This window comes from Ranitomeya imitator, chromosome 2 (assembly GCF_032444005.1).
Source record: "Ranitomeya imitator isolate aRanImi1 chromosome 2, aRanImi1.pri, whole genome shotgun sequence".
Lineage (NCBI taxonomy): Eukaryota > Metazoa > Chordata > Amphibia > Anura > Dendrobatidae > Ranitomeya > Ranitomeya imitator.
Window position 1 is genome coordinate 453,287,835 of NC_091283.1, and position 144,179 is coordinate 453,432,013.

The 144,179-nt window shown below is 45.4% G+C and overlaps 3 protein-coding genes across 3 annotated transcripts in view; 2 read left to right on the top strand and 1 right to left on the bottom strand.

Annotated features, from left to right (window-relative positions):
• Positions 1-25,403: 25,403 nt before the first annotated feature.
• On the top strand, positions 25,404-89,407 carry LOC138664426 (peroxidasin homolog). Its single transcript, XM_069751111.1, has 20 exons — positions 25,404-25,677; positions 30,670-30,741; positions 30,820-30,891; positions 47,979-48,050; positions 48,507-48,578; positions 50,480-50,551; positions 50,802-50,971; positions 51,744-51,861; positions 57,555-57,724; positions 58,384-58,656; positions 62,381-62,497; positions 73,386-73,544; positions 73,636-73,738; positions 73,910-74,067; positions 79,175-80,678; positions 82,150-82,284; positions 83,859-84,067; positions 84,199-84,313; positions 85,264-85,345; positions 87,385-89,407. Exons 1-20 carry the CDS (start codon positions 25,517-25,519, stop codon positions 87,466-87,468), a joined length of 3,918 nt encoding a protein of 1,305 aa, XP_069607212.1. The 5' UTR covers positions 25,404-25,516; the 3' UTR covers positions 87,469-89,407.
• Positions 89,408-94,362: 4,955 nt separating this feature from the next.
• The window catches only part of SRMS (src-related kinase lacking C-terminal regulatory tyrosine and N-terminal myristylation sites), a 70,958-nt gene continuing 21,141 nt past the window's right edge, over positions 94,363-144,179 (top strand). The window contains exons 1-3 of the mRNA XM_069751112.1: positions 94,363-94,882; positions 114,637-114,758; positions 140,699-140,865. Of these exons, the coding sequence (XP_069607213.1) occupies positions 94,476-94,882; positions 114,637-114,758; positions 140,699-140,865 (696 nt within the window). The 5' untranslated portion in view covers positions 94,363-94,475. The remainder of the gene's footprint in view (positions 94,883-114,636; positions 114,759-140,698; positions 140,866-144,179) is intronic.
• On the bottom strand, positions 119,356-120,385 carry LOC138664428 (gap junction alpha-2 protein-like). The gene is given in 2 exon segments (XM_069751113.1): positions 119,356-120,058; positions 120,061-120,385. Coding segments are annotated over 2 exon segments (795 nt in total). The 3' UTR covers positions 119,356-119,588.

Sequence of the window (144,179 nt, forward strand, 5' to 3'; positions counted from 1 at the left end):
ATGGGGTGGTGTCCGGAGCATCAGGACGTTGGGTGAGTGCTGCGCTGCCTCCTGGAGTCCGTGGCGTGGACATTCCCTGTGCTAGGAGCTCCTTCTCAGCCGGTGCCGGGTACCTGGAAATGGTGGGTACGCGCATGCGCACAATACCCGGTGGCAGCACTCGGAACTTTTGTACAGGAGCTAAGGGGCATGGGGACCGAAAAAGACGGCGCGCACCGGAAGTGGTTACCGAATGCGCGCCTGGAGCACAGACAGCAGCGCGCACCGGAAGTAAGGACTGGGTGTGTGCACAGGACCCGACGGCAGTGTTCGGGCAGAGGCAGGATCAACCAGGTGATTGATTACATATAACATGCAGGTGCGCACATATACCTGATTGTAGCACAAAATGCTGAGCGGCCAGTAAAAGGCAGGATCAACCAGTTGATCCATTTTAAAAAAAAAAAAGAAGGAAGTGAATCTATTTAAACGAACCAGAAGTGCTGCCCTGTGTCACTAAACCAGGCCAGGCTGAAGGTGACTACTCTTGTTACGTGGTAGTGTGTAAGATGGAGAGCTTTTCACCAGAACATTTAATGCCACAGGAAGAGGTGCAGGAGAGGCGGTCTCGCTCAAGTGAGAAGAGCCAGATACGCCATGGCAGCAGCAGAAGCCGCTCGGACAGCGTACGGATGGATCGCCATACCAAGGAGGGGTCCCTAGTCTCATTGGGAGACACAGAGAAAACCAGTCAACCTCCGGATCCGGTACCCGTACTTTGAAAGTGTCCGAGTGGTGAGTGAACTTCGAGAAAGTCCAGCACGCTGATGTATGTTCTTTTCTCCTATCTCCGTCTCTCCCCTCTTTTCTTACATTTGGGGGGGTGGAGTATAGGAGGTCCCCAAAAAGTATAAGGCAAAAACTACAAATAAGGAATGTCCCTTGTGTAAGAAGCCTTTAAAAACATCCTGTAGTAAAAAACTGTCAGGAGTGTATCAACAAGACAGTGGCAGAGGAAACGCCCTCCTTTACGGAGAGCCTAAGATCTCTGATCCAGTCAGAGGTATCTAGGTCTGTAAAAGCATTAAAGACAGCTGACACAGATACCAGGTCTAGGGACAGATCAAGCCCCTCAGTAGCATCCCAACGGGATTCCTCGGAGTCAGACGAGGAATCGGATACAGCCCGCTGCTCAGATAGTAGCTCAGAGGAGGAAGATACATTTCCAGCGGAGGCTACGGATAAGCTTATAAAAGCTGTTCGCTCTACCATGGGGCTGGTAGACGAGAAGGCAAGACAGCCCAAGAACTTATGTTCAGTGGTCTGCAAAAGCAAAAACGGAGGTCATTCCCTATTAATGAACAGCTACAAGAACTTATTAAAAGAGATTGGCAGAAACCGGAAAAGAAGTCCCACATAATCAACTCCATTAAAAGGAAATATCCTTTTGAGGAAGATGCGTCCTCATCTTGGGATAGAGCGCCAAAAATTGATGTGGCAGTTTCAAAAGTGGCCAGAAAACCTCCCTACCATTCGAGGATCTCTAAAAGTACCTCTGGATGGAAAGACGGATAGTTGCCTAAAGACAGCATGGGAAGCCTCGGCAGGAGCACTAAGGCCAGCTATTGTGGCCACTTGTGTAGCCAAATCCCTAAAAATATGGATGGACAACCTGGAGGAACAGGTAGAACAAAGAGTTCCCAGAGAAACTATCCTAGAGGCAATACCAACCATGAGGGCAGTGGCAGTGTTTCTAGCTGAAGCATGAGCAGACTCTGCTAGACTGGCAGCAAAGTCAGCAGCTTTAGCCAACACAGGACGCCGTGCCGTATGGCTTAGGCTACGTTCACATTAGCGTTGCGCCGCTGTTGCGTCGGCGACGCAGCGGCGACGCAGCGGCGACGCGCCCCTATGTTTAACATAGGGGACGCGTGCGTTGTTTTGGTGGCGTTTTTCGCCACGTGCGTCGTTTACGACGCTAGCGTCGGACGCAAGAAAACGCTACATGTAGCATTTTCTGTGCGTCCGATTTTCGTCAAAAACGACGCACGCGTCGCAAAACGCGCGCGTTTTTGCGCGCGTTTGCGCGCGTTTTTCCGTGCGTCGCCGCTGCGTCGCCGACGCAACGGCGACGCGACGCTAATGTGAACGTAGACTTAAATGCTGGCCAGGAGATACACAGGCAAAGATGAAGCTTTGCTCTTTGCCTTATGAGGGGAACTTCCTGTTTGGACCGGCGTTAGATAAGGTGTTGGAGAAAGCCGGTGACAAAAAGAAAAAATTTCCAAAGCAGTCATTTCAGCCCTTTCGGCACTCCTTTTCAGAGAGGCCGAAAATTCCGAAGACAGCAGTTTAGAGACCGAGACAGGAGCAACTTGGACAAGCGATCCAGGGGAGGAAAAGGCTTCTATTTTGGCAAGTCCCCCAGGGACACCAAGAAACCCTCCCTCCCAGTGACAGTCCTTCTCAGGTGGGAGGGAGGCTCTCTCACTTCCTTCCAGCCTGGGAGAGGATCTCCTCAAGTGTATGGATCAGACAGATTATAGGATCAGGCCTAACATTAAAATTCCACCACTGGCCTCCAAGAGGATACATGCAGACCCCGGTACAGTCCTCCCAAGAGAAACAAGACAGTCTGGAAGGAGAAATAATATAACTCCTAGACAAACACGTCTTGGAAGAAGTTCCAATAGAGGAAAAGATGAAAGGGTTTTACTCCCCCCTTTTTTTCATAAAAAAACGGACAATTCTTGGAGGACAATAATAAATTTAAAAGGCCTCAACCAATATCTAATAATTCCATCTTTCAAAATGGAAACAATAAAATCAGCGGTGAAACTTCTACATCCTCAGTGTTACAAGTCAGTCCTAGACCTAAAGGACGCTTACTATCACATCCCAATCAGACAACAAGATCATCATTTTCTCAGAGTGGCAGTACAGATGGGGTCCCAGTTGCATCACTTTCAGTACAGGGCTCTGCCCTTTGGGATAGCAACAGCCCCACGGGTATTTACAAAACTGATTGCAGAGGTTACAGCACATCTCAGAGAAAAAGACACTCTGATAATACCCTACTTAGACGACTTCCTGATAGTGGGGAAAAACTTTTCTCACTGTCAGGAGCAGGTCAGAATAGTGATGGACACTCTACAGACACTAGGATGGCAACTGAACCTCAAAAAATCCAAACTAGAGCCAGCAATGGTCCAGAATTTCCTAGGGATAACAGTAGACTCCATGGCGCAGGAGTGTCGCCTCCCAGAGGAAAAAATCAAACAAATGATTATGACGACATTAAAAAAAACAGCGATGACTTTAAGAAGAGCCATGTCGGTGTTGGGGTCCCTAACCTCCTGCATACCGGCAGTGAAATTGGCCCAGTTCCATGCAAGAGAACTGCAATGGTGTGTGCTGCAGAACGACCTGGAACTTGAGGTGCAGCTAGAGCAGAAGCTCATTCTCTCGCTCTCTGTACTCCAATCACTCAGATGGTGGTTACAGATAGTCATCTCCGAGAGGAGTTCCCTGGACATACACAGCCTCCAAAGTAATCACAACAGATGCCAGTCCATGGGGGTGGGGAGCTCACTCAGACACACTATGGGTACAAGACCCCTGGGCTCAAGAGGAGAAAAATCTATCCTCAAACGAGTGGGAACTCCTAGCAATCGAAAAAGCGCTAAAGAGGTTACTTCCACACTTGACAGGGCATCATGAGAGAGTCCTATCAGACAACCGAACAGCGGTCGCATACGTGAACCACCAGGGAGCACCCGTTCTCGGTCACTGATGCACATAACCAAAAGACTTATGACTCTAGCCAAAAGGCATTTCCTTTCATTTATCGGCCCTGCATATTCGAGGTGTGGACAATATAAAGGCAGACTTTTTAAGCAGGAACCACTTAAGACAAGGGGAATGGTCCCTAAAAAAGTCCATTTTTCAACGGATAGTGCACCTGTGGGGAAGACCCAGTGTAGACCTCTTTTCCTCAAAAGCCAACAAAAAAGTTCAAAAGTTCTGCTCCCTGAACCCAGCAGACAGGTCATTGGCAGTAGACGCCTTCAGCATGGAATGGACGTCAGGACTCTTGTATGCCTTTCCACCGATATGTCTAAATCCAGCAGTTCTGAAGAAGATCAGGGAGGACAAATGTTATGACCTGGTGGTCAGGACAATAATGGACCTGGTGGTTAAGAGCACACGGAATGACCTGATAGTTACTGATAATATAGGACGAGCTCTGGGACGTGGGAACTCTGCTGACCGCAATCCCTAATCCTATCACACACACTAGAAATAGCCGTGGATTGCTCCTAACGCTCCCTATGCAACTCGGCACAGCCTAAGGAACTAGCTAGCCCTGAAGAAAGAAAAATAAAGCCTACCTTGCCTCAGAGAAATTTCCCAAAGGAAAAGGCAGCCCCCCACATATAATGACTGTGAGTAAAGATGAAAACACAAACACAGAAATGAAATAGATTTAGCAAAGTGAGGCCCGACTTACCGAACAGACTGAGGACAGGAAAGGTAGCTTTGCGGTCAGCACAAAAACCTACAAAAAGACCACGCAGAGGGCGCAAAAAGACCCTCCGCACCGACTCACGGTGCGGAGGCGCTCCCTCTGCGTCCCAGAGCTTCCAGCAAGCAAGACAACAATCAAAATAGCAAGCTGGACAGAAAAATAGCAAACCAGAGAAAAACAAGCAGGCACTTAGCTTCTGCTGGGAAGACAGGTCACAAGAACGATCCAGTAGTGAACTAGACCAATACTGGAACATTGACAGGTGGCATGGAGCAAAGATCTAAGTGGAGTTAAATAGAGCAGCCAGCTAACGAATTAACCTCGTCACCTGTGGAAGGAAACTCAGAAACACCCACAGCCACCAGAGGAAGTCCATGGATAGAACCAGCCGAAGTACCATTCATGACCACAGGAGGGAGCCCGACAACAGAATTCACAACAGACAAGACCAGGGTGAATGTAATAGCTCCCTTCTGGCCGAAAAGACCATGGTTTTACTAGCTGAGAGTGATGTCAGTGATGGACCCGTGGATACTCCAGGAAGACCAGGACCTTCTAACACAGGGTCCCTTCAACCACCCGCAGAATTCCGGGCTACATTTGACAGCCTGGCATTTGAACGGTGGTTGTTAGAGAGAGAAGGGTTCTCAGCTGGTTTAATATCCACGTTGCTCAGTAGCAGAAAACCAGTAACGACCAGGATCTATGGGAGAATATGGAAGAAATTCCTGTCCAGCTCAGGGCCAATATGGGAACGGGAGGTCCCGATAGTGGCAATACTGGAGTTCCTGCAAAAGGGCTTAGATCTGGGATTAGCTGATAGTACCCTCAAAGTACACATTTCAGCTTCAGCAGCCTTATTCAACTGTGACCTGGCAAGCAATAGATGGGTGGTGAGGTTTATCCAAGCCTGTAGTAGAGCTGACTCTGTTCCATCCCCTACTCCTCCACCATGGGATCTAAATTTAGTATTGACAGCGTTGACAGAAAGCCCCTTTGAGCCGTTAAATACAACTTCAGATAAAGTACTAACATTAAAAACAGCTTTGTTAGTGGCACTTACATCGGCCCGTAGGGTTGGGGATTTACACGCGTTGTCAGCTGACCCCCCTTACATACAAATTATGGACGATAGGGTTGTATTAAAATTAGATCCGGCATATCTCCCCAAAGTGGTATCGAGATTCCATAGGGCTCAGGATATAACCCCCCTACCCTCTTTCTGTCCCAATCCTAGTAACAAGAAAGAGGAGAGACTCCATTGCCTAGATGTCAGGAGATGTATCCTACAGTATTTAGAGATGACAAAATCCTGGGGGGAAACGGAGGGCTTTATTTGTTTCATTCTAGGGGTCAAGGAAAGGCCTTAAAGCCTCAAAACAAACTATCGCTAGATGGGTGAGAGAGGCCATTATTCTAGCGTATAGAGGTGCAGGCAGGGTTGTTCCACAGGGTCTGAAAGCCCACTCCACGAGGGCCATGACAACATCATGGACGGAGATAGCAGATGCTACCATCGACCAAATCTGTAAGGCGGCCACTTGGTCCTCTCCGTCTACATTTTTTAAACATTATAGGCTAGACCTATCTGCTACCTCTGATCTCACATTTGGGAGAAGAGTGTTACAAGCAGTGATCCCTCCCTAAAAGAGGATACAAATCTCTGTAACTCTCTCGTGGTGCCGTCATGTATGATGGAAAAACACGGGTATTACATACCTGGTAATGTGTTTTTTCATGAGACATGACGGCACCCTTATATTCCCACCCTTTTGATCACGTCATTAGTTGGGCGAATTATTAGCATTATTTGTATTATACACTCCCTCGGGTGTCGGTGAATAGAACCGTATAGGATGTATTATGTGTGTACACTAACCGGCGGAGTTCCTCTCGTACTCTATAAAACAACTGATGTGGAGAGAGGAGCCGCCCCTTTTGTCTTAAAGGTTTCCTGTCCTTGAAGGGCGGATCCCCTCTCTCGTGGTATCGTCATGTCTCATGAAAAAACACATTACCAGGTATGTAATACCGATGTTTTCAGCTACTTAAGTACTGCACAGGCTCTTTGGGTAATGATGACTTTGTGTCCATTGTGGCAATTATCTTGTGACCTGTCTTTTACCCTTGATAGATTTGGTTTTCCTGCTATTCTATGGTGTTTGTCTTTTATATGTAATTTTATGGTTTATATTTAATAAAGCGTAATTTATAACTTGCCAGTAATACGCTCTTATTCTTGAGTGCGTCATGTAATTCTTTGGAGTGGCAATTTACATCCACAACCATATATAGGATATGACTATAAATGTGTTGATGTTTGTAACTATGTCCCTAATTGAATATATTGCTATTTACCTATATGGGCATGTAGGTTATAAAATTTAATAAAGCGATTCCTTGATATCTGTAATCCGATGGCTTATTCCTGAGAAATACATAATTTTTGCCAGAGCTTTATATAAAAGAAAAATAAGAGACCACTGCAAAATGTCAAGTTTGTCTGATTTTTCTCTTTATAGGTATATTTTTGAGTAAAATGTAAATTGTTCTATATTATTATTATTCTATAAACTTCTGACAACATGTCTCCGAATTTCCAAGCAATAAATTTTGTATTTTTTTTTCTGAAAAGGAGAAATGGTCAAAATTAAAACAAAACAAAACCGTGCTTTCAGACCTCAAATAATGCAAAGAAAACAAGTTCATAATCATTTAGAAAAAACAATACTAATGTTGTAACTCAGGAAGAGTTCAGAAATCAATATTTTGTGTAATAACCATGATTTTTAATCACAGCTTTCATGCGTCTTGGCATGCTTTCCACCAGTCTTTCAGACTGCTTCTGGCGTAAAAATATAAGCAGTTCTTCTTTGTTTGATGGGTTGTGACTATCCATCACCCTCCTGATTACATTCCAGAGGTTTTCAATGGGGTTCAGGTCTGGAGATTGGGCTGCCCATGACAGGGTTTTGATGTGGTGGTCTCTTAATTTTTGCCAGAGCTGTATATCAGCTTTTAAGGACTATGAGGTGGACATAGATGTCCCAAAGAATCTGCCTCCAGAGCTTATTTTTAATGAAAGGCTTTGCCAGTATGAGATATGCAATGACTGACAGTCTGCTCTCATAATCACACACTGCTCTGCAGTGAGATAAGAGCTAACAGTACAGCAGAAGTGAATTTTTGTCTCATTGCAAATACATTTGCAGCTGTTTTCTCATAGTGCCTTTTATGTCACAGGCATCAAGTTTAAGGGGAGAAGAGTGGTACAGCAGAGCTGCCATCAAATTGAGGACAACTGCAAATGAGCTTGTTGTATTTGTAAAGAGACAAGTTCAGCTCTTTTGTACTGTTAGGCCCCTTCACAAATCAGTGTCTCCAGAATGTGTGGTGACAGTTTTCACATGTTCTGGAGACATTTACACATTCAAATTTATGGGTCTGCAGACTTATGAGGATTACTTCGATTTTTGAGGTTGTCTGATAGACTCCTATCCATTACTAACCCCTCGGCTTGATGTCAGCAGACATAAAATAGCTGACATCAACCGCAAAACTATTACCCCACTTGCCAATGCACCCGGGCAAGTGGGAAGAGCCAAGGCTAAGCGCCGGAGTTGGTGCATCTAATGAATGCACCATTTCTGGGGCATCTGAAGAATGATCTTCTTAGTCTGGGATGGGGCCAATATCTATGGCCCCTTCCCAGCCTAGTAATAGCTTGCGTCTGTTTAGCCTTTGCTGGTTAGGGAAAAAAAAGGGTCAACATCACTTAATTTTTTTGTGGCCCCCTTCCTTTACTAACCAGTAAAGGCTAAGCAAACATCGGTTAGGCATTAAGATTCCCAGCCTATTAATAACAGCTATTAGTCCCTTCCCAGAACATTAACATCAGCCCTCAGCTGTCTGCTTTCCCTCAGTTGGTTAGGAAAATTAAGGGAGACTCCACCCCTTGTTTTTATTTATTACGCGCGATACACAGACGGCAGGTGCTGACTCCAACCCTCTGCAACGTAGCCTGGCCGCGTTGATGGCAGGGAGACCAGGCAACAATGATGAGAGCTGTATTCAGCACCAGGCTCCTTGGAACAGCGCTAACTGTACTTCTTTTTCCAAGACGCCTGTATGTGTCACACTGATGGTGCATACAGAAATTGCATAGGGACACAGCACTGGTACTGTTTTTTCCAGTATTGGTAATATCTGGACATTTGAAAGAGACCTTAGTTGTAATCATACACAGCTCTGTATTGAGATCAGGAGAACAGACTGTCAATCACTACATGTCTCAGATGAGTAGCCGCCCCATAGTTCTGAACAGCTCATTTACATATTAAGAAAAACATGGATTTATGGATTTCTCAGGAATCACAAATTCAAGGTATTATGTTTATTCTGCTTTCTATGATCTACATGCCCATATAGATGTCTTAGGGTATGTTTCCACGTTCAGGAAATGCTGCGTGTTTGACGCTGCGTAGAGCCGCAGTGTCAAACACGCAGCGTCCAGATGTTACAGCATAGTGGAGAGGATTTCATGAAATCCTGTCTCCACTATGCGGTAAAACACGCAGGCGGCAGACCCTTGTAAATGGACATGCGGCGCGTCTTTTCAGAACGCAGCATGTCTGTTTACAAAGCGGCGACGCTCCGTTGCCGCCCCGTAAATTTTCCATAGACTATCGTTAGATGCGATAAAATCACATCTAATGATTAGTCAGATGCGTAGAAACTGCGTACATGCAGCTTACTATGTATGTCTGCCGACTCACCTGTCACGCCGCCGGAAGTCCCTCATCCACTGCAGTTCTCGCGATAACTTATGTTATCGCGAGAACTGCCGGGCACATGACCGGGAGTTATCTCCGGTCACTAGTCTGGTTCTCACAAACAGCTGATCAGCTGATTGTGAGAACGCTGTAGTGTAGGTGATCGCTAGAGAGTTATCTCCTGCGATCATCTACAGGCTCAGCTACATCTAGATGTCAGGCATCTAGATGTAGCAGAGCTGGACTCGTCTAGACTGTGCACATACAACATACAACACACAACGTACACCATGCAACATACACCATGCAACATACTGTACATACATACAGAACATGCAACATTCATAATATACATACATAACATACATATAGACATACAGTACATTAAACATAGAGTACATACTCACCATCACCTTGTCACCTTGATCCCTGAAGCCATTGTAACCTGTAACAAATTATAAAATAGTAAACAAACAATATTCTCCCTGATCCACAGATATCCAATTAAAACGAGTGTCCCACAATTATCTCCCATGGAGAGCAGCAGCATCAGCTCATGCGACCACTCTCCAGGGGCTCCAGGAATACAGTGATGGAAGGTATCCTTCCGTACTGTATTCCTCCGCCACTGTAAAAAATAGTCTCTAGTCTCACTTGTGGCTCTGCTGTGTGAGAAGGTTCCTACACAGCAATGCCATAAAGTGAGACTCTGAACTAAGGTAACTTCAGTGATGCACTGCAGGAGCAATTGTCTCCTGTCAGTGTGTCACTGGAGGTCTATAGAGCGGTGACATCACCCAATGTCACTGTTCTATAGGGGAGATCGTCGTGGGACACTCGTTATTAATTGGACTACGGCAGAAAGTAAGTATACGGTTGGTTATTTATTTTAATTTTTTATGCAGGCGATCGAGTATGGTAAGTATGGTAAAATTAAGAATATCAAAATACTGTTTTCTTGCTGTCTTTATTTTTTTTAACCCTTTCACTACTCTAGGATTAATAATGGATAGGCGTCTTATTGACGCCTCTCCATTATTAACCAGGCTTAATGTCACCTTACAACAGCAAGGTGACATTAACCCCTTATTACCCCATATCCCGGAGCCGGCACTCGGGAGTGGAGCGTGCAGCTGCATAGAAATACATGCAGCTGCACGCTCCGCACCCGAATGCTGGCGGCAGTGCCGGGTATTAAGATGCGAGACTCGTCCGAGTTTCTCGCTTGTGTGATCCATGTATCGTATCTATCATCTGTTTATTATCTATCTATCGTATCTATCTATTATCTATTTATCTATTATCTATCTATTATCTATCAATATATCTATATAGAGATATATTTATAGATAGATATATTGGTAGATAATAGATATATCAATAGATAGATACCTTAGATAAGTACGATAGATCCATAGATAGATGTGATGGGTAGATACGATAGATAGACAGATACGATAGATATGTATCATATCTATCTATTGTATCCATCTAACGTATCTATCTATCTATCTAGCTGTGTGTGTATATTCTTCAATGGAGTATGTAAATGAAGAGGTTGGACAAGAAATGACATCACAATTCTTTTTTTTTTTTTGTATATCTTTATAGAGCTTACAAAAACACACACAAATCCGCATGAAAAATGCAGGTGACCTGCCAGTGACCTCAGGTGCAGTTTGGGTGCAGATTTTACCTTCGTCAAATCCTGAGCAAATCCTGATGCAATCCTGAACGTGGACACATACCCGTAGGAGGGTTGATCCTATTGACAGATTCCCTTTAAAACAAGGTACATGCAACCTCTGATGAACAACAACACATGAGAGGTTACACCTTGTCATATTTTAACAAAAACTAGGCCAAAATACAGAAGCGGAGTGTGAATAATTAAGTACACACCATGAATCAATAACCTATAGATCCACCTTTAGCAGCAGTAACGATTTAATTATTTTCCTGCATCATCATATTAGTAGTGGTAGTGGGTATTGGGTGTAATAACTCCACCATTCAGCTATTATAAGCTCTGGCAGGAGCAGGATATAAACACATGGAAACCATTCAATGTGTAGCCGCTGAGTATTGGGGAACAGCTGTCTGCTGCAGCCCCTATCGGAGCGTGAAACAGTTGATTGGTGGAGGTCTGACACCCTCAACGATCAGGTATTTGTGACGTATCCTAAGGATAGTTCATCAATATCTTGACGGTACAACCCTTTGAAACAGACTGTAAAGCTTCAGTTTTGAGATTGATAGGCCTGGGATGCTCCTTGGAAACAGGTATGCAAATTGCCTCTTCACATAGAGAAGGAACATTGTCTTTAGTGCCACCTATTAGACATAGTATTGCCAGAAGTCAATATTGTCCCTTTGAAGAGCCGTGCCATGTAACTTACGGTAAATAGGGATATAAAGCCAAACCAGTTTCTCCAAAAGAAAAAGACCTCCATTTGCAGACAGCTGTTTTGGGGTTCTTTCCCCTATAGACAACATCACTATAGACCCTGTTCTTTATCTGTGAAGAGGCTATTACTATATATTTTTCCTAGGGAGCACTGCATGGTCTTTATAGTTCCCTATACCAATTTGGTACTCTAAGGGCACATTCAGACATCCGTACAAATCGGTCCAAGACCATGACAGAAATATATGAAGCTGTCATGCTTGGGTCATCTGACGGCACCTTAAGAGAAACTTTACCTCTTAAGACCCCCCATCAAAAGTGTCTCATCCAGCCAGTTTCCTACTTTGCACTTGAAAGAGACAAGAACTCTCAAATGGCTACCTGCAAATGGTGGTCTTTTCAATCTTAAGTCATGTGGCAAGGAGGAGTTTATATCTGCAGTCATGTGGCTAGGCTCTTTAATGGTTAATATTGACTTCAAGGATTGCTACCTTTAAGGGAAGAGTCAGATGGCTGTATAACTAATGAGGATCGCAACGCAATGCTTGGACTGTCCGTTTGCTCTCCCGACCAGAGCTGCATAGAAATACAAGCTGTCATACTTGGGTCGGAAAGGCCGACGGCCAGTCCGATCATTGCGTTGCGATCTTTGTCTGAGTTATAGGGCCGACTGAACTTTCCTAGGTGGTGCTAGACAGACTGCTCTCTTCTTTTTTGATGAGGCTAAATGTAGAACGCGATAGAATAGAAAAAGTAGCGGGCACCACTAATAATGAACCATTAATAATACCGGGGTGCTACCCATACGCCCTGAAATGATCATGAAACCAGAAAGAAGAGGACGCAGCTAATGGTGCACATCACAAAATAAAGTTTAAGAAACAGCTTTATTCGACAACATACGTGCAAACATTAAAAGCATTTAAAAACATATAGTAACACAGACTCATGACACAATAAGGCAAAAATAGAAATATATGATGATAATATTATGGTATATAAATAATGGCCTGTATGGACAGCAATATAAGGGCTGCATACTATAAAGACACTCATTGTAATCACATAGGATTGAGAGTTTTGAGCTCCTGAAATATGGAAAATATCAAAAGTATCTAGAGTATCAAAAAATGCTGCTGTTATCTATCTAACATTTATACCATTGTGAACCAATAGTTGATAAAAGTAATGCCATGAAAATATCCTGCATGTGAATATACTATAGACATATGTATGTAGTCCGAACATGCATTTGAATATAAGGCAGATAACTCTCTCTACAAACTCCTCTCTACAAATTAAATACAAAGCAGTGATGCCAAGAGGAGCAAATGAACCAGGGCTCTTGCTGCCAAGTGTCTAAAGCAGAACAATCCTATATGAATAAACAAGGAGTGCCCTATTGGCCCTATAATAAGCTATAATGAGCTATAATAACATGCTAAGATAGGTCTGCTATACATACCAAGGCCACTAAAGGTTACCCATGCCGCGTCTGCCTTATATTCAAAGGCAAAATAATATTTCTATTTTTGCCTTAGTGTTAGTCATGAGTCTGTGTTACTATATGTTTTTAAATGTTTTTAATGTTTGCACGTATGTTGTCGAATAATGCTGTTTCTTACACTTTATTTTGTGGTGTGCACCATTATCTACGTCCTCTTCTTTCTGGTTTCATAAATGTAGAACGCCTAGCACATACACGTTCACAGTATTCAGCTGGGGTCACACTTGCGAGTGTGATGCGAGTAACTTGCATCAATTCCCGGCATTGCCGCTGGAGCGTGCGGCTGCAGAGTAAAACATGCAGCCACATTCTCCGGTCCTGAGTGCCAGCGGCAGTGCTGGGTATTGATGCGAGAGACCTGCTTGAGTTTCTCGCATCACACTCGCAAGTGTGACCCCGGCCTTACATACAGGAATTGTTGCATCAGGTCCTGATGCCAAAAGGTAAAGCTGCAAGGTTCCAATAGGTCAGTGTGAATAGCTTTGTGTGTCTATATTTGTTTAAGGGGTCTGGTCTGAGCTCTATATCTATTTTTGGATTTTTTTAAATGTCTTTCGGGATCTGTACTTGTTTAGGGTGTTAGGGCAGGGTTCTATATGAAAGGGTTTTCCTCATAAAATGTATTACCTAATTTTCGCATGGGTGGTAAGTGTCTAATTGATAAGATTTCCCACTGCTAGCATCTCCAGCGAATAAGGTCCCTGATTTTTCTGTGTGAAAGGAGAAGCAGTCCATGTATAAAATAGTGGTGATGTATGTGCCCTAGTGCTCCATTTACCCAAATCACATACATACACGCAACTCGTGGAATCCGGTTCTTGTTGGGGCTTCAAGATGACCCGAACCCCCACTGATACAACTTATCAAATGCACTGGTTAACACCGAATGTCATAAATTTGCGGTGCTTTAACCAGTTCTTAAATCCCGCACCATTGACAACTAACAAACAGTGTGACAGCAACTACAGCAAGACCGCCGTTGGTCGTTTTCCTGAAGAAGCGGTTTTGCTGTCGTTCTTGCGACTGTACTGTCCCAGCATCTTTTACTCGAAATTGTGAAGTATAGAGAGCTCAGGAGATGCCCGATAAATGAGCAGGTCACCTCTGGAGTGGTTAAAATAAGTGACATGAGATAGACCTGCAGCGCCCCAGAGTCCTGGTCGTTGCAGTAATGTCATTCTTCCACCAGGGAGGAGTGATGTTACGTCTGATGGCACCAAAGGAGTTCACCTTACCAAGTATCACAAAACACAACACACTTCACACTCCAGTCCACCAGGGGGAGCTAAGGGTTCTATCTATTAGGCCACTCCTCACATTAGGGTAAAACTGGTGGGTTGGGGAGGAAGTTAGAGAGTTCCTGGCTGGAGACCGATGAGGAAAGGTCTCCAGGTCGAGCTGGCTGAAGTGATCTCCAGTCAGATCCAGACTGCGGTCTGAGGAGGACACGAAGCTGCGCCTGCAACCCATGCGGCAGCATCCTAAGAAAGGCCACGAAGGGAATTGTGTTGTAGGGATTGAGCCACGAAGTCACAGCAAAAGAGAACAAAAACCCAGAAGGAGTCCTGTCCTAAGAGAGGCTGCCTCCTTCTGGAGCGCGGGCCGGTGGCCGGAACACCGAGGGAGTAATAGACTCTACGCTTTACTTCAGAGACCGGCAGGGGAGTCAATTCCAAGTTGGCTGTCCTACCTAAACACCTAAGCAGACACTGTGGCAATTGTGAAGGGGGGCGTCTGTAGGGTCCCTATAAAATAGCCTCAGGCCATCACCGTCATACGGGTTTGTCCTATCCATCTGGGGGACAGAGAGAAAGAAAAACATAACATCCACAAAAGTTGTGAGGACCTTACCGAGTTGCTCAGCAGGGGGGTACTACAACGCACGAGCGCTAGAAGGAAGGCTACTGATTTCCACCTGGATAAGGGGACTCTGGAATTGCCATCAGACCGACCGGACCCTGTCTACCCTGTCATCCAGCACTCTGGACTGTGGATGCTGAAGCCTTCAGTAAAGGTAAGAGACTGCACCCAATGTGTCCTCGTTATTCGCCGCACCTTACATCCTCCACCATCACCATCTACACTTCTGGGAAGCCCTGGGGAAATACTTCACCTGTGGGAAGGTATACCATCTAGCTGCTATAACATCACTCCAGCGGACCCCTGAGCAGCGTCGGTCACTCTGACCGAATACCACATGTGGCGTCACGAACACTACCGTTATCTACGAACTCTGCCTTTTATTGGGCGCCCCTCATAGGCTCACGGTCCGGGTCGGGCCGCCGTGACATCCTCGCTGAGGGAACTGAAGGACCCGGTGCCAAGTACCCCATTGCCCTTACATGGGGGCGATCCAGACCATGTGCACAGCAATGTCACTTAGAAGGTGCTGTGCACTAAGTTCATTTTATGGGAAGCTTTACAGTCGGATTCTGAGCGGAATCCACTTGAAAAAGATGTCATATGCATTTACCCTCAGGCCAGGGTCACACTTGCGAGTGTGATGCGAGAAACTCTTGCGAATCTCTCTCATCAATACCCAGCACTGCCGCCGGCACATGGACAGGAGCGTTCAGCTGCATGTATTTCTATGCAGTCGCATACTCTGGTCCCGAGTGCTGGCGGCAGTGCCGGGTATTGATGTGAGGGACTCGCGCGAGTTTCTCGCATCACACTCACAAGTGTGACCCCGGCCTAACAGGCAGGATACCCCCTTCTTTTACACACGTGGTCAAAATTGTTGGTACCCCTCGTTTAATGACAGAAAAACCCACAATGGTCACAGAAGTAAGTTGAATCTAACAAAAGTAATAATAAATTTAAAAAAATCTATGAAAATTAACAAACAAAAGTAAGACATTGCTTTTCAAACATGCTTCCACAGAATAAAAAAAAAATCTCATGAAATAGGCCTGGACAGAAATGATGGTACCACTGAAAATAATGTGACAAAAGGGACATGTTAAATCAAGGTTTGTCCACTTACTAGCATCACAGGTGTCTACCATCTTGGAATCAGTGAGTGGACTTGTATATAGGGCTACAGATACTCACTGTGCTGTCTGGTGACATGGTGTGCTGTTCCATGTATATTCCTCAGTTTCCATGTATGTTGTTATATTTTACTCTGCTGCCACCCAATGGCCTTTTTCTGTATGGCAGCTTGTTTTTCATGTATTCTTGTGGGCATGTCTTACATCCGGTTCAGGGGTCAAATCTTCTCTTCCTCTGGCAGCCATTTCCAGTTTACTTTCTGTTGTGAGAGGACGTGCTTTTGAACTGGGCTTAGGAAGGCATCAGTCTTTCGACCACTCTCTCATGCTGCTCACACTTGCAGACACACTTGGTGCTACATCTTACTGTACCCTGTCTACCCTGCATTTCTGGAGAAGTTCTGTATTACCAGTTATACGCTGTATGTCCAGATCAACAAAATAAACAAGTCTGGATTACACAATCCCTGGAGTGCATCATCTCTCTGGACGCTGAGCAGCATTGGTCCTGTCTGCCTCATATCGAGGAAATGCGAAGGTACGATTATCTCTCTCACAACTCTTATTAGTCTGCGACACCTTCATTCGCCTCATGTGGGGACAGAACAGTCGAAAGACTGCCTTGAAGCCCGGCCAGAATCACCCTTATATCACTATTCACGTGCCCGCTCTCTGCCCGCTCACATACTGCAGCCCTGCTCTGCTAAGAAATCTCCTGCAGCATCACCTCAGACTGCATTGTACATAAAGACTCTCTGTGTATTATACCACACTGCTGCAGATCGTCGGACCGCAGAACCCCACAATTCTCCAACAACACCTTGGGAATCTTATCAGGGGGTCGCAACTAAGCTGCACCGCAATTTCCAGCCCCCAATTCAAAGGTTCAGTTTCTTAAAGGGACAGCGCACCTTAAATCAAAATGGCCGAAAAGGACCTTCCACAGTTCCCCAATGCTGAAACAGAGCAAATACAACCTGATACTGTCCATTATGAAGACCAGGAAGCAGAGCCCGCTTCCACAGCAGACCCAGATGCACGACCAGTACGTTCCATCAAGCCAACATTAAAGGTCCTCGAGAATTACTGTTCCACAAGGGATGAGTTCAATGACAACTTGGACGACCTATGGGAACGAGTCGCCTCCCTTATGTCAAGCGTCCAACGCCATAAAAATGATGCAGCGGGTTTACAGGACACTATAAGACAGCTAGACGTGGCCCACGGCAGATACAAGAGACTGTCCACAAAGTATGCTGCCTTCCTAAAAGAATGTAAAATCGACGAAGCCCTATCAGAGTTAAGCAAGGCAGATTCCACAGACAGAGAAAGGGACGCCGCCGTGCAAGACGCCAAAGATAAAGCGGAGCTTCGTATCACCCATCTGCAAGAAACTAGATCGCGCAGGTCAGCCTCGTCTAAACACTCTGCTCGGTCATACAAATCATCCTGCTCAAGAACTTCAGCCCTCAGCGACAGAATCCTAGAGGCCCGTTTAAATGCAGAGCGGTCCAAACTAAGACATTCATACACCGAAAAGAAAGCAGAAGCAGAGGCTCGAGCAAAGATTCTTCAAACAGAAGCAGAAGCGAAGAGAGCAGAAGCAGAGGCTCAAGCAAGGATTCTTCAAACAGAAATGGAGGAAGAAATTGCATTAGCCGAAGTAAAAATACTCGAGCAAGCATTGAAGCAAAACCTCGACCCAATTTGCCTGCCACCACAGGAAGAAGACGACCCAGCTGTTCGTACCAGAGACTACGTGCAGAAACAGATACCTGCAGCGCACACCTTCTCCAGTGACGTTCAACCCAACATTGCGGAAACATCCAAGTCAGCCCAACCTATGGTGCCAGTATCGCCCACAGCCCCTACAGAGACCCAAGACCAACGCCGTGATGTACCCCCTCAGGAGCAATCATCGCAAAACGACCACAAGGCACACTCCAGCCCGCCTCCACAGTTCAAGCAGCAGTCATCGGAATCTCTAGAGGTTAAACCACAGCTCAACCCTGCAGCGACATCATTCTACCCGGGAACAATTCACCCTTCCACGCCACACAGCTTATACGCCCGAGGGGCACCACAAGCTAATATGGTAACAAGGAGTGAAGGATCAGACATGTCCGAGTTTGCCAGGTTCATGGTGAGCAGGGAGCTAATCAGCACTAGCCTCTCAAAATTCGACGACCGTGCAGAGAACTACAGAGCCTGGAAAGCAACCTTCAAGGCCGCCATTGCTGATCTCAACCTATCCGCGGAGCAGGAGCTCGACCTCATGGTAAAATGGTTGGGTCCTGAATCCACAAACCGTATCAAGAGTCTTAGGACCGTCTATGTGGGGCAAGCTGAAGCAGGTCTCGCTGCGGCCTGGCAGAGACTCGAAAGAACCTACGGCAGCGCTGAAGCCATAGAAAAGTCCCTATTCAAGAGACTGCAGAACGTTCCAAGGATCAACCTTAAGGAAGCCCACAAGCTTCTGGACTTAAGTGATCTGCTTATGGAGCTGGAACTTGCTAAAAGAGACCCTTGTCTGTCTGGACTGTGCTACCTGGACACTGCCCACGGGGTGAACCCGATCATCTCAAAGCTGCCACACAGTCTGCAAGAGAAGTGGGCAGTGTGCGTCTCCAGGTATAAAAGGTCACATGACGTCACCTTTCCTCCGTTCATTCAGTTCTGCAAGTTCATTGACGAACAAGCCCAAATGAGGAACGACCCTAGCCTCAACTTCCTGGAGTCTAACACTGCAGCTCCAGCAACACCTTCATCAAGGTATGAAAGCGTCGCACATAGACGCAAGGACTCAAGGAACAGTGTAAGCGTCAGAAAGACTAACCTGCCATCACCTGCAGTACCTGCCGACAAGCAGTACACTATTCCGTCGAGGGATAAGTCTTTCAATCGTGAGTGTCCCATTCACAAAAAACCACACTCACTGAACAAATGTAGAGGCTTCAGGTTCAAAACCATGCAGAAGCGCAAGAAAATCCTCAACGAACTTGGGGTATGTTTCAAGTGCTGCGCTTCATCAGAACACATGGCCAAGGACTGTAAATCTGCCATTAAGTGTGAAGAGTGTCATAGCGACAGACACCCATCAGCCTTGCACCCAGGCTCAGCCACCAGCGATCCAGCAGTCGCAGTTACCTCTGGTCCCGCTACAAACCATGGCGGGGAGCCACAGAATCACGCCAAGTCCACCACAGCTGTGTCCTGCTCATGCTCAGAGGTATGTGGGGAGAATCAAAGTGCTAAATGCTGTGCCAGGATATGCCTAATCAGAGTCTATCCAGAAGGGCAACCAGAGAAGGCTGTAAAAATGTATGCCATCATTGACGATCAGAGCAATCGATCCCTAGCTGGACCTAAGTTCTTTGAAGCCTTTAGAATCAAGGGACCAGCAACGCCCTACACTCTGAATACTTGCTCGGGGCGCATAGAGACTAGCGGCAGAAGAGCACAAGGTTTCATCGCTTCTCCTGTCAATGAAGACGTAGAAATACCCCTACCTACGCTAATTGAATGCGATCAAATACCAGACCAAAGGGATGAGATCCCTACCCCGGAAGCTGCTTTCCACCAACCACACAATCCCTGGAGTGCATCATCTCTCTGGACGCTGAGCAGCATTGGTCCTGTCTGCCTCATATCGAGGAAATGCGAAGGTACGATTATCTCTCTCACAACTCTTATTAGTCTGCGACACCTTCATTCGCCTCATGTGGGGACAGAACACATGGTGTGTATCACACTCAACATGGACCACAGGAAGCAAAGAGAGAGAGATTAGAAAGAAAATTATAGACAAACCTGTTAAAGGGAAAAGTTATAAGACCATCTCCAAGAAGCTTGGTGTTCCTGTGTCTACAGTTGCACATATTATTCAGAAATGTAAGATCTATGGGACTGTAGCCAACCTCCCTGAACATGGCCGCAGGAGGAAAATTGATGACAAATCAAAGAGACGGATAATATGAATGGTAACAAAAGAGTCCAGAAAAACTTCTAAACAGATTAAACTTCAAGATCAAGGAACATCAGTGTCATATCACACCATCCGTCGTTGTATGAGCCAAAGTGGACTTCATGGGAGACAACCAAGGAGGACATCATTGTTGAAAAAAAATCATAAAAAAGACAGACTGGAATTTGCCAAACTACATGTTGACAAGCCACAAAGCTTCTGGCAGAATGTCCTATGAACAGATGAGACAAAAATGGAACTTTTTGGCAAGGCACATCAGCTCTATGTTCACAGATGGAAAAATGAAGCATATCAAGAAAAGAACACTGTCCCTACTGTAAAACATGGAGGAGGCTCTGTTATGTTCTGGGGCTGTTTTGCTGCATCTGGCACAGGGTGTCTAGAATCTGTGCAGGGTACAATGAAATCTCAAGACTATCAAGGGATTTTAGAGAGAAATGTGCTGCCCTGTGTCAGAAAGCTTGGTCTCAGTTGCAGGTCATGGGCCTTCCAACAGGATAATGACCCAAAACACACAGCTAAAAACACTCAAGAATGGCTGAGAGGAAAACATTGGACTATTCTGAAGTGGTGTTCTATGAGCCCTGACCTAAATCCTATGAGCAGAAACATGCCATCTGGAAAAGGCAACCTTCAAACACGAGACAACTGGAGCAGTTTGCTCTTGAGGAGTGGCCAAAATACCTGACGAGAGGTACAGAAGTCTCATTGACAGTTACAGGAATCGTTTGATTGCAGTGATTGCCTCAAAACGTTGTGCAACAAAATATTATGTTAAGGGTTCCATCATTTCTGTCCTGGCCTATTTCATGAGTTTTATTCTTTTAAAATTCTGTGGAAGCATGGTTGATAAGCAATGTCAGACTTTCATTTGTTCATTTTCATAGTTTTTTTATTATTACTTTTGTCAGATTCAACTTATTTCTGTGACCATTGTGGGTCATTAACCCCTTAGCGACCGCCGATACGCCTTTTAACGGCGGCCGCTAAGGGTACTTAAACCACAGAGCCGTTAATTAACGGCGCTGTGGAAAAAGTCCATAGCGCCCCCCAGAGGCCGATTTTCTCCGGGGTCTCGGCTGCCGAGGGTAGCCGAGACCCCAGAGAACATGATTCGGGGGGTTTTTAACCCACCCCGCATTTGCGATCGCCAGTAATTAACCGTTTACCGGCGATCGCAAAAAAAAAAAAAAAAAAGCGATCTCTTTTTAATTTCTCTGTCCTCCGATGTGATCGCACATTGGAGGACAGAGAAAAGGGGTCCCAGGTGGCCCCCCAATACTCACCTAGCTCCCCCGATGCTCCTCGTGTCTCCCGGTGGGCGCCGCCATCTTCAAAATGGCGGGCGCATGCGCAGTGCGCCCGCCGGCCGGCACCGGGAGAATCTTTGGGGTCTCGGCTGCCGGGGGTAGCCGAGACCCCAAAGAGCACGATCGGGGTCGGTATTACCGACCCCTGTTTTGCGATCGCCGGTAATTAACTGTTTACCGGCGACCGCAAAAAAAAAAGTAAAGTGTAATTCTCTGTCCTCTGATGTGATCGCACATCAGAGGACAGAGAAATAGGGGGATTCGGGGACCCTAGCATACTCACCTAGGTCCCTGGATCCTCTTGCTGCTCCTCCTGGCCGCCGGCAGCAGAACATGGCGGACGCATGCCCAGTGCGCCCGCCATCTGTCTCCATCTGCCGGCCGGCAGGAGAACAGCAGTTGGGGCTAAAATTAGGGGTAGGGTTAGGGGTAGGGTTAGGGGAAGGGTTAGGAGTAGGGTTAGGGCTAGGGTTGGGGCTAAATTTAGGGTTAGGGTTGGGGCTAAATTTAGGGTTAGGGTTGGGGCTAAACTTAGGGTTAGGCTTCTTTCACACTTACGTCGGTACGGGGCCGTCGCAATGCGTCGGCCCGACATACCGACGCACGTTGTGAAAATTGTGCACAACGTGGGCAGCAGCTGTAGTTTTTCAACACATCCGCTGCCCAATCTATGTCCTGGGGAGGAGGGGGCGGAGTTACGACCACGCATGCGCGGTCAGAAATGGCAGATGCGATGTACAAAAAAACGTTTCATTGAACGTTTTTTTGTGCCGACGCTCCGCCAAAACACAACTGATCCAGTGCACGACGGACGCGACGTGTGGCCATCCGTCACGATCCGTCGGCAATACAAGTCTATGGGCAAAAAACGCATCCTGCGGGCACATTTGCAGGATCCGTTTCTTGTCCAAAATGACGGATTGCGACGGAATGCCAAATGACGCAAGTGTGAAAGTAGCCTTAGGGCTAGGGTTGGGGCTAAAGTTAGGGCTAGGGTTGGGGCTAAAGTTAGGGTTAGACCTGGGATTAGGGTTAGGGTTTGGATTAGGGTTGGTATTAGGGATAGGGTTGGCATTAGGGTTACGCTTGGGATTAGGGTTAGGTTTGGGATTAGGGTTAAGGTTAGGGTTGTGATTAGGGGTGTATTGGGATTAGGGTTAGGTTTGAGGTTAGGGTTGAGATTAGGATTAGGGGTGTGTTGGATTTAGGGTTTTGATTAGGGTTATGGTTAGGGTTAACATTAGGGTTGTTTTGGGGTAAGGGTTGTGATTATGGTTAAGGTTAGTGATTAGGATTATGGATCAGGTTGGGATTAGGGTTAGGGGTGTGTTGGGGTTAGGGTTGGAGCTAGAATTGGGGGGTTTCCACTGTTTAGGTACATCAGGAGGTCTCCAAACACGACAGCCAATTTTGCGCTCAAAAAGTCAAATGGTGCTCCCTCCCTTCTGAGCTCTGCCGTGCGCCCAAACAGTGGGTTACCCCCACATATGGGGCATCAGCGTACTCGGGATAAATTGGACAACAACTTCTGGGGTCCAATTTCTCTTGTTACCCTTGTGAAAATAAAAACTTGGGGGCTACAAAATCTTTTTTGTGAAAAAAAAAATATTTTTTATTTTCACGACTCTGCATTCTAAACTTCTGTGAAGCACTTTGGCATTCAAAGTTCTCACCACACATCTAGATAAGTTCCTTGGGGGATCTAGTTTCCAAAATGGGGTCACTTGTGGGGGGTTACTACAGTTTAGGTACATCAGGGGCTCTGCAATCGCAACATAATGCCCACAGACCATTCTATCAAAGTCTGCATTCCAAAAAGGCGCTCCTTCCCTTCCGAGCTCTGCCGTGCGCCCAAACAGTGGTTTACCCCCACATATGGCGCATCAGCGTACTCGGGATAAATTGGACAACAACTATTGTAGTCCAATTTCTCCTGTTACCCTTGTGAAAATAAAAACTTGGGGGCTACAATATCTTTTTTGCGGAAAAAAAAATATTTTTTATTTTCACGACTCTGCATTCTAAACTTCTGTGAAGCACTTGGGCATTCAAAGTTCTCACCACACATCTAGGTAAGTTCCTTGGGGGGTCTAGTTTCCAAAATGGGGTCACTTGTGGAGGGTTTCTACTGGTTAGGTACATCAGGGGCTCTGCAAACGCAACATAATACCCGCAGACCATTCTATCAAAGTCTGCATTCCAAAACGGCACTCCTTCCTTCCGAGCTCTGCCGTGCGCCCAAACAGTGGTTTACCCCCACATATGGGGTACCAGCATACTCAGGACAAATTGGACAACAACTTTTGGGGTCCAATTTCTCTTGTTACCCTTGTGAAAATAAAAATTTGGTGGCTAAAAAATCTTTTTTGTGGAAAAAAAAAATATTTTTTATTTTCACGGCTCTGCATTATAAACTTCTGTGAAGCACTTGGGCATTCAAAGTTCTCACCACACATCTAGATAAGTTCCATGGGGGGTCTAGTTTCCAAAATGGGGTCACTTGTGGGGGATTTCTACTGTTTAGGCACATCAGGGGCTCTCCAAACGCGACATGGCGTCCGATCTCAATTCCAGCCAATTCTATATTGAAAAAGTAAAACGGCACTCTTTCTCTTCCAAGCTCTGCGGTGCGCCCAAACAGTGGTTTGCCCCCACATATTGGGTATCGACGTACTCAGGAGAAACTGCACAACAACTTTAGTGGTCTAATTTCTCCTGTTACCCTTGTGAAAATAAAAATTTGTGGGCAAAAAGATCATTTTTGTAGAAAAAATGCAATTTTTTTTTTCACGGCTCTACGTTATAAACTTCTGTGAAGCACATGGGAGTTCAAAGTGCTCGCCACACATCTAGATAAGTTCTTTAAGGGGTCTAGTTTCCAAAATGGTGTCACTTGTCGGGGGTTTCCACTGTTTAGGCACATCAGGGGCTCTCCAAACGCGACATGGCGTCCAATCTCAATTCCAGCCAATTCTACATTGAAAAAGTAAAACGGCGCTCCTTCTCTTCTAAGTTCTGCGGTGCGCCCTAACAGTAGTTTACCCCCACATATGGGGTATTGGCGTATTCAGGAGAAATTGCATAACAAAATTTATAGTTACATTTCTGTTTTTACGCTTGTGAAAATAAAAAAAATGGTTCTGAATTAAGATGTTTGCAAAAAAAAGTTAAATGTTCATTTTTTCCTTCCACATTGTTTCAGTTCCTGTGAAGCACGTAAAGGGTTAATAAACTTCTTGAATGTGGTTTTGAGAACCTTGAGGGGTGTAGTTTTTAGAATGGTGTCACACTTCATTATTTTCTATCATATAGACCCCTCAAAATGACTTCAAATGTGATGTGGTCCCTAAAAAAAAATGGTGTTGTAAAAATGAGAAATTGCTGGTCAACTTTTAACCCTTATAACTCCCTAACAAAAAAAAATTTTGTTTCCAAAATTGTGCTGATGTAAAGTAGACATGTGGGAAATGTTATTTATTAACTATTTTTCATGACATATCTCTCTGATTTAAGGGCATAAAAATACAAAGTTTGAAAATTGCAAAATTTTAAAAATTTTCGCCATATTTCCGTTTTTTTCATAAATAATCGCAAGTAATATCGAAGAAATGTTACCACTAACATGAAGTACAATATGTCACGAAAAAACAATCTCAGAATCAGCGGGATCCGTTGAAACGTTCCAGAGTTATAACCTCATAAAGTGACAGTGGTCAGAATTGCAAAAATTGGCTCGGTCATTAAGTACCAAATTGACTCTGTCACTAAGGGGTTAAACGAGGAGTACTAACAATTTTGACCATGTGTGTATATCCAGGAGGTCTGGTTGACAATCTTAGTAAATTACTTGACATCAGTCCAAGGGCAAATTAAAATATGAAGAGCTCAATAGAACACAGAAGGAGGGAACATGTGTTTGGGCAGAGGGGTGTGAGTGATGTTAACAAGAAACACATGTTCTTTGCTCCCTCCTACTGCAGCTAAGAGGTTTTGGACTTTACATCTGCTCATCAGACGTTGGGACAGCATACAGTTATGAGCATGCAGTGGGGATTATATGGATTGCTTCTCCTGCTTTTACCACCCCAGCAGGGGGCAGCATGTCCCAGCCGGTGTTTGTGCTTTCGGACCACTGTCAGGTGCATGCATCTGATGCTGGATTTCATCCCAGATGTCCCCGTCCAAACCACTGTACTGTGAGTCATGACTGTTCATAGTATTTCTGTTACGTGTGTATAGGGATCTGTGTACATCGGCGTTATGGTTTATGCTTACAACATCCCGCGACGAACAACAAAAGTACCCAATGGACCTCATCAACTTATAAAGCTGTCTGTCAGGTAGCCAGAAAAAATCATGAAAGGTGATGAAGTCTGCCACAGATCTCCCATCACAGATGTGAACATAGCCTGTATATATAGGAAATATGTATAATGTCGTGTAGTAGGTTATATGTGCCATATATATATATATATATATATATATATATATATATATATATGTGTGTGAATTATTACAATTATATTTATGTACAAAGGGGCAGTATTATAGTAGTTATACGCTCACACATAGGGGACGTTATTATCATAGTTATATTCTTGTACATAAAGGACAGTATTCCCTTAGGCTACTTTCACACTTCCGTTTTCTGGGGTCTGTCGTGGTGCAGTAAAATGACGTATCGACGAATGTCATCAAATAGGTAAAAACGTGTGCGACGGATCCGGTGTAACGACGGATCCGTCGTACAGAAATTCCATGGTGGGGGGGGGGGGAAGAGAGAGAGACAGGGAGAGAGAATGAGAGAGAGAGATTTTTTCCCCAGACTTGAAAATCCTTCCGGGCATGCTCAGAAGGGAAAAACTGGATCCGTCGCTGGATTCCTGTGTGTCACGGTCAGCGACGGATCCTGCGTCCATAAGCTTCCATTGTAGCCGACGACGGGCAGCGCAGGGTGCATCGCTGACCGATTTTCCGACATGCACAAAAAACGTTACAATGAACGTTTTCTCTGCACGACGGACCGCTATTTTACGATGGATCCAGTGCACGACAGATGAAACGGATGGCCATCCGTCACAATCCGTCGCTAATACAAGTCTATGGGAAAATGCAGGATCCTGCATTCTCAAAAATCGACGGATTGTGACGGATCTGAAAAGACGGAAGTGTGAAAGTAGCCTTATTTATTTATTTTTTGTACAAAAGTTAACAGTTGTGATTAATGATCATATCTCTAATAGTTAAGGACCATTAAAGGGAATCTGTGAGTAGGAACAATTCTCTTAAGCCGTCTATATGGGCCCATAGGACATAGGAAGCTGAATATAATGATACCTTCCTTCCCGGGGAAAGGCCTGGCTATTCACTGCCTGCATTGAGAAACACGTGATGGTGTCTCCACAGCTCCTCTACATGCATTTGCATATTTGGGGGCAGTGTTCTGGATCACTGCGTTGAGAAACACATGATGGTGTCTCCGCGGTGTTGGGTGTTTTGGTCTCCACGAGGTCAATCATCCGTGCCGTTATAGACTTTCTACTAGGCACTGCTCCTGATAGCCAGTTTCCTACTCCACACTGATGAGGGGCAAAAACCCCGAAACAGCTGTCTGTGGATGGATACTGTTGTGAATTCTGTGGCTGAATTCACTCCTGTGGTCACAAGTGGTACTGCAGCTTCTGAGCTTCCTCCCTCAGGTGTTCTGGTGAGCTCGTTAACTGCTTCATTACTTAACTCCGCCTGATGCTGCTATCCTTGCTCCTTGTCAATGTTTCAGTGTTGGATCTGAGCTTCTCCTGATTGTTCCTGTGACCTGCTGCTCTGTATAGCTAAGTGCTTTTTGCTTTTTTGTTGCTTTTTTTCTGTCCAGCTTGTCTTTTGTTTTGCTGGAAGCTCTGAGACGCAAAGGGTGTACCGCCGTGCCGTTAGTTCGGCACGGTGGTTTTTTTTTGCCCCCTTTGCGTGGTTTTGCTTTAGGGTTTTTTGTAGACTGCAAAGTTCGCTTTACTGTCCTCGCTCTGTCCTAGAATATCGGGCCCCACTTTGCTGAATCTATTTCATCCCTACGTTTTGTCTTTTCATCTTACTCACAGTCATTATATGTGGGGGGCTGCCTTTTCCTTTGGGGAATTTCTCTGGGGCAAGTCAGGCCTATTTTTCTATCTTCAGGCTAGCTAGTTTCTTAGGCTGTGCCGAGTTGCCTAGGTAGTTGTTAGGCGCAATCCACAGCCGCTTTTAGTTGTGTTTAGGATAGGATCAGGTGTGCAGTCTACAGAGTTTCCACGTCTCAGAGCTCGTTCTTGTATTTTTGGGTATTTGTCAGATCACTGTGTGCGCTCTGATCGCTAAGCACACTGTGTTTCTGGATTGCCTTCACAACACCTGTCATTAGCAAACATAACAGGATACCATGCTTGGCATAGGTGGTTTTCCTTTATTGGATGTTTTCCTTTATTGGATGCTGCCCTTCCCTTGGTTGTTCCTTCCCGGGGAAAGGCCTGGCTGTTCACTGCCTGCGTTGAGAAACACGTGATGGTGTCTCCACAGCTCCTCTACATGCATTTGCATGTTTGGGGGCAGTGTTCTGGATCACTGCGTTGAGAAACACGTGATGGTGTCTCCGCAGTGTTGGATGTTTTGGTCTCCACGAGGTCAATCATCCGTGCCGTTATAGACTTTCTACTAGGCACTGCTCCTGATAGCCAGTTTCCTACTCCACACTGATGAGGGGCAAAAACCCCGGAACAGCTGTCTGTGGATGGATACCATGCTTGGCATAGGTGGTTTTCCTTTATTGGATGTTTTCCTTTATTGGATGCTGCCCTTCCCTTGGTTGTTCCTTCCCGGGGAAAGGCCTGGCTATTCACTACCTGCGTTGAGAAACACGTGATGGTGTCTCCGCAGCTCCTCTACATGCATTTGCATATTTGGCGGCAGTGTTCTGGATCACTGTGTTGAGAAACACGTGATGGTGTCTCCGCAGTGTTGGATGTTTTGGTCTCCACGAGGTCAATCATCCGTGCCGTTATATAATGATACTTTGACATTTGTAATCTTATCTCTTTTTCTAGAGAAATCTATGCTTTTCTTAATATGTAAATTAGCTGTTAAGATCTCTGTGGGCCGGACATAGATCTCTCCGAGAATCTGCCTCCTGAGAATATTTTAAATGAAAGGCGTGTGACTGACAGTCTGCTCTCCTGATCTACATGTCTCACACTGGTAACGCCCCCTTTCATTTAAAATAATCTCTGGAGGCAGATTCTCGGGAAGATCTATGTCCGGCCCATAGATCTTAACAGCTCATTTAGATATTAAGAAAAATGTGCATTTCTCTGGAATATGACATCCGAATGTAAATATCAAGATATAATTTTATTCAGCTTCCTATGACCTACATGCCCATATAGATGGCTTAGGAGGGCTGATCCTATTGACAGATTCCCTTTAACCAGTACCGATTGACTATATACACGTTGATTCTCGCTCGTTTATTGACCTGTTTACAGGATCGTTCTGTCTCAATACTATTTACAGCACATACGCCATTTTTATGGGATGATGTGCTGTTGATGACAAGTGATGTTTTTCGGCATGAACAATCCGATCACCCGAAAAACAAGTGTTGGATGAGCGCTGGCATGTTTACACGGACCAAAAATCCTAAAAATGCATTCTTATGGACGATTATTCGTCCGATATTGGCTCACCTAAATGGGCCTATAGTTCTTGACACCAGTTTATATGTCTTGTATCCAGATTCCCAGTGCTGTTCTCAGACACCTGCATCCTGACTCCTCGCTCCAGATCTATAAAGTGTAGAAACGTGCGAAACAGACTCTGAATTCCCAGGTTGACTTTTCTCTATCCTATCCAGCGATCCTGATTGCATACAGACACCCACTAGGTTATTTTGTGTCCTGAGGCCAAGTATGTAAAAGAATGCATGATGTAAGCCGGCTGGAAATGTGCGTTTCGTCACTTGACATTTTTGTTGTGAGCGAGCCAGCGTGATTTACGTATGTTCTCCAACAGTTTGACATATGTAACTAGCTCTGCAATAGCAGCTGTACAACTGGAGGCTCCTTACATGCTGCAGCACTAAAAGCCCCAGCATGCTCTTTCAGTGGAATTGTTGTAAACTGCTCAGTTGTAGTCAAAATTGGGCAACGCAGACCACATGTGACAAAATCTGATCTGCTACATCTGGTCTTCACCTTGACCTAGAGGATTGAGGTCATTCTTGAATATAATGGAGGTAGTTTGGTCCTGGTGTTATCCTGGGCTATACTTTTGCTCAGTGTCCTACTGCGCAATGTCGCCTTGTGGCCATACGTGGTACTGCACTTGTTCCACTGGGAGTCTGGATATGTTTATTTTGGCAGAGAATGTCCCCCACCAGCCATTATTCTGTTCCAAATAATATCTTATGTCCTGAGCAATGTGTTACTGTCCACCCCTCAGGACTGGTTGGCCAGAGCTGACAAATGTCTATATTAAACAGTGTCCATGTTTCTGTGTAGACCTCCCTGGTCCTTCTCTCTGGAATACAGGGCACGGAATGGCGTTCTTTACGAGTGATGTCATGACTGGTTCCTAATTATGTCTGTACACAATGAGGCGCCCCTTGATGATTACAAATTACTTCTCTTGGACCTGGTCCAGGATTAGCTGAATCATTTGACAGATCAGGCAGAAACCTTGTTCGGATGCTGAAGTTCCATGCAAAAGCCTCTAGATGTTCTTATTTTAAGGTTCAGTCTTGTGATCACAATGGGTAATTTTGCAGAGTGCCTCGACACGCCCCAGTGCACTTTCAGGCTAATTTGCATATGTCTTCAGTGGTGACACATCAGAATTCAACAGGACAGGTCTCACATTTATTGTTGTTTTATGAACTATACAGAAAGGAAAATGGCCCTGACAGGTTCTCTTTCTTCTGAGTCATTTTATGTCTACAGCATTAAGAAATCATCAGTGGCATTAATGAGCTCCATCTTCCTGGAGTCTTCTCAGGGCTTGTTCTGCTGGGGGGCTTCATGGGTGATGGAATATGTCCACCACATACTGTAATGTAGAACGCTACCTCTCATTATTGGTATGTCCAACATCTCAGTGATGACAGATTTCAGGTGGCAGCGGCCATTGCATATCTCTGTTACATGCTGTGCTTTCTGTCTCTACAGTGATCTGCGGTTCAACCGTATTAGAGAAATTAATTCTGACATTCTCCAGAAGTTGACAAACCTCCAAACATTGTAAGACCCTCCTCTGATCGCTGACTGACAGTCATCCACACGGCGACCATCATAAGAGCTGATCTTCTGTCTTTGCAGATTACTGAACAACAACGAAATCAGGCGGATTTCACAGAGATCATTTAAAGCGCTGGGAGAACTCAAACATCTGTGAGTTTCACCTCCTGTATATACTGCACCCTGACGGCACTGGTCTGTATACTATATACTGCACCCTGACGGCACTGGTCTGTATACTATATACTGCACCCTGACGACACTGGTCTGTATACTATATACTGCACCCTGACGACACTGGTCTGGATACTATATACTGCACCCTGACGGCACTGGTCTGTATACTATATACTGCACCCTGACGGCACTGGTCTGTATACTATATACTGCACCCTGACGACACTGGTCTGTATACTATATACTGCACCCTGACGGCACTGGTCTGGATACTATATACTGCACCCTGACGACACTGGTCTGTATACTATATACTGCACCCTGACGGCACGGGTCTGTATACTATATACTGCACCCTGACGGCACTGGTCTGTATACTATATACTGCACCCTGACGGCACTGGTCTGGATACTATATACTGCACCCTGACGGCACGGGTCTGTATACTATATACTGCACCCTGACGGTACTGGTCTGTATACTATATACTGCACCCTGACGGCACTGGTCTGTATACTATATACTGCACCCTGACGGCACTGGTCTGTATACTATATACTGCACCCTGACGGTACTGGTCTGTATACTATATACTGCACCCTGACGGCACTGGTCTGTATACTATATACTGCACCCTGACGGCACTGGTCTGTATACTATATACTGCACCCTGACGGTACTGGTCTGTATACTATATACTGCACCCTGACGGCACGGGTCTGTATACTATATACTGCACCCTGACGGCACTGGTCTGTATACTATATACTGCACCCTGACGGCACGGGTCTGTATACTATATACTGCACCCTGACGGTACTGGTCTGTATACTATATACTGCACCCTGACGGCACGGGTCTGTATACTATATACTGCACCCTGACGGCACTGGTCTGTATACTATATACTGCACCCTGACGGCACGGGTCTGTATACTATATACTGCACCCTGACGGCACTGGTCTGTATACTATATACTGCACCCTGACGGCACGGGTCTGTATACTATATACTGCACCCTGACGGTACTGGTCTGTATACTATATACTGCACCCTGACGGCACGGGTCTGTATACTATATACTGCACCCTGACGGCACTGGTCTGTATACTATATACTGCACCCTGACGGCACTGGTCTGTATACTATATACTGCACCCTGACGGCACTGGTCTGTATACTATATACTGCACCCTGACGGCACGGGTCTGTATACTATATACTGCACCCTGACGGCACTGGTCTGTATACTATATACTGCACCCTGACGGTACTGGTCTGTATACTATATACTGCACCCTGACGGCACGGGTCTGTATACTATATACTGCACCCTGACGGCACTGGTCTGTATACTATATACTGCACCCTGACGGCACGGGTCTGTATACTATATACTGCACCCTGACGGTACTGGTCTGTATACTATATACTGCACCCTGACGGCACGGGTCTGTATACTATATACTGCACCCTGACGGCACTGGTCTGTATACTATATACTGCACCCTGACGGCACGGGTCTGTATACTATATACTGCACCCTGACGGTACTGGTCTGTATACTATATACTGCACCCTGACGGCACGGGTCTGTATACTATATACTGCACCCTGACGGCACTGGTCTGTATACTATATACTGCACCCTGACGGCACTGGTCTGTATACTATATACTGCACCCTGACGGCACTGGTCTGTATACTATATACTGCACCCTGACGGCACTGGTCTGTATACTATATACTGCACCCTGACGGTACTGGTCTGTATACTATATACTGCACCCTGACGGCACGGGTCTGTATACTATATACTGCACCCTGACGGTACTGGTCTGTATACTATATACTGCACCCTGACGGCACGGGTCTGTATACTATATACTGCACCCTGACGGTACTGGTCTGTATACTATATACTGCACCCTGACGGCACGGGTCTGTATACTATATACTGCACCCTGACGGCACTGGTCTGTATACTATATACTGCACCCTGACGGCACGGGTCTGTATACTATATACTGCACCCTGACGGCACTGGTCTGTATACTATATACTGCACCCTGACGGCACTGGTCTGTATACTATATACTGCACCCTGACGGCACTGGTCTGTATACTATATACTGCACCCTGACGGCACGGGTCTGTATACTATATACTGCACCCTGACGGCACGGGTCTGTATACTATATACTGCACCCTGACGGCACTGGTCTGTATACTATATACTGCACCCTGACGGTACTGGTCTGGATACTATATACTGCACCCTGACGGCACGGGTCTGTATACTATATACTGCACCCTGACGGCACTGGTCTGTATACTATATACTGCACCCTGACGGCACTGGTCTGTATACTATATACTGCACCCTGACGGCACGGGTCTGTATACTATATACTGCACCCTGACGGCACGGGTCTGTATACTATATACTGCACCCTGACGGCACTGGTCTGTATACTATATACTGCACCCTGACGGCACTGGTCTGTATACTATATACTGCACCCTGACGGCACTGGTCTGTATACTTTATACTGCACCCTGACGGCACTGGTCTGTATACTATATACTGCACCCTGACGGCACTGGTCTGTATACTATATACTGCACCCTGACGGTACTGGTCTGTATACTATATACTGCACCCTGACGGCACTGGTCTGTATACTATATACTGCACCCTGACGACACTGGTCTGTATACTATATACTGCACCCTGACGGCACTGGTCTGTATACTATATACTGCACCCTGACGGCACTGGTCTGTATACTATATACTGCACCCTGACGGTACTGGTCTGTATACTATGTACTGCACCCTGACGGCACGGGTCTGTATACTATATACTGCACCCTGACGGTACTGGTCTGTATACTATATACTGCACCCTGACGGTACTGGTCTGTATAATATATACTGCACCCTGACGGCACTGGTCTGTATACTATATACTGCACCCTGACGGTACTGGTCTGTATACTATATACTGCACCCTGACGGTACTGGTCTGTATACTATATACGGCACCCTGACGGCACTGGTCTGGATACTATATACTGCACCCTGACGGCACTGGTCTGGATACTATATACTGCACCCTGACGGCACTGGTCTGTATACTATATACTGCACCCTGACGGCACTGGTCTGTATACTATATACTGCACTGGTCTGTATACTATATACTGCACCCTGACGGCACTGGTCTGTATACTATATACTGCACCCTGACGGCACTGGTCTGTATACTATATACTGCACCCTGACGGCACTGGTCTGTATACTATATACTGCACCCTGACGGTACTGGTCTGTATACTATATACTGCACCCTGACGGTACTGGTCTGTATACTATATACTGCACCCTGACGGTACTGGTCTGTATACTATATACTGCACCCTGACGGCACTGGTCTGTATACTATATACTGCACCCTGACGGCACTGGTCTGTATACTATATACTGCACCCTGACGGTACTGGTCTGTATACTATATACTGCACCCTGACGGCACTGGTCTGTATACTATATACTGCACCCTGACGACATGGGTCTGGATACTATATACTGCACCCTGACGGCACTGGTCTGTATACTATATACTGCACCCTGACGACATGGGTCTGTATACTATATACTGCACCCTGACGGCACTGGTCTGTATACTATATACTGCACCCTGACGGCACTGGTCTGTATACTATATACTGCACCCTGACGGTACTGGTCTGTATACTATATACTGCACCCTGACGGCACTGGTCTGTATACTATATACTGCACCCTGACGGCACTGGTCTGTATACTATATACTGCACCCTGACGGCACGGGTCTGTATACTATATACTGCACCCTGACGGCACTGGTCTGTATACTATATACTGCACCCTGACGGCACTGGTCTGTATACTATATACTGCACCCTGACGGCACTGGTCTGTACACTATATACTTCACCCTGACGGCACTGGTCTGTATACTATATACTGCACCCTGACGGCACTGGTCTGTATACTATATACTGCACCCTGACGGCACTGGTCTGTATACTATATACTGCACCCTGACGACATGGGTCTGGATACTATATACTGCACCCTGACGGCACTGGTCTGTATACTATATACTGCACCCTGACGGCACTGGTCTGTATACTATATACTGCACCCTGACGGCACTGGTCTGTATACTATATACTGCACCCTGACGGCACTGGTCTGTATACTATATACTGCACCCTGGCGGCACTGGTCTGTATACTATATACTGCACCCTGACGGTACTGGTCTGTATACTATATACTGCACCCTGACGGCACTGGTCTGTATACTATATACTGCACCCTGACGGCACTGGTCTGTATACTATATACTGCACCCTGACGACATGGGTCTGGATACTATATACTGCACCCTGACGGTACTGGTCTGTATACTATATACTGCACCCTGACGGCACTGGTCTGTATACTATATACTGCACCCTGACGGCACTGGTCTGTATACTATATACTGCACCCTGACGACATGGGTCTGGATACTATATACTGCACCCTGACGGTACTGGTCTGTATACTATATACTGCACCCTGACGACATGGGTCTGTATACTATATACTGCACCCTGACGGTACTGGTCTGTATACTATATACTGCACCCTGACGACATGGGTCTGGATACTATATACTGCACCCTGACGGTACTGGTCTGTATACTATATACTGCACCCTGACGACATGGGTCTGTATACTATATACTGCACCCTGACGGTACTGGTCTGTATACTATATACTGCACCCTGACGACATGGGTCTGTATACTATATACTGCACCCTGACGGCACTGGTCTGTATACTATATACTGCACCCTGACGGCACTGGTCTGTATACTATATACTGCACCCTGACGGCACGGGTCTGTATACTATATACTGCACCCTGACGGTACTGGTCTGTATACTATATACTGCACCCTGACGGCACTGGTCTGTATACTATATACTGCACCCTGACGGCACTGGTCTGTATACTATATACTGCACCCTGACGGCACTGGTCTGTATACTATATACTGCACCCTGACGACATGGGTCTGGATACTATATACTGCACCCTGACGGTACTGATCTGTATACTATATACTGCACCCTGACGACATGGGTCTGTATACTATATACTGCACCCTGACGGCACTGGTCTGTATACTATATACTGCACCCTGACGACATGGGTCTGTATACTATATACTGCACCCTGACGGCACTGGTCTGTATACTATATACTGCACCCTGACGGTACTGGTCTGTATACTATATACTGCACCCTGACGGCACTGGTCTGGATACTATATACTGCACCCTGACGGCACTGGTCTGTATACTATATACTGCACCCTGACGGCACTGGTCTGTATACTATATACTGCACCCTGACGACATGGGTCTGGATACTATATACTGCACCCTGACGGTACTGGTCTGTATACTATATACTGCACCCTGACGGCACTGGTCTGTATACTATATACTGCACCCTGACGACATGGGTCTGGATACTATATACTGCACCCTGACGGTACTGGTCTGTATACTATATACTGCACCCTGACGACATGGGTCTGGATACTATATACTGCACCCTGACGGCACTGGTCTGTATACTATATACTGCACCCTGACGGTACTGGTCTGTATACTATATACTGCACCCTGACGGCACGGGTCTGTATACTATATACTGCACCCTGACGGCACGGGTCTGTATACTATATACTGCACCCTGACGGTACTGGTCTGTATACTATATACTGCACCCTGACGGCACGGGTCTGTATACTATATACTGCACCCTGACGGTACTGGTCTGTATACTATATACTGCACCCTGACGGCACTGGTCTGTATACTATATACTGCACCCTGACGGCACTGGTCTGTATACTATATACTGCACCCTGACGGTACTGGTCTGTATACTATATACTGCACCCTGACGGTACTGGTCTGTATACTTTATACTGCACCCTGACGGCACTGGTCTGGATACTATATACTGCACCCTGACGGCACTGGAATGTATACTATATACTGCACCCTGACGACATGGGTCTGTATACTATATACTGCACCCTGACGGTACTGGTCTGTATACTATATACTGCACCCTGACGGTACTGGTCTGTATACTATATACTGCACCCTGACGACATGGGTCTGTATACTATATACTGCACCCTGACGGCACTGGTCTGTATACTATATACTGCACCCTGACGACATGGGTCTGTATACTATATACTGCACCCTGACGGTACTGGTCTGTATACTATATACTGCACCCTGACGGTACTGGTCTGTATACTATATACTGCACCCTGACGGTACTGGTCTGTATACTATATACTGCACCCTGACGACATGGGTCTGTATACTATATACTGCACCCTGACGGCACTGGTCTGTATACTATATACTGCACCCTGGCGGCACTGGTCTGTATACTATATACTGCACCCTGACGGTACTGGTCTGTATACTATATACTGCACCCTGACGGCACGGGTCTGTATACTATATACTGCACCCTGACGGCACGGGTCTGTATACTATATACTGCACCCTGACGGTACTGGTCTGTATACTATATACTGCACCCTGACGGCACGGGTCTGTATACTATATACTGCACCCTGACGGTACTGGTCTGTATACTATATACTGCACCCTGACGGCACTGGTCTGTATACTATATACTGCACCCTGACGGCACTGGTCTGTATACTATATACTGCACCCTGACGGCACTGGTCTGGATACTATATACTGCACCCTGACGGCACTGGTCTGTATACTATATACTGCACCCTGACGACATGGGTCTGTATACTATATACTGCACCCTGACGGCACTGGTCTGGATACTATATACTGCACCCTGACGGCACTGGTCTGTATACTATATACTGCACCCTGACGGTACTGGTCTGTATACTATATACTGCACCCTGACGGTACTGGTCTGTATACTATATACTGCACCCTGACGGTACTGGTCTGTATACTATATACTGCACCCTGACGGCACTGGTCTGTATACTATATACTGCACCCTGACGGCACTGGTCTGTATACTATATACTGCACCCTGACGGCACTGGTCTGGATACTATATACTGCACCCTGACGGCACTGGTCTGTATACTATATACTGCACCCTGACGGCACGGGTCTGTATACTATATACTGCACCCTGACGGCACTGGTCTGTATACTATATACTGCACCCTGACGACATGGGTCTGTATACTATATACTGCACCCTGACGGCACTGGTCTGTATACTATATACTGCACCCTGACGGTACTGGTCTGTATACTATATACTGCACCCTGACGGCACTGGTCTGTATACTATATACTGCACCCTGACGGCACGGGTCTGTATACTATATACTGCACCCTGACGGCACTGGTCTGTATACTATATACTGCACCCTGACGACATGGGTCTGGATACTATATACTGCACCCTGACGGTACTGGTCTGTATACTATATACTGCACCCTGACGGCACTGGTCTGTATACTATATACTGCACCCTGACGACATGGGTCTGGATACTATATACTGCACCCTGACGGCACTGGTCTGTATACTATATACTGCACCCTGACGGCACTGGTCTGTATACTATATACTGCACCCTGACGACATGGGTCTGTATACTATATACTGCACCCTGACGGTACTGGTCTGTATACTATATACTGCACCCTGACAGCACTGGTCTGGATACTATATACTGCACCCTGACGGCACTGGTCTGGATACTATATACTGCACCCTGACGGCACTGGTCTGTATACTATATACTGCACCCTGACGACATGGGTCTGTATACTATATACTGCACCCTGACGGCACTGGTCTGGATACTATATACTGCACCCTGACGGCACTGGTCTGTATACTATATACTGCACCCTGACGGTACTGGTCTGTATACTATATACTGCACCCTGACGGTACTGGTCTGTATACTATATACTGCACCCTGACGGTACTGGTCTGTATACTATATACTGCACCCTGACGGCACTGGTCTGTATACTATATACTGCACCCTGACGGCACTGGTCTGTATACTATATACTGCACCCTGACGGCACTGGTCTGGATACTATATACTGCACCCTGACGGCACTGGTCTGTATACTATATACTGCACCCTGACGGCACGGGTCTGTATACTATATACTGCACCCTGACGGCACTGGTCTGTATACTATATACTGCACCCTGACGACATGGGTCTGTATACTATATACTGCACCCTGACGGCACTGGTCTGTATACTATATACTGCACCCTGACGGCACTGGTCTGTATACTATATACTGCACCCTGACGGCACTGGTCTGTATACTATATACTGCACCCTGACGACATGGGTCTGGATACTATATACTGCACCCTGACGGTACTGGTCTGTATACTATATACTGCACCCTGACGACATGGGTCTGTATACTATATACTGCACCCTGACGGTACTGGTCTGTATACTATATACTGCACCCTGACGGCACTGGTCTGTATACTATATACTGCACCCTGACGGCACTGGTCTGTATACTATATACTGCACCCTGACGGCACTGGTCTGTATACTATATACTGCACCCTGACGGCACTGGTCTGTATACTATATACTGCACCCTGACGGTACTGTTCTGTATACTATATACTGCACCCTGACGGCACGGGTCTGTATACTATATACTGCACCCTGACGGCACTGGTCTGTATACTATATACTGCACCCTGACGGCACTGGTCTGTATACTATATACTGCACCCTGATGGCACTGGTCTGTATACTATATACTGCACCCTGACGGCACTGGTCTGTATACTATATACTGCACCCTGACGGCACGGGTCTGTATGCTATATACTGCACCCTGACGGTACTGGTCTGTATACTATATACTGCACCCTGACGACATGGGTCTGTATACTATATACTGCACCCTGACGGCACTGGTCTGTATACTATATACTGCACCCTGACGACATGGGTCTGTATACTATATACTGCACCCTGACGGCACTGGTCTGTATACTATATACTGCACCCTGACGGTACTGGTCTGTATACTATATACTGCACCCTGACGGCACTGGTCTGTATACTATATACTGCACCCTGACTACATGGGTCTGGATACTATATACTGCACCCTGACGGTACTGGTCTGTATACTATATACTGCACCCTGACGACATGGGTCTGTATACTATATACTGCACCCTGACGGCACTGGTCTGTATACTATATACTGCACCCTGACGACATGGGTCTGTATACTATATACTGCACCCTGACGGCACTGGTCTGTATACTATATACTGCACCCTGACGGCACTGGTCTGTATACTATATACTGCACCCTGACGGTACTGGTATGTATACTATATACTGCACCCTGACGGCACGGGTCTGTATACTATATACTGCACCCTGACGGCACTGGTCTGTATACTATATACTGCACCCTGACGGCACGGGTCTGTATACTATATACTGCACACTGACGGCACTGGTCTGTATACTATATACTGCACCCTGACGGCACGGGTCTGTATACTATATACTGCACCCTGACGGCACTGGTCTGTATACTGTATACTGCACCCTGACGACACGGGTCTGTATGCTATATACTGCACCCTGACGGTACTGGTCTGTATACTATATACTGCACCCTGACGGCACTGGTCTGTATACTATATACTGCACCCTGACGGCACTGGTCTGTATACTATATACTGCACCCTGATGGCACTGGTCTGTATACTATATACTGCACCCTGACGACATGGGTCTGTATACTATATACTGCACCCTGACGGTACTGGTCTGTATACTATATACTGCACCCTGACAGCACTGGTCTGGATACTATATACTGCACCCTGACGACATGGGTCTGGATACTATATACTGCACCCTGACGGCACGGGTCTGTATACTATATACTACACCCTGACGGCACTGGTCTGTATACTATATACTGCACCCTGACGGCACGGGTCTGTATACTATATACTGCACCCTGACGGCACTGGTCTGTATACTATATACTGCACCCTGACGGCACTGGTCTGTATACTATATACTGCACCCTGACGACATGGGTCTGGATACTATATACTGCACCCTGACGGTACTGGTCTGTATACTATATACTGCACCCTGACGACATGGGTCTGTATACTATATACTGCACCCTGACGGCACTGGTCTGTATACTATATACTGCACCCTGACGGCACTGGTCTGTATACTATATACTGCACCCTGACGGCACTGGTCTGTATACTATATACTGCACCCTGACGGCACTGGTCTGTATACTATATACTGCACCCTGACGGCACTGGTCTGTATACTATATACTGCACCCTGACGGCACTGGTCTGTATACTATATACTGCACCCTGACGGCACTGGTCTGTATACTATATACTGCACCCTGACGGTACTGGTCTGTATACTATATACTGCACCCTGACGGCACGGGTCTGTATACTATATACTGCACCCTGACGGCACTGGTCTGTATACTATATACTGCACCCTGACGGCACTGGTCTGTATACTATATACTGCACCCTGACGGCACTGGTCTGTATACTATATACTGCACCCTGACGGCACTGGTCTGTATACTATATACTGCACCCTGACGGCACTGGTCTGTATACTATATACTGCACCCTGACGGCACTGGTCTGTATGCTATATACTGCACCCTGACGGCACGGGTCTGTATGCTATATACTGCACCCTGACGGCACGGGTCTGTATGCTATATACTGCACCCTGACGGTACTGGTCTGTATACTATATACTGCACCCTGACGGTACTGGTCTGTATGCTATATACTGCACCCTGACGGTACTGGTCTGTATACTATATACTGCACCCTGACGGCACTGGTCTGTATACTATATACTGCACCCTGACGACATGGGTCTGTATACTATATACTGCACCCTGACGGCACTGGTCTGTATACTATATACTGCACCCTGACGGTACTGGTCTGTATACTATATACTGCACCCTGACGGCACTGGTCTGTATACTATATACTGCACCCTGACGACATGGGTCTGGATACTATATACTGCACCCTGACGGTACTGGTCTGTATACTATATACTGCACCCTGACGACATGGGTCTGTATACTATATACTGCACCCTGACGGCACTGGTCTGTATACTATATACTGCACCCTGACGACATGGGTCTGTATACTATATACTGCACCCTGACGGCACTGGTCTGTATACTATATACTGCACCCTGACGGCACTGGTCTGTATACTATATACTGCACCCTGACGGTACTGGTCTGTATACTATATACTGCACCCTGACGGCACGGGTCTGTATACTATATACTGCACCCTGACGGCACTGGTCTGTATACTATATACTGCACCCTGACGGCACGGGTCTGTATACTATATACTGCACCCTGACGGCACTGGTCTGTATACTATATACTGCACCCTGACGGCACGGGTCTGTATACTATATACTGCACCCTGACGGCACTGGTCTGTATACTGTATACTGCACCCTGACGACACGGGTCTGTATGCTATATACTGCACCCTGACGGTACTGGTCTGTATACTATATACTGCACCCTGACGACATGGGTCTGTATACTATATACTGCACCCTGACGGTACTGGTCTGTATACTATATACTGCACCCTGATGACATGGGTCTGGATACTATATACTGAACCCTGACGGTACTGGTCTGTATACTATATACTGCACCCTGACGACATGGGTCTGGATACTATATACTGCACCCTGACGGTACTGGTCTGTATACTATATACTGCACCCTGACGACATGGGTCTGTATACTATATACTGCACCCTGACGGCACTGGTCTGTATACTATATACTGCACCCTGACGACATGGGTCTGGATACTATATACTGCACCCTGACGGTACTGGTCTGTATACTATATACTGCACCCTGATGGCACTGGTCTGTATACTATATACTGCACCCTGACGGTACTGGTCTGTATACTATATACTGCACCCTGACGACATGGGTCTGGATACTGTATACTGCACCCTGACGGTACTGGTCTGTATACTATATACTGCACCCTGACGACATGGGTCTGTATACTATATACTGCACCCTGACGGCACTGGTCTGTATACTATATACTGCACCCTGACGACACGGGTCTGTATACTATATACTGCACCCTGACGACACGGGTCTGTATACTATATACTGCACCCTGACGGCACGGGTCTGTATACTATATACTGCACCCTGACGGCACTGGTCTGTATACTGTATACTGCACCCTGACGACACGGGTCTGTATGCTATATACTGCACCCTGACGGCACGGGTCTGTATACTATATACTGCACCCTGACGACACGGGTCTGTATGCTATATACTGCACCATGACGGCACGGGTCTGTATACCATATACTGCACCCTGACGGCACTGGTCTGTATACTATATACTGCACCCTGACGACACGGGTCTGTATACTATATACTGCACCCTGACGGCACGGGTCTGTATACTATATACTGCACCCTGACGGCACTGGTCTGTATACTATATACTGCACCCTGACGGCACGGGTCTGTATACTATATACTGCACCCTGACGGCACTGGTCTGTATACTATATACTGCACCCTGACGGTACTGGTCTGTATACTATATACTGCACCCTGACGGCACTGGTCTGTATACTATATACTGCACCCTGACGACATGGGTCTGGATACTATATACTGCACCCTGACGGTACTGGTCTGTATACTATATACTGCACCCTGACGACATGGGTGTGTATACTATATACTGCACCCTGACGGCACTGGTCTGTATACTATATACTGCACCCTGACGACATGGGTCTGTATACTATATACTGCACCCTGACGGTACTGGTCTGTATACTATATACTGCACCCTGACGGCACTGGTCTGTATACTATATACTGCACCCTGACGACATGGGTCTGGATACTATATACTGCACCCTGACGGTACTGGTCTGTATACTATATACTGCACCCTGACGACATGGGTGTGTATACTATATACTGCACCCTGACGGCACTGGTCTGTATACTATATACTGCACCCTGACGACACGGGTCTGTATACTATATACTGCACCCTGACGGCACTGGTCTGTATACTATATACTGCACCCTGACGGTACTGGTCTGTATACTATATACTGCACCCTGACGGCACTGGTCTGTATACTATATACTGCACCCTGACGGCACGGGTCTGTATACTATATACTGCACCCTGACGACACGGGTCAGTATACTATATACTGCACCCTTTTTGCACGGGTCTGTATACTATATACTGCACCCTGACGGCACGGGTCTGTATACTATATACTGCACCCTGACGACACGGGTCTGTATACTATATACTGCACCCTGACGGCACGGGTCTGTATACTATATACTGCACCCTGACAACACAAGTCTGTATACTATTTACTGCACCCTGACGACACGGGTCTGTATACTATATATTGCACCCTGATGGCACGAGTCTGTATACTATATACTGCACCCTGATGGCACGGGTCTGAATACTATATACTGCACCCTGATGGCACTGGTCTGTATACTATATACTGCACACTGATGGTACTGGTCTGTATACTATATGCTGCACCCTGACTGTTCTGCTCTGTATACTATATACTGCACACTGACGTCAATGGTCTTTATATTATATACTTGTTCCTGTTTCTAACTGTACTGGAGTGTACACTTTATACTGGTTCCTGACTGCACTGGTGTCTATACTATATACTGGTTCCTGACTGCACTGGTGTCTAAATTATATACTTGTTCCTGACTGCTTTATTCTGTATGCTACAGTTAGGTCCAGAAATATTTGGACAATATACAACTAACATGGACAGTATACACCTAATTTGAGGGCGTTCACATCTTAATTGGAATAATAGTTTAGGAATTACAGCTGCTTCTTTTTAAAGGGACCAAAGGTAATTGGACCATTATCTCAAAAGCACTTTAATGGGCTGCATGGGCTTTTTCACATTAATCTGCAACTAAGCAGGTAAAAGATCTCGAGCTGATTCGAGGTGTGGCATTTGCATTTGGAAGCTGTTGCTGTGAACCCACAACATGTGGCCAAAGGAGATCTCAATGGAAGTGAAGTTCATCAGACAGATAGCATAAACATTACGAGTGGTGATATTAATAGTTTGGAACATTCTGTAAATAAAAAAGCGCACTGGTGAGATTGGAAACTGAAGTAGGATTGGACGGCTTCAGAAGACAACAGTGGTGGATGATTGCAGAATCCTTTCCATGGCAAAGAAAAACCCCTTCACAACATCCACCCAAGTGAAGAACACTCTCCAGAAAGTGCAGTATTTTTTTTAACTATAAGACGCACTTTTTTCCACCAAATTTTGGGAGGGAAAATGGGGGTGCATCTTATAGGAGTCGGACGATTCTGCGGTGGTCTGAATGCTGCAGGGCGATGATCTCATTCCCATCCCTGGCTGGTGCAGCAGTATTCAGCGGTGCACGGCGGTGCAGGGGATCCGCCGACATTGTGAAAGCCTGGAGCCTGGGATTTCCATTGCTGTAATGCTGTTTACTCTGGGAAAATGGCCACCAGAGGTGGTGCTTGCTCAGATTGAGATCTCGGGAGACCAGATTTCGGTACCGAGATCTCAATCCGTGCATGCACCGCCTCTGGCGGCCATTTTCCTGGAGGCCACCACATCACAGCAAAGGATGTGCAGGGCTCCATGCTTTCACAAAATATCAGCGAAGCCCCCGCACCACTGAGCACCGCCGAACCTAAATCACCAACCGGTAAGCTGAATTTGGACTATTAGACTGACCCCCATTTGACACATTAATTTTTTCCCCTATTTTCCTTCTGAAAATTTGGGGTGAAAAATACGATGGGTGTTTCAGTATCTAAGTCTACCATAAAAAGAAGATTTAATGAGAACAAATACAGAGGGTTCACCACAAGATGCAAACCATTAATCAGCCTTAAAAATAGAAAGGCCAGATTAGACTTTGCCAAAAAATATCCAAAGAAGTCAGCCCAGTTCTGGAAAAGCATTCTTTGGACAGATGAAACTAAGATTAACCTGTACCAGAATGATGGGAAGAAGAAAGCAGACCATATCCTCTGTTAAACATGGTGGAGGCAGTGTAATGGCATGGACATGTATGGCTTCCAATGGCGCTGGGTCACTAGTGTTTATTGATGACTAGATGGTGGCCCGATTCTAACGCATCGGGTATTCTAGAATATGCATGTCCACGTAGCATATTGCACAGCCCACGTAGTATATTGCCCAGTCACGTAGTATATTGCCCAGCCATGTAGTATATTGCCCAGCCATGTAGTAAATGTCCCAGCCACGTAGTATATTGCCCAGCCACGTAGTATATTGCCCAGCCCAGCCACGTAGTATATTGCCCAACCACGTAGTATATTGCCCAGTGACGTAGTATATTGCCCAGTTACGTAGTATATTGCCCAGTGACGTAGTATATTGCCCAGTGACGTAGTATATTGCCCAGTCACATAGTATATTGCCCAGTCACGTAGTATATTGCCCAGTGACGTAGTATACAGCACAGAGCCATAGTATATTGGCCAGTCACGTAGTACATTGCCCAGCTACGTAGTATATTGCCCAGCCACGTATGTCACATGTTAAAAAGTAAAAAATAAACATATACTCACCTTCCGAGGGCCCCTTGTAGTTCGGTCACATGACCGTGACGTCATGGCAGGTCCTTCTCGCGCAGGCGCTCAGGATCTGTGATGACGTCGCGGTCAACTGACCATGATGTCATGGCAGGTCCTTCTCGCGCAGGACCTGTGATGACGTCATCATCACCGGCCCTGCGCAAGAAGGACCTGCCATGACGGCACGGTCATGTGACCGTGACGTCATCACAGGCCCTGTGCGCCTGCACGAGAAGGACCTGTGATGATGTCGCGGTCACATGACCATGACGTCATGGCAGGTCCTTCTCGCGCAGGGCCTGTGATGATGTCGCGGTCACATGACCGTGACGTCATGGCAGGTCCTTCTCCCATACACGGCACCGGAACCTGCCGCTTGCATGGAGCGGTCACCGGAGCGTCGCGAAAGGTGAGTATATAATAATTTTTTTTAAAATTATTTTTAACATTAGATGTTTTTACTATTGACGCTGCATAGGCAGCATCAATAGTAAAAACTTGGTCACACAGGGTTAATAGCGGCGGTAAAGGAGTGAGTTACCCGCGGCATAACGCGGTCCGTTACCGCTGGCATTAACCCTGTGTTAGCGGTGACTGCAGGGAGTATGGAGCGGGCGCCGACTGCAGGAGAGGGACTAATCGGACTGTGGCCGTCGCTGATTGGTCGCGGCAGAAATGACAGGCAGGTGGGGAGACCAATCAGCGACTTGGATTCCATGACAGGCAGAGGCCGTGACCAATGAATAGCTGTGACAGACAGACAGAAGGACAGACAGAAAGACGGAAGTGACCCTTAGACAATTATATAGTAGATGTGATTGACAGAAGCAGTAGGATGAATTGTGAAGGGTACAGGGAAATACTTTCTACAGAGATTCAACCAAGTGCAACAAGATTGATTGGATGGCGCTTCACAGCATAAATGGACAATGGCCTAAAACATAAGTGGAATATTCTGCAATGACCGAGTCAAGCAACAACTGAAGTCCACACAGTAAAAGCCGGAAAATCATCACATAGGAGGAAACCCAGCGTTTGGTGATGTCCATGGCTTCCAGACATCAGGCTGTTATTGCCCGCAAATGATTTTATACAAAGTGTAACAAAAGAACATTTCATTTACAGTAAAATACCAACATATGTTCTGCCCTTTCTCTCCTTGCAGATATCTGTATAAGAATGAGATCCGCAGTATTCAGAGGAACGCTTTTGACGGACTTGGATCGTTGGAGCAGCTGTGAGTTAACCTGTCCAAGCCAGTCCAAAATCCACCTCCGTTGAGTTTAGGCCGATCACCAGAACAATGGGGGTTATTTATTAAGAATAGAATGGCTTATGCCGCTCTTCCAGCTGAAGCAAGATGTGTGCCCTCCTAATTAATTAGGCTCACCCCTTGCTCTGTGTGTGCCAGATAATAAATCTGCCGAAGTGGATTTGCACAATGATTTACACCAGTTTCTGGCATACGTTTTTGTAAGTTTATTGGGCTATTTGTGTTACTGCCTACTTTTGATACATGTGCCATGAGCACAGTAAAAAGTAAAAAAAAAGGGTGCAAACATGGCTTTCCCCATAATTTATGACTTAGACATGTGGCATAAGGGGAATTATAGATTTCCGCCATTGAGTCGCTCTCGCTTACTGTTCTGAATGCACGTTTTACATTTCCTGTGTATTTTTTTCCCCGCATCAGGTATCTTCACTTCAATAATTTGGAAACGCTTGATGCTGAAACTTTTGGAGATCTTCCCAAACTGGAGAGACTGTAAGTGAGATGGATGCTGTGCAATAACAACTCATCATTGAGTCCCCAGGTGTCATGATCCCAATGGCAGGGGATCACAAAAGGACAAGCACAAAAAACAAAACAAGCTCTAGGGTGATGGAAACTGAGCTGACCGCGATCCTGAACCTCAACACACAACTAGCTGTAGCCGGGGAAAGTGCCTACGATGATTCTAGACGTCTCGCGCCAGCCGAAGAACTAACTTTCCCTATTAGAAGAAACACAGACCTCTCTTGCCTCCAGAGAAACACCCCACAGAAATAGCAGCCCCCCACATGTAATGACGGTGAAATGAGAGGAAAGCACATACGTAGTTATGAAAACAGATTCAGCAAAATGAGGCCCGCTAAAGCTAGATAGCAGAGGATACAAAAGTGAACTGCGCGGTCAGCGAAAAACCCTACAAAAAACCATCCTGAAATTACTTGAACTCATGTTCCAACTCATGGAACATGAGGAGTAATATCAGCCCACTAGAGCAACCAGCAAAAAGGAATCACATATCTGCAAGCTGGACTAAGACAAAAATTAAGCAAAACGTGGAACAGGAAAATCAAAAACTTAGCTTGTCCTGAAGAATACAGAAGCGGGAAGCAGAGGAAACAAGACACACTGATTACATTGATAGCCGGCGAGGAAATGACAAGAAAGCCAGATTAAATAGGAAACTCCCATATCCTGATAGAACAGGTGGACACCAGAGACCGCAGAGAACACAAGTCACCCAGTACCATCTGTAACCACCAGAGGGAGCCCAAAAACAGAATCCACAACACCCAGGTTGTAGCTAAGTGACGTCCGGCAGAAGACAACCCTGTTTTTGCAGGATGTCCCTTGGGGATAGGAGTTTTCCTTTTTCTGACCTGTCTGTGCAATCATAGAACTAGATAGGACTGCAAAACCAAAGAAATGAGCCAGAGCATAAGTTGGCATACATGCAGTGAGTAAGAGCATATTCACACTGTGACCATTTCACAGACAAAATCCAAGAAAAAAACAAACAAAACGGGCCTATACCCCATAGTAGGTAAATAGTAATAGTACATGTAAATGACACAGGGTATTTAGTTACCACTATTTTGAGCAAAAACGTGTAAAAGTCATCCCACCGCGACAAGGTGTACCCAATCGGGATGGTCCTATCCTCTAATATTAAATCTCAGCCTGTGTCAGCCAACCTTAATGTACATAAGGCCAGAGCAGGACACTGGGCTGACTTTTCAGACACCTGCCCAGGTGAAGCTATATAGATGAAACCTCTAACTCAGAAAGAGGGGCCACACCTGTGTGTACAAAGTACAAGAAACTACAGGAAAACCAAAGAAGTGAGCCGTAGCATATGTTGGTATAACTGCAATATGTAAGAACACGTTCACACCGTAGTAATTTCACTGAAAAAACCCAAGAAGAAAAACTAAATGAACATATACCTTATAGTAGGTAAATAATAATAGTACATGTAAATAACACAGAGTACTTGGTTAACACTATTTTGATCAAAAAGCAGTAAAGACCATCACACCACTACAAGGTGTACCCCAACCGGGATGGTCCTATCCTGTCTCTAGTATTGAAACCTCACCCTGAGTCAGCAGTCTTTATACTATATACTGTTTGCTGACTGGTCTCTATACTAAATACATGGTGAACCCTCAAGATGATTTCCTGACACTGGTAAGACCATCACAAAGTAAAGGGACAGCCCAAATCCTCTACATTTGCTCTTCTTTAGTTAAATACAATTTTTTTTTACTATCCACAATTACAGGCCGACTTTAGTTTAGTGTGTAAATAAAAATTCTAATGTGTTTCTATTTCTCACCATTTTCAAGATCTCTGCTTGCTGACAGTAGACTGCTTTAATGTCTAACTGCTTCCAGGTTTTTGCACAATAATCGGATCGCCAGGATTCAGCCAGGAACCTTCTCTAAGCTTCTGTCTCTCACCCGGTTGTAAGTGGTAGTTTTATACCATCGTATTAATGGTGTTACCCAGCGCCTGTCACTTGCCCGCCGCAGCTTGGTAGCTATTGTTCACGTCCTAGTCTAATCAGTAGGACAGGTGCACAATATTTGCCAACTCCTGGCAGCTGCCACATCAGTAGCACCTCTACCCTCCCGATGCGGATGTGAGAGGGGCTGGGTGACCCCTTTAATTATGCGGTCAGCAGCTTTTTAGATCTTGACTCTTATGTACGGACAGGCGCCTCGATTCCAATCCCCTGTTCTGTGACTGTGAACTCATATGGCTGGTGGATCTTCTCCGAACGTTCACAGAGAGGAGCAGCACGCACACGGCCGCTACGTGCGAGCACCCCCTACACCTGCGAGGGACGTCGGTGAGCTCCCTGTCTGAAGATCAATTCAACTGCGGTTAGCCATCAGATTTTATTATATTGCATAACATATACTTATCTTACTCATCATCCAGAGCCTGTGGGCTGCACTTTTCCGAGCTCTGGTCTACATTATAGGGCAAAATTTACTGATCGCTGGGGGTCCTAGTGCTTGGTTATCTTGCTGATATAGATGCTGGGTTATACTGGTATGTATGCTGGGTTATACTGGTATGGATTCTGGATTATACTGGTATGGGTGCAGGGGTATACTGGTATGGATGCTGGGTTATACTGGTATGGGTGCAGGGGTATACTGGTATGGATGCCGGGTTATACTGGTATGGATGCCGGGTTATACTGGTATGGATGCCGGGTTATACTGGTATGGATGCTGCATTATACTGGTATGGATGCAGGGGTATACTGGTATGGATACCGGGTTATACTGGTATGGATACCGGGTTATACTGGCATGGATGCCGGGTTATACTGGTATGTGTGCAGGGGTATACTGGTATGGATGCCGGGTTATACTGGTATGGATGCTGGATTATATTGGTATGGATGCTGGGTTATACTGGTATGGATACCGGGTTATACTGGTATGGATGCTGGGTTATACTGGTATGGATACCGGGTTATACTGATATGTGTGCAGGGGTATACTGGTATGGATGCCGAGTTATACTGGTATGGATGCTGGGTTATACTGGTATGGATACCGGGTTATACTGGTATGGATACCGGGTTATACTAGTATGGTTGATGGGTTATACTGGTGATAATGGGGATAATTGTCTTTTCAGTGGTGCCTCGTATTATATCAGAACCCAAAGATGCAGACATCATTCTTGGGAACACCGTTTATTTCATCTGTCGGGCAGAAGGGAACCCCAAGCCTGATATTGTATGGCTGCACAACAAGTGAGTCCATCCTGGGATCAGTACACAAAGAACACAATGTTATTAAGACGTAGTGGTAGTTACACAGTATACCACTTGTAGGCACTGTATGGCAGTGTTTGCTTACTGTGGCGTTATTAGGCACAACAAAGTGACATCAGTTCTACTGCACTGTATAGTATAATATTCAGTCCCTGATCATGGCCATATTATTTGTCCACTTTATGGTGGTATTATTGGGCCTACCGGATATTGCATCAGTGGGTCACTTATTAATGCACTGTATGGTGGTATTATTGGGCCTACAGCATATTGCATCAGTGGGTCACTTATGTATGCACTGTATGGTGGTATTATTGGGCCTGCAGCATATTGTATAAGTGGTCACTTATTTATTATTATTATTATTATTATTATTATTATTATTTCTTTATATAGCACCATTAATTCCATGGTGCTGTACATGAGAAAGGGGTTACATACAGGGTTATAGATATTGTTTACAGTAAACAGGTTTGCAGTGACAGACTGGTACAGAGGAGAGAGGACCCTGTCCTTGCGGACTTACATTCTACGGGATAGTGAGGAAGAGACAGAAGGTAGGGGTGAGGCGGCGGCTCTGGCGGCAGTGAGGCGGCGGCTCTAGTGGCGGTGAGGCGGTGGCTCTGGCAGCGGTGAGGCGGCGGCTCTGGCGGCGGTGAGGCGGCGGCTCTGGCAGTGGTGGCTTGGTTATTGTATAGGAGGTTTTTGGCGTGCACTCAGCCTGAATAGAGCGAGGTGCTGGTGCAATGGACCAGAGGCCCCTATATAGTAAAATTTAAATTCACCGCACTCTCTTAGGATAATGATGAAAAAGGTTGTGCCAATTTATTAGAGTATATTTAGGAGCGTAACAGAATATTACAGTATATGCGATTAACATATGTTAATCGCATATACTGTAATATTCTGTTACGCTCCTAAATATACTCTAATAAATTGGCACAACCTTTTTCATCATTATCCTAAGAGAGTGCGGTGAATTTAAATTTTGCTTGGTTATTGTAGGCTGTAGGCTTTCCTGAAGAGATGGGTTTTCAGGTTCCGTCTGAAGGATCCGAGGGTGGTGGATAATTGGACGTGTTGAGGCATGGAATTCCAGAGGATGGGGGATATTCGGGAGAAATCTTGTAGGCGGTTGTGTGAGGAACGAATAAGTGTTGAGGAGAGTAGGAGGTCTTGGAAGGATCGAAGATTACGTGAGGGAAGATATTGGGAGATTAGTTCAGAGATATAGGGAGGGGACAGGTTGTGGATGGCTTTGTAGGTCAGTGTTAGTAGTTTGAACTGGATTCGTTGGGGAATTGGGAGCCAGTGGAGGAATTTGCAGAGGGGAGAAGCAGGGGAGTAGCGAGGAGAGAGGTGGATTAGCTGGGCAGCAGAGTTGAGGACAGACTGGAGTGGTTAGAGAGTTAGCTGTGAGGCCACAGAGGAGGGTGTTGCAGTAATCGAGGCGGGAGATGATGAGAGCATGCCCAAGAGTTTTGGTAGATTTTTGCCTGAGGAAGGAACGGATTCTGGCAATATTTTTGAGTTGGTGGCGACAGGAGGTGGCAAGAGCTTGGACGTGAGGTTTGAAGGACAGGGCAGAGTCGAGAGTTACCTCGAGGCAGCGGATTTCAGGTGCGGGAGAGAGCGTGATGCTGTTTACCATAATAGATAGATCAGGTAGGGAAGATACGTGAGGTGGGGGAAAGATGATGAATTCAGTTTTTTCTACATTGAGTTTAAGGAAGCGAGAGGTGAAGAAGGAGGATATGGCTGACAGACACTTCGGGATTCTGGACAGCAGGGAGGTGACATCTGGGCCAGAGAGGTAGATCTGAGTGTCGTCTGCATACAGGTGGTACTGGAAGCCATGGGACTTTATGAGCTGTCCTAGGCCAAGGGTATAGATGGAAAAAAGTAGGGGCCCTGGGACAGAGCCTTGAGGGACTCCAACAGAGAGAGGGCAGGATGAGGAGGTAGTGTGGGAATGGGAAACGCTAAATGTGCGGTTGGATAGGTATGAGGCAATCCAGGATAGGGCAAGGTCTTTGATGCCAAGGGAAGAGAGAATCTGTAGCAGTAGGCAGTGATCGACTGTGTCGAAAGCAGAGGACAGGTCAAGAAGGAGGAGGATGGAGAACTGTCTGTTAGCTTTGGCTGTGTCTAAGTCATTAGTAATTTTTGTCAGGGCAGTTTCGGTGGAGTGGTGGGGGCGGAAGCCAGATTGGAGGTTGTCAAGGAGAGAGTTAGATGAGAGGTGGGATGAAAGTTGAGCATGGACATGCTGCTCAAGGAGTTTTGAAGCAAACAGGAGCAGTGATATGGGGTGATAGCTGGGCATAGCAGTTGGGTCAAGGTTAGTTTTTTTGAGGATGGGTGTGATGGTGTCATGTTTGAAAGCAGAGGGGTAGGTGCCGGAAGAGAGTGATAGGTTTAAGAGATGGGTTAGAGCTGGAATTAGCATGTTACTGAGGCTGGGGAGCAGGTGGGAAGAGATGGGGTCAAATGCACAGGTGGTGAGGTGTGATTTGGAAAAGAGGCGAGTAAGCTCTCCTTCAGTGATGTTGGAGAGGGAGGTTATTAAGGAAGGGCAGAGGTCTGGTATATGGAGTGGTTGGGGTGGTGGACAAGTAAAGGTTTGCCTTGTTTGGTCGATCTTGTTTTTGAAGTAGGTGGCAAAGTCCTCGGAAGAGATGAAGGGAGTTGGAGGTGGCAGTGGTGGGCGGAAGAGAGAGTTAAATGTGCTGAACAGTTGTTTTGGGTTGTAGGATAGTGAAGATACAAGGTTAGTGAAATAGGTCTGTTTAGCAGAGGTGAGGGCTGATTTGAAGTCAAGTGTAGCTTGTTTAAAAGCAGTGAAGTCGTCTGGCAGGCGTGTTTTCTTCCAACGCTGCTCCGTGACCCTGGATGCTTGTCGAAGTTTTTTTGTGAGATTGTTATGTCAAGGTTGCCTATTGGTTCGTCGCACTCTGCCATACATGAGAGGGGCGACTGAGTCTATGGCTGATGTGAGGGTGGAGTTATGGAAAGCGGTGGCGCTGTCCATGTCGTGGAGTGAAGATATGGAGGACAGGGGTAGGAGAGAGCCTGAGAGTCTGTGAATGTCTAGGTTTGCGAGGTTTCTGCGAGGATGTGGTAATGGCTGGACCTGGGAGGCAGGTGAGGAGAACAAGGATGAGAAGGTGAGTAGATGGTGGTCAGATAGGGGGAAGGGAGAGGTTGTGAAATTCGATAAGGAACAGAGGCGGGTGAAGATGAGGTCTAGTGTATGTCCATCTGTGTGGGTAGCTGTGGAGGACCAGTGGGTGAGTCCAAAGGATGAAGTAAGGGCCAGTAGTTTTGAGGCTGCTGGCTGGTGGGTGTCAGTAGGGATATTAAAGTCGCCCATGATGATGGTGGGGATGTCGGCAGAGAGAAAGTGAAGGAGCCAGGTGGAAAATTGGTCGAAAAAGGCAGTGGCTGAGCCAGGTGGTCGGTATATGACAGCCATTTGGAGATTGGATGGAGCGTAAATATGGACAGAGTGAACCTCGAAAGAAGGGAGGATAAGGGAGGGTGGGCTTTGGATAGGGTCGAAGGAGCAGTTTTTAGAAAGAAGGATACCCACTCCTCCACCATGTCTGTTGCGAGAGCGAGGAGTGTGGGTAAATTGGAGGCCACCGTAACTCAGTGCTGCAGGCGAGGCCGTGTCAGGGGGCGTCAGCCAGGTCTCAGTGAGGGCCAGGAAGGAAAGGTTGCGGGAAGTGAAGAGATCATGAACCAGGTGGAGCTTGTTGCAGACAGAGCGGGCATTCCAAAGTGCCCCAGAGAGAGGAAGCAGAGGGGTGGGTGTCAGTGGCACAGGTTTTACGTGTGAGGGGTTGCAAAAGTTTCTCATGGAGTGAGAAGGATAGGGTGAGGGTTAGTAATGTATGAGGCGGGGGGGGGCAGGATTGGGGGATGTGTCGCCAGCAGTGAGAATGAGCAGAGAAAGGGAAACAGGTGGTTTAAGGAAAGTGATGATTAGTGGAGCAAAAACGGTGGGGGAAATGTGAGCATGGTTAAAGAGCAGGGGAGGAAAAGAAAGACAAGTAAATGTAGAAGATAGTGATTCGTCTTACCGTCTCGCCGATTTCTGCTATATTTCTGATGACACTTAAAAGATGTCACTTCAAATGATGTCACATCTGACCAAGGCCATATCTGTCTCACACCATGCAACTTATACCATTTGAAGAGTCCATGAAATGAAGCCAGGTGAGAGAGGAAGAGGGAGGAGTTCACAGCAGGGAGTAATTCACAGGTTGCAGTCTAAAGGTACCGTCACACATAACGATATCGTTAACGATATCGTTGCTTTTTGTGACGTAGCAACGATATCGTTAAGGAAATCGTTATGTGAGACAGCGACCAACGATCAGGCCCCTGCTGGGAGATCGTTGGTCGCTGAGGAAAGTCCAGAACTTTATTTCGTCGCTGGACTTCCCGCTGACATCGCTGGATCGGCGTGTGTGACGCCGATCCAGCGATGTCTTCACTGGTAACCAGGGTAAACATCGGGTTACTAAGCGCAGGGCCGCGCTTAGTAACCCGATGTTTACCCTGGTTACCAGCGTAAACGTTAAAAAAACAAACATTACATACTTACCTTCAGCTGTCTGTCCCCGGCGCTGTGCTTCTGTGCACTCCTCCTGCATCCTGTGTCAGCGCCAGCCAGCCGGAAAGCAGAGCAGTGACGTCACCGCTCTGCTTTCCGGCCGCTGTGCTTACACAGTGCAGAGGAAAGCAGAGCTCCGGAGGACAGACAGCAGAAGGTAAGTATGTAGTGTTTGTTTTTTTAACGTTTACGCTGGTAACCATGGTAAACATCGGGTTACTAAGCACGGCCCTGCGCTTAGTAACCCGATGTTTACCCTGGTTACCGACATCGTTGGTCGCTGCAGAGCTGTCTGTGTGACAGCTCTCCAGCGACCAAACAGCGACGCTGCAGCGATCGACATCGTTGTCGGTATCGCTGCAGCGTCGCTTAGTGTGACGGTACCTTAATAGTACATTTGATTAGCATCAACGTTGGTGAAGGATACGATAAGAGGATAGGGGTAGGTGTGAGGAAAATGTGCATATCAATGTGCATTCAGCAAGCTTGAAGTATGATATATGGAATTAAAGTTAGGGAAAAAGCAGCAACATACCAGTAGTTAGAAGAGGGATAGAAGTACAGAGGGTGCAGTGGCCAGTTCAGATTAGGAGACAGTTTGCACTGTATGGTGGTATTACTGTGCCTGCAGCATATCAGTGGTCACTTATTTATGCACTGTATGGGGAGTATCCTTTCAATATCATATGGTGTTATAACTCAGGCACTATGTGATACTTTTTTATGCTCTCAGTGTTTGCATTATTGGTTCGGGGTTATGCGTGCTCTGTATGGTGCTATTACTTAGACACTGATGATGATGATGATGATGATGAAGATGAGTCCTGTATGGCACTCTCATTAGGTACTGTTATGTAATATTATTTTTATCCCTGGGGGGACACTTTGTACTCTGGCGGTATTATTTGGGCGCTGTAATGGAGAAAATGCCGGGTCACTGAGTAGCTGCACTATGTGGACACTGTTTGGTAGTGTGGTCAGGGCGCTTTGCCGTGGTCAGTGGTATGACTACAGGTCACTATATATTCTTTGCTTTATGGTTTCGGCACAGGAATGAGCTTGATACAAGCTATGACGGGCGGCTGAGTCTTCTACACGACGGGACCCTGATGATCCAGAATACACAGGAATCTGATAAAGGCATTTACCAATGTGCGGCCAAAAACATCGCCGGAGAGGTGCGCACACAGGAAGCCATTCTGCGCTACTCTGGCAGCCGATGTGAGTTGTCAACCAGTTTTCCCACTGCCCTTAACATGATATAGACATATTTGTCCTTCTAAAGACTATAGACGCGGTAATAATCCCACTGGAAAGTGTTTTGGTTGCTATATTCGTTTTTATCCAACTTTCCCCCCAAATTTTAACTTTTTCAATGAACTGAATATAACATAAATCTGTCAACAAGTTGTTGCTATGGAATCTGAGAGCAGCATAATGTAATGGCAGAAAGCCTGATTCCAATGATATGTCACTTGCTGGGCTGCTTGGTGCAGGTTGGATAGAATTCCTGTTTTCTACAGATCTAGCAGTGCTCAGAATTCTGTGCTGTGTATAACCCCACCCACACCACTGATTGGCAGTTTTCTGTATACACTGTATATTGCCAACAAGCTGCCAATCAGTGGTGGGGGCGTGGATAAGCAGCTTAGCTGGACTGTCATGCACGAGACACCTAGTCCTGCAGTGATAATCTCCTGCGGCTAAAACACTGGTTGTATTGAAGCTACAGCACCGAAAGTAATAAGTGAGACATCACTGGAATCAGGGTCTCTTGCTTTATATTATGCTGCTCTCAGATTAAATAGCAAGAACCTGCTTACTCCCTTTAAGTGCCTGTATCTTCATAATTTTATTTAAGATCTGCCTGTTTCCAACAGCAAAGCCAGTCTTTATAATACAGCCCCAGAACACCGAGGTCCTAGTAGGCAGCAGTGTTACGTTGGAATGTGGCGTCTCCGGAGATCCGCAGCCAAGTATTACATGGAGCACAGACACAGGAGATCCTGTTTCCACTACTGATCGTTTCACCATCACCAGCTCTGGAGACCTGTACATCCAAAACGTCACCTTCTCCGAGCAGGGGCTGTATTGGTGTCACGCCAGCAACAGCGAAGGCTCCATACAGGCGCCCGCTTCTATTATTGTGCATGGTAAATCTCAGCATACAGTTATTAGCGATCACTGCTGCTGATACAGGGGAAGTTGCTGGATGATGGAGGTTGCAAACAAGTTTAGTGATCTGGAGAAGTATAGAGAGGTGGTTGACATCCATTTTTTTGGGCAGACAGCACACAAACCCTTAGGGTATGTTCACACGTTCAGGATTTCCATCCTTTTTTTTTCAGGACAGTTTTTTTAAAAAACTGCAGCTCTTGGCAGAAAACGCAGGTCCTTTTTTTGGTCCTTTTTTTGTCCTTTTTTGATGCGTTTTTTGATGCGTTTTTTTATCCTTTTTTATGCAGTTTTCTATGCAAAGACTGTTTCCTAGGAAGCTTTTTAGGGCTAAAATGGCTGAAAATACCCTACCCCTACCCCTACCCCTAACCCTAACCCTACCCCTAACCCTACCCCTAACCCTAACCCTACCCCTAACCCTACCCCTAACCCTAACCCTACCCCTAACCCTACCCCTACCCATATTCTAACCTTAGTGAAAAAAAAAAAAAAAAATTCTTAATTTTTTTATTGTCCCTACCAATGGGGGTGACAAAGTGTGGGGGGGTGTCATTTACTATTTTTTTATTTTGATCACTGAGATAGGTTATATCTCAGTGATCAAAATGCACTTTGGAGCGAATCTGCCGGCCGGCAGATTCGGCGGGCGCACTGCGCATGCGCCCGCCATTTTGCAAGATGGCGGCGCCCAGGGAGAAGACGGCCGGACGGACACCGGGACGCCGGGTAAGTATAAGGGGGGGAGATTAGGGCACGGGGGGGGCATCGGAGCACTGGGGGGGGGCATCGGAGCACGGGGGGGGGGGCATCGGAGCACGGGGGGGCGGGATCGGAGCACGGGGGGGCAGCCACACTCCGCCCACGCACTTCCGCCCGCTCCCCCGCACTTCCTGCTGCAGCGGTTCTGCACATCAAATCGCAGTAAAACCCGCAGATATATTTTTGATCTGCGTGTTTTACTGCGATTTTGACCTCACAATGGAGGTCTATGGGTGCAGAACCGCTGCGGTTCAGGAAGAAGAATTGACATGCTCCTTCTTTTTTCCGGGAGCTATTCAGCGCGGCTTTTTTTTTACAATTTCCGGACCATGTGCACAGTGTGTCCTGTTTTCCATAGGGTACAGTGTACTGTACCCTGCATGGAAAACAGCTGCGGAACCGCAGCGGCAAAACCGCCGCGGTTCCGCGGTAAAAAACGCACTGTGTGAACATGGCCTTAGAGTTTAATTGATCCATACACCCATCCTTTTAAACACTGACCCATCCATGAGACTCAGAGCTTGTCCTATTCACATCCATAGACTCGGCCATTAAAGTCTTTGGACATCCATATAAAACAGATGGAACTCGGAAGACAGACTGTGTACTTTAGAGTTCTATCCAAATTTCATCCATGTCAGAGATAGCAGCCGAGGGGGGGTCACACAAATCACACCGCTGGCACCAATATGTCACAGATAACACCGATGGGGTCACACAGAACACACCGCTGTCACCAAACTGTCAGGGGACACGAGGGTCACACAGAACACACCGCTGTCACCAAACTGTCAGGGGACACGACTCTGCTGCCTCCAATTATCAGGGCAATTAAGCAATTGACTGATGATTGATCGACAAGACCGCGGCTACTTCCATTACTAGGCCAGTTATTGGGGAACTCACAGTGAGCATACGCTATATATGCCTATAATTCCAGCTCATGGAATATATATATCAATATATATCCCAGTACAATTACTGTCAACTCCGCAATAATAAAAAAAGGAACCACTACTAGCTGCTACCACCAATCAGTTGTACGGACTGATTGGACACCCGTTACAATTCGCGTATGAATTCAGGGGTGTGGTTTAAAGAGCAAGAGGAACAAATCTAATAAATTTTATATATTTAATCCAGAAAGGTAGGCAGTGTTTATAAAAAATCTACAAAGATGATACAAAATGGGAACAAAACAATACAGTATAAACAGTTACATAAGTTAAAAAGGAATAACAAAAGAAAATTACTAAACCTGATGTTGCAGGAATGGCTCTTATGTTTATGGTGGGAAGCACTATGATTAGGAAAGTGGAACACTCCCACAGTGGACAAGGATAGATACCCAAATTCTGCTTTTTAGTAGATCAAGGTAATGCCCACATACCTCCCCTTGGTGAGCTCATATGAGGGCTGGTTGTGGGATGTGCTAGGTCTGTTAAAAAGTTATGAGATCCCTAGCTTTCAGGATATCTTCGCCCCTGGAGGTTGCAGGTGGCAGGCATTGTTGTCATGTTTCTTATCACGATTTTATCTGTCTATAGAGATGAAACATGGACTGGATAGTTCGATATTACGTTGGAGAAGTTAGAATGGTCTTTCGGTGATGTGAGTGAAGGCGTTATGTTAGCCCCTTCGCTATGACGCAGAAAATATATCTCCTATAAATTTCGGATCAGTGCAAACCCCAATATTCATCACTGACCACTGGCTCCAGCTGGTCTGCAATCAGTGCTTTGATCAGAGGAATCCTTTTGGTTTGAAAATATATTTTTCACTTCTGCGTAAATGAATCCCAGCCTTGGTATCTTCTTCCCAGTAAATCTCCATGCACTAATTCCCTGTCCACTGCAGGAGCCCCCTAATTTAGTGGAGATGGAAGTGTCAGCTCTCTCACTCACACTTTTTTAAATAGTTTGTCTCTACCTCGGTTATAATTGGCTTCCTTCTAACCCAACCTCAATTAATCCCATATGTTCAATATGAGGGTGAGATGTCTCCTCTCCGGAGATGTCTTATGGATTTTAATTTTCTCTATGACAAATCCCTTTTATCTAACCCATTGCTTAGAGTAAATTCTAGTGCAGCGGTATCCACACTGTGCAGTGATGAGGCGGTGACCCAGCAAAGTTCAAAGCAAAATGTGTTTTCATGTCCAACTCACAGAAAATACACAGCACATGCTATCCTACGGATCGTAGCCGGGAAACAAGACAGTCCGCATCAGAGACCTTGTTATCATGGGCAACTGTACTGCTGTGTACACTGTGGGTGCCAGGCCTTTTGGCCTCGCTTGGCCTTTTGGCTCCACTTGCCTGAGTTACCTCACACAGGTGGAGCTCTGCAGAGCCTTCTGCTCTGCACACTTGCATACCCAAACTGACACACCCAACCCTGTGCTTCAGGTGTTTTTACAAGGAACCTGTGGCCGTAGGCCACATGGAAAACCTGGCCAGGAAGGAAACGGACTGGCCCACTACCATACTGCAGTCCGTTTCGAAAATAAAAGCCCAGAGCAGGTTTTCTTAAATCTGCCTTGGACAAATAGCTTGCCCAAGACCAACACTCACTTTTATTTTGCATTACAATCACAGCTATGCCTGTGACTGCAATGCACTCCCATGGCCTAAATACACCTCCATGCGCATCCTGGGGGGGACACCTAGCGACCCTCGCATATGAACCGGTCACTGTCTCACACAATGCATAAAAAAGGGTCTAAGAGTCTACCTGCTTCAGTGGAAAAAAATGGATGCAACTAGGATGAGACCTGAGAAACGAAAATCTGTTTCTCTTGGTTGTGTGAATACAGCCTTATTTTAACTCTTTATGTTCACTTCCAACATATTGTGCAGCAGTCTGGGTATAATAGACAATATTTTGCTTTACTTCTAGGAACAAAATTGCTAAATTTGTGAATTCATCCCCTTTTTTTAGAAGGGCAAAAGTTTACTGTGGTTCCCAATGACCAGGCCTTGAGCGAGGGGCAAGATGCCCAATTTCCATGTATTGCAAGTGGACAACCAGCTCCAGTCATCACGTGGACCAAGCAAGGTAAGGCCCTAAACCGTTATCCATCATGACGGGGTAAATCTCCCATATATTGAACCATTAGGCTAAGTTCACACTAGGTGTTATTTTCTGCATTTTTTTCTGCTGCATTTCACAGTACCAGCAAAGCTTATGAGATTTTCCGAAATCTCATGCACACATATTGTTGTTTTTGTCATTAGTATGTTGTGCTTTGCATGGTTTTTTGGATATAGAGCATGTCACTTCTCTCAGCGTTTTTTCAGCATTTTTCATCGACCTGCATGGGTGGTGACAAAACGCTGAAAAAAAACGCACCAAAAATGCAGATATCTTGTTTTGCAGCGTTTTTTGTGCCAAAATCTGATTCTATGGAATAGGATTGTTTTCAACACTAAACTCTATCAAACATGTGCAAGAGACAAATTTAGCATGCCAAAACCGCTGCAAGAAAACGCAGCAAAAAACGCAAGAAAAACCAAGGAAACATGCTTTTTTTCTGCATCTTCTTTCCTGCCAAGAGATCATGTTTTGCTGCAGAAAAAAAAATGGTAAAAAAAGGCCTTGTGTGAACTTACCCTTAGTGTATTGTTTCCTTACTTCAGCATCAATCTATACAAGTGTCATTTCCAGAATCTCTAAGAAACTGGCTTTTATCATAATTTATCATTCAAAATATTATTATTAAACAATTTGAGTATTTTTGGTAACATCTGAAACATTGCATATTAAACAAATGAAATAAACAAATACAGAGTCAATCAAACCTCTTTCCCCTTTCAAATGCTATTTCATTACTAATATGGTGAACCAACTGTGTTCATGTTATAGCATGTAACTTGTTTATAATTCTTAAATGCGGCGAAAGAGAGATTATTATCATTAAGAAGCATGGTTGAAAGAATGTAAAAGCAAAGTAAGAAAGAAAAGACAGAAGTAAAAGACAGAAAGAAAGAAGAAAGAAAGAAAGTGGATATCGGAGATCTCATATCCCAACAGCCCCATTTGTCAAGAGATTCAAAAACACACACCTTATGTTAACCACGTCTGAAAATATTGTGATTCTTTAAATTGGATCCATGGGTACCATATCGCAAACTACTTAGCAGGGCCGGACTGGCCATCGGGCAGTTCTGGCAAATGCCAGGAGGGCCGGTGCCAGTGGTGTGCAGCTGCGCGACGACTCACCCTTCCCTCCCCAGCGCCGCCGCATTCAACTATACCGGCGTCTATGATGCCGGTACAGTTGAATGCAATGATGGAGGAGAGAGCGTCCGCTGACGTTCCCTCTCCCATCACTGCGGGTGCGCGTGTACTCACTGTGTCCCAGGCATTGCAGCAGTAGCCGCTGAGACAGGAGCAGGGAGCAACGCGTGCAAGAGGAAAGGTGAGGAGCTTGTGTTTTTTCTTTTGTTTTTACTGGACTGTGGGGCCATTCTAGGGGGGAGGAGAGATGTGGGCTCTGCTGTATACTACTATGTGGGCTGTGCGGTATACTACTATGTGGGCTCTGTTGTATACTACTATGTGGGCAGTGCTGTATACTACTATGTGGGCTCTGCTGTATACTACTATGTGGACAGTGATGTATACTACTATGTGGGCTCTGCTATATACCACTATGTGGGTAGTGCTGCATACTACTATGTGGGCAGTGCTGTATTCTACTGTGCGGGCTGTGCTGTATACTACTGTGTGGGCTCTGCTGTATACTACTGTGTGGGCTGTGCTATATACTAGTGTGTGGGCTTTGCTGTATACTACTGTGTGGGCTGTGCTATATACTACTATGTGGGCAGTGCTGTATACTACTATGTGGGCAGTGCTGTATACTACTATGTGGGCTGTGCTATATACAAGTGTGTGGGCTCTGCTGTATACTACTATGAGGGCTGTGCTATATTCTACTGTGTGGGCTGTGCTGTATACTACTATGTGGGCAGTGCTGTATACTACTATGTGGGCTGTGCTATATACTAGTGTGTGGGCTCTGCAGTATACTACTATGTGGGCTGTGCTATATACTACTGTGTGGTCTGTACTATATACTACTGTGTGGGCAGTGTTGTATACTACTATGTGGGCAGTGCTGTATACTACTATGTGGGCAGTGCTGTATACTACTATGTGGGCTCTGCTGTATACTACTATGTGGACAGTGATGTATACTACTATGTGGGCTCTGCTATATACCACTATGTGGGTAGTGCTGCATACTACTATGTGGGCAGTGCTGTATTCTACTGTGCGGGCTGTGCTGTATACTACTGTGTGGGCTCTGCTGTATACTACTGTGTGGGCAGTGCTATATACTAGTGTGTGGGCTTTGCTGTATACTACTGTGTGGGCTGTGCTATATACTACTATGTGGGCAGTGCTGTATACTACTATGTGGGCAGTGCTGTATACTACTATGTGGGCTGTGCTATATACAAGTGTGTGGGCTCTGCTGTATACTACTATGAGGGCTGTGCTATATTCTACTGTGTGGGCTGTGCTGTATACTATGTGGGCAGTGCTGTATACTACTATGTGGGCTGTGCTATATACTAGTGTGTGGGCTCTGCAGTATACTACTATGTGGGCTGTGCTATATACTACTGTGTGGTCTGTACTATATACTACTGTGTGGGCAGTGCTGTATACTACTATGTGGGCAGTGCTGTATACTACTATGTGGGCTCTGCTGTATACTACTATGTGGACAGTGATGTATACTACTATGTGGGCTCTGCTATATACCACTATGTGGGTAGTGCTGCATACTACTATGTGGGCAGTGCTGTATTCTACTGTGCGGGCTGTGCTGTATACTACTGTGTGGGCTCTGCTGTATACTACTGTGTGGGCTGTGCTATATACTAGTGTGTGGGCTTTGCTGTATACTACTGTGTGGGCTGTGCTATATACTACTATGTGGGCAGTGCTGTATACTACTATGTGGGCAGTGCTGTATACTACTATGTGGGCTGTGCTATATACAAGTGTGTGGGCTCTGCTGTATACTACTATGAGGGCTGTGCTATATTCTACTGTGTGGGCTGTGCTGTATACTACTATGTGGGCAGTGCTGTATACTACAATGTGGGCTGTGCTATATACTAGTGTGTGGGCTCTGCAGTATACTACTATGTGGGCTGTGCTATATACTACTGTGTGGTCTGTACTATATACTACTGTGTGGGCAGTGCTGTATACTACTATGTGGGCAGTGCTGTATACTACTATGTGGGCTCTGCTGTATACTACTATGTGGACAGTGATGTATACTACTATGTGGGCTCTGCTATATACCACTATGTGGGTAGTGCTGCATACTACTATGTGGGCAGTGCTGTATTCTACTGTGCGGGCTGTGCTGTATACTACTGTGTGGGCTCTGCTGTATACTACTGTGTGGGCTATGCTATATACTAGTGTGTGGGCTTTGCTGTATACTACTGTGTGGGCTGTGCTATATACTACTATGTGGGCAGTGCTGTATACTACTATGTGGGCAGTGCTGTATACTACTATGTGGGCTGTGCTATATACAAGTGTGTGGGCTCTGCTGTATACTACTATGAGGGCTGTGCTATATTCTACTGTGTGGGCTGTGCTGTATACTACTATGTGGGCAGTGCTGTATACTACTATGTGGGCTGTGCTATATACTAGTGTGTGGGTTCTGCAGTATACTACTATGTGGGCTGTGCTATATACTACTGTGTGGTCTGTACTATATACTACTGTGTGGGCAGTGCTGTATACTACTGTGTGGGCAGTGCTGTATACTACTATGTGGGCTGTGCTATATACTACTGTGTGGGCTCTGCTGTATACTACTATGTGGGCTGTGCTGTATACTGCTATGTGGGCTGTGCGGTATACTACTATGTGGGCTCTGCTGTATACTACTATGTGGACAGTGATGTATACTACTATGTGGGCTCTGCTATATACCACTATGTGGGTAGTGCTGCATACTACTATGTGGGCAGTGCTGTATTCTACTGTGTGGGCTGTGCTGTATACTACTGTGTGGGCACTGCTGTATACTACTGTGTGGGCAGTGCTGTATACTACTATGTGGGCTGTGCTATATACTACTGTGTGGGCTCTGCTGTATACTACTATGTGGGCTGTGCTGTATACTACTATGTGGGCAGTGCTGTATACTACTATGTGGGCTCTGCTGTATACTACTATGTGGACAGTGATGTATACTACTATGTGGGCTCTGCTATATACCACTATGTGGGTAGTGCTGCATACTACTATGTGGGCAGTGCTGTATTCTACTGTGTGGGCTGTGCTGTATACTACTGTGTGGGCTCTGCTGTATACTACTGTGTGGGCTGTGCTATATACTAGTGTGTGGGCTTTGCTGTATACTACTGTGTGGGCTGTGCTATATACTACTATGTGGGCAGTGCTGTATACTACTATGTGGGCAGTGCTGTATACTACTATGTGGGCTGTGCTATATACAAGTGTGTGGTCTGTACTATATACTACTGTGTGGGCTGTGCTATATACTACTATGTGGGCAGTGCTGTATACTACTATGTGGGCAGTGCTGTATACTACTATGTGGGCTGTGCTATATACTACTGTGTGGTCTGTACTATATACTACTGTGTGGGCAGTGCTGTATACTACTGTGTGGGCAGTGCTGTATACTACTATGTGGGCTGTGCTATATACTACTGTGTGGGCTCTGCTGTATACTACTATGTGGGCTGTGCTGTATACTACTATGTGGGCTGTGCGGTATACTACTATGTGGGCTCTGTTGTATACTACTATGTGGGCTCTGCTATATACCACTATGTGGGTAGTGCTGCATACTACTATGTGGGCAGTGCTGTATTCTACTGTGTGGGCAGTGCTGTATACTACTGTGTGGGCTCTGCTGTATACTACTATGTGGGCTGTGCTATATTCTACTGTGTGGGCTGTGCTGTATACTACTATGTGGGCTCTGCTATATACCACTATGTGGGTAGTGCTGCATACTACTATGTGGGCAGTGCTGTATTCTACTGTGTGGGCTGTGCTGTATACTACTGTGTGGGCTCTGCTGTATACTACTGTGTGGGCTGTGCTATATGCTAGTGTGTGGGCTTTGCTGTATACTACTGTGTGGGCTGTGCTATATACTACTATGTGGGCAGTGCTGTATACTACTATGTGGGCAGTGCTGTATACTACTATGTGGGCTGTGCTATATACAAGTGTGTGGTCTGTACTATATACTACTGTGTGGGCTGTGCTATATACTACTATGTGGGCAGTGCTGTATACTACTATGTGGGCAGTGCTGTATACTACTATGTGGGCTGTGCTATATACTACTGTGTGGTCTGTACTATATACTACTGTGTGGGCAGTGCTGTATACTACTGTGTGGGCAGTGCTGTATACTACTATGTGGGCTGTGCTATATACTACTGTGTGGGCTCTGCTGTATACTACTATGTGGGCTGTGCTGTATACTACTATGTGGGCTGTGCGGTATACTACTATGTGGGCTCTGTTGTATACTACTATGTGGGCTCTGCTATATACCACTATGTGGGTAGTGCTGCATACTACTATGTGGGCAGTGCTGTATTCTACTGTGTGGGCAGTGCTGTATACTACTGTGTGGGCTCTGCTGTATACTACTATGTGGGCTGTGCTATATTCTACTGTGTGGGCTGTGCTGTATACTACTATGTGGGCAGTGCTGTATACTACTATGTGGGCTGTGCTATATACAAGTGTGTGGGCTCTGCTGTATACTACTATGAGGGCTGTGCTATATTCTACTGTGTGGGCTGTGCTGTATACTACTATGTGGGCAGTGCTGTATACTACTATGTGGGCTGTGCTATATACTAGTGTGTGGGCTCTGCAGTATACTACTATGTGGGCTGTGCTATATACTACTGTGTGGTCTGTACTATATACTACTGTGTGGGCAGTGCTGTATATTACTGTGTGGGCAGTGCTGTATACTACTATGTGGGCTGTGCTATATACTACTATGTGGGCTGTGCTGTATACTACTGTGTGGGCTGTGCTGTATACTACTATGTGGGCAGTGCTGTATGCTACTATGTGGGCAGTGCTGTATACTACTATGTGGGCAGTGCTGTATACTACTATGTGGGCAGTGCTGTATACTACTGTGTGGGCAGTGCTGTATACTACTGTGTGGGCAATGCTGTATACTACTGTGTGGGCTGTGCTGTATACTGCTATGTGGGCTGTGCTGTATACTGCTACAAGGGCTGTGTTATCTGCTATGCAGGTTGTGCTATATACTATGGGGGGTATATTATATTCTATGGGGGAGGCCGTGTTATATACTATGTTGCTGTTATATACTATTGTGGGGGTATATTATATTCTATGGGGGAGGCTGTGTTATATACTATGGGGAGCTGCATTATATTCTATGGGGGCTACATTATATATTATGGGGAGGTGGGCTGCATTATATTCTATGGGGTTGCTGCATTATACTCTGGGGTGGCTGCATTATATTCTGTAGGGTGGTGGCTGCATTATACTATATGTGGGCTGCATTATACTGTATCAAGGACTATGGGGAATATGTTATACTATATGAAGAACTATGGGGTGCATTATACTATGGGAAGTGAATTGTACTACATGGATGACTATGGCGGTGCATTATACTATGAGGAGTGTATTATGCTATATGGAGGACTATGAGGAGTGTATTATGCTATATGGAGGACTGAACAGTGTATTTTAATATATGGAGGACTATAGGGAGTGTATTATACTATGTGGAGGACTGTTGTGCACATTATAATATAGAGAGGACTATGTGGTGAATTTTACTAAACAAGTAAAATGCTGCATATTCAGATTGTTTTTGCTGGAACAAAAATCATTGTTCTCAGCAGCACATCTCCAGCGTAAACTGTAGATATGCTGCTGATAACATGATACTGTATGGTGATCTGTTAGTGATCTATTAGTGATCGTTCTGTCCCATCATTATTCCTCAGCTGGTGGAAAGAGGCCAGGAAACAAGCGTTGAACAACTTCAGTATTGTCGATCAAACTCATTTAGCGGCCTGAACTCAGCACTTGTCAATACAACCGAAATGCTTTTGTGTGATGTGCAATATATTAGCATTTGGGGCCCCATGTTAAACTTTGCCTAAAACCGGCTCTGCCTACAAGTGTACAAAGATATTATACAGTCACCATGTGACAAGTGGGCCTGTGTAACTTCAAATGCCAGGGCTGAAATTTAGTCCCAGTCCGGCCCTGCCACTTAGTACATGTCTTGTCATCAAATGCCCTGATCTTCTCCATGCGCTGTAGAACATTCATCGCTTCTACCCAATCTATTTTCTTTGGTAAAACCGTAGATCTCCAGAGTCTAAGTATTATTTGACGCACTGCTATTACAAAAAATGGTAGCAGATCTTTCTTGATTTTCGATATGATCCCTGGAAAAATGGACAACAATGCTATTTCTGGAGATGCTTCCAGTGAGTTTTGGTAATACAGTTATATAGCTGGAATATTTAATTCCACAAGGATCTAACCCCTGGACAGTCCCACCATACATGTAACATTGATCCAATTGTGGCAGTACACCTCCAGCACATATCTGAAACCGCTGGGTACATCTTATGTACTTTAACAGGTGTTCGGTACCAGCGCGTCAAGATTTTATAGTTTAGCTCCTGGATCCTGCAAGAGACCGACATCCCATGCGTGAGAGCAAATGATTTAGACCACATCTTATCCTTAATTTCCTTATTTAACTCCTTTTGCCGCTGAATCGTACATTTACGTGGCCCATCTCCCCATGTACCATAATATAAAGACAATATTTTGGTTTCAGAAAATAAATATTATTTTTTTTGTATAAAGAAAAACGAAGAGTACCTGATAAAGAAGTCACAAAACTTTGAAACACGTTATACAAAATTTCAACATATTTTTTGCATCAATTATTCTTTTTAGGATCTCCTTGCTGCAATTTAATAAAAACCTAATTGCTCTCTTCCGTGAGGTTAAGATCTGTCCTGGTCACGTGATGAACTCACTCACTAAAAGACACAGCTGTGAATATTGTACTGTCATTGTAGTTAGCCCTGCGACTGTGTAAATATCACATGACCTGAACCAATTCTTATCAGCTGGGAGGAAACAGTAAAGGTTACTTTAGTTTCACAGCAAGAAAAGATATTGAAATAAGTGGAGAATTAATACAGAAAGTATAAGGCAAAATCATATAACTTTTCATCTTGCCAAAATAACTTATCTTGTGAAGATTAAAATATCCCTTTAATAAAGTCTTCCTATTAGACTACTTCTAATTACAGTAAAACACTGCTGTCCTGGCATGGAGCCCGTCTCAACTGATCTCCACTTGGGCTTTGTGCCACAAATTTAGGACTGCCAGCCCTCTGCAGGGTGTAAAGCACATGCTTCAGTACCATGTCCTGGAAAGACTGCACTTAAAGTGAACTCGAGCCATGGTAGAGAACTAGTGTATAAACTGAATGTCTAGAGATAAGTAATATTAAGCCTGCCATAGAAATCATATCAAAGTAATCAGACTCCTCTGCAATTTGATGGGCAACACATCCAAGGTCATAATAAACTCAAGGGATTCCCAAGGAGCCTAGAAATATGTATGAGTTTTTTAGGAGGTCTTCGGAGTAAAAAGTGGGTATGTGCACAAGGCATTTCTTAAATACTGGTGCAGCCACTAGAGTTTTTACGCAAAAAGCCACTCTAGGAAAGAGCCATCAGAGTTTTCCTGAAGCAGCTCCACTGGTGATTTTACTATTGTTTTCGGGTTGGCCTTCACTGCCAGCTTTTTAATTTATCTTCTATAAAGAGAGAAAAATGATCATGATACTTCTTAATACAGGTAAATATATACACATTACAATCCTGCCCCCCACACACAGTATAATGCAGCCCCCTACACACAGTATAATGCAGCTACCACACACAGTATAGTGCAGCCCCACAGTATAATGCAGCCCCCCACACACAGCATAATACATACCCCCACACACACAGTATAGTGCAGCCCCCACACACAGTATAGTGTGGCCCCCCACATACTTTATAGTGCAGCCCCCCACAGTATTATGCAGCCCCCCACACTCAGTGTAATGCATCCCCACACAGTATAATTCTGCTGCCCACACACAGTACAGTGCAGGCCCCACACAGTATAATGCAGCCCCCACACAGTATAATGCAGCTCCCAATCATAGAAAAATGCAGCCCCCACTCACAGTATAACCCAGACTCCCCCTACACAGTATAATGCAGACGCCCCACACAGTTTAGTGTAGCCAACTCTCACAGTATTATGCATCCCTCCATACACACAGTATAATACAGGTCCACACACAGTATAGTTCAGCCCCCACACACACAGTATAGTGCAGGTCCCCTCACACACAGTATAATGCAGCCCCCACACACAGTATAATGCAGCCCCCTCACTTACAGTATAATGCAGCCGCCACACACAGTATAGTGCAGTCCCCTTCACACGCAGTATAATGCAGCCCCCACACAGTATAATGCAGGCCCCCACACACAGTACAGTGCAGCCCCCCACATAGTATAGTGCAGCCCCCCAGGCCAGAAAACACACAGTATAGAGCAGCCCCCCCACACAGTATAGTTCAGCACCCCACACACACAGAATAATGCAGCTTTCCCACACAGTAAAATGTGTCAAAAGTCATCATAAGATTGGATACCCACATTCTGCTGTCTCTCTTGGATGTGAAGTTACCTTTCAGTATGAGCAATTTCATGTCCATGATGCATTGATCAAGGTTACAAAAGTGTTTGGTCATAGGTAGATCTAATATTCTTTCTTTTATTACGTGGAGATGAAAATTCATCTTTGTTCTAAGCTTTTGTTCTGTCTCACCCCATGAAACCCCTAGTTGGACATTTGGTACATTGAATTAAGTACACTACATTAGTTGTGTTGTAGCTGAAAGTACCTGGGATCTTGAAGTCCTGATGTGAGCTGTGGATCTTTATCTTGTCCATGTTCATTATAAATGGACAGGTTTTACATTTTTTTTTCTGGCTGAAGGAAAAGGTTTCTGTTGTTGTTGGAGAGGACAAGGAACTTCTGACAATGATGCTTCTTTGGTTTGAGGGCTGCTTGAAAAAAATGAAGGTGTCTGAAAATATAGATTTTGATTGAGCATCTATTTGTAATAAAGGTTGTAGTTTCCGTGCAGCTCTCCTTAAAATCTACACATTTTGGCTGTAGGTGACTACTAGAGGTACCGGGTTGCTTACTTCTTGAGTTTTGTAATGTAGGAGATGATTCTTTGATATTCTGGTGGCTCTTGCACTCTAGTTTTCAATTGTTCTTGAGCTTTAGCCCTGCTCCAAAAGGTCTTTCTAATGTCGTTTTTTTTTTTCCGCTACGGAAACGGCTTGGAAAAGACGTCATGTGCACATAGCATTTGACCTGAAATTCTCCAAATCTTCCTCAAAGACCTGGAGGTTCTACTCAGTTTCTGCTTTACAAACTCTGCAAAAAGACTCCATGTGCACATAACCCTAAAATAAACATGCATAAAGTTGTGGTTCATCTTCAGGAGGTACAGCAAGAACGTCCGTGAATGGTTGAAAAACAAAATATCCAACCAGTTTGTCTGCACATATCAGTCACATATGAGCCACGAGACAGATAATTTCAATATTCTACTTGCCTATTAACAGCTTAGCCCAATGGTCTGACCATTATCAAGTCCTAAAAACTATATCTACTCAAAACATGCTGGAGTGCATGGCCATGGCTTGACCTACAGATCTCGACCTCTATTGTATTTGGGGATGACATGATACTTTATAATTATTATAGTTACTGTTTCAAATTCAGTTTACTTCTCATCAGGAGGTGAATTACCAAATGATGGAAGGCACATAATTCATGAATCGGGGACTCTCCAGATCCTGAGGGTCAACCATCAGGATAGAGGCCAATATGAGTGTCATGCTACAAGCTCAATGGGGGTGAGCTCAGTGTCAGTACAGCTCTATGTACAGTCACAAGGTAAGGTTGGTCTGCACTAATGAGTGTATAATTTTTTGTCTCTTCAATATCAAAGGCCTTTCATGTTATGGTCAGATCTTTTTCGTGACAGATATGGTGCGCATAGGAGATGCTTATGTAGAGATGTCCTTGCGGGAGGCTATACATGGCGTTAATGCCAGCTTCAACTCCACCTATAGACATTTGTTCAGCAGGTAGGGGATTCGCTTGGTAGACATTTAAACGGAAGATGAATTAATTTAATTTTGGAATATTTGTCTTCTCTTTGTGGGATTTTTATCTGGATGAACTACAGAAAATGGTTACATGACTGTACTGTCCTTTACGGTCTTCATTCAAATTCTGATTTTCATCTCTTTACACAGCCTCCCTAAATCTCCCAGTGACCTCATGGCACTTTCTCGCTATCCCAGAGATCCTGAAGCTGTCGAAACGGTAAGGGCAGCGGAAATCTTAGAAATGACTCTGCAGCTCGTAGAGGAACATGTCCAGCAAGGACTCCTTGAAGATCTTAACACCACAAGTAAGTGGTGACTTTGTAAAGTTTTAACCCAATAAATAATTGATTTAATAAAATCCCAATAATCTAGTATGTTTATAATTTCTACTGGTCTCAAAACGGAAACCATTAGTAGATTTGGAAGCCATCAATAGGAGTTATTTAATAAAAAAGTATTACTGTTATACTGAGTAATAAGATGTTATACTTAGTAATAAGATAAGGTAAGGTAAGATATCTTGCTTTACTCATTACAACTTTAATTTATCACCCCAGCCTATAGTATGTCCATTTCAATGGAACAACAATGAAGATTGACTTACTAAAATACTTAGTTACTAATTTCTTTAATTTATATCTGGTTAAAGCATTTTTGTGGACCCAACAACTATATCTTAAATATATTTCTGATACAGAGCCTCTAATCCCCTGCGTCCCTTTGCACTGCCATAGAGTTACATGATAAAATCTTGGTGCTGGGGATCCCTTTCTTTTTATTATAATACTAGATGGTGGCCCAATTCTAACGCATCGGGTATTCTAGAATATGCATGTCCACATAGTATATTGCACAGCCCACGTAGTATATTGCCCAGCCATGTAGTATATTGCACAGCCACGAAGTATATTGCCCAACCACGTAGTATATTGCCCAGCCACGTAGTATATTGTCCAGTCATGTAGTATATTGTCCAGCCACGTAGTATATTGCACAGCCACGTAGTATATTGCCCAGCCACATAGTATATTGCCCAGTCACGTAGTATATTGCCCAGCCACGTAGTATATTGCCCAGCCACGTAGTATATTGCCCAGTTACGTAGTATATTGCCTAGTGACGTAGTATATTGCCCAGCCACGTAGTATATTGCCCAGCCACGTAGTATATTGCACAGCCACGTAGTATATTGCCCAGCCACATAGTATATTGCCCAGTCACGTAGTATATTGCCTAGTGACGTAGTATATTGTCCAGTCATGTAGTATATTGTCCAGCCACGTAGTATATTGCACAGCCACGTAGTATATTGCCCAGCCACATAGTATATTGCCCAGTCACGTAGTATATTGCCCAGCCACGTAGTATATTGCCCAGCCACGTAGTATATTGCCCAGTTACGTAGTATATTGCCTAGTGACGTAGTATATTGCCCAGCCACGTAGTATATTGCCCAGCCACGTAGTATATTGCCCAGTGACATAGTATATTGCGCAGCCACGTAGTATATTGGCCAGTTACGTAGTATATTGCCCAGTCACGTAGTATATTGCGCAGCCACGTAGTATATTGCCCAGTGACGTAGTATATTGCCCAGTGACGTAGTATATTGCCCAGTGACGTAGTATATTGCCCAGTGACGTAGTATATTGCCCAGTGACCTAGTATATTGCCCAGTGACGTAGTATATCGCACAGCGAAGTAGTATACAGCACAGAGCCACGTAGTATATTGCCCAGTCACGTAGTATATCGCACAGAGCCACGTAGTATATTGGCCAGTAACATAGTATATTGCCCAGTGACGTAGTATATTGCCGAGTGACGTAGTATACAGCACAGAGCCACGTAGTATATTGCACAGCGAAATAGTATACAGCCCAGAGCCACGTAGTATATTGGCTAATCACGTAGTATATTGCGCAGCTACGTAGTATATTGCCCAGCCAGGTTTGTCACGGGTGAAAAAATAAAAAATAAACATATACTCACCTTTCCGAAGGCCCCTTGTAGTCCATGGCAGCTTGCGGTCCCAGGGTTGGTATCAGAGCGCAGGACCTGTGATGACGTCGCGGTCGCATGACCATGACGTCATGGCAAGTCTTTCTAGCGCAGGCGCGCAGGGCCTGTGATGACGTCGCGGTCACATGACCGTGTCGTCATGGCAGGTCCTTCTGCCATACCATCTTTGCCACCGGAAACTGCCGCGGAAGATGGCGGCCGGCGGGAGCGGCTGAGCGGACTACAGAGGGTGAGTATAGCAGGTTAATTTTTTATTATTATTATTTTTAACATTACATTTTTTACTATTGATGCCGCATAGGGAGCGTCAATAGTAAAAAGTTGGGGACACACAGGGTTAATAGCGACGGTAACGGAGTGCGTTACCCGCGGCATAACGCGGTCCGTTACCGCCGGCATTAATCCTGTTTTAGCGGTGACAGGAGGGGAGTATGCGGGCGACAGGCACTGACTGCGGGGACTAAGGAGCAGCCATTTTCTTCCGGACTGTGCCCGTCGCAGATTGGTTGCGGCAGGCATGACAGGCAGCTGGCGAGACCAATTAGCGAATGAATAACCGTGACAGAAGGACAGACAGACGGAAGTGACCCTTAGACAATTATATAGTAGATTGCCCTGAACTAAGCACCAACAAGGGATGGAGAAGAGCTTCAATAATGTCTGATATTCAATGACCACAGAGAAGAGGAGATCATGCTCTCTTTTTTCTCACAAACTCAGAATCAGTAGGATCATGGATGACATTATGAGGCAGTACTGAGCAGTGTTACTGTGAATTCATGACAAATGAAAACTTAGTCGGCACCACCATGAAAAACTAAATAAATGCCAGTCAAGCATGTATAATGACTAGAAAAATACACAGACAGAAATATGCATTAAAAAGAGAATATGATTACTACAAGTCTTTACTACGATATACATAGGAAATACCAATGATTACAAGACCAAAAATGCACACATATTAAAAACCATTAAAAATAGAGATGAGCAAACATCATCAGCTCCCTCCTTATTCGGCAAACTATATCGCTATATCACTTACCGAAGAAGCTGCATTGGGAACCTGGACACCTAGAGCACTCCCGGTGATAAGCTGTTCGGCGCCGCAGCTGCATGTGTCATGGCTGTGTGAAAGTCATAACACATACATGGAGAGCCTGTGTGTTGTGACTGTCACACAGCTGCGACACATGCAGCTGCGGCACCCAACAGCTGGTCAACAGGAGCGCTCTAGGTGTCCAGATTCCTGATGCAGCTTCTTCGGTAAGCGATATAGCGATATAGCTTGCCGAATAAGGAAAGAGCAATGATGTTTGCTCATCTCGAATTAAAAACTTACACAAAGTTGAGTGCTACCAATACCCTTGTCCAAAATAGTGAAAAGGGAAGACTATCCACTCCAAACACCTATATTACTATAATATTATTAGCAATCGGAGAAAATAGCAATCAAAAATTAACACAAAAAAAGTTATGATCTCTGCGGAATATGTAACGTATAAAAAGACATAATAATGCACTAACCCTTAATACAAAAAAAGATGAATCAAAAGTACAGTAGGCAAAAAATTAATGCAATTGGATCATACTTATCTTAAGAGAAGTGGCGAGAGCATGAGACACTGGGATGTCTAATCTCTTTAGGGTGTCTCATCCTATTATTGGGATGAGACACTTAAACCCCTTTCACACATCATTTTTTTGCCGTCAGACACAATCCGTTGGCTCAACGGATCGACGGATCCGTCGCAGATTGTGAAAAACTGATGCGACGGATCAGTTTTTTCGACGGATCTGACTAGCGGATCTATCTACTTTGGATCCTAAAAAATCGGAGCATGCTGGGTTAAAAAAAACAGAATCCAATCACCAGATTTCATCATTTGACGGATCCGGCGCTCATAGGCTTCCATTCGAGCAAACGACGGATGGCGACTTTGTCCATTGTCTCTGGCCGCGGGACAAACAATTTTCAACGGATCCGGCGAATAACGGATGAAACGTGAGGCCATCCGTCACAATCCGTTGCTAATACAAGTCTATGAGAAAAAACGGATCCGGCGGCATCAGTCGCTGGATCCGTTTTTTCAAAATTCGACGGATCGCGACTGATGGCAAAAAACTGATGTGTGAAAGGGGCCTTACTAAAAGCAGCATTAGCATATGGGTTTCTTTACCTAAAGGACTTATTCACCAGTCTGATTTTCCTGTATGAGTGCTATCTGCATTTTTCATATCTGTAAGGGTATGTGCACACGTACGTGGGATGTCTGCGGATTTTTCTGCACCTGTTTTTGTAAATCCACAGGTAAACCGCACTGCGTTTTACCTGAGGATTTACTGCGGAATTACCGTAGTTTTTGTGCGGATTCCACCTGCGGTTTTACACCTGCGGATTCCTATTGTGAAGCAGGTGTAAACCGCAGCGGAATTCGCACAAAGAATTGACATGCTGCGGAATGTAAACCGCAGCGTTTCCGCACTTTTTTTCTACAGCAAGTGCACTGTGGATTTTGTTTTCCATAAGTTTACAAGGTACTGTAAACTCATGGAAAACAGCTGCAGATCCGCAGTGTCAAAACCGCTGCAGATCTGCAGCAAAATCCGCACCGTGTGCACATACCCTAATAGTCTACAGAAAACTGAAGGGACATATCCGATTTTGATCCGAGGGCTGGATCAAAATCAAAAATGCGACGTATGACGGCGGTCCAATTTTCACACTGTCAGAAAGAAGAAGGTGGAGAAACATTTTTTTTTTTACACGTACAATACAAGACAAACGTATGACATTTGGACCACACTCTGATCAACTCTAATCAAAGCCTGATCAGAATAATCAGTCTGTTCTCACAAATAGAAAAATCAGACGTGTGAATTAGTTCTTAGTCTCTCTGCATCTGCTCCCTTCTCCTGCCTGTTCTGCACTTCCCATCTTCATAGACTTCAATCAGCAGGGGCTGTAATCTGATCCCTCAGTGAAGCTGAAATCTGTCTTATGTTTGTTTCTCTCAAGATCGATTTTGCCAGTAAATTGAAAATGCATGTTCAGTGCAGAAGAGGAGTATGATAGGTGGAGAAAGGGGTATTTTTCTGTAGTGACATGTTACAAAGTTTATCTTCCTTTGTGATATTGAATATATGAGTTGGAGGAAGGGAAATCAGATCTCTGTAGAAACAGAGCCCCAACCCCAAGAAGGATATATTGTACAATTTCTAGCTTGGTCTTCGGGCCCGAGTCTAAATCTAATTGTCAGCCCACACTGGTTGTTTCTTCTTATGTCACAGTCTACCTGTTTCGTGAGAGCTGAATCTAGTCTTGGGTGGACATTCTCCTTTGCAGTAGCTATGGGCTTGTTACTGACTACAGTATAAATTGTTTCCACAGGCTATCACTACAGTGAACTGGTCTCCCCTCACTATATCAGCATGATCGCCAATGTGTCTGGCTGCTCTGCTCACAGACGGACCCCTAATTGCTCTGATATCTGTTTTCACCAGCGTTATCGCATGCACGATGGAACCTGTAACAATCTGCAGCATCCAACATGGGGGGCGTCACTCACTGCCTTCCAGCGCCTTCTTAAACCCAGCTACCAAAATGGGTTTAATATTCCTCGTGGACTTGGAGCCTCGGAAGAATCTGGAGTCTTGCCTTTACCACTTCCTCGTCTGGTGTCCACAACCATGATTGGTTCAGAGACCATTACTCCAGATTCTCAGTACACACACATGCTCATGCAATGGGGACAATTCTTAGACCATGATATGGACCAGACCATCCCTGCCCTCGGCATGTCCAGGTTTTCAGATTCTGCACCGTGCAGCCAAGTTTGCACCAACGATCCACCTTGCCTTCCTATCAATATACCTGAGAATGACCCACGTGGAAGCAGTGGACGATGTATGTTCTTTGCCCGATCCAGTCCGGTCTGTGGGAGTGGGGTGACTTCCCTTCTTGTGGATTCTGCTTATTATCGAGAGCAGGTTAATTTGCTAACTTCATACTTGGATGCGTCCAATGTTTATGGAAGTACAGAACAAGACTCTCATGAACTGAGGGATCTTAGTAACCAGAAAGGCAAGCTGAAAGTTGGCAGATTGGTATCAACTTCGGGAAAGTACTTGATGCCTTTTGCCAGTGGACCCCCGACTGAATGTATGAGGGATGAAAGAGAAAGTTCTGTTCCATGCTTCCTTGCAGGAGACCATCGTGCTAATGAACAGCTTGCGCTCACCTCCATGCACACACTCTGGTTTCGAGAACATAACCGTATTGCAGAACATCTGCTGAAACTCAACCCTCACTGGAATGGAGATAAAGTTTACCATGAAGCCCGGAAATTAGTAGGTGCTCAAATGCAGCACATCACCTATGAACATTGGCTTCCTAAGATTTTTGGACAAACTGGTCTGAGCATGTTAGGGGAATACAAAGGCTATGACCCTACTGTAAATAGTGGGATCTTTAATGCCTTTGCCACTGCGGCGTTCCGCTTTGGACACACATTGATCAATCCTATTCTTTACAGACTGAACGAAAGCTTTCAACCCATTGAGCAAGGACATCTCCCACTGCATAAGTCATTTTTCAGTCCTTTCAGGTTGATCCAGGAGGGAGGGATTGATCCAATTCTTCGAGGGCTTCTTGGGGTACCCGGAAAGATGAGAGAACCCACAGAGCTACTGAACCTGGAACTTACAGAGAAACTGTTCTCCGCTGTACACGCCGTGTCCTTGGATCTCGCTGCAATTAATATCCAGCGTGGTCGAGATCATGGTATTCCTCCATATAATGACTACAGGGTTTTCTGTAATCTCACATCAGCCCAAGACTTTGAGGACTTTAAAGACGAGATTAAGAATCAAGATATAAGAGAGAAGCTTCGTAGGTGAAAACATTTTATATAACACTCTTTAGACAATGTCAAAAACTGGAACCTTACCAGGAGATATTTGAGTTTGGTTTCTATATTTTCATTCTATGAAAATAAACCCGGTTAGGTTTTGATAGCCACAGAGTATAAAGACCCACCATGATATATAAAGCATGCAGCAGTCACCACCAGAGGTGTAAAATGAAGAACCCAATGAAAAATCTATGACAAGGCTTTGACCTAAAAAGTGCCATTTATATTACTGGTGCCTACTTGTGGTAAAGCAGATTTTAAGCCCCCTCATCATGTGCACTTCCTACCAGAAACATCTGTACACCATTAAATATTTCTTGTTTTTATAATTAGTCTTAATTCCATAATGGTTTAAAAGTCCACATATCCCTGGTAGTCCAATAAGAATAACTTTCACCAATCACGTCCAAGGTGGCACAAGTTAAATATTTTCCTAAAAGATTAAAAAAATTAGAGCTTGGTAATTTCTTCGGAGCCAATTCATCAAAGCTTTCAGACCAGAATTCTGGCATAAAAACTTTAAAAAAAGTCACAAAATGTAGGTGAAACTTTGAGATTTTTCAGACAGGTTCCCTCAGCTTCAATAAAATGGGTGGGGCTGGGGTGGGTCGAGATGTCCCTGGTTGTCAAATTCATGGTGAACTGTGGCGTATTCTAAGCCAGAAATCTCGCTCCAATACCTGACTGGAGTAAGATTTCGGACGTGGCGCACAGAGGCGCATGGCACTCATTAAACTCTCCAGATATAAGAAGAGGGGTGCACCCTTCATGAAACAGTAGTGTCTAACTCCAGCATTCCCCCCTCATGAAGACCATTGTGAACAACATTAGTCGTGATGAATCTTCCCCTTGGTCTATAGTCTTTATAGACAGTGACCTATTCCTGGGTCACCTTTCAGAAAATTTTACTATAAAATGCGATAGTTCTAAAGCAAACAATCTGAGTATTACTTACCCTCCCCTGGTCCAGCTCTCTGCCACCGGCCCGGTCTGTCTCTGTTGTTTGTCTGGGCGCTGATATCACGTAGACAGCGATGCAGATAATCACTAAGCTCAGCGATCTACCTGTGTTGATTGCACGAGCCACCAAACTCATGACTGGCAGCAGCGTTGATATTTGTGTCATGCCCTAAAGCCGAAAGTCAGTGATCAGCACATAGAATTCTGGCATTACTCTATTTGAAGCCTTATAAAATGTTTGCATAAGTTGTAGTTTGTGAGAACATTTTGCAACTTTTGCCTTTTTTATGCAATTAGCAAATTTATCATAATTTACACTGTAAAATGGGCTTCAATTATAACAGAAAAATACTTCATTCTTTGGCATCTTCACTGTTTTTCGTCATCGCTCCGGTCAAAAATATTGGTTTTATTTGTGGCATGTTTAGTGTAACCATCGCCATCATTTTAAAGGTGATGAAATTGCCCTCATGGCTGTCTTTTCTAATTATAGTTTGTATGGGACCCCGAAAAATGTGGACCTTTTTCCAGCCTTGATTGTGGAAGATTTGGTGCCAGGGAGTCGACTTGGACCCACGTTAATGTGTCTTCTAGTGACTCAGTTCAGAAGACTCAGAGATGGAGACAGGTACTTGAAGCAAAACTTTTACAAAAGCCCTCTTTAAAAGGTTTGCAAGCCACCGTGGACCATACCCCCTTGAAGACCACTCTCTAATGCAATTTTATTTGATGATCTTTAAAAAGATTTCACAGTATGATGTTTTGTACTATAAATAACACTTCTGAATGCATGAGAAAATGTTTTTGAGATGCTCTTCACAAACTACTGCAAATTCATGCCAGTAAAACCTCCCCTTAAGTACAAGAATTTAATTACTATAGCATTGCTCCTATGTATAAGAATACAACTGCTATAATACTGCTGATATGTACAATAATATAACTGCTATAATACTGCTCCCTATGTACAAGAATATAACTACTATAATACTGCCCATATGTACAAGAATATAACTACTATAATACTGCCCCTATGTACAAGAATATAACTACCATAATACTGCCCCCTATGTACAAGAATATAACTACTATAATACTGCCCCCTATGTACAAGAATATAGCTACTATAATACTGCCCATATGTACAAGAATATAACTACTATAATACTGCCCCCTATGTACAAGGATATAGCTACTAGAATACTGCCACTTTATACAAAAATATAGCTAATATAATACTGCCTCTATGTATAAGAATATAACTACTATAATACTGTCCCTATGTACAAGACTATAACTACCGTAATACTGCACCCTATGTACAAGAATATAAGTACTATAATACTGCCCCTATGTACAAGAATATAACTACTATAATACTGCCCCTATGTACAAGAATATAACTACTATAATACTGTCCCTATGTACAAGACTATAACTACCGTAATACTGCCCCCTATGTACAAGAATATAACTACTATAATACTGCCCCTATGTACAAGAATATAAATACTATAATACTGCCCCTATGTACAAGAATATAACTACTATAATACTGCCCCTATGTACAAGAATATAACTGCTATAATACTGCCCCTATGTACAAGAATATAACTGCTATAATACTGCCCCTATGTACAAGAATATAAGTACTATAATACTGCCCCTATGTACAAGAATATAACTACTATAATACTGCCCACTATGTACAAGAATATAACTACTATAATACTGCCCCTATGTACAAGAATATAACTACTATAATACTGTCCCTATGTACAAGACTATAACTACCGTAATACTGCACCCTATGTACAAGAATATAAGTACTATAATACTACCCCTATGTACAAGAATATAAGTACTATAATACTGCTCCCTATGTACAAGAATATAACTACTATAATACTGCTCCCTATGTACAAGAATATAACTACTATAATACTGTCTCTATGTACAAGACTATAACTACCGTAATACTGCTCCCTATGTACAAGAATATAACTACTATAATACTGCTCCTATGTACAAGAATATAACTACTATAATACTGTCCACTATGTATAAGAACATGACTGCAAAAATATGAATGAAAGGACATGCACATCTCAGCAAAACTTTTATTTTTATTGTTTCTGAGCTTGAAGTCTTTTATTGTCCGTAACTTCTTTGCCTTTGAACTCCTCAATTTGCTTCTTGCAGATTCTGGTATAGTAACCCTGGTGTCTTCACTCCACCTCAGCTCGCTCAGATAAAGCAGATGTCGCTGGCTCGAATCCTCTGTGATAATGGGGACAATATCCGTCATGTGCAGGAAGATGTTTTTCATGTAGCTTCTTTCCCCAATGGCATGAAGAAATGTGAGGATTTACCTGGGATAGATCTACGTTTCTGGCAGGAGTGCTGTGACGGTGAGCAGGATGGGTGAGGCCCAGAGACTGGCACAGAACATTCTCTGCTCCTTTATTGCTGCATGTATCACACAATAGATTAATCTGGCATTTTATTAATGGCATGTTTCCTTGTTTTTCCATGGACGCAGGGTGTGGGGGCAGAGGGCAGTTTGATGCCCTATCTCTACAATTCCGAAGCCGAAGGGACCAGCACTTCAGTTTCTCTGAAAATACTTCCCACAGACCGGGTGCAGATGACTCCCGGTGAGTTATTGTTGAGTATTGAAGTGGGGGTTTAGCCGTTATTTGCCTAACGAAGGGTGGCTGTATATGTTTCTCCAGCAGGGGTTTGGTGCCTGGAGGTGGTTCCCCTGCTGAGGTTTGGTCCATGAGTGTGGTTCCCCTGTTGGGGTTTGGTGATTGGATGTGGTCCACCTTTAGAGGTGGAATGCCTGGGGGTGGTCGCCCAGTGCAGGAGTGGTGTTCTTGGCTGTGGTCCTACTGTGCCGGTGGGCTATTTGGATGTGGTCCCACTGTAGGGGTAGGGAGCCTAACGGTGGTAATTCTAAAGTGATGAGTTATCTAGATAAGGTTCCTTCTACAGGAGGTATATAGATGTGTGGTAAGATGGTGCCCAGGTATTATTCCTCTGTGGTTGGCTTGGGGCACCCAATGGGTAGGTGGGGTAAGTATGCCTGGAAGCAATACCTCTGTAGGGGGAACGGCCAGCCAAAGATCCTATATGGAAGAGAAGTAGATAGCAAAAGAAAAAAAAGACAGCTCACCAATACAGCAATATGTCCACCACAACTCAGAACATAATCACTGCATAAATAGTGATAACATTAGAAAAAATCCTCAGAAGTAGATATAACCTAGATGTGGTCCACCTATAGGGGGAGTTGGGAGGTACTCAAATATGGTGCCACTGTAGGCTGATGGGTGGTTGCCTAGGCTAGATGTGATCCCTGTACAGAGGGGTAAGGGTAGAGGTGAGCCCAATTTAGATTCCCCCATAATGTGGAAAGGGAGGCACCATGTACATCTTCAGGGAAGAGGAGGTCTGTACTGAAATAGATCTTGTTTGTTGTCTTAACTAATATATTCCTTCCATTTCTGTGCACTTAATGTTCAACATGCAGACGTTCTTAGTAGCTGGGCACAGAAGGATTTGCGAGGGCAGCATATCATTATGCCAATTACATTTATTACAGATTGCAGGAGCTTCCTGATGACTATTCTGCAGAAGATCATGTGCCCAGACTGGAGAGCGCCATCTCTACCCTGCAGAACAAGGTGATGACAGACATTGAAAAGCTAATCTGACTGTGGAACTGCTGAATTACATACCCGGTGACATGGCAAAATATGTAAATAATTCAGGATAGGATCGAAAACTGAAGATACTCTAGATAAAGTTTAGCTTGAGCTTATCTACCTATACACAACATTCACCAGATGGAAATGGCTGTGCTGGGGGCCATGATGATTTGTAAGTTACAGGGGTCACATGGCATGGACAAGTGCTGCCTGAGCATGAGCACTATACTACACGTCATAGTGCTCATCCTCTTGATCCTGACAGTTTTCAGGGGTCCAAAATCTCCCCCAGGTGCCACAAACTTTGCTCAACAGTGGTCCCCAACCTTTCTGACCGTGAGAGCCACATTCAGCTCTGAGAGAGAGTTGCAAGTGACATCCAGCTCCCGCCAGCACCCTTACAGTAGTGGCAACCAAAGCCCCCATTACAGGTATAATGAAACCCAAGCTTTTCCATAGAAATCACCCCACAGCAGTATGCCAAGTTCCCACAATACCCCCAGTCAGTATTCTCTGATCCAGCACTCCCACCACACTGTTGTATTTAAGCACCTCCTCTGACAGGTGGTATCATCCGGTCACCAGCTTACCATACTTAAGTTATCTCTAAACCCCGAAGACCAATATGTGCATCCAGATCTGCTCTTCTGTACAGGGCTACTGTAGTGCTATGGATGGTGCCCCTGCATGGTGTCTAACTCCCTCCATGCAGGGATGTCGGCTTACTCACCGTCCTGGCCCCACGGTCTGGCCTCTGATGTGATCCCTGCTTCCTGGTCTGTGTGTATGCACCGCACAGTGCGCGCACGCAAGCTCCCCTGTTCTTAAAGGGGCAGCGCGCATATAGTGACATGCCCTCAGCCTGTTACTTAGAGGCATTTAGCATAATGTGTTCACCTGCTAGATTGCTGTCAGCCAATTGCTGGGAGTCATGCTGTATAAAAGATTCCCTTTCCCTCAGGGAGTCGCAAAGCAATGAGTTAAGTCATTAGATGGGGTGGTGTTCTACTAGTGCAGTTGAGAGGTCCCCTGGTCACAATGCAGCCAGGTACTGAACCAGATTCCCTGGCCCGATGCAGCCAGCGTACTGAACGTTGTCCCCTGGTCCTGGTGAGGCTATGCCTGTTCCCGAAGTCCCCTGGTCCTGGTGTGGCCAGTTCCTGAATGTCTTCCCTTGGTCCTGGTACGGCCAGTACTGAATCTGTAGTCCTCTGGTCCCGGTGTGGCGAGTGACTGAATGTTGTCTGCTGGTCCTGTACGGCCAGTCTTGAATCCTAAGTCCCCTGATCCCGGTGCGGCCAGTCCTTTTCCCAAAGTTCCTTGGTCCCAGTGCGGTCAGTGCCTGAACATTGTTCCCCAGTCCATATGCGGCCAGTCCATTATCCAATATACTAGATCAGTGTGTCTAAACATAGCCTTAGTCCATGTCAGCAGGTACAGTCCCGGGATCTTCCTTAGAGTGGAACCTGGTGGCTACCTGCAGCCCAGTCTGTCTCCACCATCAGGAGCTCCAGGAAACACCTGATAGCTGCTTATCTATGCCCTTCCTAGGCAGGCCCGGTCCTTTTTGAGATGTGCTCTTCATACCTGTTTGCTAAACCTGGAACTAATACACCAAGCTGACAGACAGCCACGAGCCACATGTGACTCCTGGGCTACAGGTTGGGGACCCCTGCTCTCGAATATCATGGCCTCTTTAAATTTAGAATTGGTAGTGATCCATGATCAGTTGGCCTTAGTAATGTAAATAGGGAAAATGTGATGTTTAGGTGGATTAAAAGTATTCAGGAAATAGCCCATAAATAGTTTTGGATCTCCATTTAGGTCCAGCTGCTTGTGGTTCCCTTCCTGACTAATGCTCGGCTGCCATTGCAAAATATGGGTCACTCCAAGTTGAGACCCTATTTATTAGTCAATTAGTCACTTATAGCACAACCTATGTCAAAGGATTTGTCATTGTAATACCCCTTTAAGTCTATCAGGTTGGGACATCAATCTTATATTTTCTGTTTTAGGTGAAGGAGCTTGAAGCTCAGGTGACGCACCTTCAAAAGATGTTACCAGACACACAACCGGAGCAACCAAACCAGCGTTTATGATATGTCCTCGTTACAAGGATACAGAGGACTCCAAAAGCAAAAATGAATAGCAATAAGGATGACTGCGCGGTGGTGGTGCAGACCACCAGAACTTAGACTGCTGTGCGTTCAGGCCTTCCTCTACCTGACTGTTCAAGGACTCAGTACACAGCCCAGATCCACCTGTAATATTAGTCCTCACATAAGATAATGATGTGCCCATTATTCCTCCTTCTCCAGCCCCTTGTGTATCCCGCAGGTTTACCAGTTAGATTAGGATAGGCCATCGGTAGCCGATCTGTGGGGTCAGAATCCCAACTCGCCTGCTGATCAGCTAATTGAAGAGACTGTAGCTTCCCTTAATACCCTGTACCCTTCTCAATGGCTGTGCCCGCTGTTGCACCATAGCTCCATTCACATCAATAGGACAGATTTTTGGTGAGATATATTACCAGGTACAGGTACTATGAAAAACATCGATCTGTGCTTGCTAAACAATGGAGGGGACACTACTTCAATCTGCACATTAACAAGAATAAGAACCAGTCTGATCTGATGATGATGGTCAATCATAAGGATAGGTCATCAAGGTCCCATTCCTGAAAGAAAAAACATTTTATTTACAGTTAGATTTAACGCTGATTTAGGTATAAGACACAAGTGGTCTTAGGAAATTGCATTTGCTGTACAAGAGCCTGCCTCTCTATTATGCACAGACTTGTTTTAGTTCCTTCCTGCTCAGGCAGCAGGAAAACAGAGAGGAATATGCCAGAAATTACACCAGGTTGTCATATTTCTTGGACTCCTTGTCTTTTTAGAACCTGTCAGCACCCCCATAGGGAAATTAAAGCATTACACAGATCTCATTGAAGCCAATCTATTGTCCATGCAATGCAGTATATGGACATACTGGTTCCTCCAGGTATGATGAGATTTTGTAGTAGCTCTCTTCAATGGCTAGAGATGAAGGTGCTAAATAACGGACCCTACAAACTCAGAATTCATGACTAGGTCATTTATATACGGTATATATAGGACACAGCGGATCTGTGCACATAACCTAAACTCGGGAGCTTTTGCTGATCTGTGGCATTCCCATAGGCCTCCTATTTGGAAATTTCTCTTTTTAGAAAAATGTCTTCATTCTCCTCAAGATCTGACCATCTATTCTGAAAACTATCAATTCACTGGTAAAATCTGACTTCAGTGAAAACAGACTTTCCTATTCCAGAGATAGGAGATGACAGTTGGTGCCTATAGAGTTCTATGGAGAACGGTCATTTCCAGAGAACTTACGGCAGAAGGTTTGTGTCTGCCCCTCGCTCCTCCCTCCTCCTCCCCTATGCATAGAATTTTACGAGCACCAACTCTCATCTCCTGTGTCAGTAATGTCAAAATCTGTATTTACTGAATATAGATTTTACCCCTGAACTGAGAGTCAAAAATCAGCCAGGGAAAGAAAGAAGCAGATTTCTCTGATAAGAGATATAACAATGCTGCTTATTTTCATGTATACTATTGATTTGTTAAATAAAAATTAAAAAGATGATTATTCTTTAACTATATGGGAAAGCGTAGCAGATCTTTCTTTCCATTACTGTGGGCCGCTATAAAAAAAAAAAAATTATATGATGTTGTATTAATTATTTTTAAATACCGGTAGGTCCCTATGGTGGACTATGGCTACGGTTGGGTGATTTCCCCTTAGCATATGTGCCCAATAGTGGCCATAAGCGCAGTGTCCCAAACTTTACCTATCACTACGACACTTGGCCTAAAGAAGCTACTATATATCAACACTCTTGATTCATAGATATATACGATAGGGTATCATGTTGAATAAGCAGTTGTGTAATGAATCGGCAGATATTAGTATTTAACTTTGTCATATTGGATCTAATTGTATGGAAACGTATTTTCTCATTGAATCCTATAGGAAGAAATAAAACTGTGACTTCTGGTTGTCTTTGTTCTATCAGTTTATTATAGATATTCTTATTTTAGCTGTAACCATATACAAATATAACTATTAAAATTCTACCCATTATGCTGCCCGTAAGTGGTGGTGGTGGTGGTGGTGGGTTAGGCATCCGATCATTCTGAATGCGATAAGATATATGTAGTCATTAAATATATTACTTTGACCTGCATTACTAACATATAGACCATGCTTATGATTTTGAGGTTCTTAGCACACATTTTGATCAAATTGGGTGAGCCCATCTGCCAGCCACAAGGCAATCTCATCTGTTGGAAATCTGCTCTTAAAGTGACTATCAGCAGTTTTATGCTATGTAATCTGATGACAGCACGAAGTAGAGGGTAAAACACGGATTTGAGCAAGTCAGGTTGTGTGCAGTTTACTTAAAGTGAAGGTTTTATCACTTGTTGTTGACCCTTACCTGGACTACAGCAGCTTCACAGTAGTTTGCAAATACCAGTATGACTCCACCCCCTCCTCTGATAAGCAGCTCGCTGTCAATAGACAGTGCACATAGAGAACCTAGTGTGGGCGGGGTTAGCTTTCTCGGCTCTACTGCATTCTACATGTAAGAACTCTGATTATGTCAGAACTGCTGCACCCAGTAAACTAAGTGATACATCGTTGAATTCACAGTCTATTTCTGCACATTATGGTGCTCTTAGATGAGGTAGCAAAAACCTGATGACACATTCCCTTTAAGGGTATGTTCCCACAACTTTTCTTTTTCTGGCAGGTTTTGAATAGGACTGCTCTGAAAGTCGCCTGAAAATTCTCAGAATCTTCTTTTTCATTTCTCTGTAAAAAAAAAAAAAAAAATTAAAACCTTGCTGTTCCTATGATTGGGCTTTTGAGCGCCTTTTAACTGCTTCAGATCACAAGCAGTTTTAAGAAGACGCAGTATGACTATTCTTTAAGCGTCGTCTGCTCTGAAAATGCCTTATCCTTTACAATAGAATTCAATGTGAAAGCGAAAATCCACTTGAAAAAAAAAATGCTTTGATTTTACTAATTACCAAAATAATGGCTAAAAAACACTCAAAAGACTTCCCGTTCCTGGGCTTACAACTACAAAATTAAAGGGAATCTATCAGCAGGATTTTACCCTCAAACTATTTGTGTGCATGTAGCTCTTTCAAAGACCAGTCCAGCAACACCTTTACATGGTCAGTCCATTCCTCCGTTACTGACAAATCAGCACTTGAAATGGTATGCAAATGAGGCTGATGAACTATTGGTAGATCTGAAGCCTGTCACTCCAGCTCTATTCCCCATCCAGCACCACCTGCTTCTTCGTGACTTGACAGTCTCTGTGCTGTGTGACTTCAGGCAAAGGAGCTGTCAGTCAATCAGAAGGAGGCGGCGCTTGGCAGGGAATAGAGCTGGAGTGACAGATAGCTCTTCAGCCTCATTTGCATATCAATTCAAGCACTGATTTCTCAGTAAAGGAGGAACATATTGGCCATGTAAAAGGTATCATTTGACTTGTCTTTGTTGACAGATTCCCTTTAAAATGCCAATCCTACTTTATTTAAAACCAGTCTTGGACACTTTGGAGATGTGCTCAGACAAATATGGAGTCAGTCACTTTACCTTCAAATATACACTGCAAAAATGAAAGGACAAGTGGGATCCATCTAGACACTGCTATAAATTAAAACAGCCTTGGACAGCTGGAAGACATGCTCCATCAATTACACACATCCTCTTCAGATGGGAACCCAAGCTGTCAGACGTGCTTCTCCTGGGCCTAGGTCTGCAAACAAATTTAAAGGGAGGATAGGATCTAGGTCTGCAACTGCCTTGGACAAAAAGGAGGAATGCTCAGATGAATATGGAAGAAGTCACTTGCCCCCTAAATGTACACTACAAAAAATGACTTTCCCATCTAAAGAAGAAAAACTTGCCGATAGTTGGGCTCACATTTGTTTAAAGTGTGGTTTAAGAATTTAACAAGAATAAAGGCTACATAGCAGTTATGCAATTCATTTATTCAATATTTGCATATAGCTTAGAACATAGTTTTATTTATTGGTATGCTTTAGCAATGTAGCCACAGTGACTAGCACCTGCACATTTATATCATTTTTCTAGGAGGTGATTGTCAACCTCATTTTTTGTTGTTTACGTTTAGGGGGTAAGTGACCGCTTCCAAATTCGACTGAGCCAGGGGTGTACATAGAAATCCTGGGGCCCAGTAGCGTAGCTATGGGGCAAGGGGGGCAGAGAGGGCGGTCAGGGTACGTTATTGTAAGTGTATCGGCACGCCCATACAGTTACACTCTGTGGCTGAGCAGGGAGACATGATCTCCCTACTCTGCCACTCGGCTACAATAGGGCCCCTAAAGCAGGACAGGGGTCCGGTGCCAGCAGTGGGCCCCCCGCCCATCATTGAAAGCTCAGCTGTATCGGCTGGCTGTCAATACAGCTGACCACATTGATGAGAGTGGAAGCATGATCCCTCTCCCATCATCCCCCTCTCAGCGTCTGACATCACTGATGCAGACAGTGAAGTGGGCATGTGCAGGCGCTAGGAGCAGCGGAGGAACCAGGAGGAGAGGTATTTATTGTTTTTATGGGGGTGCATTACACTACAGTCTCCCTATGGAGGAGTGCATTATACTATAGAGTCTGCTTATGGGGGTACATTATACTATAGAGACTGCCTATTGGGGGCTGAATTATAATATAGAAGCTGCCTATGGGGGTGTATTATACTATAGAATATGCCTATGAGGGGTGCATTATACTATAGAGTCTCCTTATGGGGGAGTGCATTATACTAAAGAGACTGCCTATTGGGGGCATTATACTATAGAGTCTGCCTATGGAGGCTGCATTATACTATAGAGTCTGCCTGTGGGTGGTACATTATACCATAAAGTCTGCCTATGGGGAATGCATTATACTATAGAGTCTGTCTATGGAGGGGTGCATTATACAATATACAGTCTGCCTATGGGGAGTGCAGTATACAATAGTCTGCCAATGGGGAGTGCATTATACTATATAGAGTCTGCCTATGCGGAGTGCATTATTCTAAATAGTCTGCCTATGGGGGTACATTATACAATATAGACTCTGCCTATGGGGGGATGCATTATACAATATAGAGTCTGCCTATGGGGGGTGCACTATACTATATAGTCTGCCTATGAGGGGTGCATTATACTATATAGAGTCTGCCTATGGGGGGTGCATTATACTATATAGAGTCTGCATATTGGGGTGCATTATATCTAGAGCAGTGTTTCCCTAACTCCAGTCCTCACGGACCCCAACAGATCATGTTTTCAGGATTTCCTTAGTATTGCACAGGTGATGGAAGTATCAGGAGTTCTCTTACTTGTGCAGCACTATGGAAATCCTGAAAACATGACCTGTTGGGGTCCGTGAGGACTGGAGTTTGGGAAATACTGATCTACAGTCTGCCTATGGGGGGTGCATTATACTATATAGAGTCTGCCTTTGGGGGGTGCAATATACTATATAGAGTGTGCCTATGGGGGCGCATTATACAATATAGAGTATGCCCATGGGGAATGCATTATACTATAAAGGCCTATTAGTAGTTCATTATACTATATAGGGAACTATCTGGTGCATTATACTATATGGAGGCTATCTAGGGGCCCATCATACAGTGTTGGAGCCATTAAACAGTTTGGGGCTACTAAGCGGTCAGTATACTGCGTGGGTGGTACTATACAGTGAGGGGTCATTATACTGTGTATAGGAGAGCTGTACAGGATGGAGACTCGGGACATTATTAAATGTAAAGTGGGCACTTATTGTTATAGGGGAACTCAGGTTTGACTGTCAAAGGGGCACACAGGGCATTATTACTTTCTAGGTTTCTAGGGGGGAAATGTGGGCACTGTTTTCTAGGGCACTTGCACCTGGTATTACTACATTCTAGAAGGTTGCTTTAGAATTTAGAAGGCACAGAGAACCACACAGCAGATGCAGTAATAGGGTCACATACGGCAGCAGCGGCTCAGTATTTGGGATATCAGCAGGATGAGGAGTTTGTGCAGGTTGGGAATAGATGGTGATGGCTGGAATATGAGAAGTGAAACGTGTCTTTGTTGTATTCTCTGCAGCAGAGTCCTGGCTGGGCCAGATGGAAAAGACGGGAAAAATGGACCATTCCATTAGAAAGAACATCAGCAGTCAGTCATTATCTGTAACTGTGCTGTGATCACTTATATGTTCTGTAGGACCGGTATCTACCACTGACTATATGGCTGTAATTTTCATATTGGGCTTTATATAGAGATTATCTTCAGTAACAGCACAGTCATCTGCTGAGGCTCTCCTCAACTATTAGGGTGCGTCACCCAGCTGTAATAAAGGTTACCTGGTTAGGGGCCCACTCAGAAGTTTCGCCCAAACCTAAACTCTAGCTACGCCTCTGGTTTATCAGTTTATTTTTTTGTGGTATATACCTTGTTATAGCCCTCTATCACCACAATGCTGCATAGATCAGACATTGCAGAGAATCAAATGAAAGTCCCTGCATTCCTGCGGTGCTTGGGTCACTCTGTGTCAGCTCAATAACTTCCAAGATAGCGACGTTTTCTGGTTAGAAGAAAAAGCCGTTTACCTGCTTTATCTCTACAGAAAAGTAAACAAGGCGCTATTCCCATATGTATGATCGTTATGGATGCAGCAGTGCCGAGTTTCTCATTTAGCACATTTCATGTGTAACATTTTTACTCTTACTAGAACCACAATGCCAAACTCAGCTCTGCTACCTCTGTGTACAATAGGTGACATTTCACCCAAGAATGAGGAATCACAGACTGTTGGTATTTTTTCCATTACTGTCTTTGCTCTGGCATTAGCCCCTCTTTTGTGCAGAATTACTGGTCGGACCACATTCCTTCAGTTTGATCTTCCTGGTGTAAAATGGGAGTTTTACTTTTGTTTATAAAGGTACAGGTGATCAGGAAGTGAAGCAGATGAAAAATCCCGCACAGATCAGGAGGGAGCATGCTGGCAGGAGGCTGACCCGCACCTGCGCTGGCACACACCTTACCCAAGCATGGAGGGCTTCTGTAGGAACTATATGAAGTGTATGGTGTGTCTATGGGATAAAATCTGGCCTCCTCCAGCGACTGCGGGAGCAGCATCTGTGCCCACCATAGATCGTCCCATCTCCAGCGGGATACCACCAGTGGACATTGTCGTTGTGCTCTACGATTTTGTTGCAAGAGATGACCAAGAACTGAGCGTGAAAACTGGGGAGGAACTTTGCATGATCAGAGATGAGGGAGACTATATCTTGGCCAGGAAGCTAAAAGGAACCATGGAGATGGGACTAGTACCAGCAAATTATACATCGGCGCTAAGTTCCACCCCTAGCTCCAACACAAACCAAGTGGCGTTCGACTTTCTTGGTCAACCCAACATCTATGACAAAGATGGATACTCCAGTCTGAGCAATGAGGCGTAAGTATCAAGATGACTACTCAATGTCCGCAAAAAGCTATTCCACAAGCCGCCGTCACTTGGCTGTTCATCCTGGTCTTTCTGGTTCATGAATGTAATGCCAGAGCTGTAGTAAAGACTGACACACAGGGGGAGCAGTAAGGGAGAGTTTGTCGGGGGAGCTGTACAAAGATGGTGACCTCTCAGTGTCGTCACACTTCTTGCTTATTCTTGTCTCATCGTAAGATCTAATATCTTATAACTCTGCCCATGGGACTTTACGTTAGCATTGGAAACACCGTCGTGTGAATAAATGATGGCCGCTAAACTCTTCCTTTCACTCTCTGTTGTGTTACACCGTCAGGCAGTGTTCAATAACGGCAGTGCAATATAACGGAGTCGGGGGTTGGGATTCAGTGTTGAATTCGCTGTGAAAAAGGGGAAATCTGCAAAAATCAGCAGAATTGGTGCAGTAGGTATTACTAAGGCATTAAGGGGTGTGAACTTAAAGGGTTTGCCCAGGTTTATCTGCAAAGTTTATCTACACTGTGTTCCAAATTATTATGCAAATGAAATTTTTCTCGGATTTTCCTAAATGGTCGGTGCAAATGACAGTCAGTCTAATAAAAGTCATCACCCGTTAGATTATACATCGAATTTTATTGAAGAAACTTCCCAATGATAACAGTATAATCTCCAAAATGAATAAAAGCTCAGAATGCACTGTTCCAAATTATTAGGCACAGTAGAATTCCTAAACATTTAATATGTTTTAAAGAACTGAAAATGCTCATTTGTGGAATTTGCAGCATTAGGAGGTCACATTCACTGAACAAAAAAGCTATTTATCTCCAAAACATCCTAACAGGCCAAGTTACATGTTAACATAGGACCCCTTCATTGATGTCACCTTCATAATTCTTGCATCCATTGAACTTGTGAGTTTTTGGAGAGTTTCTGCTTGTATTTCTTTGCATGAAGTCAGAATCGCCTCCCAGAGCCGCTGTTTTAGATCTTTTGCTGCATGATACTCCAAAGGTTCTCTATAGTGTTGAGGTCAGGGGAAGATGGTGGCCACACCATGATTTTATCTCCTTTTATGCCCATAGCAGCCAATGACTCAGAGGTTTTCTTTGCAGCATGAGATGGTGCGTTGTCATGCATGAAGATGATTTTGCTCCTGAAGGCACGTTTCTGCTTTTTAAACCATGGAAGAAAGTTGTCAGTCAAAAACTCTAAATACTTTGCAGAGGTCATTTTCACACCTTCAGGAACCTTAAAGGGCCCTACCAGCCGCTTCCCCGTAATTCTGGCCCAAAATGTGACTCCTCCACCTCCTTGCTGACGTCGCAGCCTTGTTGGGACATGGTGGCAATCCACCAACCATCCACTACTCCATCCATCTGGACCATCCAGGGTTGCTTGACACTAATCAGTAAACAAGACTATTTGGATATTAGTGTTCATGTATGTCTGGGCCCACTTTAACCATTTCGGCTTGTGAACACTGTTTAGGGGTGGCTGAATATTAGGTTTATGCACCACAGCAAGCCTTTGAGGGATCCTACACCTTGAGGTTCGAGGGACTCCAGAGGCACCCGCAGCTTCAAATAACTGCTGCTTTGTAATGGTATTTTGGCAGCTGCTCTCTTAATCCCATGAATTTGTCTGGCAGAAACCTTCCTCATTATGCCTTTATCTGCACGAACTCTGTCTATGCTCTGTTTCAGTCACAAATCTCTTCACAGTATGATGACCACTCTTAAGTTTTCGTGGAATATCTAATGTTTTCATACCTTGTCCAAGGCATTGCACTATTTAATGCTTTCAGCAGCAGAGAGATCATTTTTATTTCCCATATTGCTTGAAACCTGTGGCCTGCTTAATAATGTGGAACATCATTTTTAAGTAGTTTTCCTTTAATTAGAATCACCTGGAAAACTAATTACCACATGTGTTTAAGACCTGAGACACAATGCCATCCATGAGTTTATTTGAAAAATAAAACAATTAAATCTTTATGACACATAAATCCAATTTGCATAATAATTTGGAACAGTGTAAAAGTCTGCAGACACTATTGACTACAGATATGCGATTCCTCACAGCGAGCACTTGGAAGGATTTTCTGGTGCTGGCGGTGAGAATACGCAATCATGTGACTGCAAGTATGCGATATGCATACCCACGGCCACATTCCAACTTGACGTGAGCTGCCTCGCTGAGTGAAACCACTCACATCTAGTCTGAATGTGGCCCGGGCCCCGTTCCCTCGTTGAGTATTTGCGGAGTTTTTTACCTCAGTATTTGTAAGCCAAAACAGGAGTGGAACAATCAGAGGAAAAGTATAATAGAAACACGTCACCACTTCTGTATTTTTTTTTACCCAGTCCTGGTTTTGGCTTTCAAATACTGAGGTAAAATAATCACCAAACATGTGGTCTTAAAGGGATCCGGTCATCAGATTCATGCTGCCTTAAAGGGACTCTGTCACCTGGATTTGGAGGGAACAATCTTCAGCCATAGGTGCAGGGTTTTCGGGTGTTTGATTCACCCTTTCCTTACCCGCTGGCTGCATGCTGGCTGCAATATTGGATTGACGTTCATTCTCTGTCCTCTGTAGTACATGCCTGCGCAAGGCCATCTTGCCTTGCGCAGCCGTGTACTATGGAGGACAGAGAATGAACTTCAATCCAATATTGCAGCCAGCGGGTAAGGAAAGGGTGAATCAAACACCCGAAAACCTCGCCCCTATGGCTGAAGATTGTTCCCTCCAAATTCAGGTGACAGAGTGCCTTTAACAATGGTCAGCATGAATCAGAGCCCGCCTGTACAATTATGGCCTTGTAGGTTTTATTATAAAATGCTGCAATTTTTCCGAAAAAAAACCACTTTAAAAAGCCAGGGATCATGTGTCTCGGCTGACTAGTCCAATGCGGATAAAGGTTACTTCGCCAGCCTCAATTCCCTTAACTGTCAGTTGATCTAATCAAGGTGGGGTGAATCACTGGGGAACGCATTAGACTGTCAACAGATCCTGTCAGTCATGGGAATGGAGATGGGGTGAAGATGCCGGGGACTAGTCAGCCGAGACACATAAGTCACAGGCTCTTCAAAGTATGTTTTCTCGGAAACTTTTTCCTGCACCATTTAATAATAAAACCTACATGGCACCAATCACACAGGCAGAGGCAGGCTCTGATTCATGTTGCCCATGGCTCAGGCACCATGTGTTTGATGCCAGGTGGCAGATTATCTCCCCTGGAAACAAAACTATCGGGTGCCAAAATTCTGCATATTTGATTCTTGTTCTTCCTCCGTCATCTGCTGGGGGAATAGTCGGTAACCAATCCTAGTTCAATGGGCTTAGCCAACTACTACTACTAATAATGATATTACCACTAATAGTAGTAATAGTGATACTACCACTACTACTAATCGTACTTATAAATATGACTACTAGTAATAATAGAAGCAATAGAAATTAGCATTAGTTGCTAATACTAATACTACTAGTAATATAATAATAATAATAATAAAATTACTACTAGTAATAGTGATACTGCTAATAACAGTAATAATGATAACTATAGTGATAAAACTACTAATAGTAACAATAATTATAGATATACTACTGCTACCAATAATAATGATGCTACCACTACTACTACTACTGATAATAGTGACGCTACTAATAATAATAATACTACTAATATTAATAGTGATGATACAAGTAGTAATATTAATAATACTACTACTCATATTGATAATAGTGAAATAACGCATACTACTGGTAGTAGTAATAATAATAACAATAAAAATGCAGCACCCCAGGGTCCCGGTCGTTGCAGTATTGTAATTCTTCCACCAGGGGGAGTGATGTTACGTCTGAAGGCAATAAAGGAGATCACTTTACTAGGTATCACAAACCATTAAACACACTTCACACTCCAGTCTACCAGAGGGAGCTAAGCTCCTATTTAGTAGGGCACTCTTCACAATTAGGTAAAACTGGTGGTCTGGATAGGAAGTTAGGCCGAAGCTGACTGGGTTTTGACCCAGGCAGAAGCGAGCTGGGCTTCACCCAGTGAGCTGGTATCTGAGCTCCACTCAGGTAGTGGGTCCCTGACAGGGGTTGGATCCTGTCAGAGGCCTAGACAGAAGGCCACAGAGCTGCATCGGCCCAGCATGTGGCAGCATCCTAAGAAAGAGACATTGAAGGAGAATTGCGTTGCAGAGTGTGAGAAACGAAGTCATAGCAAAAGGAGAGGAAACCAGAAGGAGTTCTGCCCTATACAGGCTGCTTCCTTCTGAGGCGCAATAGCTGGTAGTACAACACTCCGGCGCTAGAGGAAGGCTACTGATTTCCACCTGGATAAGGGGACTCTGGATTTGCCTTCAGACCGGCCGGACTCTGCCAGCCCTGTGATCCGGTGCTCTGGACTGCGGATGCTGAAGTCTTCATTAAAGGTAAAGAGACTGCAACCTTGTGTCCTCGTTCTTCACTGAGCCTTACACCATTCACCATCCACTACCTACACACTGGGAAGCCCTGGGGACTGGGGACATACTTCACCTGTGGGAAGGTATACCATCCAGCTGCCATAACATCACCCCAGCGGACCCCTAAGCAGCGTCGGTCACCCTGACCGAATACCACAGGTGGCGTCACGAACATTATCCCTTTAAAGACCTTTTGCCATTTACTAACGGATGTCCCTAGGGCCACGGACCGGGTCAGCCACCGTGACATCCCCCTTGAGAACCGAAGGGCCCGGTACCGAGTTCCCCAAGCCCTTGGGGGCGCTTTATCTTTTGGCATCACGAACAGGATCTACTTAAGCCTGAAAATCAGGTCATGTGCGCCTAAGAACTGTGCCAGAATTGTATTTGAACTGTGATTTACTGAAAGACTGTGTATTGCCATTTCCGCCAAAACTGCCGCCATTACCGCGCCACGAGCAACGCTGAAGAAGGGCGTGTCGTCTTGGGTGTGAACGAACTGAGAAGCGCGAAAAATAATGGGCACCCAGTCTAAATATGTTTGCACCTTGAGGACATGTCCGTCAGCAGCCGAAATCCGCCTCCTGATCCTCAATGGCGGGCGGAGACAAAGAACAAGAAACCGCCCACGAAGGAGAGAGCGGGAAAAGGAAGAGGAAGGAGCCAGCCACGTGGAGGACGCCATGGCCAGCCGCCCGGAACCGGAGCGTGGGGTCGGAGCAGAGGACTCCCCCAGCCACCTGGAGAGGCACCGAGACCAGGCATCCACAGTTGGCGCTGACTTCCTGCAGGCTGGGATGGAAGAACTGATCGACCAGCTCCTGCAGCTGAGGGCAACCACCAAGGCCGCATACCGGACAGCGCCTGCGGAGGACCCACCAGCACCGCCACCGCTCCAGGAGCCGCTGCCAACACAGCTGCAGGTGCCGCCACCAGCAGAGCCAGCCGATTTCGAGGACACTGCTGTGGCAGGTAAGAACGCTGACCCTGCCCCGGTGACAGAAAACCTACTGATAGGCCCCGTAGCAGCGCCACTTCCTCGCGGTACCCATCGCCTGCAGCGTCTTGAACCTTGGGACCGGGCCACAGGGATGGAGCAGTTCATGTAGGCCCCAATCGCGCCCACCACCCTGCCGGGTGAGGTATATGCAGAGCGGACTGTACACCGCTGGGTGAATCCCAGATCAGACTTTATGGGGCTCCCCGGGGAAAACAAACAGAAAGGAGAAACTGTGGAAGTTTTGAGTTGGGAGGATTACCAGGCCCAGCTTGCCCGCAAGTGGGAGGAAACTGAGGAGAGACATCAGGCCCAACGCATAGCTTTTGATAAGCGTGATCTAGCAGTTGTTATGCTGTAAGAATCAGGCTGCACTCAGATGTCACCCGAGTGCAGTCCTATAGTGAGTGTGACGATTCAAAGAAGGAAAACGGAAAGTGGACCCTCTAGACCGCGACGACGAACGCCTCATGGACGAGCTGACCAGATAGACCGCCCCCTGTATAGGGAGAGTTAGGGGCAGGCCCGTGAGGGACTATCGCCACGGAAGCTGGAGGACCAGGACGGGAGAAGACCTAGAAGAGGCGGAGACAGTAGGACCACAGAGTTATGCTACAGAATCAGGCTGCACTCAGATGACACCCGAGTGCAGTCCTATAGAGAGTACTGCAGAGACACAGGACTGATGGGTTAACTGCAGCAGTACAAAGACTGGCGGAGGAACTGAGGAAACGCAGAGGCTAGCAGGATACAGGAAAGACAGGATAAACCCAAAGTCAGAGGGAAAACGAACTTCACAGAGACTAAGAGCGGCCAGGAACACCTGAAGGAACAAATGATAACCAGGCACAGAGGGACGGCAGGAAGCAGTTTAAATACCTATAGGCAGGGTAGCACTTCCAGATAACAGTTCTCCAGAACCATAGAGAGGACAATAAGGAGAACCGACCTCCGGGTACTAGTCCTCCAGAACCATAGAGGAGACGAAGGAGGAGGACCAACAGAAGATCAGAAGTGCACACGCGCAGCACTGAACCTGGTATGCGCGCTCGCACGAGAAGCAGAGGTCGGGAGCGAGCGCGGAGAGAGACGCTGACTGGGGAGGCGGCAGCAGCGGTATGATAGCAGTCAAAGCCCAGGCCCGCAAGGAACGCACCTCTAACCAGGTCCTGCATAAGCAGGGCACAGTCGTAGCCTTTAAACTCCAAGGAGGATGGGGCTTTATTAAAGAAAAAGGACTATACGCTGAGATATTCGTCAACCACAGGGATGTAGAATCTCACCTCTGGGAGGGACATCCAGACCGAGACTTATACCCGGGAGACAACGTCACTTACACCAGGCATTTTGGTGAAAAAGGCTGGTTTGCCCTAAATGTGCACAAACAAAGACACTATGACACCATGCCAAAGCTCCAGCTATGCCGTCTCCAGTAACAACAGTGCGACCATGCGTTAGGACCACTGCAACTACCACTGTTACTCCGACATGCACCGTTATTAAGACCACTACATATACTGTCACAACTACCGAGAGTGTCGTGGCTACTGATTCAACTACAATGGGAGCCTGTGCAAAGGCTACCCCTGAACGGAACACTGTGGGTACTCAGACCCCCATCTGGAGTGAGGGAGCCCCTTATGTAGCACCTGGTAGCCGCCAGTATCCAAAGGGGCTACCTCCACCAGTGCTACCTCCAGAACTACAATGAAGCCTCGAAACACTGAAAATAATGTAAATAGTTAACTGTTCCTCTTTTGCGGCTTTACAAATACTGAACCCGTTCAGGGTTACCTCTTAAAGGGGTCCCCTATTTAAAGGGATCCTGTTTTGCACAAGTTTCACTATTGTTTCCAAGAACTGTGAATCATGAACTGCACATGATCAGAAACTGACCATTGTAAATAGTTGGCACCTTCTTAAAGGTGCTTCCTACTGGTTTTACAAAGGAGGCTTTTACAGAGACTGCCTCTAACAGGAACTGCTGTTAATCTTACTGTAAAAACTGCTTTGCTTTAAAGACCTGATGAAAAACCCATTGGCGTGGCAGAATTCCAGGTCAGGATACACGTCTTGTAGCCCACCCAAACCAACGTTGGGGGTTTGTCACGGGTCCCTCGCATCACGTCACCTTTAAATTGACTTGAATGTTGATGATGTGATTAATGCTTTGCACTACCTCAGAAAAAGACTTGACTTTGCCCTTAAAGGGAATGTACATTTGTTGCACTTTGCTAAAAAGTTAGTATATTATAGAGTAATATAGCCAATAAAGTTCAAGACGTAGGTTTAGATAGTGATAATGTTTACATAGCTGATAGTATATAGCTGATATGATACAATTAGAGCTAGATAGTCTAAGATGATGTACTGAGAATAAAATTAAAGGAAGATACAGTAAGCCCGTGGGGGGTGATAAACTGTTCTGCAATTCAATAAAGTGAACTCATGGGGGTTAGTGAATCACTTAGTTGGTTAAGGTGCCGTCACACATAACGATTTCGTTAACGATATCGTTGCTTTTTGTGACGTAGCAACAATATTGTTAACAAAATCGTTATGCGTGACAGCGACCAACGATCAGGCCCCTGCTGGGTGATCATTGGTCGCTGCGAATGATCAGGACCTTTATTTGGTCGCTGATCACCCGCTGTCATCGCTGGATCAGCGTGTGTGACGCCGATCCAGCGATGTGTTCACTGGTAACCAGGGTAAACATCGGGTTACTAAGTGCACTTAGTAACCCGATGTTTACCCTGGTTACCCGGGGACTTCGGCATCATTGGTCGCTGGAGAGCTGTCTGTGTGACAGCTCTCCAGCGACCACACAACGACTTACCAACGATCACGGCCAGGTCGTATCGCTGGTCGTGATCGTTGGTAAATCATTTAGTGTAACGGTACCTTTAGTTGAAAGTTTGCACTTCGGAAAGAATAATGGTTTGCACTTGAATAAAAATAAAAATGTTTGCTTTTGCACTTAATAGATAGTATACCTGTACGGGTAATAGTATTTCATAGTTAGTAAGCGCATCTGTTATTGGTCAGATTGAAGCAAGGAAGTAATGTAAATATGTTATTGTTTGCAACGTTCAAGTGTCCTCACCTCCCATAAAGGGAAGCACAGTTATATTAACTTGTTTTACAGCATTTTAAAAATTGCATGTCTTTTTGCTAATGTATTGTTGCTTTCTTTTCCCAGTCCCGGAGTACTGGATTTAACAGGGGGGAGTGCAGCACCCCAGGGTCCTGGTCGTTGCAGTAATGTCATTCTTCCACCAGGGGGAGTGATGTTACATCTGAAGGCAATAAAGGAGATCACTTTACCAGGTATCACAAACCATTAAACACACTTCACACTCCAGTCTACCAGGGGGAGCTATGCTCCTATTTAGTAGGGCACTCTTCACAATTAGGTAAAACTGGTGGTCTGATAGGAAGTTAGGCAGAAGCTGACTGGGTTTTGACCCAGGCAGAAGCGAGCTGGGCTTCACCCAGTGAGCTGCTATCTGAGTTCCACTCAGGTAGTGGGTCCCTGACAGGGGTGGGATCCTGTCAGAGGCCTAGACAGAATGCCACAGCTGCGTCGGCCCGATGTGCGGCAGCATCCTAAGAAAGAGACATTGAAGGAGAATTGCGTTGCAGAGCGAGATAAACAAAGTCATAGCAAAAGGAGAGGAAACCAAAAGGAGTTCTGCCCTGTGAAAGGCTGCCTCCTTTCTGAGGCACAGAAGCCGGTAGCCGGAACACCGAGGGAGTCATCGTCTCCAAGCCTGGCTCCAGAGACCGGCAGGACAGCTAATTCCATATTAGTTGCCCGACCTTTACCCAGGAGGCACGGTGGCAGCTGTGGGCGCCGGGGTATCTAAGAGCTCCTGTAAAAAGCCCCAGGCCATCAGTCATACGGGTTGTTCCTATCCATCTGGGGGACAGAGAGAAAGGCATAACATATAAAACACCAACAACAGTTGTGAGGACCTTATGAGAAGCTCAGCAGTAAGGTACTACAACACCTAGGTGCTAGAGGAAGGCTACTGATTTCCACCTGGATAAGGGGACTCTGGATTTGCCTCCAGACCGGCCGGACTCTGTCTGCCCTGTGATCTGGTGCTCTGGACTGCGGATGCTGAAACCTTCAGTAAAGGTAAAGAGACTGCAACCTTGTGTCCTCGTTCTTCACTGCGCCTCACACCATCCACCATCTACACACTGGGAAGCCCTGGGGACATACTTCACCTGTGGGAAGGTATACCATCCAGCTGCCATAACATCACCCCAGCGGACCGCTAAGCAGCGTCGGTCACCCTGACCGAATACCACAGGTGGCATCACGAACATTATCCCTTTAAAGACCTTTCGCCATTTACTAACGGACGTCCCTAGGGCCACGGACCGGGTGTGCCACCGTGACATCCCCCTTGAGAACCGAAGGGCCCGGTACCGAGTTCCCCTAGCCCTTGGGGTCGCTCCAAAAAGTCATACAAATAAGAATAATAGTAAAACTACTTTACTTTAAAATTACTATAATATAATACTACTATGGATATGTTCACATTTTCGTTTGTACTTCTGTTTTTCTGATTTATTTGAAGTGCAGAAAAGCAGAAATAAAACTTTCTGTCACATGACTCATTCATTTGAATTTTTTTTTTGGATCCCAAACATAGATGTGAACATAACACAAGACTTCCACTATTAGTAATATTAATACCAGTAATAATACTACCACTTAGCCTCTCAACTGCATAAACCATAAAATCATTATAAACCACATATAATAAAAGCACATGCGTAATATCAAGCCACAGTACCAGGCCCGACTGCGGGTCTCCGGACCTGAATTACCTTGAACCTGTGAAGCAGTTAGTTCAGGTCAGGAGTAGCGATGAGCGAGTATACTCGTTGCTCAGGTTTTCCCGAGCATGCTCGGGTGATCTCCGAGTATTTGCTAGTGCTCGCAGATTTAGTTTTCTTCGCATCAGCTGCATGATTAAGGGTATGTGCACACGTCAGGATTATTTCCTGACAAAATCCTGAGAATTCTGCCAGAAATCCGTGTTTTTTTTCTCGCGCATTTCTCGCGGAATTTGTGCGTTTTTTGCGGATTTTTTTTTCCTGAATGACCTTTTTGATAGCAAATCCGCAAAAAATCCGGAAGAATGAGCATGTCCGGATTTTTTGCGGGATGCGTTTTTTTTGCGGAAAAAACGCTAACATCTGCACAAAAAATGCAGAATGCATTCTAAATGATAGGATGCATAATGTTAGCGTTTTTTTTTACCGGATTTATAGCGTTTTTATGTCGAAAATCCGCAAAAAAAAACGCTAAAAATCCTGACGTGTGCACATACCCTTACAGCTGCTAGTCAGACTGAATACATGTGGGAATTCCCTAAGGGCTCCTTCTCACTTGCGTAAAATACGGCCGAGTCTCGCAGGTTAAAACCCAGCTCTGCCGCCGGCATTGGGAGCGGAGCGTGCAGCTTCATGTATTGCTGTGCGTCCGCACGCTCCGCTCTGGAGTGCCAGCGGCAGAGCCAGGTTTTAACCTGCGAGACTCAGGCCGGCTTCACACTTGCGAGTTTTACGGACGTAAGAGCGCAGAAACTACGTCCGTAAAACTCGCAAAACATACGGCACAATTATTCTCTATGCCCCTGCTCCTATCTGCCATATTAAACTGATCAGTATTGTACGGCTTTCTACGGCCGTAGAAAATCGCAGCATGCTGCGTTTGTCACCGTATTGCGCAAATAAAACATCAATGAAAGTCTATGGAAGCCCCAAAAATACGGATTACACACGGACCAGCAGTGTGACTTGCGAGAAATACACAGCGGTGTTAGCGAGAAAAGCCGGCAATTCATTGCGGTGTACAGTAAAATCACACTGACAGCTTCCAGTAGAATAGGCAGAATAAATGTGCACACATAGAATAGGTATATATATAAGCTCCCTGGCTCGAGTTCATATGAGGACAACCAGCAGAGGGCGCCCTCTTATGATCTCGAGCAAGGGAGCTTTCTAGGAAAGTTCCCACGATCTAGGAACAGCCAGCAGAGGGCGCCTCACCGCAAATGCAGGTAAATATAGGTCAATTACCTACATTCTCCAGGGTTTTGCAGACATGAGCAACGTTGCATTAGCAAAGCTCGTGGCTGCAAAATATTTTAACCCCTTCAGATGGATTTACATCGTTGGACTTTACAGATCTGCGGAAGGTAAGGATATTGTTGGTTTATTATGTTTTTTTTGTTACAGAACGAGGGTCTTCAGTGATTGGATTGGGCGTTCAATAAAATATTAAAACGACCTGTTTTTATTTCATTAAAATAATGTTTAATATTGTGTTTGTGTATTTTTTTAACCCTTTACTAGTATTGGATTAATAATGGATAGGTGTCATAATGAACGCCTCTCCATTATTAATTTGGCTTAATGTCACCTTACAATAGCAAGGTAGCATTAACCCTTCATTACCCCATATCCCACCGCTACACGGGAATGGGAAGAGAGTGGCCAAGTGCCAGAATAGGCGCATCTTCCAGATGTGCCTTTTCTGGGGTGGCTGGGGGCAGGTGTTTTTAGCCAGGGGGGGGCCAATAACCGTGGACCCTCTCCAGGCTATTAATATCTGCCCTCAGTCACTGGCTTTACTACTCTGGCGGAGAAAATTGTGCGGGAGCCCACGCCAATTTTTTCCGCCATTTAACCCCTTAATTTACTAGCTAGAACGGCCAAATTTTGCATAGACACACTACTGACATTAGTAGTGTGGAATATGCAAAAAAAATGGTGATATGAGATGGTTTACTGTATGTAAACCATGTCTCATATCATGTCGGGTTTAGGAAGGAGAAAGCAAAAGCCGGTAATTGAATTACCGGCTTTCTGCTATATCGCGCTGGATGAAATATTAATATATATACATATATGTGTCTACTGTGTGTATATATATTTTTTTTTTTTAACACATGAATCCCTTGTATATCCGTATGTCGGTTTTGCAATCCTGCGATAAAAACACGCAGTACGGATGACATACGGATTACATATGGAGGATGCCATGCGCAAAAAACGCTGAAACACCCTGCCTACGGAGGAGCTACGGACCACTATTTTCGGGACTTTTCAGCGTATTACGGCCGTAATATACGGACTGTATTTTCATACGCTGAGTGTGAAGCCGGCCTCAGCCGTATTTCACGCAAGTGAGAAGGAGCCTTAGCAAACAGGCTTTCCTCACATGTATTCAGCCTGGTTAGCAGTCGTAAATCATGCAGCTGAGGCAATGAAAACTAAATCTCCGAACACTAAGGCTGGGTTCACACTTTGCGATTTTTACCGCGGAACCGCCGCGATTTTGATGCTGCGGGTCTGCAGCAATTTCCATAGCGTTTCCATTTACATGTAAACCCTATGGAAACCGCAAACCGCTGTGCACATGCTGCGGGAAAAACCGCGCAGAAACGCAGCGGTTTAAAACCCGCAGCATGTCACTTCTTTGTGCCGAATCGCTGCGATTCTGCACCCATAGGAATGCATTGAACCGCTTACTTCCCGCATGGGGCTGTGCCCACGTTGCGGGAAGTAAGCGGCTAATGTGCGGTTCCTACCCGGGGTGGAGGAGAGGAGACTCTCCTCCAGGCCCCGGGAACCATATTTGGGGTAAAAAAAAGAAAAATAAAAAATCATGTTATACTCACCTCTCAGCGCTGCACGCGGCCATCCGGTCAGAGTTGCTGTGCGACCAGGACCTGCGGTGACGTCGCAGTCACATGACCGTGACGTCACGAAGGGTCCTTCTCGCATAGCATCTTTGGAACCGGACCGCCGGGTGCAGTGCCGAGGAGATCCGGACATCAGAGGGTGAGTATAACCAATTTTTATTATTTTTAACATTACTATTGATGCTGCATATGCAGCATCAATAGTATAGGCGGAAACCCGCAGCGGAAACCGCGGAACAAACCGCGATAAATCTGCAGGGAGAACCGCAGCGGTTTTGCCCTGCAGATTTATCAAATCCGCTGCGGGAGAACCCGCAGAGGGTCGCCGCAAAGTGTGAACATGGCCTAACAAACACTTGGAGACCACCCGAGCGTGCTCGGGAAAACCCGAGCAATGAGTATACTCGCTCATCACTAGTCATTAGACTCACAGTCAGTCCGCGCATTGCTGCCCAACAATGGACTGAGAAACAAAGATGTGTGCACTGTGTGTAACAAGGTGGCACAGGGTGGTAGTCGTGGGCGAGTTCACTAAGCAACAGTCAGTGAGTACCTTGTACATGAAAAGATGAATAAAGTCGCTTGTACTGCATGTGCAGCATGCCCCACAGCACACTCACAGGCAATGTCAGATTCCCCTCAGCTGCTGCTATGTTGGCTCCGCATTCAGGAGCTCCGCACATCACTTCAGAGGCGAGGTCTTTTTCTAACAGCTTAACTTCACTAGACAGCAGCGTATAAAATACATCACAGGCAGCACAAGTCAAACACAGAGACATATTCTTAAATGCATTCTTCACACAGGCAACACAAGTGAAAAACAGAGACATCTTATCTTTCCCTGTCATCCGGACAGACTCGGTTCTTCCTGTCAACTCTCTCTATTTCCTTGCAATCTCTGTCTATATCCTTGCAGCCTCTGTCTCACTCTTGGTCAATCTCTGACCCACTATTGGATAATCCCTGTCCCTCTTCTGGACAAATTCTGTCCCACTCGTGCTCCAGGCCCACCAGCTTCCTACCAGTCCCAGTTCCGGTTCCAATTGGGAAAGGTGTTAGGATTGCCATCTCAGCTTAGAGCCCAGATCCTCTTCAGGTTGGCTTCTATTCTTGCTGGTGACCGCCTGCATGACTCCCAGCCTGGGGTCCCTTCCTGCCATAGCAGCTCTATCCCCACGGTTGTCCAACTGTTCACACTCACTGCTGCAACTTGCCCTTGGGCAAGCTGCCCAGGTGTCTGACAGAACCAGGAAGTATCTGTCCTATATCCCCCTGCTCTGTGCTGCTCTGTTGTGACTCCTCCCATCTGCTTAACCCCTATGCTGCCTGTATCTAACTAACACTTCTATCTATTCTATGCTCTATCTCTACTGTGCCCCCTCTATTCTATTCCCCCTATGGTCCTGCACTACTTAAGGCAGGGGTGTCAAACTGCATTCCTCGAGGGCCGCAAACCATGCATGTTTTCAAGATTTCCTTAGCATTGCACAAGGTGCTGCAATCATTATGTGTGTTGGTGATTAAATTATCACCTGTGCAGTACAAGGAAATACTGAAAACATGACCTGGTTGCAGCCCTCGAGGAATGCAGTTTGACACCCCTGACTTAAGGTACCGTCACATTTAGCGACGCTGCAGCGATATAGACAACGAGCCGATCGCTGCAGCATCGCTGTTTAGGTCGCTAGGAGACGTCAAACACCGGCAACAGCTGAACGATGTAGGAGCGATCCAGTGACGTACTTATCGTTCTCGCTGGTTGCTCGCTCCATGAAAAACCATTGCAGGCATCGTTGCTTTTCCTGTCAAACATGACGAATCACGCCGACCTGACGACCAAATAAAGTTCCGGACTTCTAGCTCCGACTAGCGATGTCACAGCAGGATCCTGATCGCTGCTGCGTGTCAAACACAACGAGATCGCTATCCAGGACGCTGCAACGTCACGGATCGCTGTCGTTCTCGTTGGAAAGTTGCTCAGTGTGAAGGTACCTTTACTAATCTATCCCTAAAGGTACCTTCACACAACGATTTCGTTAACGATATCGTTGCAACGTCACGCTTTTTGTGACGTAGCAACGATCCCGCTAACGATCTCGTTATGTGTGACAGCGACCAACGATCAGGCCCCTGCTGGGAGATTGTTGGTCGTTGGGGAATGATCAGGACCTTTTTTTGGTCGCTGATCACCCGCTGTCATCGTTGGATCGCCGTGTGTGACGCCGATCCAACGATGTGTTCACTTGTAACCAGGGTAAATATCGGGTTACTAAGTGCAGGGCTGCGCTTAGTAACCCGATATTTACCCTGGCTACCATTGTAAAAGTAAAAAAAAACAAAAAAAAAAACAACACTACATACTCACATTCCGATGTCTGTCACGTCCCCCGCAGTCAGCTTCCCTGCACTGACTGTCAGCGCCGGCCGTAAAGCAGAGCACAGCGGTGACGTCACCGCTGTGCTCTGCTTTACGGCCGGTGCTGACACAGTCAGTGAGGGAAGCTGACGGCGGGGGACATGACAGACATCGGAATGTGAGTATGTAGTGTTGTTTTTTTTTTGTTTTTTTTTACTTTTACAATGGTAACCAGGGTAAATATCGGGTTACTAAGCGCGGCCCTGCACTTAGTAACCCGATGGTTACCCGGGGACTTCGGCATCGTTGAAGACAGTTTCAACGATGCCGAAGTCGTTGGTCGCTGGAGAGAGCTGTCTGTGTGACCGCCACCTCCTTACACAGTACACCCACCCAATCAGTGCAAGTCAATGACTATTGGCCTTTTCAAAGTGCAAACTGCTTAGCAGATCCTTGTATTTGCACCCTTTATATCTTGCAACTTGTTACCAATATAAAATGCCATTTTAAAGACTCCTCGTCTCGCATTCTGAGGGTGCAGCTTTGACATAAGTGCTGCTATGTCCACCTATTAGTTTTTATGATATAATGTAAGAGTGGTGGATTGTACTGCTGCGTTCTTACCCCTGAAGACACCAATCACGCCATGTGTGCATTGTCAAGCGGTTTTACATGTTCGGATGACTGGACCGTGGACTGATGAGGGACTTCCAGACACTGTGCTCATGGACTGATGAGCCATTGATGTGTGGATGAACAGCAGTTCTGTGGTTCTAACCAAGAGGACCGACTAATTAAAGTATTGTGCAAGAGAAAGACTTGGTAAGTGCCAAAGGACTGCTGGGTAGTTGTTATTGGCCTACAGACCCAACGAACTTGAGCTCTTTTGATCCAGCGTCAGTGCATCTCAGGCAATGGACACTATATGGCCCTGAATATACTGTTGGTTTTTATTTATTTTATGCGAGTTAGGTGCTTGATGTTGTTTTCCAATATCCAGAATGGTCGAGGACGGGGACGATCAAAGAGGGAAGGAATGTAAGAGTGGTAGACTGTTTGTTCTGCTGCATTCCTGTCTCTGAAGACAACAATCGAGCCATGTGTGCAGTGCCATGCGGTTTTACATGTAGCGTGAATAGTGATGTGTTTCTTGTATATTGTGTTATGGTAATTTACAGCATATAAGTAAAGTATCGATGTGCAAAGAGAGTAGTGTATAGTGCAGGGTAAGCACAGGATTAGACATAGCCTAGGAATAAGACATAAGATAATAATAATAAGATACAGTTAATGTATACAACTAGCTCGGTAGGACTAGTTTTGGTAAAAAGGGGGAATTTCCTGGTAGTAGGGCAGATAGGGCAGTACAGTAATAAGGCTAAGTTCAAGTGCAGTGGACTGCTAGGGTCAACATATACCAATCAATAGAGGCAGTAGGTGACTGTACTGCAATCCCGATCAGATGCGAATGTCACATCCAGAGCCCAATGTCCGGAAAAGATGAACAGGAATCCATGAAGATGGAAGGTTATGGATCTCAGGAGCACTGCTGAAGTGGACAGGCAATTCCTGAGGATGATGGAGTCAGTGGGCTTATGGGCAGAACAGGACGAATGGGTGGTAGGACTGAAGAAGTGTTGTATTAAGGAAGCAAGAACTGAAGTGTTGTGCCCGATTCCACCTGTTACAACCTGATGAACTTGTATGCGGCGCCTGATAGCACACCGGGACTGGGACACCGTTTTCCTGTAACTTGGCAGAGCGGAACCGGACAGCAGCTCGGTCACGACTCCTGACTCGGTCACTTTAGAATGGGATAGTTAAAGGACTGGAGCATTAATGCAGATGATGATTTGGATCCTCCATTCAAGATCTGTTTGAATAGGTTTCAATGCTCGTGTGTAGGACAAGAAGCGTCATGGGGATACCGGAGTAGGAGATGCAGACCACAGTTAGTTTGATGCAAGTGTTTATAATAAAGGCTTGCCCCTTTTATTTAGATTGTTAAGCAGCCCCTCCAATGAGACACTGTATAGTAGAACTTTTGTGTAATTTCTTTCCAGATGCACAATGTGAGGATTCAGTATAGAGTGCGTCCAGAAACTCCTGGAAAACTCCTTTTAAGGGTTATTCCCTTCTTCAGATATTGTGGGATAGTGCTCATAAATACAAGGAATTTTGAAGTTTACTAGTTATTAAAACTTGAATCCGTTAACACTTTTCTTATTTTATTCACAGCTCGTTGCCTTGGAGACCGACCACCGCTGCTAGACAGCAGCACATGCACAGTGCTTACAAGCTCTTTTCTACTGAGATGAGCTTATTAGCACTGTTTTGAAGCTGGCTAGCACCACTGGAGTGCACTAGCATGCTATTCTCTTCAAATCCTAGCCAGCTTCAGTGCAGTGCTTAGAAGCTAAAGAGCAGAGGTGGTCGGTCTCCTAGGCAACAAAATAAAAATATTAATATCTCAAGAACGGATACAAATTTGACCATGTAGTAAATCACAAATTGCTTGTTTTTACAAGTACTATCCAAACTATTAATCTATTAAACTCTTTAAAGTTTCTACGGGCATCCTGATATGGGTTTTCAAAGTAAGTATACCAGCCTCCTCAGGTCTAAAAGATTTATTTAGTAATGGGTGCAGATTGCATTGTGAAATCTGATGACAGATTCATTTTATTCATAACAGAACATGGTGATACTATCCAACCTGGCACGAGTTGCACCTAATCTGCGACTCAACACTTTTTTATGGGAAGAAGTGTAAAGTGGAGTTGCTGCCCACACCCCAATATAATGCATTGCACTGTTATAAATGTGATTTTATCTGTTTAGTAATTTGCGTCAGTCAGCCGGAAAGCAGAGCGGTGACGTCACCGCTCTGCTTTCCGGCCGCTGTGCTCACAGCCAGTACAGGAGGAGAGCAGAGCACAGCGCTGGAGGACAGACAGCGGAAGGTAAGTATGTACTGTTTGTTTTTTTTTACTTTTAGGATGGTAACCAGGGTAAACATCGGGTTACTAAGCGCGGCCCTGCGCTTAGTTACCCGATGTTTACCCTGGTTACCGGCATCGGTGGTCGCTGGAGAGCGGTCTGTGTGACAGCTCTCCAGCGACCAAATAGCGACGCTGCAGCGATCCGGATCGTTGTCGGTATCGCTGCAGCGTCGCTTAAGGTACTGTCACACTAGACGATATCGCTAGCGATCCGTGACGTTGCAGCGTCCTCGCTAGCGATATCGTCCAGTGTGACAGGCAGCAGCGATCAGGCCCCTGCTGGGAGATCGCTGGTCGGGGAAGAAAGTCCAGAACTTTATTTCGTCGCTGGACTCCCCGTAGACATCGCTGAATCGGCGTGTGTGACACCGATTCAGCGATGTCTTCGCTGGTAACCAGGGTAAACATCGGGTAACTAAGCGCAGGGCCGCGCTTAGTAACCCGATGTTTACCCTGGTTACCATCCTAAAAGTAAAAAAACAAACACTACATACTTACCTACCGCTGTCTGTCCTCCAGCGCTGTGCTCTGCACTCCTCCTGCTCTGGCTGTGAGCGTCGGTCAGCCGGAAAGCAGAGCGGTGACGTCACCGCTCTGCTTTCTGGCTGCCTGGCGCTCACAGCCAGACCAGAGAAGCAGAGCGCCGAGGACAGACAGCGGAAGGTAAGTATGTAGCGTTTGTTTTTTTACTTTTTAGGATGGTAACCAGCGGCCCTGCGCTTAGTTACCCGATGTTTACCCTGGTTACCGGGGACCTCGGGATCGTTGGTCGCTGGAGAGCTGTCTGTGTGACAGCTCTCCAGCGACCAAACAGCGACGCTGCAGCGATCCGGATCGTTGTCGGTATCGCTGCAGCGTCGCTATGTGTGACGGTATCTTTAATGTGAAGGGGCCTTAAGGGAAGCAGCGACGACAGACCTAAGGTCTGACAGTTGGCATACTGACATATTATAGTGTGTTATGTGTGAAGAGGGAAGACCAGAGGACTTTCCTGAGAACCAAGGAGATGTGAAGAGATATCTGTCATGTGATCAATGCACAGATATTTCATTGTATCTTCTCTAACTAAAAATTACGACCCAGCAGCAAAATTATATTGTGAGAACTTCCTCTTATTGTGCTATAAATCGCACACAGATGAATTATTCCCTAATCCTCACTCTCTCCCAACTTCTCTTTTCTCACAGCTGGTACATAGAAGTTTCCAGTAGACAAGAAGCAGAGAGATTGCTGCTGTGCCCACCTAATGCCCACGGCTCCTACCTGGTGCGGCCCAGTGACACTAATCCTGGACTCTTCTCCTTATCAGGTAAATGTAATACTAATGTAAAAGTAGCAATATCTCACTCAGATGTCTCTCTTTCACATCAATGAGGGTCCACAAAAAGAAACAAATGGAAATGTCACTTTGTCATAAAAGTTATAGATCAAATTCTCCAATGCAAGGCAATGGATCGATGAAAAAAAAAAGTGCAGCACATGGATGTCGTCTGTGCGTCATCAATGTGCTGTCTGGGAGAGGGCAACTACCATTTTAAGATATAAATATGTAATTTTACATTTAAAAAATTTTCACTTCCCAAAAAAATACTGTTATATATGTTCATCATACAATTCTAGAGAAGCTGAGGCCGTATGTGTCCCTATTACTGCACCTGATACCCCCATACTGAGCCGCTGCTGCCGTATGTGTCCCTATTACTACACCTGATACCCCAATACTGAGACGCTGCCGTATGTGTCCCTATTACTGCTGTATCAGGTGCAGTAGTAGGGACACATACGGCAGCGTCTCAGTATTGGGGTATCAGGTGTAGTAATAGGGACACATACAGCAGCAGCGGCTCAGTATTGGGGTATCAGGTGCAGTAGTAGGGACACATACGGCAGCGTCTCAGTATTGGGGTATCAGGTGTAGTAATAGGGACACATACAGCAGCAGCGGCTCAGTATTGGGGTATCAGGTGCAGTAATAGGGACACATACAGCAGCAGCAGCTCAGTATTAGGGTATGTGTCCCTATTACTGCACCTGATACCCCAATACTGAGACGCTGCCGTATGTGTCCCTATTACTGCACCTGATACAGCAACAACGGCTCAGTATTGGGGTATGTGTCCCTATTACTCCACCGGATACCCCAATACTGAGACGCTGCTGTATGTGTCCCTACTACTGCACCTGATACAGCAGCAGCAGCTCAGTATTAGGGTATCAGGTGCAGTAGTAGGGACACATACGGCAGCGTCTCAGTATTGGGGTATCAGGTGTAGTAATAGGGACACATACAGCAGCAGCGTCTCAGTATTGGGGTATCAGGTGCAGTAATAGGGACACATACAGCAGCAGCGGCTCGGTATTAGGGTATGTGTCCCTATTACTGCACCTGATACCCCAATACTGAGCCGCTGCTGCCGTATGTGTCCCTATTACTCCACCTGATACCCCAATACTGAGCCGCTGCTGCCGTATGTGTCCCTATTACTCCACCTGATACCCCAATACTGAGCCGCTGCTGCTGTATGTGTCCCTATTACTACACCTGATACCCCAATACTGAGACGCTGCCGTATGTGTCCCTATTACTGCCCCTGATACCCCAATACTGAGCCACTGCTGCCGTATGTGTCCCTATTACTGCCCCTGATACCCCAATACTGAGCCGCTGCTGCCGTATGTGTCCCTATTACTGCATCTGATACCCCAATACTGAGCCTCTGCTGCCGTATGTGTCCCTATTACTACACTTGATACCCCAATACTGAGACGCTGCCGTATGTGTCCCTATTACTGCCCCTGATACCCCAATACTGAGCCACTGCTGCCGTATGTGTCCCTATTACTGCCCCTGATACCCCAATACTGAGCCGCTGCTGCCGTATGTGTCCCTATTACTGCATCTGATACCCCAATACTGAGCCGCTGCTGCCGTATGTGTCCCTATTACTGCACCTGATACCCCAATACTGAGCCGCTGCTGCCGTATGTGTCCCTATTACTGCACCTGATACCCCAATACTGAGCCTCTGCTGCCGTATGTGTCCCTATTACTGCACCTAATACCCCAATACTGAGCCACTGCTGCTGTATGTGTCCCTATTACTGCACCCGATACCCTAATACTGAGCCGCTGCTGCCGTATGTGTCCCTATTACTACACCTGATACCCCAATACTGAGACGCTGCCGTATGTGTCCCTATTACTCCACCTGATACCCCAATATTGAGCTGCTGCTGCCGTATGTGTCCCTATTACTCCACCTGATACCCCAATACTGAGCCGATGCTGCCATATGTGTTCCTATTACTGCACCTACTCTGTGGTTCTCTGTACCCTCTAAATTCTAAAGCACCCCTCTATAATATAGTAATGCCGGGTGCAAGTGCCCTAAAAAACAGTGCACATATTTTGACCCCTAGAAAGTAATAATGCCCTCTGTGTGCCCCTTTGATAGCTACAGTAACCCGAGTTCCCCTATAACAAGAAGTGCCCACTTTACATTGAATAATGTCCCGAGTCTCCCCCCAGTATGGCTTCCCTATACACAGCATGATGCTCTCTTATACACAGTATAATGCCCCCTCACTGTATAGTACCACCCACACAGTATACTGACTCCTTAGTAGCCTCCAAACTGTTTGATGGCTCCAACAATGTATAATGACCCCCACACTAAACTCCACATTGTATGATGGCCCCTAGATAGCCTCCATATACAGTAGCATAATGCACCAAATAGTCCACAATATAGTATAATGCACTCCCCATAGGCAGACTCTATAGCATAAGGCAGCCCCCATAGGCAGACCCAGTAATAAGGCAGCAGATCCCCATAGGCAGACCCTGTAATAAGGTAGCCCCATAGGCAGACCCTGTAATAAGGCAGCAGCACCCATAAAAAATACTCATCTCTCTTCTTCCTGGTTCCAGCGCTGCTCCCGCTGATCTCCTGACAGCAGGCGGCGGGCAGTGACGTCATCGCGCCCGCTGTCAGTGTCGGCGACATCAGCCTCCAACACTGACAGGGGAGGAGCGCAGCGCTCCTTCTCCCATCAATGCGATCAGCTGTATCGGCTTAATGCCGGTACAGCTGATCTTCCGATGACGGCGTGGGGCCCACTGCTGGCACCGGGCCCCCCGCCTGCTCAGGGGCCCCATAGCGGCAGATCAGGGAGATCGATTCTCCCTGCTCTGCCACAGAAGGTAACTGTATTGGCACGCTGCGCGCGCCGATACAGTTACAGTAGCGTAGCTCCTGGTGGGCCCCCTCACAGCACTGGGCCCGGGGCGCCCGCCCCCTCGGTAGCTACACTACTACCTGCTGCCTCTAAAAACAGCGAGAGCAGAAGCAGCTGATGGGAGTATTCATCAGCCGGCACCCACGCTGTAAATAAATTAAAAAAAAAAAAAAAAAAAACACGGCGTGGGTTCCCCTGTTTTTTTGATAACCAGCCAGCAAAACTGACAGCTGGGGGCTGCAACCCTCAGATCTCAGCTTCAGCAAGGCTAGTTATCAAGAATAGAGAGGTCCCTACTCCGATTTTTATAATTAAATAAATAATTTAAAAAAAAATTGCATGGGGTCCCCACCATTTTTGATAACCAGCCTTGCTAAAGCAGGCAGCTCTGAGGGTTGGCATTCTCAAGCTAGTAAGGGGCCATGTATATTGGCCCCCCAGCCTAAAAATAGCAGCCCACAACCACCCAAAAAAGGTGCATCTATTAGATGTGCCAGTTCTGGCACTTTGCCTGGCTCTTCCCACTTGACATGTAGCGGTGGCAAGTGGGGTTCATATTTGTGGGGTTGATGTCACCTTTGTATTTTCTGGTGACATCAAGCCCACAGCTTAGTAATGAAGAGGCGTCTATAAAACACCTATTATTAATCCTATAGTTGTATTTTAAATAAACACACAGCAAGAATAAAGTCCTCTAATGATAATCTGCTGCTGATAAAACAGCGATATCAAAGCTGCTGCAAGTAACCCAGTAAATGACACATTGCTAGAATCAGGGTTTCTGTCTCTACATTATGGTGCTCTCAGATTACCCTAGGTGGCAAAAACCTGTTGACAGATTCCCTTTAGCAAGAGTTACGCTATGACTAGTGAACTCATAATAAGGTCATTTTAGAGATTAAGTGGGGTTCCAGAAAAAAAAAAAAAAGAGAGGATAAAAACATTACAAAGTTTTTATATTTTTCCATACTGATTTGCTGGAAAACTTATATTTTTGTGTATCTGTTCAGGGCCTTCTGACTTCTTTTCTGTCCAAGTCACAAACAATACAGTGCTCAAAATGTGCTAATATTGTGGTTTTTTTTTTATTTTATAAAGTTATGCTTAACATTGTGACAATGCAACCACTGTGCTGTGTGACATATTTTTAAAGTATCATTGAGTTTTGTCATATACAGTTTCAAACCCCGGAGACATTATACCTAGACCGTCATCTTTACAATCTGAAAAAACGAACATGCAAGCTCTTTAGAATTAGCTATATATATATTGATGTTTGCAAGCTGAACGGGAGCTACATGGAATGGATGCCAAGTTAGGCTACTTTCACACTAGCGTTTTTTTCAATACGTCGCAATGCGTCGTTTAGGGGAAAAAACACATCCTGCAAAGTTGTCTGCAGGATGCGTTTTTGCCCCATAGACTAACATTAGCGATGCATTGCGACGCAATGACACACGTCGCAACCGTCGTGCGACGGTTGCGCCGTGTTGTGGCGGGCCGCCGGGAGCAAAAAATGTTTCATGTAACGTTTTTTGCTTCCGACGGTCCGCCATTTCCGACAGCGCATGCGCGGCCGGAACTCCTCCCCCACCTCCCCGCACCTCACAATGGGGCAGCGGATGGGCTGGAAAAATGCATCCGCTGCCCCCGTTGTGCGGCGCATTCACTGCTAGCGTCGGTAACCTCGGCCCGACGCACTGCGATGGGCCGAGCCCGACGCTAGTGTGAAAGTAGAGTTAGCCACTAGTGGACTATCAGCAACTATCATGGATAAACCACTTTGGGACCAGCCATCAGACAATGTCTTTGCTTTCTCAGCAGGGTTAACCTTTTCTTCCATATGAATGCTTGGCCAGTGATCCTATTAGAACCCTTGCTGTATACTGGTAGCTCTTGGTCACTTGGTGTAGGATTCGTGTAAGACTGATGAGAACTGCCTCCATTTGGTAAGCTTTTTTGTAGATTTATGTACAGAATAGCAAGAAACTTCCATTCTTGAATCACGTTTTTGGAACTGTTTGCTAAATAGGTGAATAAGTTCAAGCAAATTCAGTAGCAAAGATATGAGTGAAACCACCAACATGAAGATAATGAAGATGGTCTTTTCCATGGGTCGGGAAACAAAACAGTCTACTTCGTGTATACAAGGCACTCTTGAGCACTTAAGAATTGCAGGCATCACAAAACCATACAGATACCACTGACCCAGAACAAATCCAGCTTCAAATACACTTTTGAAAATCACACTGACTGCATAGGTGTAGACTAAGGGTCCATGGATTTTTATCTTTTTGGTAGACGTTTTGAGTGTTTGTATTATTATTCTCAGTCTTTGATTCTGCTGTTGCAGCACTTCTTTCTTCCGCATTCCCCTGCATCAGTTTCTCTTCTCTTCTGGACAAAAATAATGTGCCCAAGGTAAATCAAGGTGGGAGTACTGACGAAAAGGAACTGTAGCGCCCAGTATCGGACATGTGATATAGGAAAAGCCTCATCGTAACAGACATTGTTGCAACCAGGTTGTAGTGTATTGCAAGTGAAGTCAGACTGCTCATCTCCCCAAACAGACTCTCCTGCCAAGCTAAGGATAAGAATTCTGAAGATGAAAAGCACAGTCAGCCAAACCGTTCCAATTAGTGTGGAATGCTCCTGGACTTCATCAAGCAATATTTTAAGCAGATCCCACCCTGCCATAGTTAGCTGAAAACACAAAAATATACAAGAAAGTTGAATCAGGATATTTTACTAGACAAAAATGTTAGTAAAAAGGTGTTTTCCAGGTCAAAAAAATAAAAATATAGCGATAGACTGTAACATTGGGAATTTTAACTATGTATTACGATTCTGCGGTGTTTCACAGTCTTTGAGGTTGTGATGTGATCACTCATATGCGATTTGCATACTTGTGGTCACGTTCTCACCAGGACTATGAAATGGAGCAGAATACTAACAATGTGTATTTTACACGCTATTAGAATTCTCAGGGTTTCGTACATTACTAGAAAGTGGCACAAAGCTTTCCAATCTTTTGTAGTCACCGATCTCAAAAGTGGCAGGAGTTAGAACTGATGATTGGACAGATATGACAAATTACAGCAAAAATGAAAATACAAATTATTGTCATTTTTAATTGACGGAGGGTGGTCCCCCAGAATGATTTACTCAGGTGGGTCCAAGGTTCTCAATCCCAACATTGTTAATTGCTTTAATGTGAAGCCTAAACAGTTTTTGAACATTGAAATTACCAAGGTGTTCACATGGTTAGGCCATAGGTGCCCCAAATTTACAGCATCATAGTAATATAAGAGGCTGTTGAGTTTGGGTTAGAGGAACCTCAACAACTTTGTGCATAGCAGTCCATAGTTGGACCATGATGATACATAGATGTTAGAATTCAGGCTTACTGTCTATACTGCTAAAAACAGTCAGTCAGTGAATTTGTCTTCCATTATTAAGCTTTGAATGCAACATGATGGATATAAAAAGCTGATTTTTCAAGTTATTAGATTGCCTTCTTTAGACAGCATGAAAATAAGCAAGTTTGCTATTGTCTTGCTTCTTCCAGCTGCTGTAATTTCTCAGCAATGAGCGTTTTTAGCTTTCATAGTATACAAATGGTTTCCATGGAGCTGTGACACTCATGCCCACCCAGACTTGGCTGAGAGTGCGCAGTAGTTGCATTCCAGGAGGTGTTAACATTTAATATACTAATCAACTCTCACCAGCCCATTGATTTGAATAGACCTTCCTCCTTCTCAGCTCCTGAAAAGCTGCTGTTTATTGGCAGATATGCAACAGATACATACTTATTTGTTTGCAGGCGGAGTTTACACATTTCTGACAGTAGATGGCGATGTTGTTACTGTTATATGGTTAGTTGAATGTAATGCATATACTTGTAGTACTTTGGTTGCACTCTCTCGTACAAGGTCCTTTAGACTTTGTTCTGTATTTAGAAGCTGATGCATGTACCACATGTCCTGTGTAGATAAAAGTAGAATTACCCCATATAATCTACTCTCACAAGTTTATTCTGCGACCAAACTACGCAACAATAAATCTTGAAAAAATAAATAAATAAAAAAATTATCCCCCCAGCATCCTTCTCCCAGGGTAGTTCTCCTAATCATGGCACTTACTGTCTGGGGCTATGTGATAACATAGACTCAAAAAAGCCCACTGATGGCTGAATGAGTATGACTTGTGCTGAGCTTTATAGTTCTATTAAGACTATAATAATAACCATCTTTATATAGCGCCAACATATTCCGCAGTGCTTTAGTTTGCACAAATTATCATCGCTGTCCCCAATGGGGCTCACAATCTAAATTCCCTATCAGTATGTCTTTGGAAGGAAACCGGAGAACCCGGAGGAAACCAACGCAAACACAGGGAGAACATACAATTTCCTTGCAGATGTTGTCCTTGGTGGGATTTGAACCCAGGATTCCAGTGCTGCAAGTCTGCAGTGCTAACCAGTGAGCCACCATACTGCCCAAGACTACAGTGCCACAAACCAGAAAGAAAGGAGACTGCAGAGTTGTGAGCTGTTCCAGAAACAATTTGAGAATACCCCTTTAAGCTCCAAGTGTTCTGTCCCCACGAGGCGAATGAAGGTGTCGCAGACTAATAAGAGTTGTGAGAGAGATAATCGTACCTTCGTATTTCCTCGATATGAGGCAGACAGGACCAATGCTGCTCAGCGTCCAGAGAGATGATGCACTCCAGGGATTGTGTAATCCAGACTTGTTTATTTTGTTGATCTGGACATACAGCGTATAACTGGTAATACAGTAACTTCTCCAGAAATGCAGGGTAGACAGGGTACAATAAGATGTAGCACCAAGTGTGTCTGCAAGTGTGAGCAGCATGAGAGAGTGGTCGAAAGACTGATGCCTTCCTAAGCCCAGGAAGAGAAGATTTGACCCTTGAACCGGATGTAAGACATGCCCACAAGAAATACATGAAAAACAAGCTGCCATACAGAAAAAGGCCATTGGGTGGCAGCAGAGTAAAATATAACAACATACATGGAAACTGAGGAATATACATGGAACAGCACACTCCCCGTCTGAAATTCCGAAAAGGATTTCACTATATTAATGTCCGTGAAATAAAGTCCAACAACCTAGAAAATGAAACCAAGCATGCATGTAATGCAATAATAACTTTAAACAAGACATTAAGTCAGTTCCTGAGATAATCCAATGGAAAACCCATCTTCGGATCAGAGAAGCCGCACTAGGCCAAACTATCTCTGACCCACTGTAATCCAATGGACAAATAGTAGTGCAGTGTTCTGTTCATAGTTTATCCTACCGGAATGTCCTCGATTGGTAGTATTTTTTTTGGCAGACGTGCCAACCATGACAGTCTTTGTCTCCATGTGGCTTGTGATAAGATCTCGCAATGTGGACTAACCTTGCAATATTCTTAATGAGTTTCATCCAATTGGAGAAGCGTTTGAAGCACTGACAACCGAGGGTGGAGGTTCGTTTAGCGTTCGTGGCCAGAGCACTGACCTCGGAGCGGACTTCTGGATCATCGTCCGGATCCTGGATGCTGAAGACTTCCTGAACACATTCACTTCCCTTCTGTTCCAGCAGAAACTTTGGACCTGAAAGCCAAGAAGAGTTAGCAAAGGAATTTATAGACATAGGTCTAGTGGCATGGTCGGCTGGATTAAGTTCAGATGGGATATAGTGCCACTGTTCAGGTTTGGAAGACCTTCTTATTCTCTCAATGCGGTTACTGACGTACACGTAGAAGCGCCTTGTTTGGTTGTAGATGTAACCTAAGACAACTTTACTGTCACTGTAGTATTGTACGTCATCTATGTGAGTGTCCAGCTCATGCTGTATAAAGTCTGCGAGTTCTACTGCAAGCACAGCCCCACAGAGTTCCAACCTGGGAATAGTGTGGCCAGGCTTGGGAGCCAACTTAGCTTTGCCGAAAACGAACCCAACATGATCTTGATTGTCAGATCCCGTTACCTTCAGGTAGACAACAGCTGCAATGGCCTCCGTGGATGCATCCGAGAACACATGGAGTTCCGTCCTAGTGCTAGCAGCAAGTGAGATTCCAGCGTAGCATCTCGTTATATGGATTTTATCCAAGGCACATAAAGACTGCTTCCAGGTTTCCCATTTTGGTTCCTTATCAGGAGGTAGAGGGGTATCCCAGTCCTTGACAGTTTCGGACAGCTGTCTCAGAAGGGATTTACCTTGTATGGTAATTGGTGCTACGAATCCCAGTGGGTCATACAGGCTATTTACCACTGACAGGACACCACGTTTAGTGAATGGTTTGTCTGCACAGTTGATTTGGAATCCGAAGGTGTCGGCTGACAGGTTCCACCTCAGGCCTAAGCTTCTCTGCACAGGCGGACGGTCTGGTCCCAGGTCTATGTCCTTGAATCCAGGTGCGTGGTCGCTTGACTCAAAGGCTCTCATGACAGCCGGGCTGTTTGAAGCAATTTTGTGCAGTCTAAGCTTAGCTCGGTACAGCATATGTTGGGTCCTTTTGAGTAGGTCGATTGCAGCTTCTTCTGTAGGTAGAGATTTTAGTCCATCATCTACGTAGAAGTCTTTCTCTACAAAGTCTCTGGCGTCTGTTCCATACTCGGACTCTCCTTCTTGTGCGGTTCTCCGCAGGCCATATGTTGCCACAGCGGGTGAAGGGCTGTTCCCGAATACGTGCACCCGCATGCGATACTCCACCATCTCTTTGCTGGGGTCATTGTCCTTGTACCACAGGAACCTGAGGAAATTCCTGTGGTCCTCTCGGACTATGAAACAGTGGAACATCTGTTCAATGTCGGCGGTGATGGCAATGGGCTCTTTCCTGAACCTCATCAACACTCCTACTAAGTTGTTTGTCAGATTAGGACCTGTGAGGAGGACATCATTGAGAGATACGCCTTGATGTTTGGCGCTTGAATCAAAGACAACTCTAATTTGTTTAGGTTTTTTCGGGTGATATACTCCAAATGAGGGTAGGTACCAGCACTCCTCATTTTCCTTTAAGGGAGACGCTGGCTCCGCATGGTTGTTATGGAATATTTTGCCCATAAAGGTGACAATGTGTTCTTTCATCTCCGGTTTATTGCTTAGCGTGCGCTGGAGAGAGTTAAATCTGGACAAGGCTTGTTCACGATTGTTCGGGAGCCTTACCCTGGTAGCTCGGAAGGGTAAGGGGAAAACCCAGTGATTGGTTTCGTCCTTAAGGAACTCATTGTCCATTATCCTGACAAATTCCTTGTCTTCCATAGATGGGGCTACTTTGTTGTCATCCTTAGTGGTATGAAACACCAATTTTCCCAAGTCGTCTGCATAGGGAGAAGGGATAACATCAGGCAGCTGTACAGAATCTGGAAGCTTTTCCTTCACCTCATAGTGATGAGGACATGGTTTGCAGAAGGTAGTGCGCCCGTCTCGGCGTACGTACGTCTTAAAGGAGTGGACTCCTGTTTGGTCCAAGCATACATTTCCTATGACTACCCACCCCAAGTCAAGTCTCTGGGCGTAGTCAGGACCATTACACTGTTGGCGGACCTTATGTATCCTCAAATTGTCTCTGCCGAGCAGAAGTAGGATTTCAGCATCTGTGTCCAAAGGTGGGATAACGCTGGCTAGGTGCCTTAAGTGTGGTTGGTGGAAAGCAGCTTCCGGGGTAGGGAGCTCATCCCTTTGGTCTGGTATTTGATCGCATTCAATTAGCGTAGGTAGGGGTATTTCTACGTCTTCATTGACAGGAGAAGCGATGAAACCTTGTGCTCTTCTGCCGCTAGTCTCTATGCGCCCCGAGCAAGTATTCAGAGTGTAGGGCGTTGCTGGTCCCTTGATTCTAAAGGCTTCAAAGAACTTAGGTCCAGCTAGGGATCGATTGCTCTGATCGTCAATGATGGCATACATTTTTACAGCCTTCTCTGGTTGCCCTTCTGGATAGACTCTGATTAGGCATATCCTGGCACAGCATTTAGCACTTTGATTCTCCCCACATACCTCTGAGCATGAGCAGGACACAGCTGTGGTGGACTTGGCGTGATTCTGTGGCTCCCCGCCATGGTTTGTAGCGGGACTAGAGGTAACTGCAACTGCTGTTTCGCCGGTGACTGAGCCTGGGTGCAAGGCTGATGGGTGTCTGTCGCTATGACACTCTTCACACTTAGTGGCAGATTTACAGTCCTTGGCCATGTGTTCTGATGAAGCGCAGCACTTGAAACATACCCCAAGTTCGCTGAGGATTTTCTCGCGCTCCTGCATGGTTTTGGACCTGAAGCCTCTACATTTGTTCAGTGAGTGTGGTTTTTTGTGAATGGGACACTCACGATTGAAAGACTTATCCCTCGACGGAATAGTGTACTGCTTGTCGGCAGGTACTGCAGGTGATGGCAGGTTAGTCTTTCTGACGCTTACACTGTTCCTTGAGTCCTTGCGTCTATGTGCGACGCTTTCATACCTTGATGAAGGTGTTGCTGGAGCTGCAGTGTTAGACTCCAGGAAGTCGAGGCTAGGGTCGTTCCTCATTTGGGCTTGTTCGTCAATGAACTTGCAGAACTGAATGAACGGAGGAAAGGTGACGTCATGTGACCTTTTATACCTGGAGACACACACTGCCCACTTCTCTTGCAGACTATGTGGCAGCTTTGAGACGATTGGGTTCACCCCATGGGCAGTGTCCAGGTAGCACAGTCCTGACAGACGAGGGTCTCTTTTAGCAAGTTCCAGCTCCTTAAGCAGATCACTTAAGTCCAGAAGCTTGTGGGCTTCCTTAAGGTTGATCCTTGGAACGTTCTGCAGTCTCTTGAATAGGGACTTTTCTATGGCTTCAGCGCTGCCGTAGGTTCTTTCGAGTCTCTGCCAGGCAGCAGCGAGACCTGTTTCAGCTTGCCCCACATAGACGGTCCTAAGACTCTTGATACGGTTTGTGGATTCAGGACCCAACCATTTTACCATGAGGTCGAGCTCCTGCTCCGCGGATAGGTTGAGATCAGCAATGGCGGCCTTGAAGATTGCTTTCCAGGCTCTGTAGTTCTCTGCACGGTCGTCGAATTTTGAGAGGCTAGTGCTGATTAGCTCCCTGCTCACCATGAACCTGGCAAACTCGGACATGTCTGATCCTTCACTCCTTGTTACCATATTAGCTTGTGGTGCCCCTCGGGCGTATAAGCTGTGTGGCGTGGAAGGGTGAATTGTTCCCGGGTAGAATGATGTCGCTGCAGGGTTGAGCTGTGGTTTAACCTCTAGAGATTCCGATGACTGCTGCTTGAACTGTGGAGGCGGGCTGGAGTGTGCCTTGTGGTCGTCTTGCGATGATGATTGCTCCTGAGGGGGTACATCACGGCGTTGGTCTTGGGTCTCTGTAGGGGCTGTGGGCGATACTGGCACCATAGGTTGGGCTGACTTGGACGTTTCCGCAATGTTGGGTTGAACGTCACTGGAGAAGGTGTGCGCTGCAGGTATCTGTTTCTGCACGTAGTCTCTGGTACGAACAGCTGGGTCGTCTTCTTCCTGTGGTGGCAGGCAAATTGGGTCGAGGTTTTGCTTCAATGCTTGCTCGAGTATTTTTACTTCGGCTAATGCAATTTCTTCCTCCATTTCTGTTTGAAGAATCTTTGCTCTAGCCTCTGCTTCTGTTTGAAGAATCTTTGCTCGAGCCTCTGCTTCTGCTCTCTTTGCTTCTGCTTGTTTGAAGAATCTTTGCTCGAGCCTCTGCTTCTGCTCTCTTCGCTTCTGCTTCTGTTTGAAGAATCTTTGCTCGAGCCTCTGCTTCTGCTTTCTTTTCGGTGTATGAACGTCTTAGTTTGGACCACTCTGCATTTAAACGGGCCTCTAGGATTCTGTCGCTGAGGGCTGAAGTTCTTGAGCAGGATGATTTGTATGACCGAGCAGAGTGTTTAGACGAGGCTGACCTGTGCGATCTAGTTTCTTGCAGATGGGTGATACGAAGCTCCGCTTTATCTTTGGCGTCTTGCACGGCGGCGTCCCTTTCTCTGTCTGTGGAATCTGCCTTGCTTAACTCTGATAGGGCTTCGTCGATTTTAGATTCTTTTAGGAAGGCAGCATACTTTGTGGACAGTCTCTTGTATCTGCCGTGGGCCACGTCTAGCTGTCTTATAGTGTCCTGTAAACCCGCTGCATCATTTTTATGGCGTTGGACGCTTGACATAAGGGAGGCGACTCGTTCCCATAGGTCGTCCAAGTTGTCATTGAACTCATCCCTTGTGGAACAGTAATTCTCGAGGACCTTTAATGTTGGCTTGATGGAACGTACTGGTCGTGCATCTGGGTCTGCTGTGGAAGCGGTCTCCGCTTCCTGGTCTTCATAATGGACAGTATCAGGTTGTATTTGCTCTGTTTCAGCATTGGGGAACTGTGGAAGGTCCTTTTCGGCCATTTTGATTTAAGGTGCGCTGTCCCTTTAAGAAAATGAACCTTTGAATTGGGGGCTGGAAATTGCGGTGCAGCTTAGTTGCGACCCCCTGATAAGATTCCCAAGGTGTTGTTGGAGAATTGTGGGGTTCTGCGGTCCGACGATCTGCAGCAGTGCGGTATAATACACAGAGAGTCTTTATGTACAATGCAGTCTGAGGTGATGCTGCAGGAGATTTCTTAGCAGAGCAGGGCTGCAGTATGTGAGCGGGCACGTGAATAGTGATATAAGGGTGATTCTGGCCGGGCTTCAAGGCAGTCTTTCGACTGTTCTGTCCCCACATGAGGCGAATGAAGGTGTCGCAGACCAATAAGAGTTGTGAGAGAGATAATCGTACCTTCGCATTTCCTCGATATGAGGCAGACAGGACCAATGCTGCTCAGCGTCCAGAGAGATGATGCACTCCAGGGATTGTGTAATCCAGACTTGTTTATTTTGTTGATCTGGACATACAGCGTATAACTGGTAATACAGAACTTCTCCAGAAATGCAGGGTAGACAGGGTACAGTAAGATGTAGCACCAAGTGTGTCTGCAAGTGTGAGCAGCATGAGAGAGTGGTCGAAAGACTGATGCCTTCCTAAGCCCAGTTCAAAAGCACGTCCTCTCACAACAGAAAGTAAACTGGAAATGGCTGCCAGAGGAAGAGAAGATTTGACCCCTGAACCGGATGTAAGACATGCCGACAAGAAATACATGAAAAACAAGCTGCCATACAGAAAAAGGCCATTGGGTGGCAGCAGAGTAAAATATAACAACATACATGGAAACTGAGGAATATACATGGAACAGCACACCGAGCGTAATATGATGGCTAAAACAGTTTTTTTGCAATAGCGGAAATGGAGCAATATAAAACAATATTGGATTGCCCAAACTGAATTAACCTTTTTTTGCATGGCAAAACACGTAGGGGATGGAATGGAAAACAAACTTTTAATATTGAAGCTTGGTAGTAGACTGCTGAAGGAAAAAAAATATTGAGATGTCTAGGCAACCTAAAGTAAAACTGTGAATTTAATATTGTACAGTTTTACTTGATGGATTATTCAAAGAAGCATAGAAGATTGATTACATAAATGCTGCATGGTCCAAAAAACCTCCCCTTATGGTTATACAGTATTTACGAGCGGTATTAACACAAATTAGCAGTTTTGCTAAGTGTGTTTTGACCATGCTGCTTTAAAAGCAAAACAAGTGAAATAAATTTATTTCACCTGGAAAAAAAAAAGGAAAAAGAAAATATCATAAATTGCACAATGGTAGTATTTGCACCGCATGCTTCTGTGATCGCATGGTCAAAACTAGTCTCAAGAAAATGTACTCAATGCTATGCCCTTTTCATTTATAGGTACCGTATATAGTCCTACCAGAGGCGTAGCTAAGGTTTCATCTTTTTTTTTTTTTTTGGGGGGGGGGAGGGGTTGAAACACCTGAGTGGGCCCCTATCCAGCTAACCCTGATTACAGCTATGGTTGCGCACTCTAATTGAGAATATAGTGGAACCTCAGAATATGACTGCGCTGTTATTGAAAATAAATCTATATACAAAAATGAACATTGATTTTACCGCCATATTGTGACGATATGCAACTTTGATGGTCGCAATACTCTGAGTGCCCCTATAACAATACAGTAATGCCCACTTAACATTAGTAGTGCCCACTTAACATTTAATAATGTCCCCCAAGTTCCCTCATGTACTGCTCCATTATACACAGTATGGTGAGCTCAAAGCTTCCATATACACAGTATAAGGCCCCCACAGCTCCCCTATACACAGTATGGTGAGCTCAAAGCTTCCCTATAGACAGTATAAGGCCCCCACAACTCCCCTATACACAGTATGGTGAGCTCAAAGCTTCCATATACACAGTATAAGGCCCCACAGCTCCGCTATACACAGTATGATGAATCTATAACTCCCCGATACACCGTATGATGTTTCAACTGCTCCCCTATAATGCTGACAGAGCTCCACTATAGAAAGTATAATACCCCCCAGAGCTCCCCTATATACAGTGTAATGGGCCAACAGCTCCCATATGCACAATATGCCTTCACAGTTCCCTATACACAGTATGGTGGATCCACAGCTCCCTTATACATAGTATGATGGGCCTGCAGCTTCCGTTAAACAGTATGATGTCCCTCACAGTTCCCCTGTACACAGTATGATGTCCCTCACAGTTCCCCTGTACACAGTATGATGGACCACAGCTTCCTTATACACAATATGATGAGCCCGCAGCTCCCTTATACACAGTATGATTGGCCCACAGCTCCATTATACACAGTATGATGAGCCCGCAGCTCCCTTATACACAGTATGATGGGCCCGCAGCTCCCTTATACACAGTATGATGGGCCCGCAGCTCCCTTATACACAGTATGATGGGCCCGCAGCTCCCTTATACACAGTATGATGGGCCCGCAGCTCCCTTATACACAGTATGATGGGCCCGCAGCTCCCTTATACACAGTATGATGGGCCCGCAGCTCCCTTATACACAGTATGATTGGCCCGCAGCTCCCTTATACACAGTATGATGGGCCCGCAGCGCCCTTATACACAGTATGATGGGCCCGCAGCTCCCTGTCATGATTTGGCAGTCTGCAGTCACATAAAGTGACTGCAGACATTTATTCCAAGCCTTTTTCAACTTTATAGTAATAAATTGCTTATTATTAAAGCACCGCTCTAGCAGGGTTTTTTTTCCACCGCTGGAGTGGTGTTATAAGCACAAGTCCCCGTCCCCGGTCATTTACTCATCCTCCGGCGTATTCACTATTTTGTGGCACTGCTGCAGCCCCACAGCCCAAACCTGTGAACGCAGTTTCTGACTGGCCAGAAGTTAGAAGCTATGTCAGATGCGCTCAATGTAAGACTATGAGGCTATGTGCAGATTCGTGTGTGGATTTTTCCGCACCGTTTTTGCAAAATCCACAGGTAAAATGTGCTGGGTTTTACATGCGGATTTACCACGGATTTCCTGCGTTTTTTTGTGAGGATTTCTCCTGCGTTTTTACACCTGCGGATTCCTATACAAGAGCAGGTGTAAAACGCTGCTGAATCCGCACAAAGAATTGACATGCTGCGGAAAATACAACGCAGCGTTTCCGCGTGGTATTTTCCGTACCATGTGCACTGCGGATTTCTTTTTCTATAGGTTTACATGGTACTGTACACTGCATGGAAAACTGCTGCGAATCCGCAGCGGCCAATCCACTGCGGATCCGCAGCCAAATCCGCAATGTGTGCACATAGCCTGAGATTGAGAAAGAGGCCAGAACGAGGCTCCCATAGACTCACATTGATTAGTGACCTCTGCGCTGCTCCATGAAACACTGGAGCCGCGGACAGGTCACAAACTGCAGGTGATGGAGCCGAACAGAGACAAAAACAGATGAATATGCCAGAAGGTATCAGACTGGGGGCAGGGGACGTGGATTTTCAGCACCGCTCCAGCAGTGCAATAAAAAAAAATGCTGGAGTGGTGCTGCAAATGTGATGCAGCTCTTGGTTACTGTATGGGGGCTTTGTATACTAATTCTCATAAAATACCCAGGTGGTACGTATCAAAAGCCCCCCCATCTCCAGCCTCCCCAGACCGCAAATATTACATGATGGAGTACATATAATATCATAACAAAACATTATAATATTCAGCCTCCAGTGACCTGTCCCCCCTCCCCCACTTCAGCCCCAATACCCCATCAACTCACATCCACCCCATCAGTGCCCTGTCCCACCTCACCCACCTTCAGCCCCCACAGCACCCCCATGGTCTCACATTTTCCCACCAGTGCCCTGTCTCCCCTCCCCCACTTCAGTACCCAATACCACCATGGTCTCACATCCACCCCCTCAGTACCCTGTCCCCCCTCACCCTCTTTCAGCGCCCACAATACCCCAATGGTGTCATATTCACCTCACAGTGACATATCTGAATTTAACCCCTTCATGACCCAGCCTATTTTGACCTTAAAGACCTTGCCGTTTTTTGCAATTCTGACCAGGGTCCCTTTATGAGGTAATAACTCAGGAACGCTTCAACGGATCCTAGCGGTTCTGAGATTGTTTTTTCGTGACATATTGGGCTTCATGCTAGTGGTAAATTTAGGTCAATAAATTCTGCGTTTATTTGTGATAAAAACGGAAATTTGGCGAAAATTTTGAAAATTTCGCAATTTTCACATTTTGAATTTTTATTCTGTTAAACCAGAGAGATATGTGACACAATATAGTTAATAAATAACATTTCCCACATGTATACTTTACATCAGCACAATTTTGGAAACAAAATTTTTTTTTGCTAGGAAGTTATAAGGGTTAAAATTTGACCAGCGATTTCTCATTTTTACAACGAAATTTACAAAACCATTTTTTTTAGGGACCACCTCACATTTGAAGTCAGTTTGAGGGGTCTATATGGCTGAAAATACCCAAAAGTGACACCATTCTAAAAACTGCGCCCCTCAAGGTACTCAAAACCACATTCAAGAAGTTTATTAACCCTTCAGGTGCTTCACAGCAGCAGAAGCAACATGGAAGGAAAAAATGAACATTTAACTTTTTAGTCACAAAAATTATCTTTTAGCAACAATTTTTTTATTTTCCCAATGGTAAAAGGAGAAACTGAACCACGAAAGTCGTTGTCCAATTTGTCCTGAGTACGCTGATCCCTCATATGTGGGGGTAAACCACTGTTTGGGCGCACGGCAGGGCTTGGAAGGGAAGGAGCGCCATTTGACTTTTTGAATGAAATATTGGCTCCACTCTTTAGCGGACACCATGTCACGTTTGGAGAGCCCCCGTGTGCCTAAACATTGGAACTCCCCCACAAGTGACCCCATTTTGGAAACTAGACGCCCCAAGGAACTTATCTAGATGCATAGTGAGCACTTTGAACCCCCAGGTGCTTCACAGAAGTTTATAACGCAGAGCCATGAAAATAAAAAATAATTTTTCTTTCTCAAAAATGATGTTTTAGCCTGGAATTTCCTATTTTGCCAAGGGTAATAGGAGAAATTGGATCCCAAATGTTGTTGTCCAGTTTGTCCTGAGTACGCTGATACCCCATATGTGGGGGTAAACCACTGTTTGGGCGCACGGCAGGGCTCGGAAGGTAAGGCACGCCATTTGGCTTTTTAAATGGAAAATTAGCTCCAACATTGGAGATCCCCCAGAAATGACCCCATTTTGGAAACTAGACCCCCAAAGGAACTAATCTAGATGTGTGGTGAGCACTTTGAACCCCCAAGTGCTTCACAGAAGTTTATAACGCAGAGCCATGAAAATAAAAAAAAAAAATTATTTTCTCAAAAATGATCTTTTAGCCTGCAATTTTTTTTATTTTCCCAAGGGCAACAGGAGAAATTTGACCCCAAAAGTTGTTGTCCAGTTTCTCCTGAGTACGCTGATATGTGGGGGTAAACCACTGTTTGGGCACATGCCGGGGCTCGGAAGTGAAGTAGTGACGTTTTGAAATGCAGACTTTGATGGAATGCTCTGTGGGCGTCACGTTGCGTTTGCAGAGCCCCTGATGTAGCTTAACAGTAGAAACCCCCCACAAGTGACCCCATTTTGGAAACTAGACCCTGAAAGGAACTTATCTAGATGTGTGGTGAGCACTTTGAACCCCCAAGTGCTTCACAGAAGTTTAGAATGCAGAGCCGTGAAAATAATAAATACGTTTTCTTTCCTCAAAAATAATTATTTAGCCCAGAATTTTTTAATTTTCCCAAGGGTAACAGGAGAAATTGGACCCCAAAAGTTGTTGTCCAGTTTCTCCTGAGTACGCTGATACCCCATGTGTGGGGGTAAACCACTGTTTGGGCACACGTCGGGGCTCAGAAGGGAAGTAGTGACTTTTGAAATGCAGACTTTGATGGAATGGTCTGCGGGCGTCACGTTGCGTTTGCAGAGCCCCTGGTGTGCCTAAACAGTAGAAACCCCCCACAAGTGACCTAATTTTAGAAACTAGACCCCCCAAGGAACTTATCTAGATATATGGTGAGCACTTTGAACCCCCAAGTGCTTCACAGACGTTTACAACGCAGAGCCGTGAAAATAAAAAATAATTTTTCTTTCCTCAAAAATTATGTTTTAGCAAGCATTTTTTTATTTTCACAAGGGTAACAGGAGAAATTGGACCCCAGTAATTGTTGCGCAGTTTATCCTGAGTATGCTGGTACCCCATATGTGGGGGTAGACCACTGTTTGGGCACACGTCGGGGCTCGGAATTGAGGGAGCACCATTTGACTTTTTGAATACGAGATTGGCTGGAATCAATGGTGGCGCCATGTTGCGTTTGGAGACCCCTGATGTGCCTAAACAGTGGTAACCCCTCAATTCTACCTCCAACACTAACCCCAACACACCCCTAACTCTAATCCCAACTGTAGCCATAACCCTAATCACACCCCTAACCACAACCCTAATTCCAACCCTAACCGTAAGGCTATGTGCCCACGTTGCGGATTCGTGTGAGATTTTTCAGCATCATTTTTGAAAAATCTGCGGGTAAAAGGCACTGCGTTTTACCTGCGGATTTTCCGCGGATTTCCAGTGTTTTTTGTGCGGATTTCACCTGCGGATTCCTATTGAGGAATAGGTGTAAAACGCTGCGGAATCCGCACAAACAATTGACATGCTGCGGAGAATACAACGCAGCGTTTCCGCGCGGTATTTTCCGCACCATGGGCACAGCGGATTTGGTTTTCCATAGGTTTACATGGTACTGTAAACCTGATGGAACACTGCTGCGAATCCGCAGCGGCCAATCCGCTGCGGATCCGCAGCCAAATCCGCACCGTGTGCACATAGCCTAATTCTAAAGGTATGTGCACACGCTGCGGAAAACGCTGCGGATCCGCAGCAGTTTCCCATGAGTTTACAGTTCAATGTAAACCTATGGGAAACAAAAATCGCTGTACACATGCTGCGGAAAAACTGCACGGAAACGCAGCGGTTTACATTCCGCAGCATGTCACTTCTTTGTGCGGATTCCGCAGCGGTTTTACAACTGCTCAAATAGAAAATCACAGTTGTAAAACCGCAGTGAAATGCGCAGAAAAAACGCGGTAAATCCGCCATAAATCCGCAGCGGTTTAGCACTGCGGATTTATCAAATCCGCAGCGGAAAAATCCGCAGAGGACCAGAATACTTGTGCACATACCGAAACCCTAGCCGTAACCCTAGCCCTAGCCCCAACCCTAGCCCTAACCCTACCCCTAACCCTAGCCCTAACCCTAGCCCTAACCCTAGCCTTAACCCTAACCCTAGCCCTAATCCTACCCCTTACCCTACCCTAGCCCTAATCCTACCCCTAACCCTACCCCTAACCCCAACCCTAGCCCTAACCCTAACCCTAGCCCTAACCCTAGCCCTAACCCTACCCCTAATCCTACCCCTAACCCTAACCCTAACCCTACCCTTAACCCTAGCCCTAACCCTACCCCTAACCCTACCCCTAACCCTACCCCTATTCTAACATTAGTGGGGAAAAAAAATTCTTTATTTTTTTATTGTCCCTACCTATGGGGGTGACAAAGGGGGGGGGTCATTTATTATTTTTTTTATTTTGATCACTGAGAGATTATATCTTAGTGATCAAAATGCACTTTGGAACGAATCTGCCGGCCGGCAGATTCGGCGGGCGCACTGCGCATGCGCCCGCCATTTTGGAAGATGGCGGCGCCCAGGGAGAAGACGGACGGACCCCGGCAGGATCGGTAAGTATGATGGGGTGGGGGGGAGCACGGGGGGGTGGATCGGAGCATGGGGGGGTGGATCGGAGCGCGGGAGGGGTGGAACGGAGCACGGGAGGGGTGGAACGGAGCACGGGGGGGGTGGAACGGAGCACGGGGGGTGGATCGGAGTGCAGGGGGGGTGATTGGAGCACGGGGAGGGTGATTGGAGCAACAGGGGAGCGGACAAGAGCACGGGGGGAGCGGAGCACAGGACGGAGGGGAGCCGGAGCAGTGTACCGGACAGATCGGAGGGCTGGGGGGCGATCGGTGGGGTGGGGTGGGGGCACATTAGTGTTTCCAGCCATGGCCGATGATATTGCAGCATCGGCCATGGCTGGATTGTAATATTTCACCAGTTATAATAGGTGAAATATTACAAATCGCTCTGATTGGCAGTTTCACTTTCAACAGCCAATCAGAGCGATCGTAGCCACGGGGGGGGGGGGGGGGGTGAAGGCACCCCCCCTGGGCTAAACTACCACTCCCCCTGTCCCTGCAGATCGGGTGAAATGGGAGTTAACCCTTTCACCCGATCTGCAGGGGCGCAATCTTTCCATGACGCCACATAGGCGTCATGGGTCGGATTGGCACAGACTTTCATGACGCCTACGTGGCGTCATGGGTCGGGAAGGGGTTAATAAACCTAAAATGTTCCACCCTCACTTACTGATATAAAGTTTGCAGGCAGGACCAGGAAGTGTCTAGGTGAAATGAATGATGTGGGCACTAGGACCCAGCGTGCCTGAGCCAATCCCAGCGTGCACAGAGTAAAGGGGAAAAGCTTCATGATCAGGTCAGATGGGTGAAACCATTCACTGCAGGAGGGAGACTGCAGCCAGCCACTGTGCTACACTGTGCTAGCAGCCTGCAGAGTCTCCGTCAGATGGGAGCAGACATTATACTGCTCTGCTCCTATGCTGTGTTCTGCCTCGTCACAGAAGTGGCCCTTGCTTCCGGAGGGCCCCGTCATGTGACAGGGCCCGGGGCGATGGCCCCCTCTGCCCCTCTAGTAGCTATGCTACTGAGGCTACCATAGTTCCTCCTGATTGGCTGTGCTATACCATGTGATCTGGTAGCTACCAGACATTATGAGGAAATCCAAACAAAGTTATTTGATCAATTCTCTGGCTGATGTCATCTGCAGCTGTGCACAAAATGGCAATGACCAATCATTGTGATTCAACAAATTCCTTAAAAAATTGATATGAATTCGATTCACTCATCTCTAGTTAATAGTATTATCCCGAGAGGTTTAGGATGATGATGGGATTCCCATGTAATATTCTTACTGGTATAAGGGGATGATAGCTCCATTTCTCTAATGCAGTGCAGGAAGTTGTACAAAATTGCCTTTGCCTGCACTGCCACTAGGGGGAGATCACTGCATTGAACTCAATGGGACCTGCATAGTGAATTCCCCCTAGTGGCAGCTGCAAGCAAAAAGAATAGTTCAATATTAAAGGTGTTGTTAAGTCTGCAGTCACTCTATGTCACTGCAGACTTGTGAATCCGCAGATCGTGCGCACTGGGAGTGGTGGGCGGTTCACTCAAAGTATATGATTTGCATACATTTGGTCATGTACCGACTAGACGTGTACGGTCTCACTCATTGGAAATGCACCTCAATTCAAGGGCATTCAGCTAGGCCAGACATATCTACTGAGAACGCGGCGGGAAGTATGGAAATTGCATACTTGCAGTCACATGACCGCCCGCTCCCTGCATCGGGCTCAGTGCATGCGATGAAGCGACTTGCCTCTTTTGGCTCACAGAGGATTGCCTACAATGTCACCAACCAGGTTTTCAACCTTGCAACAAGAGCTTAAGAAAAGAGCCTGAAGGGGTTATCTATCAACTCTCGCTTCCGCATTGGAAGGCAAAAGGCGCTGCCGGGGATGTGTGCTGGCCACTTGCCAGGTATTGTGCCCTGTCACGTGCACAAAAAACCTGACAAATCATCCGGTACATGCCACCTCCTAATGCAGAAATGAGAGGCGCAGGATAACCCACTTAAATGGGTATTCTCACCTCCAAGATCCTATCCCAATACGTAGTAGGTATAATAATAATAATAATAATAATAATAATAATAATAATAATAATATGACCAAATACCTCCAATTAGAAAAGTAGTATAGTTTTTTGGATTCGTTATGTCTCTTTCCTCATGTGCAGGCATTGCAGGACCTTAGGTATCCATGGTTACGACGACTAGCAACTAGCTGTCACTATATCAGTGGATGTAAACATGGATACCTAAGGTCCCGCAATGCCTGCACATGAGGAAAATGGTATAGCGAATAAAAAAAATATATATAATAGATTTCTAAGAGGAGGTATTTGCTATTATTATTATTAATAATAATAATCTACTATATAATTGTCTAAGGGTCACTTCCGTCTTTCTGTCTGTCTGTCACAGATATTCATTGGTCGCGGCCTCTATCTGTCATGGAATCCAAGTCGCTGATTGGTCGTAGCAAAACGCCCACGGTCCGGCGGGAATATGGCCGCTCTTCCCTCCCCGCAGTCAGTGCCCGCTCCATACTCCCCTCCAGTCATCCAGTCAGCCCTCACACAGGGTTAATGCCAGCGTTACCGGAGCGCGGTGTAACACACTCCGGTTACGCAGCTATTAACCCTGTGTGACCAACTTTTTACTATTGAAGCTGTGTAGGTAGCATCAATACTAAAACGATCTAATGTTAAAAATAATAATAATAATAAAAAAAAGGTTATTCTCAACCTCCGACGTCGCGTCCTGTTCTCGGCAGTGCAAGCGGCAGGTTCCGGTGCTAAGGATGCTATGCAAGAAGGACCTGCCATGACGTCACGTTCATATGACCGCGACATCATCACAGGTCCTGCACTCATACCAAACCTGGGACCGGAAGCTGCCGCGTGCACCGCACACAGGCGACAGCACTACAAGGGGCCTTCGGAGGGTGATTATATGTTTATTTTTTAACCTGTTACATACGTGGCTGGGCAATATACTACGTGACTGGGCAGTATACTACATGTCTGGGCTGTATACTTCATGGCTCTGTGCTGTATACTACGTCGCTGTGCAATATACTACGGAGCTGGCCAATATACTATGTGTCTCTGCTGTATACTACGTGGCTCTGTGCTGTATACTACGTGACTGGGCAATATACTACGTCACTGGGCAATATACTACGTGACTGGGCAATATACTACGTCGCTGGGCAATATACTACGTGACTGGGCAATATACTACGTGGCTGGGCAATATACTACGTAGCTAGGCAATATACTACGTAGCTGGGCAATATACTACGTGGCTGGGCAATATATTACGTGGCTGGGCAATATACTACGTGGCTGGGCAATATACTACATCACTGGGCAATATACTACGTGACTGGGCAATATACTACGTGGCTGGGCAATATACTACGTGGCTGGGCAATATACTACGTAGCTGGGCAATATACTACGTGGCTGGGCAATATACTACGTGGCTGGGCAATATACTACGTGGCTGGGCAATATACTACATGGCTGGGCAATATACTACGTGACTGGGCAATATACTACGTGGGCTGTGCAATATACAACATGGACATGCATATTCTAGAATACCCGATGCGTTAGAATCGGGCCACCATCTAATATATATATATATATATATATATATATATATATATATATAATTGTCTAAGGGTCACTTCCGTCTGTTTATCTGTTTGTCTGTAACTAACTTCCGTAACAGAAATCCCGCGTCGCTGATTGGTCACGCCCGGCCGGGCGTGACCAATCAGCGACAGGCTTAGTCTGGCCGCGAATTGGCCCCTCCCTACTCTCCTCCAGTCAGTGCCAGTGTGTCGCCCCATTCCAGACCAACTTTTCACTATTGATGCTGCCTATGCAGCATCAATAGTAAAAAGATACAATGTTAAAAATAATTTTAAAAAATTAAAAATTGTGATATTCTCACCTTCCGCCGTCCACCGATGCTGCCGCCAGCTTCCGTTCCCAGTGATGCATTGCGAAATTACCCAGATAACTTAGTGGTTCGAGACCGCTAAGTCATCTGGGTAATTTCGCAATGCATCACTGGGGAAGAAAGCTGGCGGCAGCATCGCGCGCATCCGGACAGCTTCGGTGGATGCCGGAGGGTGAGTATATAACTATTTTTTATTTTAATTTTTTTTTTAACAGGGATATGGTGCCCACACTGCTATATACTGCGTGGGCTGTGTTATATACTGCCTGGCTGCTATATACTACATGGGCTGTGCTATATACTACATTGGCTGTGCAATATATTATGTGGGCTGTGCTATATATTACGTGGCTGTGTTATATACAATGTGGCAGTCTGTTACGTGGGCTGTGCTATATACTATGTGGCTGCTATATACTATGTGGCTACTACTGTATATACTACGTGGCTGTGCTATATACTACGTGGCTGTCGGCGTTATATGCTATGTGGCTGTGTTACATACTATGTGGCCGTGCTATATACTACGTGGCTGTGCTAAGCGCGACGTACATACATTCATATTCTATAATACCCGATGCGTTAGAATCGGGCCACCATCTAGTAATAATAATAAACCTATTACATAGGATCTTGGAGAAGGGAATACCCCTTTAAGTTTGGGGAAAAAAAAAAAAAAAAAAAAAAAAAATCACAATGCCGGCTTATCTTACACTAAAATGTTTTTTTTTATTCTAAGAAAAATACAACACGAACGCCCTCAAGTTAAAATTTTTGGAGTGTTATTTTTTGAGTGTTTTAGATGAAGCCGGTTCCTAACGACATTCTTCTTGTTTGTTCTCAGTTCGCAATGAGAATAAGGTCACTCATTTCCGCATCAACATGGACTCCAATGGAGAATTTTACCTGCAGAACGGCAGGAGCTTCAAGACCATCCAGGAACTAATCGTCTTCCATAGAACAAACTGGAAGCTTCTGAAAAGTCCCCTGCTGCAGCCCTGTGTGGCGGAGGTAACACATATAATGCTCTGTATATATATTGTATGTGTACAGTACAGACCAAAAGTTTGGACACACCTCACTTAAAGATTTTTCTGTATTTTCATGACACTGAAAATTGTAAATTCACACTTGAAGGCATCAAAACTATGAATTAACACATGTGGAATTATATACTTAACAAAAAAGTGTAAAACAACTGAAATTAGGTCTTATATTCTAGGTTCTTCAAAGTAGCCACCTTTTACTTTGTTGACTGCTTTGCACACTCTTGGCATTCTCTTGATGAGCTTCAAGATGTAGTCACCGGGAATGGCTTTCACTTCACAGGTGTGCCCTGTCAGGTTTAATAAGTGGGATTTCTTGCCTTATAAATGGGGTTGAGACCATCAGTTGTGTTGAGCAGAAGTCTGGTTGATACACAGCTGATAGTCCCACTGAATAGACTGTTAGAATGTGTATTATGGCAAGAAAAAAGCAGCTAAGTAAAGAAAAACGAGTGGCCATCATTACTTTAAGAAATGAAGGTCAGTCAGTCCGAAAAATTGTGAAAACTTTGAAAGTGTCCCCAAGTGCAGTGGCAAAAACCATCAAGCGCTACAAAGAACTGGCTCACATGAGGACCGCCCCAGGAAAGGAAGACCAAGAGTCACCTCTGCTTCTGAGGATAAGTTTATCCGAGTCACCAGCCTCAGAAATCGCAGGTTAACAGGAGCTCAGATTAGAGAGCAGGTCAATGCTACACAGAGTTCTAGCAGGAGACACATCTCTACAACAACTGTTAAGAGGAGACTTTGTGCAGCAGGCCTTCATGGTAAAATAGCTGCTAGGAAACCACTGCTAAGGACAGGCAACAAGCAGAAGAGACTTGTTTGGGCACAAGGAATGGACATTAGACCAGTGGAAATCTGTGCTTTGGTCTGATGAGTCCAAATTTGAGATCTTTGGTTCCAACCACTGTGTCTTTGTGTGACGCAGAAACGGTGAACCGATGGACTCTACATGCCTGGTTCCCACCGTGAAGCATGGAGGAGGAGGTGTGATGGTGTGGGGGTGCTTTGCTGGTGACACTGTTGGGGATTTATTCAAAATTGAAGGCATACTGAACCAGCATGGCTACCACAGCATCTTGCAGCGGCATACTATTCCATCCGGTTTGCGTTTAGTTGGACCATCATTTATTTTTCAGCAGGACAATGATCCCAAACACACCTCCAGGCTGTGTAAGGGCTATTTGACCAAGAAGGAGAGTGATGGGGTGCTACGCCAGATGACCTGGCCTCCACAGTCACCAGACCTGAACCCAATCGAGATGGTTTGGGGTGAGCTGGACCGCAGAGTGAAGGCGAAAGGGCCAACAAGTGCTAAGCATCTCTGGGAACTCCTTCAAGATTGTCGGAAGACCATTCCCGGTGACTACCTGTTTAAGCTCATCAAGAGAATGCCAAGAGTGTGCAAAGCAGTCATCAAAGCAAAAGGTGGCTACTTTGAAGAACCTAGAATATAAGACATATTTTCAGTTGTTTCACACTTTTTTCTTAAGTATATAATTCCACATGTGTTAATTCATAGTTTTGATGCCTTCAGTGTGGATGTACAATTTTCATAGTCCTGAAAATACAGAAAAACCTTTAAATGAGAAAGTGTGTCCAAACTTTTGGTCTGTAATATATATATATATATATATATACACAGGTCCTTCTCAAAAAATTAGCATATAGTGTTAAATTTCATTATTTACCATAATGTAATGATTACAATTAAACTTTCATATATTATAGATTCATTATCCACCAACTGAAATTTGTCAGGTCTTTTATTGTTTTAATACTGATGATTTTGGCATACAACTCCTGATAACCCAAAAAACCTGTCTCAATAAATTAGCATATTTCACCCATCCAATCAAATAAAAGTGTTTTTTAATAACAAACCAAAAAACCATCAAATAATAATGTTCAGTTATGCACTCAATACTTGGTCGGGAATCCTTTGGCAGATATGACTGCTTCAATGCGGCGTGGCATGGAGGCAATCAGCCTGTGACACTGCTGAGATGTTATGGAGGCCCAGGATGCTTCAATAGCGGCCTTAAGCTCATCCAGAGTGTTGGGTCTTGCGTCTCTCAACTTTCTCTTCACAATATCCCACAGATTCTCTATGGGGTTCAGGTCAGGAGAGTTGGCAGGCCAATTGAGCACAGTAATACCATGGTCAGTAAACCATTTACCAGTGGTTTTGGCACTGTGAGCAGGTGCCAGGTCGTGCTGAAAAATGAAATCTTCATCTCCATAAAGCATTTCAGCCGATGGAAGCATGAAGTGCTCCAAAATCTCCTGATAGCTAGCTGCATTGACCCTGCCCTTGATGAAACACAGTGGACCAACACCAGCAGCTGACAGTGGGTACTTGACACTGGACTTCAGGCATTTTGGCATTTCCTTCTCCCCAGTCTTCCTCCAGACTCTGGCACCTTGATTTCCGAATGACATGCAAAATTTGCTTTCATCAGAAAAAAGTACTTGGGACCACTTAGCAACAGTCCAGTGCTGCTTCTCTGTAGCCCAGGTCAGGCGCCTCTGCCGCTGTTTATGGTTCAAAAGTGGCTTTACCTGGGGAATGCGGCACCTGTAGCCCATTTCCTGCACACGCCTGTGCACGGTGGCTCTGGATGTTTCCACACCAGACTCAGTCCACTGCTTCCTCAGGTTTCCCAAGGTCTGGAATCGGTCCTTCTCCACAATCTTCCTCAGGGTCCGGTCTCCTCTTCTCGTTGTACAGCGTTTTCTGCCACATTGTTTCCCTCCAACAGACTTACCATTGAGGTGCCTTGATACAGCACTCTGGGAACAGCCTATTTGTTGAGAAATTTCTTTCTGGGTCTTACCCTCTTGCTTGAGGGTGTCAATGATGGCCTTCTTGACATCTGTCAGGTCGCTAGTCTTACCCATGATGGGGGTTTTGAGTAATGAACCAGGCAGGGAGTTTATAAAAGCCTCAGGTATCTTTTGCATGTGTTTAGAGTTAATTAGTTGATTCAGAAGATTAGGGTAATAGGTCGTTTAGAGCAGGGGTCCCCAACTCCAGTCCTCAAGGCCCACCAACATGTCATGTTTTCAGGATTTCCTTAGTCTTGCCCAGGTAATAATTGCATCACCTGTGCAATGCAAAGGAAATCCTGAAAACATGACCTGTTGGTGGGCCTTGAGGACTGGAGTTGGGGACCCCTGGTTTAGAGAACATTTTCTTGATATGCTAATTTATTGAGACAGGTTTTTTGGGTTATCAGGAGTTGTATCCCAAAATCATCAGTATTAAAACAATAA

What these genes read in the sequence shown, in the direction of transcription:
- LOC138664426 (XM_069751111.1), top strand. Translation starts at nt 25,517, where the DNA reads ATGAGCATGCAGTGGGGATTATATGGATTGCTTCTCCTGCTTTTACCA. An exon ending in CGCTTCTATTATTGTGCATG is followed by an intron (nt 58,657 to 62,380) that starts GTAAATCTCAGC and finishes CCCTTTTTTTAG; the next exon opens with AAGGGCAAAAGTTTACTGTG. An exon ending in TGAAGATCTTAACACCACAA is followed by an intron (nt 74,068 to 79,174) that starts GTAAGTGGTGAC and finishes TTGTTTCCACAG; the next exon opens with GCTATCACTACAGTGAACTG.